This window comes from Dromiciops gliroides, chromosome 4, assembly GCF_019393635.1.
Source record: "Dromiciops gliroides isolate mDroGli1 chromosome 4, mDroGli1.pri, whole genome shotgun sequence".
NCBI lineage: Eukaryota > Metazoa > Chordata > Mammalia > Microbiotheria > Microbiotheriidae > Dromiciops > Dromiciops gliroides.
Genome location: NC_057864.1, coordinates 18,709,883 through 18,835,705, shown reverse-complemented (window position 1 = coordinate 18,835,705; position 125,823 = coordinate 18,709,883). Strand labels below are relative to the sequence as shown.

General features: G+C 40.0%; 2 protein-coding genes and 1 pseudogene across 6 annotated transcripts; all 3 read right to left on the bottom strand.

Annotated features, from left to right (window-relative positions):
- Positions 1–6,676: 6,676 nt before the first annotated feature.
- On the bottom strand, positions 6,677–47,333 carry LOC122752760 (cytochrome P450 2J2-like). Of its 5 annotated transcripts, none has more exons than XR_006356206.1 (10): positions 47,058–47,333; positions 43,947–44,109; positions 36,032–36,181; positions 33,703–33,863; positions 30,866–31,042; positions 23,485–23,620; positions 17,913–18,100; positions 14,976–15,114; positions 13,521–13,774; positions 6,677–6,737 (listed from the first exon to the last, which is right to left on the bottom strand). XR_006356206.1 is itself a non-coding variant. In XM_043999654.1 (9 exons), exons 1-9 carry the CDS (start codon positions 47,265–47,267, stop codon positions 13,593–13,595), a joined length of 1,506 nt encoding a protein of 501 aa, XP_043855589.1. In that variant the 5' UTR covers positions 47,268–47,333; the 3' UTR covers positions 12,855–13,592. The 5 variants fall into 5 exon arrangements, 3 of the variants coding, with proteins under 3 accessions (XP_043855589.1, XP_043855590.1, XP_043855591.1); XR_006356207.1 differs by lacking the exon at positions 6,677–6,737 and adding an exon at positions 11,445–11,470; XM_043999654.1 differs by lacking the exon at positions 6,677–6,737 and having other exon boundaries at positions 12,855–13,774.
- A 9,555-nt stretch (positions 47,334–56,888) lies between these two features.
- On the bottom strand, positions 56,889–84,143 carry LOC122752550 (cytochrome P450 2J2-like). Its single transcript, XM_043999375.1, has 9 exons — positions 83,862–84,143; positions 80,599–80,761; positions 75,269–75,418; positions 72,996–73,156; positions 69,841–70,017; positions 67,965–68,100; positions 62,609–62,796; positions 59,536–59,674; positions 56,889–57,623 (listed from the first exon to the last, which is right to left on the bottom strand). Exons 1-9 carry the CDS (start codon positions 84,138–84,140, stop codon positions 57,442–57,444), a joined length of 1,575 nt encoding a protein of 524 aa, XP_043855310.1. The 5' UTR covers positions 84,141–84,143; the 3' UTR covers positions 56,889–57,441.
- A 17,753-nt stretch (positions 84,144–101,896) lies between these two features.
- Positions 101,897–102,591, bottom strand: LOC122754527 (annotated as a pseudogene).
- Between the last annotated feature and the right edge of the window lie 23,232 nt (positions 102,592–125,823).

The window sequence follows — 125,823 nt, the reverse complement described above, 5'->3', positions numbered from 1 at the left end:
TCTGGATCCTGAGAGCAGGACTGTCCATTGGTCAGGGGGCCAATTTCCATGTAGTTAGGAGATGATGAGGTGTCCACAGTCTCCGTTGTAGACTTTTAGTTCAAAGTTATAAGACTTCCAAAATCTTAAGCAAGTTCCTATGATTGAAGCTTATACTGATTTGCATAAATCAGCTAATAAAGTGATTGCCTGTTGGAGAGGGCCAGACTCTAGTTTCAGCAGGGCCATCACATAGATATTTCACTGTAGACAGGTCATGACCTCTCTGGGCTCGTGTAGCTCTAAAATTCTGTCAGTCAGACAGCACGAAGAATCAGAAATGGAGAAATAACCTGCCCCTCGTGTATTCACTAAACATTAAGGGCCCAGCATTCCCAGATGTTCAGACCAAAGGCAGATAACCCTTAAAGGGAATTGGAATTGAGCAGGTAGTTTTTAAAGTGTTTGAATGACTAAGGCTGGTAAAGGAAAAAGAAAACGATTTGGTGACTCCAAAGTGGACCAGTAAGGAAGAGCTGGTCCCCTTGGTGAGGCCCTGGGATCAGATGAAAGTGGTGGGTGCTTGTTGGTGGTACAGAACCCAATAACTATCCAGAGCACAGAAAGGTGATCTGAAAGGGGGAGGCATTATTAGTAGCTCGGGGGATCAGGAAAGGCTGCCTGAGCCCTGAAGGGAGCCGGAAAGGGGGGAGGGGATGGGGAAGGAAGAGCCAGTCAGGCAATGGTCCCAGCCCTCCCTTCTATGGAGTGACTTCCCCAGCCCTCCCCCACTCCTGGGGTCTTCTCTGGGATGAGCACCAACTTGCCCTCTCTGGAGCTTGCATGTCCATTAGACTGAGAGTGCCTTTCTCCTGGGGCATAGTGGTTTCACAATAAAGCTTGCTAACTCAGACAGCACTTCAGAGCCTTCTCATCCTCTATCTAGGAGCTCACCTTATATGAGTCATACCCATTCTGCTGTGGGACCCCAAGGAACCTAAAGATTCCAACCCCCTAGGCCAAGGGAAAAACAGCTGTCTCCTGGCTCAGGTAATGAGGTGCAGCTGAGCATGACCCCAGTATGCTGATAAGCAATACCAAGGTCTGTCTGTAAGATAATATGCTGGAGGGGCAGCTAGGTGGCACAATGGATAAAGCACCTGCCCTAGATTCAGAAGGACCTGAGTTCAAATCCGGCCTCAGACACTTAACACTTACTAGCTGTGTGACCCTGGGCAAGTCACTTAACCCCAATTGCCTCACCAAAAAAAAAAAAAAAAAGAAGATATGATATGCAGGATATGGATGAATGCTACATATCCTACTGATATCCCATTATCCAAGATCCCCTCCTAGTTATCTGGCCTCAGTTTTTGCATTTCCTCTTGCTTTATCATTTCTTCCCCTTCCTTTGTTTTGTAAAGATACAAAAGACCAGGTCTTTTCTTACTCCAGTGGGACAATCACCATAGTGATGTCCTGCAGCCATATTTTCCTCTTTCCTAATAAATCTGTTTTTATTTTGAAAGATGCATCTTGAGCCTCCAATTCTTTGGGTGTGCTAGCCCCGCCCCCCACCCAGATCCAGTTTGTAAGTCCCCCCAGCAATTCCAACAGCTTTGGAAGTCTGGTGAAGCCTGTGGATCTCTTGTTCTGTTTTAAATAAAGATGGTTACAAAGGAAGACAATTTTATTAAAAATGAGCTATCAAACTAAACCAAAAAAAAAGTTCACAGATGCTAGGTCTTTAAGAACTCCTACACTAGGGATAGTGGTGACATCAACAAGAACTTGTGTCCAGAATAATGGTTGTGACTTCTGAGGGAAAATATGGGCCCCCCCTCTAAAGCTGATTGAAGTTGTCTGGAGAACAATTAATGTCTGGACCACGCGTGCTTACTAATGGCTCCTTTCCTCCCCCCTCCCCAGTAATCAGGATCACATGATAAGAGAGACCCAGGGCTGGTCATGTCTGGGAGGAGTTTAAGGGCTGCCCCTTTGACTATACTACATTTCCATTGGTTAGTGTTTGGCGCTAGTGTCTTGGTGTACAGATTGTGGCTGGGGAAGAAGGGAGGGGCCAGCCAGGTTGAGATAAAAGAGCTCTAAGTCCCACACTCACTGCCATTTCAATTAAGGAGCTGGCCGTTCACGCTCAAATGTATAAATAAGGACCTTTGATACTTCTCCAACTCTGAGTCCCAGAGATTTTTAAATGGGGTTTCTCACAACTTCCTACTGTCCTCTGCCCAGATAGACCATATCTGGAGTATTGAGTTCACTTCTGGATGCCACATTTTAGGAAGGATGTTGATAAAGGTGTCCCTGAGGATGTGACGACTCAAGGCTTTGTCAGCTAAGGATCCATTGATGGAGCTGAAAGCTTATCAGGTTCTTGATAACCGGATGAATATTTTAAGGACTGCTATGTAGAAAAGAATCAGATGTTTTCTGTGCAGCCCCAGCTGTTCAGATGAGGAACAGACAGGAATTACAGAAATGCATAATGTGAGTGGCCATTTCAGCCAACCCATTTACAAAAGACATGCCTGGCTATATTTGACAAAAGGAATCATCAGCCTATGTTTGAAAGTCTCCAAGAAGGGGAGCTCACTGCATACTGGGAAAGCTCTCATAGCTGGGAATGTTTTCCTGACATTCAGTCTTAATTGGTTCCCTTGCTTTTGCTATTTTATGCTCCTGGTTTTGGTCTTTGGGGTCAAAGAGAATATGTCTGATCCCATCTCTGTGTGACCACTCTCTCATGTGCCCCCTCAGGCTTTTCTCAGCCTAAACATCTCTAGGTCCCTCATCCAGTCCTTATGTGATGTGGGATCAAGGCCCTTCACCATCCTAGCTGCTCTCCAAATTGTAGTTAGAGGGAATACTTCTTGACAATCAGAGCTATCAAAAATTGGAATGGCAGCTAGATGGCGTAGTGGATAGAGCACCGGCCCTGGAGTCAGGAGTACCTGAGTTCAAATCCGGCCTCAGACACTTAACACTTACTAGCTGTGTGACCCTGGGCAAATCGCTTAACCCCAATTGCCTCACTAAAAAAAAAAAAAAAAAATTGGAATGGACTGCTTCAAGAGGTGGTCAGTTTCCCATGACGTGGGGATAAATTAGGATATTAGGATAACGCAGAAGTTTCTCCCCTGTGAGGAGCAAAACCAAAGGTGGTGACCAGATGACAGGACTGACATATCAAGGAATCAAGGGACTATAAAAGTTTATCTTGGCCAATTAGGTAACAGGACAGACACACCTACCAAGTAGGGAAAGATTAAATTCCATAGCAGGAAAGTCAGCTCAGGACTACTACCTGAGCTAGGAGAAAGAGATAACTCCAGAGGTCAGGATTATCATTCCAAAAGAAAAATCCCTCTGACTCTCAGGAATCTTTCCCCACCCTTCCCCCAAAAGGAACTTTTCATTGTCGGGTGGTCACCCCATCTATCCTCTATAAAAGCTTTTGCCTTCCTTCTGTTCTGGGAGGAAGATATTCCTGAGCAATCTCCTCCCCTTGTCTTAGTCCATTTCTCTAGCATCCAATAACAAACCATTTTAATTCTAATTAGACTGTGTTTGAGAGTGCAATTCTTTACAGAGGTATACCTAAGGATCCCCACCACCATTTTCCTGTGATACACATCACTAAAGGCTTTGTGATGTTTAAAATCTAAATGTGGGTTCTAACCTGCCCCCCTAGTTTTTTGGGGGAAGCTGGCTAAAATCACTGATAAATTCAGCAAGAGTTTAGGCTTTTAAGGATTTATTAAAATATATCAGAAGTTAGTGAAGAGAGAGAGAGAGATTGAGAACATTCCTTATAGCATGGAAAATTCTAGCTTAGATCTATTTGGTATAGCCAGAGTGAAAAAACAAAAACCTTCCTTTCCTAGCAGCCCACATGAAGTTCTGCCACCAAGCTGATGGCCAAATGAAAAGAGGCCCTCTCTTTTTCTCCACCTCTCCTGCCAGGAGCTAATTCCTCAACAAAAGAAGAGCCCGCTTCAGCGAGCCTCCACTTCCTAGTTCCTGTCTCCCTCCCCAAAAAGGGGAGGCCCTTCAAGCTAATTGGTTGAGAGTGGTCTCCAGCTGACGTCAGTAGTCCACAGCCTCTGAGAACACGTCACTCGGGGCCAGCCAGGTGTGGTCTCCATCCAATCACCCTTAAGTAGGTAGTCAGTTTCTCAGTCTCACCCAATTCAAACAATTCTAAATCAATCTTCAGGTGGGGTCCCTGGGCGCCTGCCAAATCCCATTATTTTATCACAGCTTAGAAGAGGTTAGAAGGACTAGGCATAGCAATTGACAAAAAAAACCCTTTTTTTCTTGGACCAGCAATTAAATGAAATGCAATAAACCTTTATTAAGCATCTACCATGTGCCCGGTACTGTGTTAAGCACTCCTTCAAAGTATTTTTAAATTCTGGTCTGCTGGATGGCCACTTTTCAGGCATGTTGGGAGTCAGTCAGTCAACCAGTATTTATTAAGGTGCCAATTGTGGCGACTCCTTTTCTGTTTTGGGTTGGACTAGGTGACCTTAATTCAATCCAACAAGCATTTATTAAGTCCCATAGGAGAAACCTCTGCTATGTCCTGGGACCCCTGGGGCTCTGTATGTCTATGATTCTATCTTTGGACAATGCAGTGAGTCTTCTGGCAATAGGAAATGACTGCTTGAATGAATAGGCTGCATATGAAGCCATTAGTGAGACAACTGGAGCCCTGGGGACTGACTAGTAGGCTTGAAGCTTTTCTCCTTGACTACTTTAAATTCTCCTCTTTCCAAAAAAGGGGGGTGGGGTGGAGGAGAGATGATTAAAGGCTTTGCGCTTTTCAGAGCAGAACAAATAGGACATCTGGACCCAAACCAAGCCCAGCCAGAGCCAGAAAGGCCAAAATCTTCCTGCCTGAGGTCATCTTCCCTCCTCTTGGGAGCTGAGTGGGGTGAGAGGAGATGAGCGCTTGATAGCCGATTGTGTGGCTTCTCTCTGACTTCGAGACCCACCTGGTACAACTGGAGGAGAGGGATCATCTTCTTATCCTCCTGACTCTTGGTTGCTGAAGGCTTAATGTCAGGATGCAGCAATAAACTCCCCAGGGCTGCCTGTGGGAGGAACCTTTCTGCCATCTCAGGGAGGTAGGTACACTATCATCCCCCTTTTATAGTGGAGTAAATTGAGGCAAATAGGGATCAAGTGACCTGCCCAGGGTCACGCAGTTTAGTGTCTCAGGCTCTATTTGTTAAGAAAGTACTTTACAGAGGTGACTAGAGGGCCCCTCCAGCTGCAGGCCACACTCAGAAAACAACATCTCTGGCTGCTTTGTATAGGCCCTTTCTCGGGGTCAGGCTCCCATCCTAACTTTCACCTTCCCACCCCCTTGAAGTTCTTTGGAGAAGCCAGCTGAGATCATTTGCATAATCAAGCCCAGCTGCCCCCAGGAAAAGATCAGGGGTAGAGAAAGGAGCAAGATTATTCCTCCAAGCCCCAAGACTCTGTTGGTGGGTGATGTGAGTCAAAAGCATCTCACCCAAGTGCTGGGAAAATAAATAGCCAGCAACTCACCTTGACCTAACCTAGAGTAAAAAACCAATCGAGAGTGGTGAGATCTATACAGGATAGATTGGGGGGTGATCTCAGAGGGAAGGCACTAAGACCGGGAAAAGCTTCTGGCTGAAAGTGGGACTTTTGTTGTGACCTGCAGGAAGCCTGCAGGTAGAGATGAGAAAAGGAAACAGTTCCAGGTCTAGGGGACAGCCAGTAAAAAGGCCTGGAGTCAGGAGATAGAGGGCCTTGTTCAGGAAACATCAAGGAGCCTACGGTTACTGGATCCCAGAGTATATGGAGGGGAGTAAGGTACAAGAAGGTGGGACTCCCTTGGTGGGAAGGAGGAGCCAGGAGCCTTTCCTAGGCTTCTTTAATCTTAGTGCCTTCACTCTGAGACCATCCTAATTTCCTGTTAGATGGTGGAGAATCTCTAACCAGGTCTCTGAAGGTCTCCTGTTTCTCTATGGATTAAGAGGCAAGGCCTGCCCATCGTTATTTTACAAATAACATTATTCTATGTTTTAAAACCTTTGAGCCTGTGTGCTTGTAAGGGGAGCTGGTGGCTACTCCTGAGGAGCACCAGATAAGGACTTCTAGCTTCAATCTCGATGGAGCAATTAGCCAGGTGAGTAAGAAGTTCCCAGCATGGGTTGAACCTCTGGGCTATACTTATAAGCACACTGATGTTCTGAAATGTGAAGGAAGAAGGAAATTCGTTTTTATGCCCGTTTGTGGTCCTTATTCTAGATTCTCCACCGCAGTGTTAGAAACAACAGGCAATATAACCAAGGCAAAGGACACAGGTAAGACCATTTTTGTGATGTGGAAGATTATACTAAAGAAGCGAGGGGTGAATAGAAGGTAACATTATATTAACTTGTTGGAGAAATGTTGATTTGTTGGCAACACCATCAGGTAGGCAGAATAGGTCCTGAATATATAAAGGCATTTTGTTGAATATTAAAATATAGGTTTTGTATCTGCCTGTCTCCTACCAACAGATCAGAGAATAAACAGATCAGAGAAATTATATCTTATAATATCTCCTACAAAACCAGATCAGAGGGTGGGGCAGCTAGGTGGCGCAGTGGGTAGAGCAGCGGTCCTGGAGTCAGGAGTACCTGAGTTCAAATCCGGCCTCAGACACTTGACACTTACTAGCTGTGTGACCCTGGTCGAGTCACATAGCCCTCATTGCCCTGCCAAAAAAGAAAAAAAAGTAGAATTTAAGCAAAAGCAGATCAGAGAACATGATACCTGTCCTCCTACAAAACAGATCAGAGACAGACAGACAAACATAATATCAATTTAATATATTGTCCCAAGAAGAAAGACATAATGTGTGGATTCACCCCTCCCAAGAGGGAAGCTCAAAGCTCCCCTTCTTTCTAAGGGTTTTTAAAGTTTCTTGCTCACTGGTTACAGGGTGATGTCAGTTTTATTAGCATGATACAAATTAACTTAAAATAAATACTATAACAGGTAGCTTAAAGACACAGGAAGGGTTTACCAAGGACAAGGATGTCTAGATATTTGCTCTTTACTCTTCAGGGGAAAGAAGATAGTCAATGGGGACTCATTAGTTGAAGTAAACTTCAAAAGGGTCATTTTGATTTGTTTATTATCTTGGGGACAGAAGTTAGTAAATAGGGACTTAATTGCTAGCTGTCTGGGTTCAGACTGAAGTTTTAGCCAATGGGCATTTTTCAGGGTCTCATAAAATCCATTTGGATAATAAGTACTTCCATCAAATCCAGGTGATCCATATATTCATATTCCCAAGGCATTCCTTTGGAACATTTAAGGTAAACTTCAATCACAATGAAAAAGAATCATCAGAATGACCACATTATTGGAATTGGAGGGTGAAGATAAGCATGAAAGCTCATATGTATGAAACTGCTACAAATAGGACCCCTCCTCCCGGGACATGGCTTCATCTCAATAGAAGAAAGCCACACCCCAAGGGCAAGGCAGTGCACTGAAAGCATTGAATTCCGAATTGGAAGGTTCTTTTGAGGCACTTAATGCAGTCCTACGAATAAGCACAATGTCCTTTAGAGCATAATAGCACATTAAGGTTTATAAAGCACTTTTCAGATTTTGTCTCTTTTGATCCCTGGGGAGTAGGTGCTATCATTATCTCCATTTTACAAATGAGGAAACTGATGCAAATAGAGGTTAAGTGAGGTCGCACAGATATCAAGAATCCAATTTAGGATTTGTTTTCCCCCTCTTGACTCTAAGACTGGGGCTCTATCCACTAAACCATCTTATTGATTTGGAGTCAGAGGGGGTACAAATCCAGGGTCTGCGACTTATCACCTGCCTTGTCTTGGGCAGATTACTCAGTCATACTGGGTCTGTCTTCTCATTTGTAAAATGAGGTTGGACTAGATGGTTTCTGAGATCTCTTTCAGCCTGAAACATAAAACCCTGTAAATCAATAGTCTCCAAACTATTTTTTAATAAGTACATTATCAGTCAAGGGCAGCAAGGTGGCGCCATAGAGAACCAGGCCTGGAGTCAGGAAGACTCATCGTCATGAGCTCTAATCTGGTCTCAGATACCAGCTGTATGAACCTGGGCAAGTCATTTCACCTGGTTTGCCTCAGTTTCCTCATATGTAAAATGAGCTGGAGAAGGGAATAGCAAACCATTCCAATATTTTTGCTGAAGAAACCCCAAATGGGGTCACAAAGAATCAGACATGACTGAAATGACTGAACAATGATAATCTGTCCAAATATTTTGAACATGTCTCTAATATTTATAAATTATCCACAAGTACTTCTACCCCAATATATTTTAGACATTATAAAAAGACACAAACTAGATATTTTAAAAGTATGAGATAATGGTGATTAAGTATTTCCAAAATATTTTTATTAATAAGTATTTTAGTAAAAGTAATATGGTGTAATTAGGCCTTATTGTGTCTTGAAAGATCTTGGTTTGATACTTTGTGATTCAGTAATTCCTTTGCCTTGCTCTAACTTCATTATATTTTCGTGCTTGGTTTTCATGACTTTGATAACTGAAAATGAGACTCCACCAAGGTCCAAACAGAAAGAACAAAATCCAAAACAAAAAGACTTACTGGCTGTTCTTACTAACTCAAGTTTCTCATTTCTGAGTGCTCTCCACCAGTTATAAGAAGGGATTTGTTCAGCTGGTAAATTTCCATCTGCCCTTATGCCCGCCCATTGTTCCTATAGACTAATCATAAGTTGCTATGAAATCCACTGAAACTCTTTACTGGGAAGATTTTTAAACAAGTTAGAAAATGGTTTCCAAGTTGTTGTTGTGTGCAAATATTAGTGTTTGGGTTTTTTTGTGTGATCCCAACTTCATTTTGGCAAAAAAAGCTTTGTTTTCAAATGACCTGCTATGCATGATGGCTCCATATTATCATTAGTTAGTATCTCGAGACATAATAAAAACGTGTTTTTTTTTGTTGTTGTTCAGTTGTTTCAGTTATGTTTGACCCTTTGTGACCCCATATAGGGTTTTCTTGGCAGAGATACAGGAGTGGTTTGCTATTTCCTTCTCCAGCTCATTTTACAGATGAGGAAAATGAGGTGAAAAGGGTTAAGTGACTTGCCCAGGGTCACACAGCTAGGAAGTATCAGAGGCCAAATTTAAACTCAGGTCATCCTGACTCCAGACCTAGTATTCTACCCACTGGGCCACCCAGCTACACTAAATGTAGGGTAATGTTTCTCATTAGCAAATAGTGGGTGAAGATTCATATTCCTAATATAATAAATGATTTCCAATGATATAATAAATTTACCATAATACAATAATATATTTATGATAATATAATAAATACTAATTCACATTTCCAACAAATTAATCATTTGAATGTTTCGATGTGTTATTGGATTAGATGTGCTGACAAAAAGCTTCTGTTAGAATAATAGCATTGGGCTGTTTTCTGCTGGTGGACTAGTGAATCGCAGGATTAGCGTTGTCTTCAGTCTGGGTGGGGAGGCTTGACAGGAAAGTGTGTGTGTGTGTGTGTGTGTGTGTGTGTGTGTGTGTGTGTGTGTGTGTGGGAGAGGGGGAGAGGAAGAGGGAGGGAGAGGGAGGGAGGGAGGGAGGGGGAGAGGGGGAGAGGGGGAGGGGGAGAGAGGGGGAGAGAGGGGGAGAGAGGGGGAGAGAGGGGGAGAGAGGGGGAGAGAGGGGGAGAGAGAGGGAGAGGGGGAGGGTCAGGTAAGTGAAAACCAGACAAAGTCATCTACAAAGTCCCTTAACCAGGCACACCACACACAAGCTCCCACTCCTACCTTTGGCCTGGCTGTTTTCATGACAGACGTGCCCTTTCTCCCCTCTCTCTTCCCAGGCTCCCACCAAGAGTCAGTTTAAATAATAGCTTTTGTATGGGGGGTTCTTTCCTGCTTTGTCATGGCTCTTCCCCTCACCCCCCTCCCAGACGCCAGTGCCTTTCCCTCTTAGATTACTTCCTGTTTCTCTTGTATGTCTCTCGTGTGTACATAGTTGTTAGTAAATTGTTTCCCCCATTAGAATGTGTAACGATTGGAATAACGCCACCTGCTGGAGACTTACTGTAGAAGAGTTCTGCCCATGAAGCGAAGGTCTTTGAGGGCAAGACCAGGTGTCTTTTCTTTGGCGTCAGGAAGTGATGCGGGCTAGTGGGAGGAGGAAGGAAGAGACTGGCGCTTGGGCTCACGCTCTTTCCTCTGGACTCTGGTGGAGAAGGGAGCTAGAAATGTGCTCTCCCTTTAATAGATAGGAATCTAGGCCTTTCTCTCTCTCTTTACCAAATTCTTATTCTCCTTAATAAATGCTTAAAAGTCTAACTCTTGCTAAAGCTTGTAATTTATTGGCGACCACTCATTAGATATTTTAGACAGTTTAGCTAGAATTTTAGCCCTTAACAGATGGCTGACCACGAAGAGGAAAGCTAAACCTCAGTCTTCTGATCTTCTGGTTGTGTAAGACATTTCCCCTACCCTCTCCCTTTAACTGCTAAGTACTGGCTGTGTTTTCCCTTTAAATTTTTTCGAATGGACCTTTTAAACTCTCTAATTACCCTATTTTTGATTTTAGTCTGTTTAACCAGACAAATGGGAGATAAGATCATGTTAATGCTTTGTTTTTGTGAATTTTCTATTTTTCTTTTTCTTTTTGTTAAAAGAGCCAGCAACATAACACAAGGAAATATCTCCCCCTCTCCCAACCATGCTTTTTCAGAGAAACCTGAAGAGATTCCCACAGCTTTTTCCAGTTCTAACACTAATTGTTGCTTTAATTTTGCATGCCTGGAGGCAATAACCCACCCTGTTTACAGTCTTTACTTTCCTGAGGAAAAACAAGAGTGGTGGTGGCTTTATATTGCAGATAGGAAGGAACAAACATTGATATCTATGCCATACCATGTGTGCACGTTAAAAGATATGGAAGAGGTAGAACCTTGAGGGCAGAAACTTAGTTTGCCAGTGCATCACATAGCACCTGACACATAGCAGGTGCTTAACAAATCAATGCTTGTTGACTCTGCACTTAAACCTCGCACTGTTCACCCAAAACAATATCACAAGTCCACTAGCCATTGCATTGCCGCTAGATTTATGACAAGAGAACCAACCCTGCTGGTGGAGCCCAAAGAGCTCACCATCCATGCAGAAGTTTGCATATTTATGACAGGACAACAAAGGGAGGAGGAAGCCACACAAACCTCCACTTGAAGGGGCCTGACATGGGAGGGGCAAAGGTGGTAAAAGGTGTGAAAAAGGCAAAACCCCTCCCAGAGGGGAGGAGCAAGGCCGTGGCAAATGCTCTATTCTTTTCTCTTGAAGATGGGATGGTCTGCTTATTGACAAGGTCCCAGGCGTACAAGCAGTTTCTCAGCCTAGCGCAGACTGACTGGTGCCTGTCAATGCCCAAGGATACACAGGGAGTCCAGCTGGGAATACAAACAACAAATTATGTCAGCTGGGGGAGCGGGGCTTCATCCTTGACACATTCAGGGCCTCTCTGGGTCCAGTGTTTTTGGAAAATATGGTAATTCAAAAGGACAAGTTCAGGGGAACCCTTAACATTCCTTAACAGCACTCAGAAGAGCAGTAGTTGCTAAGGCACGAGCAGTAGTTGCTAAGGCACATAGTAGGTGCTTAATAAGTGCCTGACTTGTTGAAGAAATGAATCATATAAAAGGCAAATGAACCTGTGATAGCTTGCCTATCAACTTCTGTATTGTATTATCCCAACTCTTCACTAAATATGGCCTCTGTACCAAGGAAGGAGGTTACCACTCAGTATCAAGTCATATATTAAATATTGGAAAACTTAATTCCTTTTAAAAATTTAAGTAAAAATAATGTGTCCCAAAATGTCCCAAGTGAACATCCAGGGAAGCCCTTGGGAGGCCAGCACCTTACTTTGTAGACTACTCTCTAGGGAGTGACACAGACAACCAACACCATGGACTCTTTTTCATTTCTGATTTTGATGCTCTATCCCCAGCAACTGTCACAGTATTGGACACATAGTAGGTGCTTAATAAATGCTTGTAGAATTGAATTCAATTCACTGAATTCAATTGTACTGAGGTGAATTGACAAGGATTTCAGAGAAAGGTGAAGTCACTTTAGATTGGTATTGTTGGTTCTACCTTTAAAGACAGGCAGATATTGTTATCACTGTCTCTTTTCCCAGGAAATTTTTTTTTCAAATTTTCAGGCTTTGATTTAGTAAATTCCTTTTCATTTGCCCAGTTGTAAAGTGGGCCCACCCATACTCACCTTACAGGACTGCTTTTGTCATGATTAAAATCTGTAAATTAGGCAAACTGAGGCAAAAGATTTCCAGGAATGATTGGTTTATTACCAATGGATAGAAATTTGCCAATAAAATTTGTCTAAGACCACCTCATTTAGTACAAGACCCTGGTTGTGAACTCTCAGAGCATTTTTATAAGTATAATTAGAGGGACATTAGGAAGGGGAACATAAGCAATGAATGAGGAATGTTGATCACATTGATGCACATGGATGTTTACATTTTCTGATTGGCTGGGGTATTACAAGCGTTTCATTATCAGCACGGAAATCTAACTTGTGTAAGCATCTCTGAAAGGGAAACTTTACAGGACTATAGAATTTTAACAGATGAACAATGCTGAAGGTGTAGGCATTCCTATATCCATGTGACTATAATAGTGGAGTGATTATGATTTATACTCTGCCACAAGGTTTTTTAATAGGAATGAGGAACCCAGCCCATCAGCTGATGGATTAATAGTTCACATTGTGAAAATCAAAGGCAATAATGAATATGAAAGTGTGTGGTTCAGAGATGAAACAATCAGCAAGTTTTTATTAGGTTCCTATTACATGCCATGCACTGGGCTGTTGACTTGATGTCCAAAGACATAAAGAAAACAGTCCCTGCCCACAAGGGGTTTATAATCTTTAAGATCTCTACTGGTCACCCTCATCAACCTATGGAAGCTTCCTGTAACTCATGGAAACTCTCTGAACCCTCCCCTAAAATCATACCCATTGTAGGAGTTATAAAAGCAGGAGAGAAAAAATAATCAAGCAAAGGAAAACAGAACAAAAAACCCTCTGGCTCCAGTGCTTGAGGCAGGGGAGGAAAGGTGTTGGTCCTTTGTCCATAGCATCACAGGATATTAGATTGAGAGCTGGAGGGACCTTAGAGATGCCCTTTCTCCTCACTTTAGATAAGAAAACTGAGGCAGAGGTTTAGGTGACTTGCCCAAGGTCTCCCAGCTAGTAAATGTCAGGGATGGAATTTGAAGCCAGGTCCTTGGACTCTAAGTCCAGTAAAGACTCTTTGTGCTTTCCTTTTGATGGCATTAATGTCTCTCCTTTTTCTGAGTGGGAAGCTTCCACTTGGGCTACAGCGACCCTCTGTTTGTCTCTCTTTCCTCTTCTCCCCTGCTAGATTTCTCTCCTTTTCCCCACCAATCTCCAAAGGGCAGGGTGACTGACCATAGAAGATGAGGATGGTTCCAGGTCCTTCCCTGTTCCACCTTGAGGACCGCCCCAGAGGCCTAGATTGGTCTACATCACTCGAGGAAGGGCACAGATTTGGTAGGGGATAGGAGAGATGGTTATCCCCATTCGGAAGTCCAGGCTTAGCTGGGTGTCTGGGGGAGCCTGGAAAGTGAAATTCTGGAGCAGACAAGTGAAGAAAAGGAAAAGCTCAGCTCGAGCCAGCTGTTCTCCCAGGCAGACCCTCTTTCCTGAAAGGCAAGATCAGAAAACAGTGAATCCTATAATACCTGGCACAGGCAGTAGGTCTGGCTAGGGGGTCTAGAGGGCCTGGGTTTGAATCCTACCATTGGGATGGGCCTTAACTCTATTCAGTGACTTGTCCACATTTATAATCTTCATAATAATCAGAGTTAGAATTTGAACCCAAGTCTACTCCATTCTATATCAGGTACCATATCTGCCATGCCATGCTACTGCCAACCTCAGAGACTTAGTACAGTGGGAATACTTCCTCTGTAAGCAGAGAACCTGGGTTCAGATCACACCTTGGATGCTTCTCACCCAGGTGGCATTGGACAAGTCATCTGACCTGAGTGGGCCCAAGTTTACTCATCTGTGGAAGGATGGAGTTGGACTATGTGAGAAGGATGAGTGAGGCTGCCCAGCTTGTTAGGACATTGGCGTTCCCATCTCCATCCCTACGTACAGGCTGATTCCCCGGATTAGTTGGCACCTGCTCCTCCCTGCTGCCCATTCAAAACCCCAACTTCCTTCAAGGCTCAGCTCAGAGGCTGTCTTAACTTATAAGGGTATTCTCCTTGCTGAAATTCCTTTGTATTTACTTAGGCTCTGTATATCACAGATTGGAGGGTGTAAGGGACCTTTCAGGCCACCTACTCCAACCCCCTCAATTATGAGAGGTGAAAAACAGGCCCAGAGAGTGTCTGAGTTACCCCAAGTCACGCAACTAAGAAGAGGCACAATTAAAACTCGGATCCTCCGCCTTGGAATTTCTGGGATGCTTGGGTCACAGCTTCAGAGTTCGAAGAAACATTATTGGCCAAACTATTCCAATTCCCTACATTGAAAGATGAGAAAATGGAGGCCTGGGAAGTTTATCCCAGAGACATCCAGAGATATCCTCTAGACCACCTAGATACCAGAGCTTGGGGTGGTAGATAAGCTTCGCAAATTCTAGAATCCTTGCAAAGGGTCTGTAAAACCAGTGGCAAAACCCTGAGCTGAGGATGAAACTCTCCTCCCTTCAACAACCTTATAGTCTAAACATCGGCTAGTTTAAATGTTTGTCGTGATGTACTTTCCCAGTCAGTGAATATTACTACCATATGCTCCACCACACGAGTATGGGTTTCAGGGAGTGGAGTCTACAAAGTTTCTCAATGTGAAAAATGTTGGTGTCCCATTTAGTTTCCATTGAGTGTGGCTCACCTATTGAGAACGGCAGAAAGGATTCTCTCTTCTTAAATTGACCATTCTCCAGAAAATGTTCCGGGTTGAAGGTTTCTGGGGTATCCCACTCCTCGGGGTCCTTGTGCAAGGCAGTCAAGTTGGTCATCAGTATGGTCCCCTGGAAACAAGAGGAAAGAACGGAGTCCAAGAAACCTTGAGGTAGAAGGGTCTGGTCCACCCTCCTATTTTACAGAAGAGGGACTTGTGGGCCAGAAAGGTAGAGAACTGCCCAAGGCCACACAGCTTTTTAGTAGCCAAAACTGTTGTAGAACTCAAGACATCTTTTGAACAGGGGCTCACAACCTGTGACCCCTTTAGGAAGCTGGCCGAGTCCATGGACCCCATCTCAGAATCACATTTTTAAATGCATCTACTGAAATACACAGGACTACAAAGGAAACTGGTTACATCTGAAGACAGCCTCACAATCTAACCAAAACCAAATAAAATTTTTTAAAAATGAGTTCATGTTCCCCAAGTTAATAACTCCTGCCTTAGAGGTTCATAAGCTTAGAAGTGGAAGGGATTGTAGAGGTCATTGGGTCCAACTCTCATTTTACAAATGAATAAACTGAGACATGGGGAGGTGGACTCACTGAAAGTCACCCAGGTTGTGTCAGAAGGGGGAAAAGAATGCAAACTGCCTTACCCTGTACTGCCACTTCTGGGCAAGTGTGATGCCAAACAGCACCGGGCAATTTGTCTACCAGTAGGCCTCTGCCCCATCTGGGACCTAATGCCTACCTATGACTTAGCTCAAAAGCTAATGAGTAAGTTTCTGGGATAGCCATGTGCCTTAAATTAGAAAATTCTTTCAGAAGTCCTATTAGAAATGATGGTTAAAAATGTCAGATAATGGGAAAGACCAATGAGATTGGAGATGAGGGAGCTGATTCAAAATTTTTTGATACAATCGGGTTAACATATAGGAGTATTGATGTAGGGCTGGGAGCCTTCTCATTTTGATAGATGAGAAAACTGAGAGTGACAGGTGAAGTGACCTGTCCAGGATCACACATCTCAGGATTTGAGCCCTGGTCTTCCAGACTTTAATGTCAATACTCTCCTCACTCTTCCAACTTGTCTCTCTGCCTCCATACTGAAACTAAGTCTTCCTTATTACTTCAGTCCCACATTCCACTTCCCCCAAATGTTCCCTTTCTTCTTCTTTCTAAGGACTCTGTAAATCCCATCCATCCATCCATCCATCCATCCATCCTTCAATGCTCAACTCACTCGTGTCATCTTTGTGAAGCTATCCTTGACCTTGTAACGATTGGAATAACGCCACCTGCTGGATACTAACTGTAGAAGAGTTCTGCCCATGAAGCGAAGGTCTTTGAGGGCAAGACCAGGAGTCTTTTCTTTGGTATCAGGAAGTGACGCGGACTAGTGGGAGGAGGAAGGAGGAGACGGAGGCGCGCTTTCCTGAGGACTCTGGTGGAGAGCGGAGCTAGAAATGTGCTCTCCCTTTAATAGATAGGAATCTAGGCCTTTCTCTCTCTTTACCAAAATTCTTATTCTCCTTAATAAATGCTTAAAAGTCTAACTCTTGCTAAAGCTTATAATTTATTGGCGACCACTCATTAGATATTTTAGACAGTTTAGCTAGAATTTTAGCCCTTAACAACCTCCTCATCCTATCATGAGCCCTCCCTCTTCTAGACTTATCCATCACCTCTACACCAGACACTATCAGTATGAGCCTGGGCAAGTCACTTCTCTTCTCCCTGCCTCATTTTTCTCATCTATAAAATGGGGGTGATAGTAATACCTTCTTCCCAGGGTTGTTGTGAGGACCAAGTGAGATATTCATAAAGTTCTTGTAAACCTTAAAGTGCAACATAAATGGCAGCTATCCCTATGCTTATTATTATTACTGTACTCTGTAGTCTTCACAGGATCTTATACATAGTTATCAACTCAGTAGATTAAAAAAGAAATGAAAGTTGAGTCAGAAGACCTGAATTTAAAGCTTAGCAGCACTTAGCATAGTGCCTGGCACATAGTAGGAGCTTTAGAAATGTTTCCTGCATGGAATTGTGAGATTGCTATAAGGGAAATTCTTTTGGAAGTACTGACATGCTATAAAACTGGGAGTTGTCATAATGATTCCTCAACATAATTTTCATTTGGTCTCAAGGACTTAAAAGGAGGCTTTTCTCAAAGTTTCAGCCTGGATTAGGGCCTGGGCCCCAGGAGAGGGTGTTGGCTGAGCTGCCCTGGCCAGGTCCCTGGGTTGCAACCCAGGGGATGAGAGATGCAAAGATCTCCTTCAGAATCCTGTGGTTACTGTTTGTCTGAGTCTATTGGCGTGACTGAGAGATCACTATCAGTGAGTAAACATAGTTTGTATTGGCCAGAAGAAGTTGGGGAAGGCCCAGGCTGGACCCATTATGCTTCTATAACTAGAGTACAGAACAATTGGAAGGACACTGAGTGATCATGTAGTCAAACCTCAGTATGTTTCAAATGGGGAAACTGAGGTCCAGAAAGGTGTCACACATAAGGATGTCACACATAGGGAACCTAAGTGGACATTAGTATTTTAAACACAGGATTAAGCCTAAACCTTAAACCCAGGCCCTCTGCCTGCAAATTCACTGTTCTTTCTCATCCAATTGTGAGAATCAGTGATTTCAAGATTCTAGTCCAAAATTTCTTCACATTTCATATCATGGAGCCCTTTGATGTTCACTATGGTGAAGTATATGCTCCCCTTCACAGAATAAATATTTTTAAAGTATAAAATAAAATACATAGGGTTACCAAAAACCCCAATTATATGGAAATAAATTATTAAAAAATTAAAGACTAAATTCATATCCCCTTCTGTTTCACCCCTTTTTACTCCATGCAACAGGGTAGCTGGAAACCATGGACCCCTTCAGGTTCTTGGGAGAAAATGCCATTTACCTTTGGCACATGGTAACCTGCCACTTTGGTATCAATTGCAGCCATCCTGGGCACGTTGAAAGGAATAATATTGCCCATTCTCTGAACTTCATGAATAGCTGCATTAGTGTAGGGCATCTTCTCCTTATCAGCCATCATGGGCTGCCGGGATTGGCCAATCACCCTGTCAATCTCAGCTTGTATTTTTCCTGGAAAGAAGAGGGAAAGTTTTTTGAGACCCAAGTAATAGCCAACATTTATAGAGTACTTTTAAGTTTCCAATTCATTTTACAAATATTATCTCATTTGTTCCTCATAACTATGCCAGAAGGACAGTGCAGTTATTATTATCTCCATTCTATAGATGAGGAAACTGAGGCAGATAGAAGTTAAGTGACTTGCTTAGAGCCACACATCTAGGTAGATTTGAACACAGGGCTTTCTTTTCCCTCCTGTACAGTTTTCTCTGATCATGTGAGAGAACTACAGCCACACCTGTGGTTGTATGAGAGTTTGGCCTGACACTTTACCAAAGATGCTATGAGAAAATAATGGGGTTTTGGGGACTCAAAGACTCCCCACCACACACACAGACACTCTGGATGGTTTTGCAGGGCCAGCCCAGAGTCAGAAGAATTTCAAAGGAAATGTAGATCGACCTTCCTAACTAACTAAAGGAAGTTAACTAACTTAAGACCACCTTCAAGTCATGTCAATCAATGGAATTGAATGCTACCAACCAATTAGCTTGGATCAAGGTGGAGTGACCCACTTCTACCTGAGGCAGGTTAAAGAATCCGGGAGAGGGGTCTCACTCTCTCTTGGCACACTCTTCCCTCTCCCACTCTGCTCTCTCTTTCCCCTCTATCCTAGTTATGTAGGGCTTCTTAATTTTTTGAGCCATGTGCTCTATCTCTTTACTAATATTTAATATACTTTAATAAATGCCTAATGCCCCCAAACTGGTGCAGTGGCCTCTAATTTCTAAGTAACCAATATATTATAAATCCTAGCTAAATTCTCTAACACTTGGGACAATTATAGGGACAGGACACCCCATAAGTTTTTACTCGCCACAATGCCAACCCCTATACCCTGGAAAGGTCCACACTCCACTGATTAATGTCATATAAAGATGTTTGTGTTATTGGGTAGGTATCCAGGAACATGGTACCCTGGAAATCCTACTGGACTTAGGGACAGAAGACCTGCATTCAAATTTCAGCTTTACCCCTCACTATTGGAGTGTCCTTGAGCAAGTCACTGCACCTCTTGGGGCCTTGTTTTCCTCATCTCTAAAATGATCAGATTGGACTAGACTGTTTCTAAGGTCTTTAAGTTTATTTAGGTGTATTATATTTACTTATATAGCTTTACATTTATTGTCCAGTGATTTCTGACTTCCAAGTCAACCAGATGTAGAAGGCAGGTCTGAAGAACAAAATGGTAATTTTTTTTTACTTAAATTTTTTTCTAAACTTTAGACAAATATAAAATAAGAAAAAAATATTGCCATGTACACAGCAGAATATAGGAGAGGATTCAGTATAAAACAATAAATTTCCATTTGAAGAACATCTATATAATAAATACTATACTTTATTTTCAAAGCTGCCCAGGTTTTATTTGCTTCCTTGTAGTGCTCTGCTGTGCATATTTTACTTTATTTTCTCCATCACTGAAGAAGGCTACAATCCAGTGTTATTGTGTGTATGTATGTATGTATGCATGTATGCATGCATGCATGCATGTATAAACACACACATATACTCATCCAAATACAAATAAGACCATAGTATGCTTATTTCCACTTGTTACCTGTTTCTCTGAACGTAGATAACATCTTCCTTCATAAGTCCGAGTCTTTCCATGTTTTTTTCTAAATCAACCGGCTCATAATGTCCTCCACCATAGCAAAATTACAACCCAATCATATCTGATCCAAGAGAGTGTCTATGAAATTTTTCCCTCCAATTTTTTGGATTTCTTCTATTCTTGGCTACAAAGATTTTGTTTATACAAAATTCTTATTTGTGGAATCTGTTTCCTTTACACCTTTTTCCCCTCTGTTTCATTTAAGTTCCTGACTTTGTTATTATTTTTTCTAACTCAGTAAGATAATTTTTTTCTTTTTTATTTATTTAGGATTTTGTTTTCCCCAATTACATGTAAAAACAATTTAAACATCCATTTTTAAAACTTTGCGCTCCAAATTATCTTCCTCCCTCTCTCCCCACCTGCCCTTAAGTATGCAAGCAATTCTATATGAGTTATACATGTATAATTATGAAAAGCATTCTGATATTAGATCAAAGAGAATGCTTGGTTTTATAGCCCTTTGGTTATAGTTCCAAATTGCTCTACTAAATGTTTGGATCAGTTTACAACTCCACCAACATTTCATTAATGTCTCCTTTTCTTCATATCTCCTACAACTTTTGTCATTTTCTTCTGCTGTCTGTCCTATTATCCAATCCAATAGGTTTTGACCTGCCTCTTTCTAATCAATAGTGAGTTAGAGCATATTTTTCATATGACTATAGATAGCTTTGATTTTTTTCATCTGAAGACTATTCATATCTTTTTATCATTTATTAAATGGGGAATGGTTCTTATTTTAATAAATTTGACTCAATTCTCTATGTGTTTGAAATATGATGCCTTTATCAGACAAACTTGCTTCAAATTTTTTTCAGTTACTTTAGCTAACTGTATTTTCCTCCATCCTATTTCCTCCACATTTCCTTTACTCTATTCTCTATCTCCTTTCACCCTCTCCCTTCTCAAATGTGTTTTACTTCTGACTGCCTCCTCACCCAATCTGCCCTCCCTTCTATCACCCCCCACCAATCCCCTTCCCTTCATACATTCTTTCAGGGCAAAATAGATTACTATATCCATTTGAGTGTGTATGTTATTCCCTCTTTGAGCCAATTCTGATGAGAGTAAGATTCACTCATTCTGAGCACCTTCCCATCTTCTTCTCCGCTATATAAGCTTTTTCTTGCTTCTTTTATGTGTGATAATTTACCCCATTTCACCTCTCCCTTTCCATTTCTACTACTGCATTTTTCTCTCACCCCTTAATTTTTTTATTTTAAGATATCATGCCTCGACTCAATTCACACCTGTGTCCTCTGTCTATATATACTCCATCCAGCTTCCCTGATAATGAGAGAGTTCTTATGAGTTACTAATATCATCTTCCCATGTAGTAATGTAAACAGTTATTTTTAAATATCCCTTATGTGTTTTTTTTTCTTTTTACCTTTTTATGCTTCTCTAGAGTCTTGTATCTGACAGTCAAATTTTCTGTTCAGCTCAGGTCTTTTCATCAAGAATGCCTGAAAGTCCTCTCTTTCATTGAAGGCCTCATTTCTAAAATATATCAGGAACTAAATCAAATTTATAAGAATCCAAGTCATTCCTCAATTGAGAAATGGTCAAAGGATATGAAAAGGCAGTTTTCTGATGAAGAAATCAAAGCTATCTATTGCCATATGAAAAAATGCTCTAAATCACTATTGATTAGAGAGATGCAAATTAAAACAACTTTGAGGTACCACCTGACACCTATCAGATTGGCTAATATGACAAAAAAGGAAAATAATAAATGTTGGAGAAGATGTGGAAAAATTGGAACACTAATGCATTGTTGGTGGAGCTGTGTACTGATCCAACCATTCTGGAGAGCAGTTTGGAACTATGCCCAAAGGGCTATAAAGCTTTGCATACCCTTTTACCCAGCAATACCACTATTAGGACTTTTTCCCAAAGAGATCATAAAAAAGGGAAAAGGACCCACCTGTAAAAAATATTTATAGCTACTCTTTTTGTGGTGGCAAGGAAGTGGACATTGAGGGGTTGTCCATCAATTGGGGAATGGCTGAATAAGTTGTGGTATATGAATGTAATGGAATACTATTGTGCTGTAAGAAACGATGAGCAGGCATATTTCAGAAAGACCTGGAAGGACTTGCATGAATTGATAATGAGTGAGATGAGCAGAACCAGGAGAACATTCTACACAGTATCAACAACATTGTGTGTTGATCAACTGTGATAGACTTGATTCTTCTCAGCAATACAATGGTGCAAGATTGTTCCAAAGGACTCATGATGGAAAATACTCTCCAAATCCAGGAAAAAAAAAAAACGAACCGTTGAATCTGGATCCAGATTGAACCATACCATTTCTATTGTTGTTGTTGTTTTTCTTTTTTGAGGTTTTTCCTTTTTGCCTTGACTCTTCTCTCATTACACGACTAATGCAGAAATATGTTTAATGTGATCGTACATATATAACCTATATCAGATTACTTACTGTCTTGGGGAGGGAGGAGAGAGGGGAAGAATGGAGAAAAATTTGAAACTAGAGATCTTATAAAAACAAATGTTGAAAATCATCTCTAAATGTTACTGGAAAATAAAATATTTATATGGGAAAAAAGAAAAAAAGGAATGGGTGCTTTATTTTCTCAAAAGCTTTCTCTGCACCTATTGAGATAATCATATGATTTGGGTTAGTTTTCTTATTGATGTGGTTGATTATTTGATAATTTTCCTAACATTGAATCAGCCGTGCATTCCTGGTATAAATCCCACCTGATCATAGTGTACTATCCTGGTGATCATTTGATGAAATCTCCTTGCTAACATCTTATTTAAGATTTTTGCATCAATATTCATTAAGGAAATTGGTCTATAATTTTCTTTCTCTATTTTAGTTCTGCCTGGTTTGGTTATCAACACCATATTTATGTTCATAAAAGGAATTTGGTAGAACTCCTTCTTCATCTATTTTCCCAAATAATTTGTATAATATTGGAATTCATTGTTCTTTAAATTTTTGGTAGAATTCACTTGTAAACCCATCTGGCCCTGGAGATTTTTTCTTAGGGAGTTCATTAATGGCTTGTTCAATTTCTTTTTCTAATATGGGATTATTTAAACATTTTATTTTGAGGGTCATATTCTATCACTCTTTGTGTCAGGAGATGCTATCGGCTCAGAATTCAGTATCCATTGTCCATCGTCCTGGGATGAGCTGCTCAGCTAGGTTTGGCTGCAGGATATATGCCCCCACTTTTGGGACTATGCTATAATCTTTTTAATGATTATGATAATAATAATAATAATAATAAATATTGGGTGTTTATATATAACTTTAAGGCTTACAAAGCACTTTGTGAACTTGTTTGATCCCCAGAATAACCCTATGATATAAGGGCTATTGTTATCCCCATTTTAAAGATGAGGACACAGAGGCTGAGAGAAGTTATATGATTTGCTCAGAGTCTCATGGTTAGTAAGTGCCTAAGGCAGGATTTGAACTCAGATCTTCCTGACTCCACATTCTATACTCTCTACTGCCCTAGCCAGCAACTACCATCATATGGGGAACTGAGAGAAATTTTGATGTTAAAATGGGGTCCATATGATTTTGAAAAATACTCTCTGCTGCTCTATTCCAATGAAAATTGAAAGAAGATGATGTATGTAAAGTCCTTGGAAAACTTTCAAGCTCTCTATAAATGGGAACACTTCTGGGATGATTTCTATAGGGGTTCATAGCCTGGTGCCATCAATGTACCTTGAATGTCAGGATAAAGGGCCATATACAGCAGTGCCCACCGTAGAGTGGTTGAAGTTGTTTCTGTTCCAGCCAAGAAGAGGTCCAGGGTGCAGCTGACTAAACTTTTTTCATTAAAGCTTGAAGGGACGGTATCCTTAAATTTAAAAATGCAAAAATCAGTTGTTTAATAGCTAAAATAAATTTGGTTCTCTTCAAGCATGAAGAGCTGTACCCTCCATGGGACCTTGGGAAGTTCAAGGTGGCAGATTATGGGCTTCCCTTTAACCCCCAAGTATACAGTAACCATTCCTAAGAATGAAAGCTCCTATTTGTTTTTTTTTTCTTTGAATTATTATTTTTTCCAATTACATGTAAAGAAAATTTTACCATTTTTGGGGGGGAGGATTGGGGGTTAAGTGACTTGCCCAGGGTCACACAGCTAGTAAGTGTCAAGTGTCCAAGGCCAGATTTGAACTCAGGTACTCCTGAATCCAGGGCTGGTGCTTTATCCACTGCACTACCTAGCTGCCCCACCATTTTTAAAATACATAATTTTAAGTTCCAAAATTTTTCCTTCTTTCCCCCACCCCTGCTAATACTGTCAGCAATTTGATATAGGTTATATATGTTCATTTATATAAAAATATTTCCATAATAGTCATGTTGTAAAAGAAGAAACAGAACAAAAGGAAGAAGAAAAGAAAATAAAAATCCAATACAGTGAAAATAGTATGCTTCGATCTGCATTCAAATTTCATTAGGTTTTTTTTTTTTTGTCTGTGAATAGCATTTTCCATCATAAGTCTTCTGGACTTTTCTTGGATCATTATATTGCTGACAAGAGCTAAATCAACCAGAGCTGATCATTCCACAGTATTGCAGATACTGTATACAATGTTTTCCTGGTTCTGCTCAGTGTGTTTGCATCAGTGTATTTAAGTCTTTCCAGGATATTCTGAAATCCACCTGCTCATCATTTCTTATAGCAAAATAATATTCCATTACATTAATATACTACAACTTGTTTAGCCATTTCCCAATTGAGGAGCATCCCCTCAATTTATAATTCTTTGCTCCCACAAAAAGACCTGCTATAAATATTTTGTACATGTACATCCTTTTCTATTTTTGTGATCTCTTCAGGATATAGACCTAGTAATGGTATTACTGGATCAAAGGGTATGCACTTTGGGTAGAGTTCCAAATTGCTCTCCAGAAAGGCTGGAAGAGTTCACTACTTCACCAGTAGTTCATTAGTGTCCCAATTTCCCCCCATCCTCTCAAGTGTTCATCATTTGCCTTTTCTGTCATATTAGCCAATTTGATAGGTGTGATGTGGTACCTCAGAGTTGTTTTAATTTGAATTTCTCTAATAAATAGTAATTTAGAGCATTTTATATGACTATAGATAGTTTTGATTACTTCATCTGAAAACTTCTTTGTTCATAGCCTTTCACAATTTCTCAATGAGAAAATGATGTATTCATATCAGTGTTTCTCAGTTCTATGTATTTGAGCAATGGGGCCTTTATCAAAGATACTGACTGTAAAAATTGTTTCCCAGCTTTCTGCTTTACTTCTAATATTGGTTGCATTGCTTTGGCTTGTGCAAAACTTTTTTTGGGCCAGGTTATGAAGGACTTTATTTTTCTAATCATATGAATATTTTATTATTTTCTAGTTATATGTAAAGACAATTGTCATCATTCATTTTTATAAGATTTTGAGTTCTGAACAAAAGGGGAAAACCCTAAAAATCAAATAAAATCCCCTCCTCCCAACAGTAGAAACAGTATGATTCAATCTGCATTCATATTCGACAATTCTTTTTTTTTTTTTTCTGGATGGGGAGAGCATTTTCCATCGTGAATCCTTTGGAATTGTCTTGCTGAGAAGAGGTAAATCTATTACAGTTAATTATCATACAATGTTGCTGTTACTGTGTACAACATTCTTCTGGTTCTGCTCACTTCAGTGATCAGTTCACTTAAGTCTTCCCAACTTTTTCTGAAATCTGAGTGCTCATCTTTTATTACAGCACAATATTATTCCATTACATTCATATACCACAACTTGTTCAGCCATTCCCCAATTGATGGGCATTCCCTCGATTTCCAATTATTTGCCACCACAAAGAGAGTTGCTATAAATATTTTTGTACATGTAGGTCCTTTTCTCTTTTTTTGTGATCTCATTGGGACACAGACCTAGTAGTGATATATGGATCAAAGGGTATGCACAGCCCCATTGTCCTTTGGGAAGAGTTCCAAATTGCTCTCCAGTATGATTGGATCAGTTTACAATTCCACCAACAATGAATTAATGAGCATTCCCAATAAGATCAGGGGTAAAACAGGGATGTCCACTCTCACCTCTATTATTTAATAATGTACTAGAAATGTTAGCTTTATCAAAAAGAGGAGAAAAAAGAATGAAAGTAATTAGAATACACAAGGAGGAAACAAATCTCACTCTTTGCAGATGATATGATGGTATACTTAGAGAATACTAGAGAATCAACTAAAAAACTACTTGAAACAATTAACAACTTCAGCAAAGTTATAGTATATAAAATAAATACACTTAAATCACAAGCATTTCTGTATATGACCAACAAAGCTCAGCAGCAAGAGATAGAGAAATTCCATTTAAAGTAACTGTAGATAATATAAAATATTTGTGAGATCCTGCCAAGACAAACCCAGGAACTCTATGAGCACAATTACAAAATAATTTTCACACAAATAAAATTAGTTCTAAATAATTGGAAAATACAAAATTCTTATGGATAGGCCAAGCTAATATAATAAAAATGACAATTTTACCTAAATTAATTTACTTATTCAGTGCCATGCTTATCAGACTACCTAAAATTATTTTATAGAGCTAGAAAAGTCATAACCAAATTCACCTGGAAGAACAAAAGGGAAATAATTAAAACAAACACACAGGAAAGTGGGCTAGCCATACCACATCTGAAGCTATATTATCAAGCAGCAGTCATCAAAACTATTTGGTACTGGATAAGAAATAGAGTGGTTGGGGCAGCTAGATGGTGTAGTGGATGGAGCACTGGCCCTGGAGTCAGGAGGACCTGAGTTCAAATCCGGCGTCAGACACTTGACACTTACTAGCTGTGTGACCCTGGGCAAGTCACTTAACCCCAATTAATTCACACACACACACAAAAATAGATTGGTGGATCAATGGAATAGGTTAGGCACAGGAGACACAGTAGAAATGACTTTAGTAATACACTGATAAACCCAAAGACTCCAGCTTCTGGGATAGGAACTCAGTATTTGGAAAAAAACTGCTTTGAAAACTGGAAGATAGTATGGCAAAAACTAGGCATAGACCAACATCTTACACCACATACTATAATAAGGTCAAAATGGGTACATGATTTAGGCATAAAGGGTGATACCATAGGTGAATTAGAAGAGGAAGGAATAGTTTACTCCTAAGATATATGGAGAGGAAAGCTATTTATGATAAAACAAGAAATAGAAAATATTATGAAATGCAAAATGAATGATTGTGATCACATTAAATTTAAATTTTTTTTGTACAAAGAGAAGCAATGCAGCCAAAATTGGAAGAGAAGCAGAAAGCTCGGAAATAATTTTTACAGCCTTTGTTTATGATAAAGGCCTCATTTCTAAAACATATAGGGAACTAAATCAAATTTATAAGAATGCAAGGCATTCCCCAATTGAGAAATGGACAAAGGATATGAACAGGCAGTTTTCAGATGAAGGAATCAAAGCTATCTATTGTCATATGAAAAAATACTCTAAATCACTATTGATTAGAGAAATGCAAAATAAAACAACTCTGAGGTATCACCTTACACCTATCAGAGTGGCAAACAAAAATGGAAAATATTGGATGTTGGAGGGGATGTAGGAAAGCTGGGATGTTAATCCACTGTTGGTAGAGCTGTGAACTAATCCAAACATTCTGGAGAGCAATTTGGAATTATGCCCAAAGGGCTATAGAATTGTGCATAACCTTTGTCCAGCAATACCACTACTAGGTTTATATCCTAAAGACATCCGAATAAAGAGAAAAAGACTGATTTGTACAAAAATAATCATAGCATCTCTCTTTGTGGTGGCTAAGAATTGGAAATCAAAGGAATGACCATCAATTTTGGAATGGCTAAACAAATTGTGGTATGTGATGGTGATGGAATATTATTTTGAAATAATAAATGACAAGCAGGATGACTTTAGAAAAGCTTGGAAAGACGTATGAAATGATACGTTGGGAAGTGAGCAGAACTAAAAGAACACTGTACACAGAGACAGCAATATTTTTTGATGAAGAACTGTGAAAGTCTTAACTATTCTCAGCCATTCAATGATCCAAGACAATCCCAAAGGACTATTGAAGAATCATACTATCCATATCCAAAGAAAGAACTGATATTGATGGAACAGACTGAAGCATGCTCTTTTCAAATTCTACATTTTAAAACATTTTTATGATTTAAGTTGCTTGTAAAAAGTGACAAATACAGTGATGTTTTGCATGATCATACATGTATAACACATACCAGATTGCCACCTTCGGGAGGAGGAAGGGAAGGAGGGATAGAGATTGAAACCGAAAACTATAAATAAAATAAATTAAAAAACATTTAAACGAATTATTTTCTTCAGTAAGCTTTTGCACCTCCTTTTCATTTGGTTAGTTTTACTTTTTTTTTTTATTATTTTAGTGAGGCAATTGGGGTTAAGTGACTTGCCCAGGGTCACACAGCTAGTAAGTGTTAAGTGTCTGAGGCCAGATGTGAACTCAGCTCCTCCTGACTCCAGCGCCAGTGCTCTATCCACTGCACCACATAGCTGCCCCTTAGTTTTACTTTTGAAGGAGTTGATTTCTTCAGTATATTTTTACCCAATTGGGCAATTATATTTTTTAATGAATGTTTTCTTCAGTCAATTTTTGTGCTTCTTTTTCCAAGCTACTGATTCTCTTTTCATATTTTCTTGTATAACTCTCATTTCTTTTCCCAGTTTTCTTTTCCCTAACTTATTTGACTTTTACTATCCTTTTTGAGCTCTTCCAAGAAGGTATTTTTGTCTCAAGACCAATCCATCTTCCCCTTTGAGCCTTCACATGTAGGCACTTTGATACTGTTGTTCTCATCTGAGTTTGTGTTTTGGTATTCCCTGTTGCCATAGAAACTCTCTATGGTAAGAGTCCTTTTCTGTTTCTTACTCAGATTTTAGGCTATTTTGTGACTTTTAAAGTTGAGGTCTGCTCCTGAGGCATAGAGCCCACTGTCGCAAGCTCTTTGTGCTGGGGTATAGGGGCCTGATCACTGGCTTTCTGCTCTGAGGCCTCTGGGACTTGCAGATTCCTCACTGCTCTGGGCTTCCTTCCTGTTCTGGAATGGCTTAGCCTAGTTATGCTTGTCCTGTGGGTGCTTCTCTAGCTGGCAGTTTGTCCTCTCAGCCAGGGCTACTGGGGGACTCACAACTGGCCTGCTGTGCCACCAGTCTGCTGATCTAGGACCAAGGACTGATCTGTGCTGTGGCCAAGAGCCACCTGCTGACTTGCCCAAGACCCACACTGTGCTGAATTGAGCTGTGCTGTGCTCCTCTTTCACCCAAGTGAGACAGACCTTTCCTAAAGTCTTCTAAATTATCTCAAGTTGGAAGAATGTGTCTCTCTGTCTTTTTGTAAGATTCTTTATATCCAGAATCCCTTTAGAGAATTCTGTTTAGAGACTTGATTTAATGTTGTTTCTTTGGGAAACTCTGGAGAGCTCAGGTAACTTCACTCTTCCATCTTGCCTCTGCCCCTCTAAGGAGTTGTTTTCTATAGTCGATTTTTGTGCTTCCTTTTCTAAGCTGTTGAATCTTTTTTCATGATTCTCTTGCTTAGCTCTTGTTTCTTTTCCCAATTTTTCTTCTACTTTTTATTTGATTTTTGAAATCCTTTTTAGCTCTTCCAGGAGGACTTTTGGGCTTGACACTAATTTGTATTTCCCTTTGAGTCTTTGCATGTCACTGTTTTTGACATTGTTTTCTTTTGAGTTTGTGTTTTGATCTTCCCTCTTGCCATTTTGGCTTTCTATAGTCTTATATTTGTTTGTTTTGTTTTATTTTTCCTCATTTTCTAGCCTAGTTTGTGACTATTTAAAGTTGAGGTCTGCTCCTGGAGCACAGGGGCCCTATCGCAAGCTTCTTGTGTTGAGGGCCAGGGGCCTCATCAATGCCTTGTTGCAGAGTTTTGCTTGTTATACGGGGCTCAGAGAGGCTGTCAGCTTCCTTGTAATGCTGGAATCACCCAGCAAAAATTTCCAAAGGTGGTTATATTTTGATTGCATAAATAAGATTGATAATTGAACTTATTTTTATAGTGTTGTGAGGTTTACAAAAACTATCCACACAATAATTCTGCATATAATATGGGTTACGTAGAATATGTTAATTTTATAAATGAGAAAAGTGAGGTGAAGAGAGATAAATACATAAGGATGAAATATCAGGGTATGATAAAATAATGGGATTTAGCAGATACTCAAAGGCCTACCTTGAGATTAATCTAAACTGATTGAATTATGTGAGAGTGATTGACTGTTGATTAGCCTACTACTAGATTGTAAGCACATCTGGCTAGCCCTTAAAAAGGTATCATTCTCAGAAGCTAAGGACTTTGAACTTAACTCGAGACCACCTTCAAGTCCAGTGAACCAATGGATTTGGATGACACCTACCAATCAGCTTGAAGCAGTGTGTAAGGACGGTCTATGTTCTGGACCTATATAAAGCTTCCACTCTCAGTTTGCTGGGCCGTTCATGATTGAAGCAGGCTCATGGCAGAGGTCTTGAGGAAGAACCCAACCAGGCTGGAACTCTAGGCTAGATAGGCCTTTTCTTAACTTTCTGAACTCCACGTGAATACCTGGTATGCTTTAATAAATATTTAATGCCCAAAGACTGGTGCTAAAGCTTCTAATTTAAGGTGACCACACATTTAGATTTTAAACATCACAATCAGAATAGGTTCTAATAAAAAGGACACTGGCCTAGGAGACAGAAAGAGCTGAGTTCAAATCCCACTTCAGATTCCTACGAGTTGTGTGACTGGAGCAAGTCAATTAAGCTCTCTATGCCTTAGTTCTCCCCACCCTCTTATGAAATTAGGGGGTTGAACTCAATGAGGCATGTGGTTCCTTACAATTCTAAATAAAAATTGTGAGCTCTCCACTAACAAGCTCCATTATTTATACTCTTTACCTTCCAAGATGGTCAATGAGGAAAGATATTTACATTATAAGACAGATGTAAAGTTTTGAACATTTTAACATATTCCCCACCTGTGTATATTTTTTTGTTTGTTTTATATACTTAACACCCACTTTGTGTGTTGTCTCCATTACCTTGGACAGCTCCTGCAGGTAAGCATCAATGAAGTCCCGGGTCTCCTCTGGATTAAAATCTTCCTTGTGTTGTTTGATCACACATTCCACAAAAGACTCTAGCTTCTTCCATTCTTCAAAGAGCTTCTGGTGAGATCCTGGCAGGAATTTCATTATACGAGGAAATATATTGAACAGCTAGATAATATAAAAAGGGGATGGGGGGGGAGGGATGAGTACCAATTCCTGTTAGGCTGCCCCATTTCTTCCTCTTCTCAATCTTAAATATGACCGGATCCTTGACCATTTTTTTTTTTGAGTCATGGAATTTACCCTAATTGTGTGTCTAACTACTCCAGAAATCTACCCACCTTCTAACCACAGTCTCTCCTTATATGCAGACCAGTGTCCAACCATCTCTTGCCCCATACACTAGGCCCTTGGCCATATCCTGATGTACTTAAATAACCCTTCCAAAATGTCAACAATTTATTCAGCCTCACAATCGGCAAACGATGGGAGAGATTATTTCTAGGGAAATTGTTATCACAGGGGCTGCTATTTCCCTGTTGGCCCCACAGAATTCCCTTCTCCTGAATTTCCATTTCAATCCTCTTAGGGAAATGAGAGCTAAAGTTATTCAATCTTCTCCATCATTTTCTTCCATAGCCAGACTCCTGAGGAGTTCAACGAAATCTTGAGCCTGTGTGGGGCTCACTCACTGACCAACTAGGAGGAAGAGTAGATGCAGTCCTGGAGTAAGACTCAGGAACACCTGAGTTAGAATTCTGACTCAGACACATACTAGGAAAAGTCATTAACTTCTCTCAGCCTCAGTTTCCTTATCTGTAAAATGGGAATAATAATAACAACTATCTCAAAGGGGCATTATGAGGATCTAAAGACATTAGTCAATCAACGAGCATTTATTAAGTACTTTCTATGTGCCAGGTGCTAAGTGGTGGGCATACAAAGGAAGGAAAAAATGCCTTTCCCTGTCCTCAAGTAGCTCACATTGCCCTGGGAGAGGCACCATGGAAATAACCATGTATATGCAAGATATATGAAGAATGGTTGTGTGATGAAATAATGGGATTTAGCAGATACTCAAAGACCCACCTGGAGATTAATCAAGACTGATTGAATCAAGTGAGAGTGATTGACTGCTGATTAAGCCTACTTCAAGTTAATTGGATTGTATCAAGTTAATTGGATTGTGATCACACCTGGCTATCCCTTAAGAAGGTATAATTCTCAGAAACTAGACTATGAACTCAACTTGAGAACACCTTCAAAGACAATGGATTTGGATGACACCAACCAATCACCTTGAAGCAGGGTGTAAGGACCGCCTCTGTTCCAGATGTATAAAAAAGCTTCCACAAACAGCTTGGGGAGGATTGCTGATTAAAACAGGCTGGAAAAGGGTGTTCCTGATTAAAGCAGGCTCGTGGAGGAGGACTTCAGGAAGAACCCAACCAGGCTGGAACTCTAGGCTAGGTAGGACTTCTTTTTCATAACCTTCTGAACTCTTTGTAAATATCTGTATGCTCTAATAAATGTTTAATGCCCAAAGACTGGTACTGAAGCCTTTTAAATTTTGGTGACCACAATTAAGATTTTAAACATCACAGTTGAAAGATAATTTCAGAGGGGGTGGCACTGGCAACTGGACGAATTGGGAAAGACATCCTGCAGTAGGAGGTGAAATTTGAACTGATTTTTGAAGGAATCCAAGAAGTGGAGTTGAGGAGGGAGAACGTTCCAGGCATGAGGGACAGCCAGTGCAAAGGCACTGCGGTGGGAGCTAATATATGTAAAGCTATTTATAAACCTTAAATGTGAGCACCTAGATTATCTATCTCTATTTATGTCTGTTCTCTCCTCTCTCATTCTGTTTCTCTAGCTGCCTATCTGTGTCTGTTGTCTCTGTCTCTGTACCTGTTTCCCTCCCTTCCTTTCTCTTTCTCTGTCTCTGTCTCTTTCTCTGCTATTCTATCTCTGTATTTGTCTCTTTCTCGCTTCTTTATGTCTGTCTCTGTCTCTTTGTCTCTATCTTTCTCCTTCTCTCACCCGCACCTGGCCCTGCAGAAGTAGGAGAAAAATCGTGGTAAAGAGACAGCTTCTCTATGAAGCTTTTCCTGGTCTTCCTGGGTTCTAATGCTCTCCCTACCAAAAGTATCCCTTTGTATTTATTTGCATATTTGTGTGTGTGTGTGTGTGTGTGTGTGTGTGTGTGTGTGTGTGTGTACACACATATATATACTTGAGGGCATGTTGTCTCCTCCAACAGAATGTAAACCACCTGAGTTCAGGGGCTGTTTAATTTTTATCATTGTTTCCCCATCTCCTCTCATACTACTTGGTACACAGTAGTTGTAAATTGATATTCTTTTTAAAAAATTTTTTGCAGGGCAATGAGGGTTAAGTGACTTGCTCAGGGTCACACAGCTAATAAGTGTCAAGTGTCTGAGGCCGGATTTGAACTCGGGTCCTCCTAAATCCAGGGCCGGTGCTTTATCCACTGCGCCACCTAGCTGTCCCCGTAAATTGATATTCTTGATAATGATCTTATACACACTGAAAACTGTAGAAATTTGTTTCCCATTATTTGGAGATCACAGTGTTTTGGAAAAGCATGGGTCCCCCAGGCATATTTTTCCGTGGCACTATTTATAAAAATCTCATTGTTTCCTTCTTCCCTTCTCTGTCCCTTTTTCTACTTAGAGAAGTTCATGCACAAGCTCACTCAGTCCTTGACGACCTCTCACAGCCATGCCCATTTCTTTTCTGGTAGAGGAAGAGCATGACCCAATTGAGGCTGAGTTGGTCCTCCCCAGGAAGGCATAGCCTGTTACCTGACACTCCCAGGTGCCTTGAAGCACTGTGGTGTCATCCAAACTCTTCAGCAGGTCCTGAAACTGGGAATCATGGTACTCAAAGCGGTGCCCAAAAGTGATGGAGCAGATGATATTAGAAACAGCATTGTTGATCTGAAAGTGGGGATCAAAGGGTTTTCCTGTTGATGGGAAGAGAAAGGGGACAGGCTACTCTTCATTTCACTCATATCTGTTAAAGGAATCTAGCAGAGCTTTCTACCTTTTCCTCATAAACAGTTTTCCTTACTTTCCCTCCCACACACAACACACATATTCTTTATTAGTATTGTCCATGTCCAGGTACTGCTCAAATAGATGTAAAATAAAAGAAGAAAATACTCTTTAAAAAAGTTGGGGCAGCTAGGTGGCACAGTGGATAAAGTACTGGCCCTGGATTCAGGAGGACCTCAGTTTAAATCCAGCCTCAGACATTTGACACTAGCTGGGTGACCCTGGGCAAGTCACCTAGCCCCCATTGCCTCACCAAAAAAAATTTCAGTCAAGACTTGGGATTTAATTGGCATATTTTGTTTCAATATATTTTATCCATCTTTGCCTCCATTTACTCATCAGGAAAACCAGAGGTTTGGATTGGATGACCTTTGAGGACCTTTCTAGCTTCTATCTATGATTCTTTGATATATCATCTGCATAGGTTCACAAAGGTGTACCCATCTGTGAAATAGGCATGGGCACACATGTGTATGTGTCCATAGATGTATGCATGTATATACCAATACCCTTGACTATATATACCTGTGGGCTACTTGCATACATGTGAATAGTAGAGCTGAAATTACAACTGGAAACACTGAAAAGAAAAGATATGAGAAGGTGACTAAGGAAGGAAAGCCATATAATGTAGTATGTAGGGTATGGAACCTGGAAAGAGGAAGAACTGGGTGTAAATCCTCCGTCAAACATTTAGTGCCTGAGTGTCCTTAGTTCTAGTGCCTTCCAACTGTTGTTTATTTTCAGTTTTTCCCATTTCTAATGTTTGTACATAGCTGTTTGCATGTGGTCTCCCACACACACACTTAGAACAGGAATTCTTTGAGGACAGGGAGTATCTTTTTCCTTTCTTTATATATCTAGAACTTATCAGAGTGCCTGGCATATACTAGGTACTTGATAAATATTTATTGACTTGCTGTCAATAAATTACAACATTTATTGACTTACAACACTTATTGACTTACTTTGGCAAGTCACTTAACTGCTCCACTCCTCAGTTTACTCACCTGCAGGATGGGAAGAAGGGCTGGATTGATGGTCTCCAAGTTAATTTTTACCCATAATTTATGGTGATTAAAGGAAGCAGAAGAGGAGGGAGAGAAAATGGAAGTGAAAGAGGAAAAGAAGAAAAAATAAAAAGCAAAGAAAGAGGAGGAAAAGTAGAAGAATGAATGTCTACAATAGCAATGTTGTGAAAAGAAAGATAATTTGGATAGACCTAAGAACTTGGATCAATGCAATGCCAATTACAATTCAAGAGGATCAATGATGATGCCTGATACCCACCTTCTGATGGATAAGCAATGAACTTAGGTCACACAATGAGATATATATTTCTGGTGATGGCCAATGTAAGGATTTATTTTACTTGACTATATGTATTTGTGACTAGGGAGTTGTTTTTTCCAGTGGGAAGAAGTAGAAGGAAAGAAAAGAAATGATTAATTGAAAAAAAATGATCAAAATTAAAAAAAAATAGATGAACAGCAATGTATATACATATATATGTACGTATATGAATATATAAACATGATACCTACACATGTATGTCCATGCATACATGCATACATGCATACATTCTAAGGAGTAGAAAGAGTAGACCAAGGCAGAAGAGAAAAGAATGATAGGAAAGATACTGAGAACAGGGAATAGTTGATTCGGGATGTGGGGCATGGGATGATTAGGAAGAATAAAGAGGTAGAGAAGGGCAGAAGGAAAGAATAGAGGGAGGGGTGTGCATACATGTGTATGTGTAGGGAGTTCCTTGAGTGGCCAGCCAAGGCCATGTATCACTCCATGTGTGGAAATTTAAGAAGTGAGATGTAGGGTCCATGTTTTGATGGCATTGAGGGGTTCCTTTCTTTGCTAACTGCCTCCTTTCTTCCAAGCAACAGTGTTAGGTTGTTTAAACATTCCCTTGGGGGTGGCATGGGTTGCATTTTGTCTGTCTCTAGTGTAAAGATGGCCTCTCTTCCCCTTCTCCCACCCACAGTTACAGATTCTCTTTAATGATCATGTGGCCAATTGAACAATCAGAAGCAATTTAAAATATTTCTGCCTGACCAGTGCTCACCTTTTTCTTCCCTGATAGCCTCAATGAGATACCTGGCCTCCTCCCGGATCCGATCTTCCAGGGTCTTCTTTCCCAAACCAAAGTTCCTTAGGGTCATTAAGGCAAATCTTCTTTGCTGTCTCCACTGATCTCCATTAGACATGACTAAACCTAAACAACAATAATGATAATAATAATTTATATCAATATTTCAAAGGATCTATAATTTTACTGATATGGTATCCCCTCTATGAGCAATAGAATGCAATTTAAGAAGTATTTTTAAAACCCTACCATGTGCCAAGCGCTGTTCTGGGTATACAAGTAGAAAGGACTAGACAGGTTCTGCTCCCAAGTAATTCACATATTAATTGGTAAAATACCACTTAAAGTTCAACCATAGGGAACATGGAAAGACCTGGAAGTCCTAAAGATGAAGCAGAGGGAAATGTCAAGGCCCAGAGGTCCTGATGATCTCTTAGTAGACTATGAACTTTGGAGTACATAAGTATGAGCTTTTGATTTCCTCAGTCAGAGATGACTGGCTGCTGGACAACTTTCTGCTCTGGGGAAGACAGCTATGAACAGGGGGAGGAGCCCCAGTCCTAATCTGGAGTACTCTAAGCAGCCACTTGTGGCACTTGATGACTACATCAGTGTCAGGGTCCAGGCAAGGCAGTGACTTTGACTTATAAAAATAAAAGAAATCCAAGAAAATTTTGAAAAGAATGTTAATCAATTGAAAAAAGATAGAAAAAATCTTAAGAAAATGACTCCTTGAAAACTAGAATTGGGAAAATGGAATTGAATTACATTATAAGACACCTAGAAATAATAGAACTAGAAAAAGTAGAAGAGAATTTGAAACATTTTATTAGAAAAACAACTGATCTAGGAAACCGATCAAGGAGAAAGAATATAAGAATCGTCAGTTTACCTGGAAGTTAGGATCAGAAAAATATCTGGATAAAATATTACAAGAAATTATTTTTTAAAAATTACTCTGAAGGTCTAGAACTAGAAGTTAAAGGAGAAATAGAAAGAATTAACTGATCACCACTATGAAAAAGATCCCAAGAAGAAAATTTATAGGAATGTCCTATCCAAGTTTCAAAATTCCTAGACTAAAGAGGAAATATTACAAGCAACAAGAAAATAAAGACAATTTAAATACTGCAGAAAAAACAGTAAGAATTTCAAAAGACTTATCATTAAAAGACTATATTTCTTGGGACATAATATTTTGAAGAGTAAAGGAGCTCAGATTGCATCCAAGAATAACATATCCAGCAAAGCTGAATATAATCCTAGGTGAAAAATCAAATGTATATTTGATAAACTGAAAGACTTCCAGGTATTTATAACAAAAGGTAACAAAAAGACTAGAACTCAAACAAAACTGGGTAGGAAAAGGATAAAAGGAGAAAGTATTTCATAAAAATGGTGCATGAAAGGAGGAACTAATACAGAGGAAGTAGGAGGGGGTGGAGGTCTGGTAATATTGGAACCTTATTCTCATCTAGGGTAAAGAGGTTTAGAAGTCTTATGGACATCCGGAGAGGTGAGAAAACCAGGGAATAGGTTGAGAGAGAGACTTTTAGAAGGGTATATAGATTAAAATTAAGAGGATGGGGAGAATAGATAAAGGAGGAACTTTTAGAGTATAGCTAAAATAAGGAATTAGGGTGAGGGGGAAGACAAAGTAGCAGTGATATGATAAAAAAAAGAAAGCTTGAGAAATAAGCTAGTAAAAATAATATGGAGGCAAATTCACAGATAGTAATTATAACTTTGAATGTGAATGGGAGGAACTCATTAAATGGAAATGGATAACAGGGTGGATTAAAAATCATAATCCTACAATATGTTGTTTCCAAGAAACACATTTTGAAATGAGAGCTATAGACAGAGTTAAAATGTAGGGTTGGAGTAGAATTTAGTATGCTTCAGCTGATGAAAAAAGTCAAAGGTAACAATTATGATCTCAAACTAAGTTATGGCTAAAATAGATTTAATTAAGAGATGAACAAGGGTAGCTACATTTTGAGAAAAGATATCATAGACAATGAAGCAATATCTATATTTAATCTAGATGCACCAAATTCTATAGCGGCTAAATTTTTAAAAGAAAAATTAAATGAATTACAGGTGGAGATAGGTAGTAGTGGTATAATATGGTTTTTAATCTTCTCCTCTCAGAACTAGATAAATCTAACCAAAAAATAAATATGGAAGAAGTAAAGGAAGTAAATAGAACTTTAAATTAGATATGATAATTTACATATGATATCTGGAGATAATTGAATGGAAATAGAAAGGAATATATCTTTTTCTCAGCATAGTATCTTTATAAACATTGTACATATGTTAGTAAACAAAAATTTTATTGTCGAAAGCAGAAATGCAGAAATATTGTCAAATATAGTCAAAACATAGTGAAAGGCAGAAAAGTATCTTTTTCAGATCATAATGCAACAAACATCATATTTAATAAGGGTCTGAGGAAACATAGATGAAAAATTAATTGGAGATTAAACAACCTAATCTTAATGGTTGGGTAAAAGAACAAATTATAGAAGCAATTAATTTCATTAAAGTGAATGACAGTAATGAAACAACATATCAAAACCTATAATATACAGCAAAAGTAGTGATCAGAGGAAAATTTATATCTCTAAATATCTATATCAATAAATAGAGAAAACTAATGATTTGGGTATGCAATAAAAAAACTAGAAAAAAACAAATTAAAAATCTCCAATTAAACACTAAATTGAAATCCTAAAAATTAAAGATGAATTTAATAGAATTGACAATAAAAACCTATTGAATTAATCATAAAACTAGGTATTAGTTTTATGAAAAAATAGATTTAAAAATTGGTTGCTGTGATTAAAAGAGAAACAGAGAATAAAACCAAATCATTAGTATTAAAAATGAAAAGGGTGAATATACCACCAAGGAAGATGTAAATAAATCAATTATAAGGAGTTATTTTGTTCAGTTATGTACCAATAATTTTAACAATTTAAGCTAAATGGTAAAACATTTACAAAAATATAAATTGCTTAAATTAGCAGAAGAGAAAATAGAATACTAAATAGGCCTATTTTAGAAAAAGAACTTGAACAGGTTATGCATAAATAATGAGCTTTCTAAAAGAAAAGTACCAAGACCAGTTGAATTTACAAGTGAATTCTATCAAATATTTAAACATCAACTCATTCCAATATATATATATATATATATATTTTTTGGCAAGGCAATGGGGGTCTAGTGACTTGCCCAGGGTCACACAGCTAGTAAGTGTCAAGTGTCTGAGGCCGGATTTGAACTCAAGTCCTCCTGAGTCCAGGGTCAGTGCTCTATCCCCTATGTCACCTAGCTGCCCCCAACTCATTCCAATATTAAATATATTATTTGGAATGATAGGTAAAGAAGATATTCTACCAAAGTCCTTGTATAAAAAAATGATACTCATAACTAAACCAGGAAGATTAAAAACAGAAAAAGAAAATCATAGACCAATGTCATCAATGAATATGAATGCAAAAATCCTAAATAATATTCTAACTAAAAGATTACAATAATATGTTACAAAGATTACACATTATGATCAAGAGGGATTTATACCAGTAATGTAGGGGTGATTTAATATAAAGAAAACTATTAATGTAATTGATTATATCAATAATAAAAGTTTTTTGGGGGCAGCTAGGTGGCGCAGTGGATAAAGCACCGGCCCTGGATTCAGGATTACCTGAGTTCAAATCTGGCCTCAGACACTTGACACTTACTAGCTGTGTGACCCTGGGCAAGTCACTTAACCCCCATTGCCCCGGAAAAAAAAAACACTAAAAAAAAAAATAAAAGTTTTTTTTTAATCATGATTGTATCAATAGATGCAGAAAATGCATTTGATAAAGTATACAACTCATTTCTTTTTTTGGTAAGGCAATTGGGGTTAAGTGACCTGCCCAGGGTCACACAGCTAGTAAGTGTTGTGTCTGAGGTCAGATTTGAACTCAGGTACTCCTGAATCCAGGGCTGGTGCTCTATCCACTTTACCATCTAGCTGCCCCCACAACTCATTTCTATTAAAAACACTTGAATATTTTGGCATTTGAAGTTTTCTTTAAATTAATACAAAATATTTATCTAAAGCTATCAGCAAGTGTTATTTGTAACATGGATAAACTATAGGCTTTCCCGGTAAGATTAGGTGTGAAACAAAGATGCCCATTGCTAGCATATCACTCAATATTGTATTGGAAAACCTAGAAATAGCAATAAGAGAAGCAAAAGAAATTGAAGGAATCAGAATAAGGAATTAAGTAATATAACTGTCTCTTTTTTGCAGATGATATGATGATATACTTGGAAAATCCCAAAGACTCAACTAAAAAGTTAGGTGAAATAATTAATAATTTTAGCAAAGTACCAAGTTATCAAGTAAATCCACATGAATCATCAACATTCCTATATATCACAAGCAAAACTCTGCAAGAAGAGATAGTTAAAAAATAAATACACCATTTAAAATAACTAGACAGTATAAAATACCTGGGAGTCCATCTGCCAAAAAAACCCAGGAACTATATAAACAAAATTATAACCAAAATTTTATAAATAAAATCAGATTTAAATAATTGGAGAGATATTAATCTTTCATTTGTAGGCTGGTCCAATATAATAAAAATGAAAATGTTATCCAAACTAATTTATATATTCAATGGCATCCTGATTAAATTACCCAAAATATTTTGCTGAATTAGAAAAAATTATAACAAAATTCATTTGGAAAAACAAAAAGTGAAGAATGTCAAAGAAAATAATGGGGGGGGAAAGTGTAAAGGAAGAATGTTTAGCAGTACCAGATCTTAAACTGTATAATAAGGCAGTAATTATTAAAAACAATCTGGTACCAGCTAAGCAAAAATAGATCAAATAGAATAGGGTAGATATCTTATTTACAGCACCAGATAAAAATAATAACCTCTATTTCTTAAGTATAAAGACGTAAAGTTGTGAGATAAGAAATTAGCATTTGGTAAAAATTTTTGGGAAAACTGGAAAGCAGTAAAACAGAAACTGGGCATGGACTGATATCTCATACCATTTACCAAGATAAGTCAAAATGGATATATGACCCAGATATAAAGAGAGCTTTTACGAGAAAATAAGAAGATGATGGAAGATATTACTTATCAGACTTTTGGATAGGTAAGCAATTTATAAATACATAAAAGATAGAGAGCAAGTTTGGTGAAAAAGAATAATTTAAATTATATTAAATCTAAAAGTTTAGTATAAGTAAACAAATGTAGCCAAGATCTGAAGGAAAGCAGATAATTGAGGAAAAATTTATAGAAAACTTATCAGATAAAAATTTCATATCTAAAATATAGAAATAACTTTGTCAAATATAAAAATTATGAGCCATTCCCCAACTGATAAATGGCAAAAAGATGTGAAGAGGTAGTTTTCCAAATGAAGAAATCAAAACAATTCATAGTCATATAAAAAAATGCTTTAGCAAATTTTTGATTAGAGAAATTCAAATTAAAACAACTTTTATATATATTTGTGTGGGGCAATGAGGGTTAAGTGACTTGCCGAAGGTCACATAGCTAGTAAGTATCAGGTGTCTGAGATTGGATTTAAACTCAGGTCCTTTTGAATCCAGGGCCAGTGCTTTATCCACTGCACCACCTAGCTGCCCAAGATATAATTTCACATCTACTAGATTGGCTAAAATGATTGAAGGGGAGGGAGACAAGTGTTGGGGGGGATGTAGAAAAAATGGGACACTAATTCATTGTTGGTGGAATTGTGAACTGATTCAACCATTTTGGAAACAATCTAGAATTATACCCAAAGAGTTTCTAAACTACCTATGCCCTTTGACCAAGAAATATCACTACTAGGTCTATTTCCAAAGGTTATTAAGGAGAAGAGAAAAAACTTATATATCCTAAAATGTTTATATCAGCTCTCTTTGTGGTGGCAGAGAATTAGATTGCAGGGATGTCCATCAATTGGCTGAACAAGTTGTAGTATATGATTGTGAGGGAGTACTACTGTGCTATAAAAATGATTAACTTAATGATCTTAGAAAAATGTGGAATGACTTGCACAAAATATTGAAGTGAAATGAGCAGAAACACTTCAACGTTGTACAGAGTAAGAGCAACATTTTTCTAATAATGACTTTGAATGCATAAGTTATTTTGGCTATTATAAATAACCAAATTAATTATAAAGGACATATGAAGATACTATCCTCTTCAAGAGAAAGAAATGATAAATAGAAGTATGTATAGAATAATTTTACATATATACATAACTATATATGTGTGTGTATATATGTGTGTATGTATGTATATATTTATACAAATAAGTATATTTATATGCTTATTTGTGTCCAATGGGAGTGGAGGGAAGGGAAGAAAAAAAAGAAAATATGAAATTTATTACAATAGTTTTGTTGTATATTTGAAAGCAATAGTAAGTTGTGCATAGTACATTTTTGGTTTCATCTACAATCATCCTTTTATTGTACTGTGTTATAGAAATACTTGTTTTGTTCCATAAATTAAAATAAAATAAATAGAAAAAATTAAAACCAAATAAAACAACAACAACAAAAAAAGACTTTGACCTGGGACTTTGATTTTATTGAATTCCTCCAGATGCTCTGATGGCATCTGTACCATCACATGGGTCAAAGGGCAGAATCATAAACCCAAAGAGGCTCACAGTTGGAAGGGATCTCAGAGATCATCCAGCCTAACCTGTATCTGGCAAATAACACTGGCAAATTACACTGAACAGCTTTTCCTTGAAGACCTCCAATGAGGGAGAATTTACCACTTCTGAAGGAAAATCATTGCATTTTGGGACAGCTCTGATAATTAGGAAATTTTTTTTCCTACTATCAAGCCAAATTGTACCTCTCTGCAACTTTCACCCTTTGCTGCTGGTTCTAGGGCCAAGAACAAGTTCATACCTTTTCTATTAACAAGCCTTCAAAACTTGAAGATCATCATCATAGCTCCCTTTACCTACCGAGTCTTCTTGTCCTTAAGTTAAACCCTCCAAAAATTGTCCTGATATTCTAGAAGCAGAAGGTAAAATAGAAATTGAAAGGATCCACCAATAACCTCATGAAAGAGATCCCAAAATGAAAGCACCCAGGAATATTACAGCCAAATTCCAGAGCTCCTAGGTCAAGGAGAAAATATTGCAAGCAGCCAGAAAGAAACAATTCAAGTACGGTGTGGCCACAGCCAGTATGACACAAGATCTAGTAGATTCTACATAAAAGGGTCTGAGGGGATGGGATATGATATTCCAGAGGGCAAAAGAATTGGGATTACAAACAAAAATCACCTACCCAGAAAAACTGAGTATACTCTTTCAGGGGGAAAAATATGACTTCAATGAAAATGAGAACTTTTAGGCATATGTGATGAAAAGTCCTGAACTGAATAGAAAATTTGACTTTCAAATACAAGACCCTAGAGAAGCATAAGAATGTAAATAGAAAAAAGAAATTATGAGGAATGTTAAAAGGTTAAACTCTTTGCATTCCTACATGGGAACATGATACTGCTAACTCATAAGAACTTTCTCAGTATTAGGCCAGCTGAAAGGAATAAATTTGGACAGAGAGCAAAAAAAAAAAAAGTTAAACCTCCAAGCTCCTTCAACTGATCGTCCCATGGGATTAATTTGAATTCACCATCCTAATTGCCCTCCCCTCTCAGACATGAAGGAAACTTCAAAGGCCTATTTTTTTCTATCATAGTTCTTCTAGCCACAAGGCTTCTATAATGTGTTGTAATTCTTCAGTAATGATGATGGACAGGAGTCAAAGATATCTTCTAAAGAATCCTAGAGGTGAAAAATATTTACCATACTTTAAAGAACTCACCAGGTGATTGAAAGACATAGGATTGGGTAGGAATGCTGGGGCGATCGATAAACACCTGGTCTTGATTGACGAGGACCTCCTTGATCATTGGTAATCCACTTACAAACATAAAGGTAAAGCCACCCACATGTGTACAGAAAATATTTCCATATTTCCTGGCAAACTGAAAAAGAATTAGGTTGAGTTGCAAAATTCTGTTGACATTCAGGCTATTTTTAATCTGTTCTATTATCAGATATCATTCTAATAATGTAAAACATCAAGTCCAGTGGAGTCCACTCAATTCAGTTTGATCCAATTCCACTGAATTCAGTTTATCTCACCCCAACAAACACTGACTTATCCAACTGTGCTGTTCTAGGAGCTGAGCAGACAATCACAAATACCGAATTGTTCCTTCCCTTGAGGAATTGACATTGGAAGGAAATGATCTGTGCATATATAGCTAAATACAGAATACATACAAAGGAAATTCTAAGTCATTTCAGGGGAGACTAGCATCTGGAAGGGATCAGGAAGACTTTCTGGAGAAGATAAACCCCTCAAAAGCTGAGCTTTGAAGGAAATGGGAATTCCAAAAGACTCGGGGGAAGAGATCATAAATTCCAGGCTCTGAAGTGGTTACTACATTCATGTCAGCATGTTGGGGTAGGGCTATATGACAAAGAACAACTTAGAGCCTAATTTTGGGGAAAGATTTACAGGTCAATATTTGGACCATTGGTAACTTCATTGGAGTGGAGAGAATGTAATTTCCCAGGAGGTAGGGGCTGTTATAATAATTTTCAATACCTAGCATAGTACCTGGTAAATAGAGGGTGTTTATGAAATGCTAGGTAATTGATTGATTGGGCCTTTTCTCCCACTGACATAGATCAAAGCCCTTTCAAAACTCTGTTGATTGTCTCTGAGAGAGAAGATGGGGGAAAATCATTCAGCACTGTTGTCACCTCGGTCATGAGCTTCTCTGAATTTAGCAAGGCTTGTCCTCAGGTAGGAGACAACCTGAAAGTCTGTCTCCACAGGCTTATCTGAAGCCATTACAACTTGTTAGGGCCCGAGGATGTCTATTACTTTAAGGGCCTTGGACAGTGAAGGACCTCAAGTTGTGAGAATATGGCAACTAAATTAAGACTTCAAAAAGAAAAAATAGTGATGTGAAAGGTGGGATGTGATAAGGGTTTATGACTTGAAATCTAGTAAGAACTGAGTTCATTTCATACCTCTGAACCCTACCAGAAGCCAAGATTTTGTTTGTAGTAACTATCTCAAAAGGGTGTGTTGAGGATAAAAAGAGATAATTGGTGCAAAGTTCTCTACAAATGTGCAAGGGCTATATCAATCACACCTGGAGGCAGCATGGGTTACTACATAGAAACCCAGCATCAGAATCAGTATCACAAAGACCTGGGCTGAAGTCCCACCCATTACCCATGCCAATTGTATGGTTCTTGGCCAGGAACTTAAACTTTGAATGTCCCAGGTAGGAGGTCTTCAGTGGGTTACTCCTGGATCTGTGCTTGGCCCTGCACTAACATTTTATCAATGACTTGGATAAAAGCAAAGATGGAGCACTTATTTGATTTGCAGACAACACTAAGTTAGATGGGGTAGCTGGGTGATGGAATCAACCAAAAAAAAATTCTAGATGGTTTGTGGTTGGGCTGAATGTAATAAAGTGAAATTTAAAAGGAATAAATGTAAAGTCTCACACGAAGGTATAAAAACAATTTCACAAGTACACTTGCTCTGAAAAAGATCTAGATCTTGGCAACTGGGTATTCTTCCCTTTAAATTTCCTTTATAATCCATATATATATACACACACACACATATATATATACATATACACATACTTATATACATGCATATATACATACATATCTATATCTATGTGTATGTGTATGTATATATATATAAAATTTTTTTGGCCAGGCAATGAGGGTTAAGTGATTTGCCCAGGGTCACACAGCTAGTAAGTGTCAAGTGTCTGAGGCCTGATTTGAACTCAGGTCCTCCTGAATCCAGGGCCGGTGCTTTATCCACTGTGCTACCTAGCTGCCCCCTATAGTCCTATTTTATGCCTTTCAAAAAATGATATGTATCACCACATTGACTGCCAGAGGGGTCCAGGATAAAAAGAGATATAATACTCCTTCTACAGGGGTTGAGTGGACTGTGCTTAATATGAGTCAGAAGCATGATATGACAAGTTAAAAAAGAAGTCATTATCAGTATTTGGTGAAAAGAAAATTACTGAAACGGTGACAGCATTAATATTCACATCCAGAATTGACCAATAATGTAAGTGAATGTCAGGGACCTGACATGACTTGTCTAAAGTCTTAAGATCAGAGTCATGGGCCATGGGTCCTCAACTCTTCCTGTGTGGTATGTTGCCACTGTTTTAGTCTTGGGAAGGCTATGGACCCCTTCTCAGAAGAGTTTTTCAATGCATGAAATAAAATATATAGGATTATAAATGAAACTAAGTATGTTAAAATACAGTGCTCAAAAATATTTTAAATTAAAATTCAATGGCCCCAGGTTAAGCACCTCTTTTTCTAGAATTTGAAGGTACCTAAGAGGCTGCCTATGTAATTTCTGCAAAATTAATGAACACTTATTAAGTGCTCACTGTGAGCTGGGTAGTGTGCTAAGCACTGGGGATAAAAAAAAGCAAAAGACAGTCTCTCACCTATCACTTTATAGATGATGATAATAATAATAAGAGCGGACATAGGATGCTTAATGTCAATCACTGTGTGAAGCACTTTACACTTATCTCACTGTATCAGATTCGAAGAAGCTGAGTCAGAAGGGACTGACCATGAACAAAAGGAGCCTCCATGGTGACATCCCCCAGAAGTGATGAGCATGAGTTGCTCCAGGTCCCAGAAGACCTGAATGTCAGAAGGGGGATGTGGATGCAGGCCCTTTGATCACCAAACCAGACCTCATTTCCATTGCAAGAGGCTGCTTCCCAGGTAGGCCCCAAGATGGATGGCCACCCAGGTTTGAGGCTGCCCAATCCAGCACATTTTCCAGGGCCCCAGTTCCTTTGCCTCCCTCACAACAGGTGGATTCTCACCCTCCCATCTCACTCCTTACCTTCTGTACGGTGATGTGAGGAGTCTTAAAGTCCATCTGGAAGAGGTTGCCCACTATGGGCAGCCCAGGAGGGCTCGGGGGATAGTTTAGATGCTGCCCCCTCCTCTGCAGATAGTATGCCAGGATCAGGAGGATGGCAAAGAGGAGGAGGGTGTGTAGGGGGGCTCCTTCCCAGAGAGAAGGGAGCAAGGTTCCCAGAGGGAGCCGCATGCTTCCTCAGCTCTGGTGCTGAGGCCAGACAAGCCAAGCTCCTCCTCCCTCTCCTCCGTTCTGAAGCAAAAGCAGCTATGGGGCCACCAGCAGCAGGGTTTATGTGAGACACAAAGCTTCAGCTGTTTTTCTCCTTGCATCTGCTGCCTGGGCTGGCTTTATGGGCTGGCCAGTGAGAGCTCCAGGAAGTTCCAGCCTCCCTTCTGTGCCCCAACCCCCAACCCTTTGCCCTCTGCCAGGGCTTGCCTCCTGGGAACAAACACACCCTAACCCGGAAAAGAAGCCTGGGCTTCTCTGCTGAGAACCAAAGATACAACTTTGCCGGGGACGCCCTGGAATAACAAAGTGAATGGACCACAGTCTGAAGTGGCAGGAACCAGTAGTGAAAGCTATTGTTTGGGGTTTTTTTGGTTTGTTTTTTGAAAAATAGATAAGCTGGTGGGGAAACAGTGGTAGTTTGATGATTGAGTGTGTATCTCTTCTGTCATGTTCTTACCTTGACAGAAGCTTTCTAGGGTCCATCTGGCTATTAAAACAGCCAGCAAGGACTCATGGATCTTCTCTCGCAGAATCATTCTTTGCCTTCCATAAAACCGGTAGAAGGAATGTCAACATAGGACATAGGTTCTCTCGGGAGATGTATTTTTTCCTTTGGGAACGTGTTGCTTTCTTACTTTTCTATAAAACTTTCTTTTCCTCCGCTGGTCAATTACCACATTCTTGCAAAAGCAAATTTTTAAATAAAAAGGAAGTTATTTACAAAGATGCTTTGGGGATCATATATTTAGAGCTAGAAGAGATCTTAGAGGCCATGAAGTTCAACTGCATCTTTCCACAAATGAGGAATCTGAGGCACAGAAAAGTTGCATCGAAAATTTTGAAGCAATATTTAAATCCATTTGTTTTTCAAATTTTGTCTTTAACATTTAATACTTGTGTAATCTAGATGGCACAGTGAAAAGAGAGCCTGGCCTGGAGTCAAGAAGAATCATCCTTGTGAGTTCAAATTTCACCCCAGCCACTTATTAGCTGTGTGACCCTGGATAAGTCACTTAACACTGTCTCACTTTTCTCATATGTAAAATGAAGAAGTTGAAGTGGATGGCCTTTGAGGTCCCTTTAGCTCTGAATTTATAATTTAACAATTTGTTATTGTTGACAAGGAAGTTTCAGTAAACCTCACTTATTGTTTGGGGCATGTGACTTGCCCATTGACATGCCTCCATAATTTCATCTATAAAGTGAGGGAATAGGAAGAAAATTCTCTAAGGTATCTTCCAGCTCAATAATCAAGGATTCTATACAACTAAGTCTTGTAATCACTAGGGGTAGAGAATTAACATGCAAACTACATAAAGCAATATATTATGTAGCACAAAAACCTGGCTACCTCCCACCTGGCCTTTCAGTACACTCTAGCTCCCAGAACCTGAAAGTCATTTGCCAAAAGTTGTTGGCAGTGAAATTGCACAAGAACCCAGGAATAACAAACAGTTGGCACCTTACCAACCAAAGCTCATACCCAGGAAGCTGCACTTTATTATAACATATATGGGGGGGGGCAGCTAGGTGGTGCAGTGGAAAGAGCACCGGCCCTGGAGTCAGGAGGACCTGAGTTCAACTCCGGCCTCAGACGCATAACACTTACTAGCTGTGTGACCCTGGGCAAGTCACTTAACCCCCATAACCCCATCAAAAAAAATAAATAAAATAACATATATGGTGTTACAGATACGTATCTACTCATCCTGATCTCCTTCATTTCCAGGTCTTTTGAGTCCCCCAACCCCTAGATTTAACCATTTAAGTGCAGACTCAGAATTATACTATTCAGACTGGTCACATCTATCAGGACTCTTTCGTCATTGACCCCAAACTTTTGGAGTCACTTGTGAAGAAGGCACTAAGACCCAGAAAACACATAATCAATCTCACTGGAACTCCATGTTTGCTCCACCCTAATTCTCCATGGTCTCTGTATATCCCAAATCAAAGTTCACTTTAGGTGTCGTGGTGAATGCAAAGTTTGAGAGACGTGATTTCTGGGTAACTAATCATTTCATTAATTATGGCTAGTGAATTATTAATGAAAGGATGGTCATTTGGCCATCTCTTGTGAACCAAAGACAGATTATGGCAGCCTCTAGATACGTATATACCCTTGGTAGAGTGAGTGTTTCTGACGGCAGACAATCAACTCTGATTGGTTAATAATTATGAGAAGAATGAATATTATAAAGAGAGGTGGACCTATTCCAATGAGGGGCTGAGGATATGACTTTGATTATGTCACTCTTACCCCCAGACCGCCACAGCCTCTGGCAATATAGACAAAGTTTCTAACCTCCCCCCAACACAATGGACTGGAATTCATCTAGATTAAATTCTCTTTACTCTTTAATCAGAACTAATCTTCCTCAGTTGGGTAGAATCTAAACAAGATTGAGCTGAATATTAAAATCCCATCTCATTATCAGCCCTATTCTTCAGGGGCTCATTTGACCTAATAGAAAATGAATGAGAGAATAGGAAGGGAAAAAATCCTCATTCTCCCTAATAGTAATTGGTTTTCAATAGAAGAAAAAACAATCCTTTCTCTCATCCCCCCATTTAACTCTATCGAGAGACACAGTCTGCTCAGTAAATCACTATCACAGGGGTTTCTAACTATGGGACTTATGAGGGGATATAATGTGAGGGGAAAAGAGAGATTGATTTGGCACTTTGACAAGATCAAAGGGGGGGCAGTCCCTTCTGACAAGCAAACCTTACAGATAAAAAGTGCACAGGGAAAAATAAACAATAAAAAAAATTGTCCATTTAAGAAGCAGCTAGGTGGCACAGTGGATAGAGCACTGGCCCTGCAGTCAGGAGGACCTGAGTTTAAATCCAGCTTCAGACACTTAAAACTTACTAGCCCTGGGCAAGTCACTTAACCCCAATTGCCTCACCAAAAAAATTGTCCATTTAAGGCTCAAAAATCTCATCTTTTACAGCTGCCGCTTCTTGAGACACCATCTGATCCAGCCCTCTGCTCTGTCTATCCTCTCAGAAAACTTAATAGCTTACTAGCTTCTCTCATTCAGATCACTCATAGAAATCCCCTTCTCTGTCAAAAAATCTCTTAAAAATTATCCTTTTTCCCCCCTTTTTTCGCAGGGCAATGAGGGTTAAGTGACTTGCTCAGGTCTTCTTGAATCCAGGGCTGGAGCTTTATCTACTGCACCACCTATCTGCCCCACAAAATTAGTCTTCACACAATTTTAGATTTACTTTGCAAATGACCAGGTCAATTAGTGACAGTTAGTTTAAACCTTATGTCTCTACTTTAGAAAAATCAAATTTTGAAACTTATAGAGCACAGAATTTATATTTTTAGGCTAGTCAAATGCCATGCTGATATATCTAAGAAATTAAAATACAAACCAAAAGTTAGAACTTAGTTTTTATAATTGGCAGTGTTCATTCCCAACTAGGAGGAAAAGTTCCTGTTAAGGAGCCAATAACTAGACACTTTTTATAAGATGGGCTCCAATGAATTCTTGTGTAAGTTGTCATATTAACTACAATTGTAACAAGAGATGTTGGAATAGAATGCATGCATACATAAATTAAGAACAGTACTTATTAAATAAATTGTTTATTATAAAGCTTTTTCCATTTTTAGCCATGTTCAAATGAATAACCCCTAGTGAAAAGGGTGGTGTTTTTTTTAAGTGGATATCTCTTTAAGGCATTTATAAGATAGACCAAAAGTCAATCTTCATTTGAGATAACTAATTGTGACAATATTCTTTTTATTAACACGTAAAAGAAACAGGGTATTAAACTATATAAGAAACTTATATCCTGGTTTCACAAATCTTTACATAATTGTCTAATCAAAGGACCTTATGTCATAAGGAATAGAGATAGAGATAAATGATATAGAGATAGAGATATATTCTATACAGGAATATATATATATATACATGTCTGTGTATATGTATATGTATGTATATATATATATAAATTCTAAAATTCTAGGCCAAATAGTTCAAATCTTATTTCTGCATCTCACTATAGTATCTCAGATGTGTTCTACTATTAACAAAAGACCTACTTCATTATGTTTATACTGACCACTTAACATGATTATATAAATTTGCCATAAAGGAAGAAGAGGAACATAGCTATAGGGTAAGGGAAAAATATTCCCCTATCCTGATGTCAATTCAGGACTGGGAATAGGATAGCCAATTGCCTTGAGCCAGGTTTAAAGTTAGTCAGGTGTGATATTTTCTATACAAGAAGAAAAGTCGTACTGGGGAAATCAAGTCAGGAGAATCCTCCATCAGTCTATGAGTCCATGCCAAGAGTCATTCTTCTAACTTTCTCCATTAGAACTCCACTCTACCTGCAGTTCATGGTTGTCAACACCATAGAGTTTTTGGCATCATGGATCATTGACTTAACAGCATTCCTTGATGATCATACCTGGAGCCATACTCAGAATAATATCAGTGACAGTACCATAAGGTCATAAATAGCAAGTTCCAGTAATCCTAGCTTTGGGTCGATTCAGTTTTTGAGGATCACATGTCCTAGATAACAAGTATTGCTCACATTGGTAATAGTAAAAAATTCATCATATACAAATCACAACTTATCTTGCTTTAGTTGGAGGGATTTGCTATGAGAGGAAGAATTAGGGACATGAATTTAGCACATCATTACGATTCCTAAAGGCTATAAACAGCCTACTGTGTGGAAGCAGGTGAGCAGATTTCTTGCACGGGCAAATGAATTGAGTCCAACCTTAGCCTTCCCAAGGTAATCTCCCTACCTCATTCTCAGGGACAAATATTCCCTAGCCTTAGATCTCAGGTGTCATTCCCATTGAGCTCCTGGTGTTTCTTTTGAATCCTCATTTAAGGTTGTCCCAAGGACACAACAAACCCAAGAATGAAATTCAAAAATAAATTTTCACAGTCCCCAAAAATGTTTTCCCTCAGATAGATAATAAGGTTGCACTAACACAGCTGGGGTGGATGCAATTGGTATCAATATTATTGGGTTGTTGCCACAAATTAGCTAACGAAATTTATCAGGTTTTTAAAGAATCACACCAAAGATTAAACTCTCTTTTCTAAAAGTATTTCTATCTCTCAAAAACACCTTAAGATTTATCCTGGGGCAGCTAGGTGGCTCAGTGGATAGAGCACTGGCCCTGGAGTCAAGAGTACCTGAGTTCAAATCTGGCCTCAGACACTTAGCACTGACTAGCTGTGTGACCTTGGGCAAGTCACTTAACCCTGATTGCCTCACTAAAAAAAGAAAAAAAAAAGATTTATCCTGATGTAAAAAGAAAATCACTAGACTTACATGAAGTAAATTATTTGGAAGTTTCTAAACTGACTAAATCTATCTCTTATTCAACCTTAAGTGCAAGATCAAGTTGGTATAAAATGTCTTAAATATCATAAATAAATATCAAAAGTACCAGAAATAAATTCCTAACTACTATCCCCCTCTCATCCCAAAGTGTTTGCAATGGGGAGGAGATGCCATTTTTTAAGCGAATCAATGCCAAAAACATGCCCAAGTAAATTAATCTTCTAAAATAAACCTTAGGAATTTAACCAACAATCTTACAATTTCCATAAGTTGATAGCTAAATAATTTTAGGTGAAACTTCCTCTTAAATATGGACAAACCTGAACATTTATAAGTTCTTGAATTACAATACTTCAGAATATTACAATGCATGGCGAGAAGGGCTGAAAAAATGACATGAGTTTTCAAATATTTATTTTCTTTTATCTTCCTTTACCAACAACATCCAGATTATAAGGGAAGTTGCTTTTCTACCAGCATCTGACACAATAGTTTACCATATTTCACAATAAGAAATTTTAGAAACATAGCAACAGCATAAAAAAGAATATGTATTTGAACTATTTCCAATCAGGTAACCTCAGTCCAGTACACTGTCTTTCCAAATTACCTTACACAGAAAGTCACTCATCTCATCACCATTAGGATTTTATATTGATCTCATCTAAATGCCTTTATAGGGTTATCAAATATGAAGCAATTACATCTAATTATGAAATAATAATAGCAGTTAATATTTACATAGCATTTGCCCTATGCCAGGCACTGTGTTAAGCACTTTACAATCATGTGTTCCTCACAACAACACTGGAAAATAGGTACTATTATTATCAGTTTATAGAGTAGCAAACTGAGGTAAATAGCCATAAGGTAACTCGCTTGAGGTCACAGCTAATAAATTTCTTTTTTTTCTGTTTTATTTCCAAGGCATTATCAGCTCACACTGCTTTATTGCTAAAAACCAAAAACAAACTCTAAAAGTATAATACATCCTTGGGGACTTTCCAATGTAGGTTTTTAAAGAACAATTCCTCTTTAGACCATCAGAATCTCTTCTTCAAACCCCAGAAGATGCATAGATATAACAGCAAGCTGCCTTTGGCAAAGTTTCCAATATATACAATGAGTAATTCTAAAAATACTAACATGTAAAATATAATAACTGTGCAATAGGGTAGAGATTACAGTACTACGTGTGCATACAGCAGATAAACAATCTCCATCAACTAAAGCAAGTCAACATAACATGTAGAATACATGAAGTGGGTCTTTCTAATCTAATACCAAATTGTTTGCCATGAGGTGCTTAATTAGGACTTGACTTCTTGAAGCAATGAATAATATAGAAAGCAAATGAACCTGTGACATCTTGACTATCAACTCCCTCTGTTTTGTGTAACCCCAACTCTTCCCTAAGCATGGCTTGTGTACCAAGGGGGGAGGTTACCATTCAATATCAACTCATATATTAAATATTGGAAAAAATCCTTTTAAAAATTGAAGTAAAAATAGTGTGTCCCAAAATGTCCCAAGTGAACATCTAAGGAAACCTTTTGAGACCGCCATTCTATTTTCCATTTCTGATTTTGATGCTTTAGAAACTCTCATTGAGCTGGGCATATAGTATGTGCTTAATAAATGCTTGTAGAATTGAATTAAATTCACTGGTCACCTCAACTGAGTTGAATTGTAAAGGATTTCAGAGATAGATGAAGTCACTTTGGATTGGTATTGTTGGTTCTACCTCTAAAGACTGGTAGATTTTGTTATCATCATCTCTTTTCCCAGGAATTTTGTTTAATCTTCAACCTTTGATTTAGGGAATTCCTTTTAATTTTCTTATCTATAAACTGAGCCTACCCCTCCTCACCTTTCAGAGTTGCTATTGTCATGATTAAAACCTGTAAATAAGACAAACTGAGGCAAAAGGGTTACAGGCATGATTAGTTTATTAGCAATGGCTAGCAATTTGCCAATAAAATGGGTCTGAGACCACCTCATTTAGTACAGTAACCTCATTGTGAACTCCCAGAGCACTTTTATAGGTATAATTAGAGGAACATTAGAAAGAGGAACATCAACAATGAATGAACAGTGTTCACACTGATACACATGGATGTTTACATTTTCTGATTGGCTGGAGTATTACAAGAATTTCCATTATCAGCATGGAAATCTACCTTGTGTAAGCATCTCTGAAAGGGAACCTTTACAGGAATGAAAATGACATTTTAACAGATTAGCAATGCTGAAGGTGTGGGCATGCCTAGCTCCATGTGACTAGTAGCAAGGCTTTTAATAGGAACGAGGAATGCAGCTCATCAGCTGATGGATTATTACTTCACAATGTGAAAGTCAAAGGAAATAATGAACATGAAAGTGAGTGGTTTATAGAAGAAACAATCCTCAAGTATTTATTGGATTGCTTCTCCATGCCAAGAACTGGGCTGTTGGCTTTATGTCCAAAGACATAAAGAAAACAGTCCCTGCCCACAAGGGGTTTACAATTGCTAAGGATCTCTAAGGATCATCCTCATCGACCTGTGGAAGATTCCTCTAACTCATGTAAACTCTCTGAATCCTCCTCTGAAATTGTACCCATTGTTTAGGTTATAAGAGCAGGAGAGGGAATAGGCTAGGCACAGGAGACACAGTAGTAAATGACACTAGTAATGTAGTGTTGGATAAACCCAAAGACTCCAGCTTCTGGGATAGGAACTTAGTATTTGACAAAAACTGCTGGAAAAACTGGAAGACAGTATGGCAGAAATTAGGCATAGACCAACATCTTACACCTTATACTAAAATAAGGTCAAAATGAGTACATGATTTAGACATAAGAGGTGATACCATAGGTAAATTAGGAGAGGAAGGAATAGTCTACCTTTCAGATTTTTGGAAAGGAGAAGAGTTTATGACCAAAGAAGAGATAGAGAATATTATAAAATGCAAAATGGATGATTTTGATTACATTAAATTTAAAAGTTTTTGTACAAACAGAAGCAATGCATCCAAAATTAGAAGGGATGCAGAAAGCTGGGAAACAATTTTTATGGCCAGTACTTCTGATAAAGGCCTCATTTCTAAAATATATAGGGAAATAAATCAAATTTATAAAAATACAAGTCATTGCCCAATTGAGAAATGGTCAAAGGATATGACAGGCAGTTTTCTGATGAAATCAAAGCTATATATTCCCATATGAAAAAATGCTCTAAATCACTATTGATTAGAGAGATGCAAATTAAAACAACTCTGAGGTACCACCTGACACCTATCAGATTGGTTAAAATGACAAAAATAGAAAATAATAAATGTTGGAGAAGCTGTCGAAAAATTGGAACACTAATGCATTGTTGGTGGAGCTATGAAATTCTTCAGCCATTCTGGAGAGCAATTGGGAATTATGCCCAAAGGGCTATAAAGCTATGTATACCCTTTGACCCAGCAATACCACTTTTGGGTATTTTTCCCAAGGAGATCATAGAAAAGGGAAAAGAATCCACATGTTCAAAAATATTTATAGCTGCTCTTTTTGTGGTGGCAAGGAATTAAAAAATTGAGGGGGTGCCCATCAGTTGGGGAATGGCTGAACAAATTGTGGTATATGAATGGAATGGAATTCTGTTGTGATGTAAGAAACGATGAGCAGGAGTTAAGAGAAACTGGAAGCACTTACATGAAATGATGATGAGTGAGATGAGCAGAACCAGAAAAACATTATACACAGTATCATCTACATTATGTGTTGATCAACTGTGATAGACTAGATTCTTCTCACCAATAAAATGGTACAAGAAAGGTCCAGGGGACTCGTGATGGAAAAGGCTCTTCGAATCCAGAAAAAAAAAGAACTGTGGAATATGGATGCTGATTGAACCATACTATTTCTTTTGTTTTTGGTGCTGTTGTTTTTCTATTTTGAGGTTTTTCCTTATTGCTCTGATTCTTCTATTACAGCATGACCGATGCAGAAATATGTTTAATATTGTTATGTATATGTATGTGTGTATATATACATATACATATATATGTATGTGTGTATACATATACATATATACATACACACACATATATATACAAACACATACATATAAATACACACACACACACACATATATATATATATATCTATCTCCTATATCAGATTGCTTGCTGTCTAGGGGAGTGGGAGAGGGAGGAGAGGGAGGGAGAAAAAAATTGAAATTGGAAATCTTATATCAACAAATGCTGAAAACTATCTCTACATGTAACCGGAAAATAATAAAATACTTTTATTTTAAAAAATAAGAGCAGGAGAGGAAAAAATAACCAAAACAAACAAAACAAAACAAAACCCTCTGGCCCCAGTTCTTGAGGTCAGGGAAGAAAAGTATTTGTTCTCTGTCCATAGCATTAAGGATTTTATATTGAGATCTGGAGGGACCTTAGAGATCCTCTTTCTCCTCACTTTAGATAAGAAAACTGAGGAAGACGTTTAAGTGACTTGCCCAAGGTCTCCCAGCTAGTAAATGTCAGGGATGGAATTTGAAGCCAGGTCCTTGGACTCTAAGTCCAGTAAAGACTCTTTGTGCTTTCCTTTTGATGGCATTAATGTCTCTCCTTTTTCTGAGTGGGGAGCTTCCAGTTGGGCTACAGCGACCCTCTGTTTGTCTCTCTTTCCTCTTCTCCCCTGCTAGATTTCTCTCCTTTTCCCCACCAATCTCCAAAGGGCAGGGTGACTGACCATAGAAGATGAGGATGGTTCCAGGTCCTTCCCTGTTCCACCTTGAGGACCGCCCCAGAGGCCTAGCTTGGTCTATATCACTCGAGGAAGGGCACAGATTTGGTAGGGGATAGGAGAGATGGTTATCCCCATTCGGAAGTCCAGGCTTAGCTGGGTGTCTGGGGGAGCCTGGAAAGTGAAATTCTGGAGCAGACAAGTGAAGAAAAGGAAAAGCTCAGCTCGAGCCAGCTGTTCTCCCAGGCAGACCCTCTTTCCTGAAAGGCAAGATCAGAAAACAGTGAATCCTATAATACCTGGCACAGGCAGTAGGTCTGGCTAGGGGGTCTAGAGGGCCTGGGTTTGAATCCTACCATTGGGATGGGCCTTAACTCTATTCAGTGACTTGTCCACATTTATAATCTTCATAATAATCAGAGGTAGAATTTGAACCCAAGTCTACTCCATTCTATATCAGGTACCATATCTGCCATGCCATGCTACTGCCAACCTCAGAGACTTAGTACAGTGGGAATACTTCCTCTGTAAGCAGAGAACCTGGGTTCAGATCACACCTTGGATGCTTCTCACCCAGGTGGCATTGGACAAGTCATCTGACCTGAGTGGGCCCAAGTTTACTCATCTGTGGAAGGATGGAGTTGGACTATGTGAGAAGGATGAGTGAGGCTGCCCAGCTTGTTAGGACATTGGCGTTCCCATCTCCATCCCTACGTACAGGCTGATTCCCCAGATTAGTTGGCACCTGCTCCTCCCTGCTGCCCATTCAAAACCCCCAACTTCCTTCAAGGCTCAGCTCAGAGGCTGCCTTAACTTGGTTTTTTTTGTTGTTGTTGCTGGGGTTTTTTTTTGGTTTTTGGTTTTTTGGTTTTTTTGTAGGGCAATGGGGGTTAAGTGACTTGCCCAGGGTCACACAGCTAGTAAGTGTCAAGTGTCCAAGGCTGGATTTGAACTCAGGTACTCCTGAATCCAGGGCCGGTGCTTTATCCACTGTGCCACCTCGCTGCCCCCTGGCTGCCTTAACTTGTAAGGGTATTCTCCTTGCTGAAATTCCTTTGTATTTTCTTAGGATCAGAATATTACAGATTTGAGGGTGTAAGGGACTTTTCAGGCCACCTATTCCAACCCCCTCACTTATGAGAGATGAGAAACAGGCCCAGAGAGTGTCTGAGTTACCCCAAGTCACACAACTAAGAAGAGGCACAATTAAAACTTGGATCCTCCGCCTTGGAATTTCTGGGATACTTGGCTTGTAGTTTCAGAGCTGGAAGGAACCTTATTGGCCAACTAGTCCAATTCCCCCCATTTAAAGGTTAGGAAACTTGGAAGTTTAAGGAAGATGGCCCAGGGATATCCAAAGGGTGAGTACCAGAGTTTGGCGGCAGTGGCTAGGCCTGTGGAGATCCAGGGGTCCTTGCAATGAGATGAGAATATGAACCTTTCCTCACTTTAACCACATTGCTATACTATAAAGAATGCCAAACAACCCTCTCTGTCTCCATAGATGAGTCAGGGTCAATCACCTGCCATGTCCTTCCCAGACTAGCTGATAGGTTTACTTTTTTTGGTGAGGCAATTGGGGTTAAGTGACTTGCCCAGGGTCACACAGCTAGTATGTGTCAAGTGTCTGAGGCCGGATTTGAACTCAGGTCCTCCTGAATCCAGGGCTGGTGCTCTATCCACTGTGCCACCTAGCTGCCCCTGATAGGTTTCCTTTTACAGTGGTTGCAGGGGCTATTTTGGTGAATACAATCAATATTCATTTCCCAGATTTGCGGAGACCATCTCACCTCAACATCTAGGAGTCATACTGGACAGAACACAGGGAGCTGGGGTTGAATTTCATCTTGGACACCTCAAAACTGCGTCCCTAAGCAAATCTCACCCCCTCTGAGATTTCGTTTCATCATCTGTAAAACAGGTATCTGTAGTACCTGCCTCATGGGGTGACTGTGAAACTCCAAAGGGATGTTATCTGTCTGGTGGGCTTTAAAAAGCTATTTGTAAAGGTGTGCTAGTTTAAATTTTGTGCTAGATTTTCACAGTCAATGAATATTACTAGTCTATGCACCATATGATTGTGGGTTTCAGGGAGTGAAGTTTACAACATTTCTATGTTAAAAATATTGGTTCTCCTGTTCTAGGGCCTCCTTCCTACTGAGTGTAGCTCACCTATTGAGAAAGGCAGAAAGGACTCTCTCTTCTTAAATTGACCATTCTCCAGAAAATGTTCCGGGTTGAAGGTTTCTGGTGTAGTCCACTCCTTGGGGTCCTTGTGCAAGGCAGTCAAGTTGGTTATCAGTATGGTCCCCTGGAAACAAGAGGAAATAATGGAATCCAAGGAACCTTGAGGTAGAAGGGTCTGGCCCACCCTCTCAGTTTTCAGAAGAGAGCCTTGAGGGCCAGTGAGGGTTAGAGAACTGCCCAAGGATTCACAGCTTTTTAGTAGCCAAAACTGTTGTAGAACTCAAGATATTTTGAAACAGGGTCTCACAACCTGTGACCCCTTTAGAAAGCTGGCCAATCCCATGGACCCCTTCTCAGAATCATGTTTTAAATGCATCTAATGAAATACACAGGATTACAAAGCAAACTGATTCCATTTGAAGACAACTTTCACAATCTAAACAAAACCAAACAAAATTTAAGAAAATGAGTTCATGTTCTCCAAGTTAAGAAGTCTTGCCTTAGAGATTTATAAGTTTAAAAGTGGAAGGGATTGTAGAGGTCATTGGGTCCATCCCTCTCATTTTACAGATGAATAAACTGAGACCCAGGGAGCTGGACTCCCTGAAGGTCACCAAGGTTGTGTCAGAAGGGGGAAAAGAATGCAAACTGCCTAACTGCCTTACCCTGTACTGCCACTCCTGGGCAATTGTGATGCCAAACAGCACTGGGCAATTTGTCTTCCAGTTGGCCTCTCTCCCATCTGGAACCTAATGCCTACCTATGACTTAGCTTTTGAATGAGTAAGTTTCTGGGACAGCCATGTGCCTTAAATTAGAAAATTCTTTCAGAACTCCTGTAAGAAATGATGGTTAGAAATGTCAGAGAATGTGAAAGACCAATGGGACTAGAGATGAGGGAGCCCATTTAAAGTTTTTGATACAGTTTGGTTAGCATACAGGAGGAGAATTGATGTAGAGCTGGGAGGCTTCTTATTTTGATAGATGAGGAAGCTGAGAGTGACAGGTGACATGACTCATCCAGGGTCTTACATCTCAGGATTTGAGCCCTGGTCTTCCAGACTCCAAAGTTAATATTCTCCCCACTCTTTCTACTTGTCTTTCTGCCTCCATAGTCAAACTAAATCTTTCTTACCACTTCAACCCAACACATTCCTCTCCCCAAAATATTCCCTTTCTTATTCTCTCAAGACTCTCTAAATCCTGTCCATCCATCCATCCATCCATCCATCCATCCATCCATCCATCCATCCACCCATCCATCCATCCATCCACCCATCCATCTTTCAAAGCCCATATCACTCGTGTCATCTTCTGTGAAGCTATCCTTGACCTCATCCTATCCTGAGCCCTCACTCCTCTAGACTTTCCTATCAACTCTATACCACACGCTCACTAACTAGCTGTGTGACCCTGGACAAGTCACTTCCTTTCTGCCTGCCTCATTTTTCTCATCTGTAAATAGAGGGTGATAATAGCATCTTCCTTCCAGGGTTTTTGTGAAGACCAAGGGATATATATATATATAAAGTGATTTGTAAACCTTAAAGTGCTTTATAAATGGCAGCTCTTCCTATGCTTATTATTGTTGCTGTGCTCTGTATTCTTCATTGAGTCTTACATGCATTTATCAACTCAGTAGATGAAAAAGAAATGAAAGTTGGTTTAGAAGACCCAGATCTAAGTTCAGCAACACTTAACTCAGTGCCTGGCATATAGTAGGTGCTTAATAAATGTTTACTACCTGGTATTGTGAGGTTGCTATAAGGGAAATGCTTTTGGAAGTACTGACATGCTATAAAACTGGGAGTTGTCATACTGATTCATCAACGTGATTTCCATTTGGTTTCCATGTCCTAAAATTGCTCCTCTCAAAATTGCAGACTGGATTAGGGCCTGCGCCCCAAGAAAGGGTGTTGGCTGAGCTGCCCTTACCAGGTCCCTTGGGTACAATCCAGGGAATGGGAGATGCAAAGATCTCCTTCATAATGCTGTGCTCAGTGTCTGTCTGAATCTATTTACTCACTGTGACTGGACATCATTATTGTTGAGTAAACATGTTTGTTTTGCCAGAAGAAGTTGTGAAAGGCCCAGGCTGGACCCATTATGCTCCTATCACTATAGAATACAGAACAAGGAAAGCTATTGGCCCACTGTTCCCTCTGTGGGTGGCAATGATGTCTGGAAAAGCAGGGCAGACTAAGCAGGCAAAGACTGGAAGTCAGATACTAGCTATGACAGATACTCCCCGGTAGCCTTGGGTGACAAAGATCACCCTCCTCAGCTGTGTGATCTTTGTCAAGATGATCCTGAACATTTCTTCTAGCCCAAACATTCCCTTTTCTAAGGGTCCCCCTTTCTCTAACACTTCATTTCCTAATGTTCTTTGTTTTGGGGTACTTTCTACACCTAAATTGCTATTGTGATTAATAATAAAAATTAGCTCACATTTATATGGTATCTTAAGTTTTGCAAAGTGCTTTTTATAGGTCATCTCATTTGAGCCTTACCTAATAAGATCGATACTATTGTTACCCCTGTTTTACAGATAAGGAAACTGAGGGCAAAAGATGACTTGCACAAAGTCATAGAGCTAGCAAAGGCTTGATTCAGGATTTGAATTTAATTCTTTCTGAGTCTAATTCCTGTGACCTATCCATTGGACTACTTCTCTTTAATTTCCTATGTTTGAAGCCTCCCAAGCTCTAAAATTTTTCTAAACAATCACTAAGATGCAGTCCTAGAGGACTGTCACTGAATTTGCGAATGACTGAAATTAAAGAGGTATAATTAACACATCCACATCCACATATATATGTATGTATATGTATGTGTGTATGTATATGTATATGTATGTGTGTATGTGTATGTATATGTATATGGATATGGATATGTATGAGAGAGAGAGAGAGAGAGAGAGAGAAAGAAAGACAGTTCATGCTCCCTAGACCAAACTCCTTTGTTATACACTCTATTTTTGGTTTCACTCCTTTCTACCCCATGTATCAGAATAGATGGAAACCATGGACCCCTTCAGGTTGAGAGAAAATGCCACTTACCTTTGACACATGGTAACCTGCCACTGTGGTATCAATTGCAGCCATCCTGGGCACGTTGAATGGAATAATATTGCCCATTCTCTGAACTTCATGAATAGCTGCATTAGTGTAGGGCATCTTCTCCTTATCAGCCATCGTGGGCTGCCGGGATTGGCCAATCACCCTGTCAATCTCAGCTTGTATTTTTCCTGGAAAGAAGAGGGAAAGTTTTTTGAGACCTGGATAATAGCTAACATTTATAGGAGTATTTTAAACTTTCCAAAACATTTTATAAATATTATCTCATTTGGTCCTCATAACTATGGCAGGAGAACAGTGCCATTAGTATCTCCTATCTATGGATGAGGAAACTTAGGCAAACAGAAGTTAAATGACTTGCTCAGAGTCATAGACATAGATAGATTTGAGCTCAGGGCTCTTTCCCCTGCCATCCAATTTTCTCTGATCATGTGGGAGAATTACAGACACCTGTGGTTGGGTGAAAATTTGGCTTGACACTTCACCAAAGGTGTCAACCCCTATACCCTGGAAAGGTAGAGACTTGATTGATTGATGTTTGTGTTTGGGGAAGGTATCCAAGAATGTGGTACCATGGAAAGCCTGCTGGAGTTAGAGATAGAAGATCTGCATTCTTATTTCAGCTTTACCCCTCACTATTGTAGTGTCCTTGGGCAAGTCACTGCACTGCTTGGGGCCTCGTTTTGCCTCTACCTAAAATGATCAGATTGGACTAGACTGTCTCTAAGGTCTTTATGTTTATTTATGTATATTATATTTACTTATATAGCTTTACATTTATTGTCCGATGATCTCTGACTTCCAAGTCAACCAGATATATAAGGTAGTTCTGAAGAACAAGATGGTGATTCTAGAACAAAGATAATTTGTCTCCTATGTGACCTTATGTCTGTTAAAGCATTTGTGATGAATCATGTAGATAGAAACAAAGTATTTCAAGTCAAGTCAAAAAGAATTTATTAAGTACCTACTGTGTGTCAGGCACTGTACTAAACTATAGAAAAACAGAGAAAGGCAAAAGACAGTCCCTGCCCCCAAAGAACTCCCAGTCTAATGAGGGGGGCAGCATGCAAACAAGATACATGCAGGATAAATTGGAGACAATCACAGAGGAGAGGTACTAAGATTAAGGGGCACTGAGAAAGGCATTTTGCTGAAGATGAGCCTTCATCTTGGACTTGACAAATGCCAGGAAAGTCAAGAGGCAAATACGAGGGGAAGCATTCCAGGAATAAGAGGACAGCCAGAGAAAATTCCTGGAGTCAGGAGATAGAGGTTCTTGTTCAATGAGATAGCCATGAGGCCAGTGTCACTGTATGGAAAAGTGTGTCAAGGAGTAAGATATAAGGAGACTGGAAAGGTAGAAATGGGCCAGGTTAAAAAGAGCTTTGAATGCCAAACTAAGCATTTTGAATTTGATCCTGGAGTTGGTAGACACTAATGTTTATTGAATGTGTGTGTGTGTGTGTGTGTGTGTGTGTGTGCCACTGGAATTTATTGTTTGGGGAAAATTACTCAATGGTGATTGAATGGAAGACGGATTGGAGTAGGGAAAGCTTGAGGCAGGCATACCCAACACAGGCTATTGCAGTAGTCTAGATGTGAAAGGAGTGGGGCCTGGGCCAGGGCAGGGTAGTGTCAGAGGAGAGGTCATATTCAAGAGATGTTCTGAAGAGAAAATTAGTAGGTATTGGCAACAGATTAAATATGGTGTGTGTGAGATCATTAAAAGTTGAGGCTAACTCCTAGGTTGTAAGCCTAAGAGACTAGAACGATGGTGTCACCCTCTACAGGAACAGGAAAAGTAGGAGTGGAGGAGCACTTAGGGCAAAAGAGAATTAGTTCTGTTTTGGACATATCAAGTTTAACATGTCTCTAGAAATCCAGTTTGAGATGTCCAATAAGGAGTTGGAGATAGGAGACTGGAGGTTGACAGAGATCAGGCTGAAAACATAGATGAGAATTATTATCATAGAGATGATAATTGAATCCATGGGAGCTGATGAAATCACCAAGTGAAATAGTATGGACAGAGAAGAGAAGAGGGTCTAGGACAGAGACCTGTGCAATAAGAATACATGTGATCTACATGCACGTGTGACCTGGATTCACATCCAGAGGCTGAGAAGAAAGGGGTCAGATATATAGGAAGAGGAATCAGAGAGAGAGTGTCATGAAAAGCTAGGACAAAGAGAGTATCAAGGACAAGAGGGTGATTAACAGTGTCAAAGAGAGGTCAAAAAGGATGAAGATTGACAAAAGGTCATTTTATTTAACAGTTCAGAGATCATGAGTTACTATGGAAAGAGTGGCTTCAGTGTAGCTTGAACAGGTTCTCCAAGGGACCAAGATTGGAGAAAGGAGGAGAGTGTGCCTGGTGCAGAGGAGATGGTCTGGGAGGCATCAAGGGATCAGGACTCAACTTAGATCTGTAATGGTCTAAAATTCTAGCTATGATGTCTAAAATCTAATGAGTGGTCACCTTAAATTAGAAAACGTATAGCACCAATCTTTGGGCATTAAGTATTTATTAAAGTATATTAGAGGTTAGTAAAGAGAAACACATGGATAAAGTATCCCTATTCTGCCTGTCCCTGCCACCTCTGCCACCAAGCCGAGGTCCCGCAAATGAAAAAGGCTGCTCCTCCGTGGCTTCTCCCAGAAACCCTTGAGGTACAGGAAACAGGGCTGTATAACCCCCCCACACACACACACACACAAAGAGCTCCAAGCTCATTGGCTGGTAACTTTGATTGACAGGTCCCACAGGTAGCAGGCATCACTTCTGGACACCAACGTCACATGGTTTCTTTTCAGGCCAGAGCTCACTATGTCCCTCCCAGCAGGGGGTGTCATTCCAATTCTCACAGGTACAATATCAAGAAACTGAGCTCATGAAGCAATTTCAGAATTTGTGAATTCATAAAGTGGAGAATTTGTGGGTAATTGCCACATCCATTAAGAGTAGCTTATAATCAAGTTAATGTTTGTTGATGGGGTGATTCTTAGCACCTTCTATCCATTTCACATCATTCTGCCCTGGTCATTATAGAAGCAGGAGCTGACTGCACAGGGCTGAGGGTCATTTTCTATTACTCTTTGTGTCCGGAGATGCTCTGGTCTCAGAAATCAACACCCAGTGTCTAGCATCCTGGATTGAGCTGCTCAGCTACACTGGGCTGTAGGATATATGTCACAACTCTTGGGATTATGTTCTATGCCTTTCAATTCAATTCAGTAAACACTTATTAAGAGCCAGTTACTATTGTGCTAAGCCCTGGGGTTATAAAAAGAGACAAAAGAGGGTGAAGTCAAGGAGCTTGCCTTTCCATCATGGTAGAACCTGCTAGAGCCATCCACTGATAAAAGCTTTGAGATCGCAGGGTCACCCCAGTGAAACATTAGAGGAGAACTTTGTAGTGGTCTTTCTTACCTCAAGCTCAACTTATGCTTCCTGCAACTTCCACCCATTGCAACTACCCACAAAGGCCAAATGGAATAAACGTAATCCCTCTTTTACATACATCCTTCAAATACTTGAAGAGCCCCATCATATCTCCTTGAAAACTATGACATTTTTGTCCCTATTTTAAAGATGGGAAAGCGGAACCGCAGAGAAGTATCTTCCTTCTGTTGATTCTCTCCTCTTCATTCTGTCTTTATCTTATTTGTCCATAGATGTTTTTGTGTTGCCTCTCCCATTAGACTGTGAAGTCCTTGGGAACAGGATGTGGTTGTTTTTTGTTTTGTTTTTTTGTTGTTTTCCTTGCCTTTTTATTTGTATTCCTAATACTTAACCCTATGTATGGCACAGAATCGGTGCTTAATAAATGCTCATTAACTTACTGAAATACTTTGCCCAACATCTCATGACTACTTTGATGGAAAGCCTGGACTAAAAAGGAAACTTCTAATTCAGTTTTCTTTTGACCCCAGATCCTTGCAAGGAGGGAAGGATTGTGTCATTCTTTGTACTTATGTCCTCAGTGCCTGGCACAGTAGATATATAATAAGCACTTGATTTGATATCGGTGATGCTAAATGGTTGCTTAGAATGCTACTTTGGAGTATTGCCTCAAATAGGTAGAAGGAATCTGCCATTCTGGGGAATCCTTTAAGAAGAACCAAAATGTATCTGGTTCACTGGTGTCCAACCAGGAAGCACTGGATTTCTCCACACCTGACGATATGCAAATCCATATTCACTCTATGGATCCTTGGTCTAATCTTTAGCTGAAGGAAGACATGATATATGTCATAGTATACTAGACAAGGAAATTGAACCTTTGATCGTGCTTTGGCTTTCAGAACTCTTGGAGCTCTTGAGGGAAAGGCAGGCAGGTGTTCTGGGACATAGAGCCCCAGGCTTGAAATCAGGAAGAGTTGCATTTAATCCCACCTCAGATACTCCCTACCTTCAAGGCCCTGAGCAAGTTGCTTAATTTCTCTCAGCCTCAGTTTCCACATCAGTAAAATGAGGGTTTGGACTTTAGGATCTCTAAAATACCTTCCAGTACTAAATCTAAAAAATTTATGACCTTCTGTATACTGAATCGATAATGTCTCCTTTACTTAAGTATTTCTATTTTAAAATCTATGGAGATTTATCATATTTAATAGGATACAAATATATTTTAAAATGTTACTTTTGTTATCACATACCTTTTGTTTTTCTTTTCTTTTCTTTTTTTTGGTGAGGCAATTGGTATTAAGTGACTTTCCCAGGGTCACACAGCTAGTAAGTGTCAAGTGTCTGAGGCCAGATTTGAACTCAGGTCCTCCTGACTCAAGGGCCAATGCTTTATCCACTGTGCCACCTAGCTGCCCCCACATACCTTTGCATAAAAAATAGTCATGGTGCACGAAAATAATAATGAGGATGATGTTGATGATGAAAAATATCTACTATTTATGTAACCTCTTAAGACATACAAAGCACTTTATGTCAACTTGTTTGGTCCTCAGAAGATCCCTGTGAGGTAAGGGCTATCCCCATTTTACAGATGAGGACACTGAGGCTGAGAGAAGTTATATGGTTTGCTCAGGGTCACACAGTAAGTGTCTGAGGCAGGATTTGAACCTAGATCTTCCTGACTCCAAATTCTGCACTTTCTCTACTACCCTATGCAGCAGCGACAATCATATAGGGAGCTGAAAAGAAAAATAATGTTAGAAAGGGGCAACATGATTATGAAGGATGGCAATCCTAGCTCGATTCCAATGAGAATTGATAGAACATGATGTATGTACAGTCCTTGGCAAACTTTCCAACTCTGTAAATGGAAACTCTTCTGGGTAGAATTCTACAGGAGTGCATAGACTGGCGCCATCACTGTACCTTGGATCTCTGGATAAAGAGCCATATACAGCAGAGCCCAACGCAGAGTAGTTGAAGTTGTCTCTGTTCCAGCAAAGAAGAGATCCAGGGTGCAGCAGACTAAATTTTTTTCATTAAAACTAGAATGCATGGTATCCTTAAATTAAAAAGGCAATGGTCAGGTGGTTAATAAAAAAAAAAATCTGGCTGTCTCCAAGCATGAGGAGCTCCACCTCAGTGGAGCCTTGGGAAAGTCAAGGCAGCAGATCCTGTGCTTCCCTTTAACCCCCAAGAATACAGTATGTCCTTTTAAGAATGAGAATTACCATTTCTGTTGGGCTGAGAGCTTACCATATGTACTTTCTCACCAAACCTGTGCACATAGGTAGCATCTTCATGTTACAGGTGAAAAAACTGAAGCTCAGAAACCAATAAGCAAATTGTCCTGAGTCACATGGCCAATAAATGACAGAAAAGGACCATGAATTCTGGCTCCTGACCCCAAATCAACTACACTTTGTAACATCATGCCATGGCTCAGCCCTCTGTGCATGACCTCCCCTACCCAGTGCCATATACAGGAGGGTAAGGACACAGGGGTCAACTTTTTAGAACATGATTATGAGGCCAAGGGATTTTTCTATCATCTGGCCAGGATGCATGCTGGGTAGAAGTGCCTAGTGTGCTAGAACCATAGAATTTGAATCTGTACTTGTATTTATCCTTTCCCTCATCCATGTCCCCCTCCTATTCTTCTTCTTTCTCCTCATTTTTACTCTATTCCTTCTCTTTCTCCTTTTTCATTCTTTCTCCTCCTATTCTTTTTCTCCTCCTCCTCTTTCTTACTTTTACTCTATTCCTTCTCTTTCTCTGACATCCTCCTCCTCCTCTTTTTTATTTTTACTTCATTCCTTCTCTTTCTCCTTTCTCATTCTCCTCCTTTCTCCTCCTCCTTCTTATTTTTACCCCAAAGTTATCAAATTCGAATAGAAATGGGACCACTAAAACAGACAGAAGAATACCTGGAAGCTACATATTGACTTCTATTATCTCTGTTCTGATATTTTTTATTTATTTTGTTAAATATTTCTAAAATATATTTTAATCAAATTCTACAGTATTCAGGAGTGGTGTGGGCTGCAATGCTGCCCACATGATTGATGATCAGAGAAATTCCCAAAGGTGGCTATATTTTGATTGCATATATAAGAATGATAATTTAACTTATTTTTAGAGTGTTTTGAAGTTTCCAAAGAATAAACACACAATAGTTCTGGATAGAATAAGGGGTACACAGAATATCTTAGTTTTATTGATGAGAAAAGTGAGGTGAAAAGGAATGAATTCTTTTTTTTTTGTTTTATTTTTGTTTTGTTTTTTTGGTGAGGCGAGTGACTTGCCCAGGGTCACACAGCTAGTAAGTGTCAAGTGTCTGAGGCCAGATTTGAACTCAGGTACTCCTGATTCCAGGGCCGGTGCTCTATCCACTGTGCCACCTAGCTGCCCCCAGAATGAATTCTTAAAGATGAAATATTAGGGTCAAGACTTGGAGACAGAAAGAGCTGAGTTCAAATCCCACCTCAGATTCCTACTACCTGTTGACCGGAGCAAGTCAATTAAGCTGCCTGTGCCTCAGTTTTCCCACTTATAAAATTGGGAGGTTGAACCCAAAGAGCACTATGATCCCTTCCAGTCCTAAATAAAAATTGTTCTCCACTAGCACACTCTGTTTCTTATACTCTTTACCTCTCAGGGTTGTCATTTATTGTGAGGCAGATATAGAGTTTTGAAAACTTTAACCCACTTATCCTCTCACCCTACCCTGTTTTTTTGTTCTGTTTTGTTTTTTGGGGGGTGTTAAATACTTAACACCCACTTTCTGTGTTGTCTCCATTACCTTGGACAGCTCCTGCAGGTAAGCATCAATGAAGTCCCGGGTCTCCTCTGGGTTCAAGTCTTCCTTGTGTTGTTTGATCACATGTTCTACAAAAGACTCTAGCTTCTTCCATTCTCTAAAGAGCTTCTGGTGAGATCCTGGCAGGAATTTCATTATCCGAGGAAACATATCAAAGACCTAAATAAAAAAAGATGTGGGGCGGGAAAGAGAGATGAGTGCTGGTTCCCATTAGGCTGCCCTGTCAGGATACTTGACCTTTTTGTGTGTCATGAATTTACACTCATTCTGTGTCCAACCACTTTCAAAATCCACCCTCTCTGTAACCACAGTCTCTCCCCGCCATACCATCGCTCTCATAATACAAAGGTTGGCATCCAGCCATCTCTTGTCTTATGTACCAGGTCCTTGGCCATGTCATTATACATCTATAGAGACCTTTTGAAATGTCACCAATCACCACCTTCTTCCAGGCGGTCCCACAACCTTCCATGAAGGGAGGGACAGATTCTTTCCAGGGAAATTGTTAGCACTTAGGCCTGTGTTTCCCTCTTAGCCCCACAGAATTCCCTTCTACTGAATTTCCATTTTGCTTCTCTTAGGGAAATGAAAGCTGATGTTCTTTACCCTTCTAAAAATGTTTCTTCCATAGACAGACTCCTGAGGAGTTAACTGAAATCTTGAGTCAATGATTCCTTTGCTGAGGCTCACTCACTGACCAACTAGGAAGTAGAGTAGATGGAGTGCTGAAGTAAAACTCAGGAAGACCTGAATTAGACTCTTGTTTTCCATTTATCCCTATGTTTTTCTCATATTTATTCTTTTTTATCATAAAAGTATTTTATTATTTTCTAGTTACATGTAGAGATAGTTATCAACATTTGTTTCTATAAGATTTCTAGTTTCAAATCTTTCTCCCTCCCTCCCCTCCCCACCCAGTACAGAAAGCAATCTCATATAGGTTATATATGTACAGTCACATTACACATATTTCTACATTAGTCATGCTGCAAAAGAAGAATCAGAACGAAAGGGGAAAAACTCAAAAAACAAAAACAAAAAAAGGAGAAATAGTGTGGTTCAATCTGCATCTAGATTCCACAGTTCTTTTTTCTGGATTTGGAGAACATTTTCCATCCTGAGACTTTTGGAACTATCTTGGATCATTGTATTGCTGAGAAGAGTCAAGTCTATCACAATTGATCAACACACAATGTTGTTGTTACTGTTGTAAATATTGGAATGATGCCACCTGCTGGAGACTTACTGTAGAAGAGTTCTGCCCATGAAGTGAAGGTCTTTGAGGGCAAGACCAGGAGTCTTTTCTTTGGCATCAGGAAGTGACGTTGGGTAGTAGGAGGAAGAAGGAAGAGACTAGTGCTCTGTCTCTGGCTTTTTCCTCTGGACTCTGGTGGAGAGCAGAGCTAGAAATGTGCTCTCCCTTTAATAGATAGGAATCTAGGCTTTTCTCTCTCTCTTTACCAAATTCTTATTCTCCTTAATAAATGCTTAAAAACGTAACTCTTGCTAAAGCTTATAATTTATTGGCGACCACTTATTAGATATTTTAGACAGATTAGCTAGAATTTTAGCCCTTAACACTGTGTACAATGTTCTCCTGGTTCTGCTCATCTCACTCAGCATCAGTTCATGTAAGTCCTTCCAGGTTTCTCTGAAATTGACCTGCTCATCATTTCTTACATCACACTAGTATTCCATTACATCCATATACCACAACTTATTCAGCCATTTCCCAATTGATAGACATCCCCTCAATTTCTACTGAATTAGACTTCTATCTCAGACACTTATTAGCTATAGGCTAAGTCATTAAATCTTCTCAGCCTCAGTTTCCTTATCTGTAAAATAGAGATAATAATAGGAACTACCTCAATGGGTTGTTGTGAAGATCTAAAGAAATCACTCAGTCAACAAGCATTAAGCCCTTACTATGTGTCAGGCACTGTGCTAAGTGTTATAAATGTAAAAGAAGGGGGAAAATGGTTCCTCTCCTTAAGGAGCCCACATTCTAATGGGAGAGAAAACATGGAAAAAACTAGGTTCAGGCAAGATTTATGCAGAGTAGTCAAAAGGCATCATCAGAGGAGAAGGCACTAGCAGCTAGAGGGACCAAGAGAGACATACTGCAGTAGAAGGTAAAATTTGAGCCGATTCCTGAAGGAATCCAAGCAGTGGAGGTGAGAAGGGAATGCATTCCAGGCATGAGGTTCATCCAATGCGAAGGCACAGAGGTGGGAGCTAATATATATAAAGTTGTTCACAAATCATAAATATTAGCTCTTAGATTATCATTTCTTTCTCTGTGTCTCTTTTCTCTATTGTTTTCTCTCTTATTCTATTTCTCTAGCTGCCTGTGTCTCTTGTCTCTGTCCCTCCCTCTTTTCCTGCTTCTCTCTCTGTCTTTGTCTCTGTATGTCTCTGTCTCTCTGTCTGCCTCTGTCTCTCTGTCTATTTCTGTCTGTCTCTGTCTCTCTGTGTCTGCCTCTGTCTCTCTGTCTCTGTCTCTGTCTCTGTCTGTCTGTCTCTCCTGACCTCCTTCAATGGTAAGGATAAAAGGATAAAATCAGATATAATCCCTGGTTTCCTCCAAACTCTGCTCAACTGAGTGCTTCTCCATGAAGCCTTTTCTGGTCTTCCTGCCTTCTAATGATGCTCCAATCAAACTTTTCCATTATATTTATTTATTTGTATATGCAGTCATGTGAGGGCATGTTGTCTCCTCCAACAGAATGTAAACCACCTGAGATCGGGGCTGTTTAATTTTTATTATTGTATCCCCATCTCCTAGCATAGTTCTTGGCATACAGTAGGTGCTTAATAAATGTTTGTAAATTTGTAATCTTAGTAAGAAACGGAAAGCTGTATGGATGGTTGCTTCCCATTATTTGGCAATCATAGTGTTCTGGAAAAAAATAGGTCCCCCAGGCATGTTCTTTCATGTCACTGTTTATAAAAATCTCCTTGTTTCTTGACTCTTTCTTTCTCTGTCTCTTTTTCTGCTTAGAGGAGCTCATGCAAAAGCTTGCTCAGTCCCTTCCAACCTCTCACAGCCAGGTCCATTTTTTTTTCTGGTGAAGGAATTACATGGCTCTATTGAGGCTCAGTTGCCCACCACCCCAGAAGGGGTGGTCTGTTACCTGACACTCCCACGTGCCTTGAAGCACAGTAGCCTCATCCAGACTCTTCAGCAGGTCCTGAAACTGGGAATTATGGTACTCAAAGCGGTGCCCGAAAGTGATGGAGCAGATGATATTGGAAACAGCATTGTTGATCTGTAAGTGGGGGTCAAAAGGTTGTCCTGTTGATGGGAAGAGAAAGGGGACAGGCTACTCTTCATTTCACTCATATCTTTTAAAGGAATCTAGCAGAACTTTCTACCTTTTCCTCTTAAACAGTTTTCCTCACTTTCCCTCCCCACATACTAACACACATCTGCTTTATTATTGTTGTCTATGGCCAACTACTGTTAAAAAGATGTGATAAAAAAAGGGAAAAACAATACCCTTTCAAAAATATTTCAGTCAATATTTTTTATGTAATTGGCATATTTTGTTTCAATATAAGTTACCTATGTGGTTTTGGACAAGTTACTTTATCTGTCTTTTCCTCTATTTACTCATCATGAAATGAGGGGGTTGGATTGGAGGGTCCTTCTAGCCTCTATGATTCTTTATCTGAAATATGATGTGCATATGTTCACAAAAGTGTGCCCATCTGTGCAATGGGCATGGACACACATGTGCATGTATTTCCATAGATGTATGTGTGTATATTCCAATACCTTTGACTATATATACTTGTGGGCTACTTGCATACATGTGAGTAGTAGAGCTGAAATTACAACTGGAAATGCTGGAATGAAAAGAAAAGATATGAGAAGGCAACTAAGGAAGGAAAACCATACAATGTATTTTGTAGGGTACTGGACCTGGAATCAGGAAGATCTGGGCATAAATCCTCCTTCAGACATTTATTAGCTGTATGTCCTTAGTTCTAGTGCCTTCTAACTTGATTATTTCCAGTTTCTCCTGTTTATAGTGTGTTTTTATATAGTTGTTTGCATGTTGTCTCCCCCCTTAGACTAGGAATTCCTTGAGGACAGAGATTATCTTTTTCCTTTCCTTATGTTCCCAGAATTTAGCAGAGTTTCTGCCATATAGAAGCACTTGATAAATATTTATTGACTGGCTGACCTTGGGCAAGTCACTTAACTGCTCCACTCAGTTTATTTCTCTGCAGAATAGGAAGAATTGGATTGATGGTCTCTAAGTTTTATTTTTACCCTAAATCTATAATAAGAGGAATCAGCAGAGGAGGAAGAGAAAGAGGAAGTAAATGAGTATAGGAGAGAGGAAGAAAATTTAAAATAAGAAGCATAAAAAGAGGAGGAAGGATAAAAGAATGAGTCTGTAAATGAAACAACATTGTGAAAAGAAAGATAACATGGATAGACTTAAGAACTTGGAGCAATGCAATAGCAACCACAATTCCAGAGGACCAATGATAACATCTACTACCTACCTCCTGGCATACAGATGATGGACTTATGTTACACAATGAGATTTTACTTTACTATGTGTATTTGTTACTAGGGGTTTGTTTTTTTCCAGTGGGATGAGGAAGTAGAAGGAAAGAAAAGAAAGGATTAATTGAAAAAATGATAAAAATTTAAAAAAATAAAATGAAGACAGCAACGTGTATACACACATGTATATATGTATATATGCAGATATGTATGTGTGTGTATACACATGTATGTATATATATACATGCACATACACACAAATATGCAGAAGCAATTGAAAATATCTCTGCCTGTGATCCAAGGCAATCCAAAAAGACTTTTTTTTGGGGGGGGGGTGAGGCAATTGGGTTTAAGTGACTTGCCCAGGGTCACACAGCTAGTAAGTGTCAAGTGTCTGAGGCTGGATTTGAACTCAGGTCCTCCTGAATCCTGGGCTGGTGCTCTGTCCACTGGGCCACCTAGCTGCCCCTTCCAAAAGACTTTTGATGGAAAATGCTCTCCACATCCAGAAAAAGAAGTATGGAGTTAGAATGCAGATAAAAGTATACTATTTTTACTTGATTTGTTGTTATTTTTAATTTCTCGTGGTTTTTCCTTTTGTTCTGGTTCTTCTTTTACAAAATGACTAAGATGGAAATATGTATAATATGATTGCATATATGCATATACACATATACATACATGTGTAACATACATACATACACATACATATAACCTATAACTGATTGATTGCTGTCTTGGGAAGGAGGGAGGGAGAAAATTTTGGAGCTAAAAATCTTGCAAAAACGAATGTTGAAAACAATCTTTACATGTAATTGGAAAATTTTAAAATGCTACCAAAAAAGAAAACAAAAGAAAAAATATATCTGCCTGCTCAGTGCTCACCTTTTTCTTCCCTGATAGCCTCAATGAGATACCTGGCCTCCTCTCGGATCCGATCTTCCAGGGTCTTCTTTCCCAAACCAAAGTTCTTTAAGGTCATTAAGGCAAATCTTCTTTGCTGTCTCCACTGATGGCCATTAGACATGATTAAGCCTAAATAGTAATAATAATTTATATCAATATTTCAAAATATCTGTAATTTTACTGGTATGGTTATCCCCTCTATGAGCAATTGAATGCAATTGAAGAAGTAATTTAAAAAAATACCTACTGTGTGCCAAGCACTGTTCTGGGTACACCAATAGAAAGGACTACATAGTTTCTGTTCCCAAGGAACTCACACACTAATTGGGGAAATACCACTTAAAATTTGACTGTCGGGCACATGGAAATACCTGGAAGTCCTAAAAATGAAGCAGAGGGAGATGTCAAGGCCCAGAGGTCCTAAGGGTCTCTTAGTAGACTATGAACCTTGGGGTACATAAGTATGAGCTTCTGATTTCCTCAGTCAGAGATGACTGGCTGCTGGACAACTTTCTGCTTTGGGGAAGACAGCTATGACCAGGGGGAGGAGCCCCAGTCCCAATCTGGAATGTCCAGATCCACTCTGAGCATCCAGAGCCATCTCATGTGGCACTTGCTGACTACATCAGTGTCAGGGTCCAGGCAAGGCAGTGACACCTTGGGCTATGGGTGCCACAAACACACTCATTGCTCCTCCACCCCTGCTTGAATCTGGAAGTGACAAGGCCCCTCCACCTTGCTGACAGTACAGCGTTAAACTGTCAACCCCATTTCTCTCTACCCAAGACTGGGAAGTAGTGTAAGACAGACTGTGAGATATTCCTTTCCCAGGAAGTATCTTTGCATGAAGAACTTGGAGACCAAGACATAGAGTTTTCAAGAGGTGCCCAAAGGGGGAAGGAAGGAAGGAAGGAAGGAAGGAAGGAAGGAAGGAAGGAAGGAAGGAAGGAAGGAAGGAAGGAAGGAAGGAAGGAAGGAAGGAAGGAAGGAAGGAAGGAAGGAAGGAAGGAAGGAAGGAAAGGAAGGAAGGAAGGAAAGGAAGGAAAGGAAGGAAGGAAGAAAGGAAGAAAGGAAGGAAGAAAGGAAAAAAGGAAGGAAGAAAGGAAGAAAGGAAGGAAGAAAGAAAGCAGAGAGATGTATCTGGGCCAAGAGGACTCATGTGAATTCACAATAGTTGGAAATTTCACATTGTACAACCTGATCAGTTCACTCCAGTTTAACCCTAATCGGAGAAATAACAGTCAAAGTTTGACTGTAGGGCATATGGAAAGACCTAAAGATGGAGCAGAGGGACATGGAAAAGCTTGGAAGTCCTGAAGGTCTATTAGCAGACTATATCCCTTGGGGTTTATAAGTAACCTACAGTAAGTAATAAGTTATTGTTAGATTAAAAAGAGAGCAAAGGAGTTAGCAGAAAGTTACCAGAATTGTATTGATGTTATCATGTGAAAGAGAGATTAGCTTTTTTTCTCCTTGGCCTCAGAGGACAAAATCAGAAGCCATCAGTGAGAGATGTAAGTGGGAGAACTGAAATTGGAGGGAAGAACAAACTTCTGACCAGTTAGAATTGCCCCACAGTCTCATGGGCTTCTTTGAGAGGTCTTGGGCTCTCCGTCCTTGGAGGTCTTCAAACAGTTTGGATGACCATTTGTTGGGAATGTTGAGAAGGAATTCTAATTCAGGTCCTGAAGTACTGGACAGCTGCTGAAATTCCTTATGCCTCTGAGATCCCTTAATTCTCTCAAATGTCAAAATATCCACACTGAGCCCTTTCAATCATTCACATATCAAGCATTTATTAGGGATTCAAGATGAGCAAAGCTCTGCCTTAAGTGATAATATAGATAAAGGCAGTGTTGGAGTAGCTGAGGTCTCATGGAATTAAAATTTCCATCTATTTGGGAAAGTAAGGCAAAAACCCTTCCATAAATGCATAAATTTCACTCAACAAACTTTTATCATTATGTTCCCCTTTAAGTCTTTTTTTAATATCATCACATCAAAATCAACTTATACCCATACCCTCTGTCTATGTGTATTCCTCCTATCTGCCTTACTAGAGATATAGTTCTCAAGAGTTACATGTATCTTTTCCCCATGTTGGGATGTAAACATTTAACCTTATTAAATTACATGTTTTTACCTCTGTTTTACCTTTTTATGTTTCTCTGTATTCTTGTATTTGAAGATTGAATTTTCTGTTCACTTCTGAGCTTTTCATTATGAAAATTTTCCCTGAAAAATTACACTTAAATTTCTGGGTAGTACATTCTTGGTCATAATCCAAGTTCCTTTGCCCTCCAGGATATTATATTCCAAGCCCTCTGATCCTTTAATGTTAAAACTGCCAGGTCCTGTGTAATCCTGATTGTTGTTCTTTGATATTTAAATAGTTTCTTTCTGGCTGCTTGTTGTATTTTCTACTTTACCTGATAATTATGGGATTTGGCTATGGTATTACTTGGAGTTTCCCTTTTGGGATCTCTTTCAGGAGATGATCAGTGGAGTCTTTCAATGGTTATGTTTTCCTCTGATTCTAAGACATTGGGGCTGTTATTGATAATGCCATGAAATATGCTGTCTGGGCTCTTTTTTTATCATGTCCCTCCAGTGGTCCAATAATTCTTAAATTGTCCTTCCTGGATGTATTTTCCAGGTCTGTTGTTTTTCTGAAGAGGTATTTTATGTTTTCTTCAACTGTATATATTTTTGATTCTGCTTTACTTCTTCCTGTTGTCTCATCAAGTTATTAGCTTCCATCTATCCAATTCTGATCTTAAGGAATTATTTTCCCTAGTCTGTTTTTGTACCTACTTTTCCATTTGGTCAATTATATTGTTTAATAAGTTGTTTTCCTCAGTCAATTTTTGTCCTTCTTTTTCCAAGCTATTAACTCTCTCTTGAATAACTCATTTCTTTTCCCAATTTTTCTTCTACCTCTTTTATTTGATTTCTAAAATCATTTTTAGGTCTTCGAAAAGGCTTTTTTGATTTTGAGACCAATTCCTCTTCCACTTTGAGGCTTCTGATATAGTCATTTTTACACTGTTCTCCTCTTCTGAGTTTTATTTTGGTCTTCCCTGTCACCTGAGTAGTTTTCTATTGTGAGGGTATTTTTCTGTTTCTTATGCACATTTTATCCTATTCTGTGCCTTTAAAGTTGAGCTCTGCTCCTGGGGGTAGAGGGTCCACTCTCCCAAGCTTCTTTTGCTCAGAGTCGGGAGCCTAATCACTGGCTTTCTGCTCAGAGGCCTCAGAAGCATAAAGCTTGCTCACTGCATGGGGATGGTCGATCCTAGTTGCACCTGTTGTGTAGTGGATACCCTCAGGTCAAAGATTGCCTTCTGCATTGAAGTTGTGGGCAGCACAATTGGCCTGCTGTAACACTAGCTTGCTGAGTTAGGACCAACAGTCCTCAGCTGCCGATCTATGCTGTGGCTAAGAGACTTTTACTGACTTGCCCAGACATCCTCTGCACTGAGCTGAACTCCACTTTTACCCAGGTGAGACAGATCTATCCTGAAGTCCTTCTAAGTTATCTTAAGACAGAAGATTGTTTCACTCTGTCTTTTTGTAGGTTCTGTAACTCCAGAATCTGTTTAGAGGCTTAATTTAAGATTGTTTCCAAGGGAAATTTGGGTGAGCTCAGGCAACTTTCTGGCTTCTCTCCACCATTTTGGCTCCACCTCCCCCTTTTATTATTATGCCTTGGGCACTGTGCCAAGCACTGGTCTGGGTCATTATTATAAATTAGTAGACAAGTTCAAGACAAGTACACAATTCTTTTATATCAGACATAGGGAAATTTGTTAGAGGCATGGTAAAGCTTTATGGAGAAGTTAAATGTATGAATTGGATCTTGAAACATTTGAAGAAACTAAGAGAGGAAAAGAGTATATTCCAAATGAAAGGCATAGTATTTATCATGTAAAGCTTTTGTCTGGAATTAAGAACATCTGGGTTTAAATCCTGACTGTTATTTATGAGCTTTCAGCTCACTGGCCCCATCTCTAAAATGGAGGTGAGGGGTTGGACTGGGTGACCTCTAAGTTTTCTTCCAGCTATAAATCTGTGATCCTATGACCAGACTTGGGGTGGGGAAGGGGCATTTGGGAAACAATGCCAATGCTATTTTGGCTAAAGTCTGGGAAACCCAAACTCTCACAGATTTGCCACAGATAAAGATGTAAATATTGGCTGAAAGGTCATAAATGATATAGTAAAGGATCACAGACCCCGAGAATATCCAAACTTGAAGGATCCCTTGGGCTCATCCAGTCTGACTGTACCTAACTCCAACTGGGTCCTTACTATGTTTGGCAATCCTTCTACTCTGCCCTTAATGACTCCCTATCAAAGTCTTTACATTGACTTTTCCAAACCTTTGTCTTCTCTCTTCCATTACTGAGCTGCACACCAAGCTGTACTTAGGGCAGATGTCTAAGCCACCTTCTAACTGAAGAAGATTCTCTCTCATGGCTTTCAGTTCCATTCCTCATTCCTTAAGTCTTAGCAACATCCATTTTCCTCCTCTCCTCTGAATAATGGAATAGATATCTCTAATCCATGGTAACTAGTTCATATTTGTTCCCATCCACTACCACCACCTGCCCCATCCAAGATTTTGACCAGAGGCAGATGATTTTGCTGGAACCATCATGTGGGTTAGAGGACCTACAAGCAGAATCATAAATCCATAGAGGTTCATAGTTGGAAGAGATGTCAGAGGTCATCCAGTCTAACTTGTACCAAGAAAATAACACTAACACAATAATTTGAGCACCTTTTGCTTGAAGATCTCCACTATGGGGGAATCTACCACTTTCATTTGTGGACATCTGCGATGGTTGGGAAGTTTTTCCTAGCATCAAGCCAAAGTATACCTCTGTGCAACTCTCACCCATTGTTGCTAGTTCTGGGGACAAGGAGCACAAGTCAACACATTTTCTATTAATCAGCCTTCAAATACTTGAAGGTATTAACAAATTAAACACACTGAGCTCCTTCAACTAATCCTCCTATTATTAATTTGAACCCTTCAGCATGGTTATTGTCCTTCCCCTCAACAGTATACCTCTCCTCCCACTCTCCGACATGAAGGAAGGAAATTTCAGTCTTAATATTTTTATCATATTTCTTCCAACAACAAAACTTCTCTATATATAATGGTTTGGAATTGTCTAGGAATGATGAAGGAGAGGAGTCAAAGACAACTTTCAGAGAATGTTAGAGATGGAAAATATAAATGTAATATATTAATAAGCTATATTATAAATATATTTATAATAAAAATAATTCAAAGAACTCACCAAATGATTGAAAGACATGGGATTGGGTAGGAACATTGGGACGATCAATAAACACATGGTCTTGGTTGACTAGGACCTCCTTTATCAGTGGCAATCCACTTACGAGCATAAAGGTAAAACTGCCCAAATGCAAGCAGAAGACATCACCATATTTCCTGACAAACTGGAAAAGAATTAGTTTGAGTTGCAAACTTCTCTTGCTATTAAGGCTATTTTTAATCTGTTCTCTTATCAGATGCCATCCTAGCAATATGAAACATCAAGTCCAGTGGAGTCTATTCAATTCGGTTTGATTCAACTCCACTGAATTCAGTTCAGCTCACCCCCCAAAATATCGACTCATCCAACTGTGCTATGCTAGGAGTTGGCAATCACAAATAACAAATCATTCCTTCCCTTGAGGAACTGAGAGTGGAAGGAAATGTTCTGTGCATATATAAGTAAATAAAGAATACATACAAAGGATATTCTAAGTGATTTCAGGGGAGACTAGCATCTGAGAGGGACCAGGAAGATGTTCTGCAGAAAATACCTCCCCAAAACTTTGATGGAAACTGGGAATTCCAAAAGTTTCAGGGGAAGAGGTAGTACAATCCAGGCTCTGAAGTAGGTGCTACATTCAAGGCAGTATAATGGGGTAGAAATATATGACAAAGAACAACTTAGAGTTTAATATGAGAGAATGATTTAGAGGCTCATACTTGGACCATTGGTAAGTTCATTGGAGTGGGTAAAATGTAGAGGATAGAGGCTGTTTTATTTTTGTTTTGTTAATTTCCAGTACCTCAAATAGTACCTGGCACATAGGAGGTACTTATGAAATGCTTATTAATTGATCTAGCGATTACTTGGGTCTTTCCCCCACTGACACAAATCAAAGCCTTTTCAAAACTCAGTAGATGGTCTTTGAAAGAGATGGTGAGAATACCCATTTAACACTGCTGCCAACATAGCCATGAGCTTCCCTGAACTTAGCAAGGCTGGTCCTCAGGTAGCAGACACCCTGACAGTATGTCACCACAACCTTATCTGAAGCTATTACAGCTTGGTAGGGCCCATGAATGCTGGATTTTTACTTTAAGGACCTCAGACAATGAAGGACCTCGTGTTGTTAGCATATGACAACTGTTTTTAGGGAGCCAGGGATACTTAGTCTTCAAAAATAAAAAAAAAGTGAGGTGAGAGGTGGGATGTGATAAAGGTTTATGACTTGAAATCTAGTAAGATCTGGGTTCAGATCATACTTTTGACCCCTACTAGAAACCAGTTACTGAACGTTTTCCAAGATTTTGTTTCTGTATTTGTAGGATCTATGTAAAAAGGATGTTTTGAGGGGCAGCTAGGTGATGCAGTGGATAGAGCACTGGCCCTGGAGTCAGGAGTACCTGAGTTCAAATCTGGCCTCAGACACTTAACACTTACTAGCTGTGTGACCCTGGGCAAGTCACTTAACCCCAATTGCCTCACTAAAAAAAAGGATGTGTTGAAGATCAACAGAAATAATGGGTGGAAAGTTCTTTACAAATGTGCAAGGGCTATATCAATCAATCTCATCTGGGAGGCAGCATGGGTTACTGCATAGAGACCCAACATCAGTATCAGTATCACAAAGACTTGGGCTGCAATCCCACCCCTTACCCATGCTAGCTGTATGGTTCTTAGCCAAGAACTTAACTTTTGAATGTCCCAGGTAGGAGTCTCTAGTGAGTTACTCCTGGATCCATGCTTGGCTCTACACTGTCTAACATTTTATCAATGACTTGGATAAAGGCAGAGATAGAGCACTCATTTGATTTGTAGACAACTCTGTCAGGTGGGGTAGCTGAAGTCAACCAAAAAATCTAGATGGGTTGTGGTTGGGCTGAATGCAAGAAGTTGAAATTTGAAAGGAATAAATGTAAAGTCTCACACTAAGGTATAAAAAACAATTTCACAGGTATATTTGTTCTGAAAAAGATCCAGATCTTGGCAAACTGTGTTTTCTTCAAATTTTGATAACTGCAATTCAGTATAATCAGTTTCCTATATAATCCCATTTTATGCATTTAAAACCATGATATGGATCACCAGACTGCCAGAGGGGGCCAGGATAAAAAGGGGTGAAACACTCCTTACAAAGGGGTTGAATAGACTGTGCCTAATATGAGTCAGCAGCATGATACGACAAGTTAAAAAAACAGGCATTGTTAGTATTTGGTGAACTAAATTGAAAAGAAAATTACTGGGATGGTGGTAGCACCAATGTTATCACCCAAAATTGACCAATAAGGCAAGTGAATGTCAGAGACCTGACATGGCTTGCTAAATTCTTAAGATCAAAGTTGTGGACCATAGGTTTTAACATTACTGTTGTGTTCTTGTTTTTGTTATTGTCATCCCTTTTTTAGTCTCCAGAAAGCCTATGGATCCCTTCTCAGAAGTAAGTTTTTAAATGCATGAAATAAAACATACAGGATTACAAAGGAAAACAATGATATTAAAATGCAGTTACCAGAGATATTTTTAGTTAAAAATCAATGGACCTAGGTTAAAAACTTCTGATTCAGGGGTAGCAGGGTGGCACAGTAGATAAAGCACTGGCCCTGGATTCAGGAGGACCTGAGTTCAAATCCGGCCTCAGACACATGACACTTACTAGCTGTGTGACCCTGGACAAGTCTCTTAACCCTCATTGCCCCACCAAAAAAAACAACCCCCAAAACAAACAAAAAAAACCCTTCTGATTCTAAACTTTGAAGGGACATCAGAGACAGTGAAGTCCAATTTCTGCTAGTCAGATAATCACTGAACATTAATCAAATGCTCACTATGTGCCAGGTAGTGTGCTAAGCACTGGGGATTTAAAAAAAATCAAAAGACTCTTTCAAGGAACTCACCTATCACTTTATAAATGATAATAATAACTGACATATGATGCTAATACATGTCAGTCACTGTATGAAGCACTTTACACTTATTATCCCACTAGATCAGAAACACAGAAGCTGAGTCAGAAGGGACTGACCATGTACAAAAGGAGCCTCCACGGCGACAGGCCCCAGAAGTGATGAGCATGAATTTCTCCAGGTCCCACAGGAAGTGAATGCCAGAAGGGGGACATGGACCCTCTAATTCCCAAAGCAAGAGGCTGTTTCTCAGGTAGGAGCCGAGCAGGGATGGCCACCCAGGCTTGAGGCTGCCCAATCTAGCACATTTCCCAGTGTCCCAGTTGCCTTGCCTCCTTCACAACTGGTGTGTTCTCACCCTCACATCTCACTCCTTACCTTCTGCAAGGTGATTTGGGGAGTCTTAAAGTCCATCTGGAAGAAGTTGCCCACTATGGGCAGCCTAGGAGGGCTCGGGGGAGAGTTTGGATGCTGCCCCCTCCTCTGCAGATAGTATGCCAGGATCAGGAGGATGGCAAAGAGGAGGAGGGTGTGTAGGGGGGCTCCTTCCCAGAGGGAAGGGAGCAAGGTTCCCAGAGGGAGCCGCATGCTTCCCCAGTTCTGGTGCTGAGGCCAGACAAGCCAAGCTCCTCCCTCTCCCTTCTGTAGCAGCAGCATCACCAGCTATGGGGCCACCAGGAGCAGGGTTCACATGAGATACAAAGCTCCAGCTGTGTTTGTCTCCTTGGATCTGCTGCCTGGGCTGGCTTTATGGGCTGGCCAATGAGAGCTCCAGGAGTCCCAGCCTCCCTTCTGTGCCCCAGCCCTCTGCCCTCTGTCAGGGCCTGCCTCCTGGGAACAAATACACCGCTCCCCCATCCAGGAAAAGAAGCCTGTCTCTCTGGTTTCTGATAGACAAGCCTAGGCTTCTTTTCCTGGGAAGGCTCCACACACAGACAGACACAGCCAGTGGGGCGCAAAGCACAGAGTCAGAGCTGTGGGGCAAGAAGGGCCCCAGAGCATTACTACCTCCTGAAACAGAGCAGCAAGCTGAGCTCCAGGGAGGCCAGGAAACTGACAAGGTCCCACAGGTCTTTGCAAGTTTCAGAGCCTTCGTTGGAAGCTGGCTGGGCTGGCTACAAACGCCCCCTCTGCTCTCTACAACAAACTGCCTCCACATGGGTTTGTGAACTTAGAGGGGCTCTGAACCTGGCATCCTGGGACCCCTGAGGTATATGTAGATAGATTTCAGTGGGTCTGTCAACTTGAATGGAAGAAAATAATTTCAACTTTTTTAGAACAATGAGAATAAAATTCCCATAGAATTGGAATAAACTAGAATAGACTTCCAATAGAATTGAAATAGATTTTCAATGGAATTGGAATAAATGAAATAAACTGCCAATGTAAGGGCAACAAAATTCTAATATAATTGGAATAAGTTGCAATAATTTACATAAAATCCCAATATAATGGGGATAATTGAAATAAATTTCAAATAGTTGAAACAAAATTCCAATATAATCGGAGAATTATAAAATAAAATTGGAATAATCCAATATAAATTGGAATGAAATTCCAATATCATTAGAAAAAATTGAGATAAGTAGAATAAAATCCCAGTGTAATTGGAATAAATAAGAATAATTGGAATAAATTGGCATGATTGTTATAAAATTCCAATAGAATCCCATAGAATTAGAATTTCCTAGTAAATCCTAAATCTGTTATTTTATGCATTTCAAATGTTATTCTGAGAAAGGGTCCATGGGCTTCAGTAGTCTGCCCAAAGGTTCCAGGACACAAAGAAGGTGGAAAACACTTTCTCTGATAGGCAGCCACCTCTAAGTTCTTGGAACTGCTTTTCATACCTTCCTCAGTCTGGGAGGTTGAGACCAGGAGTCTGGGGTGAAGGGCAATCCCTTGTGTTTTCCCTTCCAGTGGCCCTCATGGGGCAATGGGTGGAAAGCTGGATTCGGAATGGGAGGGCCCAGGCTTGAATCTTACTCAGCTCCTCCACTTTTGTTTTCCTGGACCTCTATTTCCTTGTCTGTTAAAAACAAACAAACAAAAACAACAAAAAAGAACTAGAAGGGTGTTAGTGGTCATCCAGGCCAAACCCCTCATTTTGCAGATAAAGAACTAAGGTCCAGAGAAGGAAGTGACTGGTACAAGGTCACATGGGTAGTATCAGAGCAGATATTTGAACCCAGAGCCTCTGACTCCAAACTCAGTCTTGTTACTGTATGACCTTACCTCCAGATAAAAATAACCCTTGAAATCATGCTATAGGAGAAAATGTTGAAGGAATTAGGGATGCCTAGCTTGTAGGAGAGTGTGTATATTTAGAGGGAGAGGACTGGGCATGGAGCTTTGAGTTTTTTGAAGGATTGCCAAGTAGGAGAGGGCTTAGCTTTGTCCTGCTTTGTGCCAAAGAGCAGAATTAGGTCTTTTCTGAATCCTCATTCCCATTGACCTCTCTGCAGTCTTTGACACTGTGGGTCACTCTATCCTCCTTGATACTCTCTTCTCTCTAGGTTTTCAGAACACCCATCTCCCGGACCTCCTGCTGCCTATCTGACCACTCCTTCTCTGTCTCCTTGGCCGGATCCTCCTCCTGATCATGCCCTCTGTCCGGGCCCTCTTCTTTTCTCCCTCTATACTACTTCACATTGGTGATCTCCTTAGCTCCCATTGATCTAGTTACCATCTCTCTGCTGACAATTCTGAAATCTACCTAGCCTGACCTGCATCTTCCACCTCCAGGTACCTTTCAGACATCTGAAATTGAGCTAATTATCTTGCCACATAAACCCTGCCCCACCTCCCACCTTCACTATTACTACTGAGGGTAACACTGTCCTCTGAGTCCCTCAGATTCACCGCCTCATAGCCGTCTTGGATTCCTCACCATCTCTCATCCTCTACATCTGATATGGTGCCAAAGATTGTTGACTTCACTTTTGCAACCTCTTTTAAATGTGCCCTCTTCTCTCTTCTGACAGTGCTACCACCCTGGTGGAGTCACTTATTATATCACACCTCAATTATCACAATAGCCTGCTGGTGGGTCTGCCTGCTTCCAATCTCTTCCCCCTCCAATCCATCTTCCCATTCAGGACTTTGGAATAATTTACACTAATGTACCACAGTCTGAAGCAGCAGGAACCAATAGCCTTCTTTATTTTTCTTTTTTCTGAAAAATGGATAAGCCTGCTTGGGAAACAGGTGAGAGTTTGCTATTGGTGTGCCTGTCTCTTCTCTAATGATCTTACCTTAACAGAAGCTTTCTAGGGCTCATCAGGCTATTAAAACTGCCTATTAAAACAGTTCTCTCTCAGAATTGTTCTTCGTCTTCCATAAGGGATGTAGAAAAAGTGCCAACACAGGACACAGAGTCTCTTGAAATATATATATATATATATATTTCCCCCCCCCATTGGAATGTGTCTCATTCTTACTTTTCTGCAAAACTCTCTTTTCTTCTGCTTGTCAATTACTGCATTCTTGCAAAGGCAAATTTTTAACTAGAAATAAAGTTATTTACAAAAATGCTTCAGGGTTCATAGATTTAGAACTAGAAGAGATCTTAGAGGACATTAAGTCCAACTGCCTCCTTCCACAAATAAGGAAACTGAGTCACAGAAAAAATTTGCATAGCAAATTTTGAAGCAATATTTAAGCCCAAATTTTCCTTCAAATTTTGCCCCTAACATTTCCTAGGTAGTGCAGTGGACTGAGCACTGTAAAGTCAGGAAGACTCGTCTTTGTGAGTTCAAATCTGGCCTCTGACACTTACTAGCTGTGTGACCTTGGGCAAGTCACTTAACCCTGTTTGGCTAGGTTTCCTCATATATAAAATTAAGGCATTTGAGTATATGACCTCTGACGTCCCTTTAGCTCTAAATTGATATTTCTAAAATGTATTATTTTTGACAAGGATGCTTGCCTATTGACATGATGAGTAGGTTACCTACTTGTTCCCTCCATATCTTCTTCTATAAAGTGATGGAGTTGGGAGAAACATCTCCAATGTTTCTTCAAGCTCAGTGATCAATGATTCTATAAATCTAGGACCTGTGATCACTAGGGGTGGAAAATTAATATGCACAATATATAAAGCTACATATATAACGTACAACAAAAGCTTGGCTACCTACCATCTGGCCTTTCAGAACCCTCTGGCTTCCAGAACCTGAAAGTAACTCCCCAAAGTCTTTGGCAGTGAAATAGGCCAAGAACTCAGGAATGAAGAACATAGTTGAGAACCAGCAAGCAAAGCTTATAACCAGCAAGCTGGAGTTGGTTAAAGTAACATATGGAATTGTAGGCACCTGCCCGCTCTTTCTGATCTCCATTATTTCAGGTTCCTTTGAGATCCCCTGCCCCCACCATTTTTCCCATTTAAATGCAGACCCAGAATTATACCATTCAGGTAGGCCATATCCCTCAGTGTCCTTTCATCATTGTCTCCAATTTTTGCAGTCACTGCTGACGAGGGCACTAAAGACGCAATAAGCACACAATCAATCTCATAGGAAATTCTGTTTGTGCCACCCTAAATCTCCACCCTCTCCATATATTGTAAATCAAAGTTCACTCTAAGGACAAAGAAGCCAATCCCCCAGGGATCAAGGTCCAGACTCCACCCCCCCCCCAAAAAACACAAAAAACCTTCAATCCACTTTTTCAAGATCCAGTCACATTCACTATTCCTCTCTTGTTCTCATACCCACATTCCATTTTGGTTTTCTGCAGCCACTCAGTAATGTACGCATACAAGGCCAGGAAATGTCCTGACTGCTTCTTAATGTATTTGGGAGTGTGGTGGGCTAGGGACTGTTGACTTTTTTTTCATGACCCTCCTGCATCACTCTCATTTTTCTTTCTATTTTTCCTCTACCTCCCTTACTTTATCTTTGAAGTCCTTTTTGAGCACCTTTATGATCTGAGACCAATTCATATTTTTCTTGGAAGCTTTGGATGTAGGAACCCTGATGTTATTATCCTCTTCTGAGGCTACACCTCAATCTTTCTTGTCATGAAAGAATCTTTCTATGGTCTGCATCTTTCTCTGTCTTCTCATCTTGCCCATCTTTTACTTGACTTTTAACTCCTTCTTAAAGTGGGGTACTCTCCCAGGCTTCAGGGACATGGTGGTATGATTTAAGGAGGGGCAGTTTCTTCACTAGCCTGGACTGTTCTCTGGTTCATAGATAACCCCAGGACAACTTACTAATTAACCAGGTAGCAAAACTTTTTGTCCTGCGGTTGTTAGCTCTGATGAGCCTGTGCCCCTTTCCCACCTGAGACACCGCCACTCAAGCCTACTTCCTGGTTCCCGGCAGGGGTGAAACACCCAAGTTCTGCCTTAGCACCAGCAGAGACCCCTGTAATCTTCTCCCAGACAACTGCTCAGCCCTCTCTCCAGCCCATGAGCTTAATTCCAGATGACACTGGTGCTACAGCTGATTCAGAGGCTCTAGGGGGTCTCTTTCTTTGGCTTGGCCTGCCTGGGACTGAATCTGTGTCAGCGTGACTGTGGGGTTGGTATCCACTCCTGCCCTGGCACAGTACCAACTAAAATCCCACCTTCTGTAGGAAGCCTTGCCCAACCTTTCTTATTTCTAGTACCTTCCCTCCCGTTAATTATTAAACATGGTATACATACTATTTCACTTGATCCTCATAATAACCTTATGAGGTAGGCACCATTATTTTTACAGCTAGGGAAACTGAAGCAGGTAGTGGTCTTGCCCATAGTCACACATCTAGTAGGTATTTGAAGGCAGATTTTAAAGCAATCAGGGGCTTCCTGACTTCAGGCTCTGTACACTCTGCTGCCACCTAGTGGAAGACATGTGATGTATAATAAGCCACCATCTTTATAATACTACTTGATATGGGTTGTTAACCAAGGCTGTGTCCTGGTCCCTCTAGTCTTCTCTCTCCACACTTTCTGTAGGCAAATTCATTAGCTCCCATGGAATTAGTTATCCTGTCTGTACAGATGACTCACCCATCTATCTCTAGAGAACCAGTATCTCCCATGAACTTTAGTCTTGAATCACTAATTATCTAGTAAACATGTCAAACTGAATATTCTTTGCCCAACTCAACTCAATATTTGAGAAATAAAACTCATTATCTTCTTCTCCTCCCATCCAATCTCAACCCCACTCCCAACTTTTCTTCTTTAGCCCAAGGTATCACCATCGTCCCAGTCACTGGTCACTCAGGCTCACAATCTCATTATCATTCTTAACTCCTTGCTCACACTTACCTCACATGTGTAATCCAAGTCAGGCATCTAGGTGGCATAGTGTCTAGAGTGCTGTACTTGGGGTCAGTATAGACCTGAGTTTAAATCCTGCCTCAGATAATTACTAGTTATGTGACTTTGGTCAAGTCACTTAACTTTCCTGTCTCAGGCTTCCTCACCTATGAAAATAGGGATAATTTATGTGTGGTCATGGGAAAGTCACTTAACTTTTTTTTTTTACCTCAGTTTCTTCAATTAAAAATGGGGATAATGATTGCTTCTACCTTACAGGGTTGCTTGAGGATCAAATGAGATAATGTTTATAAAGTGCTCACCACAGTGCCTGGGAATATTTAAATATCATATTATGTTGTAAGGATAAAAGAAGAAAACACAGGTAAAGCACTTTGCTTACCTTAAGTAGCCATGTAAATGCTAATTATTATTAATGCCAAATCTTCCCTTCACCTCACCTCTTATATATGTATGTATGTATACATGCATGTGTGTATGTATACACACACATATGTGTGTATATGTGTGTTCCCATCACTATACTCACATGGTTACCACCTAGGTCATCCCCTTATCAGCTGTCACCTAGATTACTGCAATAGACTTTTCCTTGGTCTCCCTGCCTCCCACTCCAAACTCTCCTCCACTCAGCTGCCAAAGTGATTTTCCTAAAGTTCAAGCCCCAACATGTTATCCCCCATACCTAATAAATTTCATTAGCTCCCTATTACCTCTAGAAGGAAGCAAACTTGAGCTCTTCTGTGTGATGTTTAAGCCTCTTCATAAACTTGTCTTTTCCTATCTTCCAGCTCTTCCTTTATATTTCTGCTCTTCACCCACTCTACTATCCAGCCATATTCGACTGGCCTCTCTGCTTTTTCATGTAAAAGACATTCTATCTTCTGTCTCCATGTCTTTCAACTGGTTGTCTTCCATGTACAGAGTGCTTTGTCTCTACATCTTTGCATCTTAGTCAATTCAAGTCAACAAGTATTTACTAAGTGCTTACCATGTGTGAGACATTGTGCTAAATGCTAAAGATACAAAGAAAGGGAAAACAACAAAAACTCAGTCCCAGTCCTCTAGGACCTCCCAGTCTAATTGGGGAGATTACATGCAAACAACCACACACAAACAAGATAATTGAATGGTCATGTTTGATTCTCTGTGACCCCATTTAGGGTTTTCTTGGCAAATACAATGGAGTGGTTTATCATTTCCATCTTACAGCTGATTTTGCATATGAGAAAAGTGAGGCAAACAGCGTTAAGTGACTTGCCAGGGTCATACAACTATTAAGTGTTTGAGGCCAGATTTGAACCTAAGAAGAGGAACCTTCCTGACTCCAGGAAAGGAGTTCTAACCACTGCACCATCTAGCTGCCCTCACAAACAAGATATATACAGGCTACATTGGAGGTAGTAAAGAGAAGCAATTCCGTACCATTAAGGGTGCCCAGAAAAGGCTTCTTGCATAAGGCAGGGTTATAGATGAGATCTGAAGGGATCTAAAATAAGGAGATGAGGAGGGAGAAAACTATGAAAAGGACAGCCAATGAGAATGCACGGGTTATGAAGTGCTTTAAAACCCAAACAGAGGATTTAATATTTAATCCTTGTGGTAATAGGAAACCCCTAAAGTTGTGAGAAAATTCTTAATAATTGGGTGTTTTGGGGACTCAGAGATGCCCCCCCACACACACACACAGGAACTCTAGATGGTTTTGCAGGGCCAGCCCAGAGTCAGGAGAATTTCAAAGGAAATGTAAATCAACCTTTCTAACTAAATAAGGGAAGTTAAGACCATCTTCAAATCATGTCAATCAATGGACTTGAATATTACCGGCCAATTAGCTTGGATCAAGGTGGAGTGACCCACCTCTACCTGAGACAGGTTAAAAACCCTGGAGAGGGGTCTCTTGCTCATTTTGCTTTCTCTTGCCTCTCCCATGCTACCCTCTGGGTCTTGCTCTCTATCCTAGGTATGTAGGGCTTCTAATCATATGCTCTCACTTTGTCTAACACTTATCATGCTTTAATAAATGCTTTAACGACCAAAACTGGTGCAGTAGCCTCTAATATCTAAGTAACAAATAAATTATACTTTTTTTTTTTGGTGAGGCAATTGGGGTTAAGTGACTTTCCCAGGGAACAAATACATTATAAACCCCAGCTAATTTCCCCTAAAACTTGGGACATAGATAGGGCACCCCATAAATTTTTATTCACCAAAAAGTTTACTGAGTGTGTGTGTGTGTGTGCGTGCGCGTGTGTGTGTGTGTGCGCGTGAGAGAGAGACAGACAGACAGTGAGACAGAGAGACACAGAGAGAGAGAAAGACAGAGAGACACAGAGAGAGAGCTGGTCAGACATCTGCTGACAGCAGGGCTTCCTAAACTTTTTCCACTCTCAAACTCTTTTTGACTAAGAAATTTTTATGTGACTACAGGTATGTAGGTATATATAATAGGTATACATAACCTTTTACTGTTGCCAACATTTTCGAATGTCCACATTCCCCATCACCCACAGTTCAAGAAACTAGGGCTTACATCATCCCCTGAATCTTGCCTGAGATGAGAGCTAAGAACTGCTCTCTCTGATGTGATGTGGAGAGGCCTCCCCCGTGTGGCATTAGTGTGCTATTACAGGCATTGTGTTCACTCCTGGGTGAAAGATTCTATCTACAATCATCTCAATTCAACAACCACCTTTTATTAAGCCCCTTCTGTGCAAGACTTCACATTGGGCCTGAGTATACAAAGAAAATCAAGAGAAGTACCCAATCTTTAAGAGGCGTGGGTTCTCAGGATGTTTCCTTTCAGTAAAGCAACTCTCCCTCTTCTTGCTGACTGGCTAACTTCATGGATGAGACAGGGCTGAATTCTGATTTTCTAGATTCCTGGAAGGTTAGAGCTGAAAGGGATCTTAGAATTCCTTCCCCCTAAGAGACTCTATTCATTCCCAAATCCCCCCTCTAACCATCTAGTGCTTTGTGTTGTGCTCTGAGGATGGTTGATATTCAATCGAATGCTGAATGGCAAAAGAATGTTAGAATGCTCTCAACTAGGTATCAGCTAGAGATCTGAGTCCCAGAGCAGGAAGGTGATTTGCTTATATTCATAAAACAAGTTAGTGCCAGGATCAGGGCTAGAATGCAAGTCTTCTGATTCTCAAGAACAAGGCATGATAATGAGGCATATATACATACACACAAATGCACAGGTATGCTGAAGCCACTTCAAACTGGCTTTTGAGAGCTAATTATTAAATTTTCAGTGTTAGCCTTTGCACCTTAGAAATTGACAAATGCTCCAAATCAGGGCTTGATTTGTTGTTTGGGGATTCTTTGGAACTTAAGAGAGTGATAGAAAAATGGTAATAATGTTAATTTTAACAATGCAGAATAAACTTATAAGTGTGTTTTGACACTTATTTTCCCCTGGAGAGATGGTTGTTAAATATTCACCAGCACCCCTCCCCAAGAGCCTCATGTATATTACTGCTGGCACCATATTAAACTGAGCAGCTGGGTCTCTTCTCTTTGTTGTTGAGTCTATAAGAAACTTTAATGATTCTGATTCAAAAGTTGTAAGAAATAAATTACAATAGGGTCATAGACTCCAGCAGATGTAATGGACCTCAGGAGCCATGTAGTTTGAGCTATATTTGACTGAAACTCTCCTTCATACCAAGCTGACAAGGACTCAGCTAGCCTTGGTTTGAGGACCTAACACATAGGAAGTGCTTTGCAAACTTTAACAAGCTATAGACATCCTAGATATCCTTATTTTCATCATTCTTCTTTATTATTATTATCCTGCAGTGAAGAGAACCAAGGCAGCCTGGAACAGCTTTAGACAACCATGATCAATCATGAGGAAGGTTTTCCTTTGCTATTTGGTCATGTCTAGCTCTTCATTACCACCACCACCACTGCCACTTCCACTCCCCCCCCCAAAAAAAACCCAAAAACCAAAAACCCAAGGTGGAGGGTGGTCATGGAGAGTCTGACATGACTGGGAAAAACTGAGAAACAAGAGATTTCCAGAACTTTGAGATATCTGCCAGGGATGTTGTGAGGTGCAAATGAAATAGTGCATATGAAGCACTTTGCAACCCCTGGAGTGCTATCTAAATGCCACTTGTTATTGTTATTAGCCTCTAGTCAGCATGCCTCTAGTTTGCTGATGACTTCATTCTCTAAGCCTTTTATTTCACTCCTACTGAGTTCAAGTAATATAAGTAGGCCAATACAGGGGTGTGCTGGTAGGTATTTAACAATTGGGCCTTCTAGGGAAAATATGAAAACAAACTTCAAAATAAATTTTAAATAAAATGTTTATTTTCAGCTTCAAATTCTCTCCCTCTTTTTTGTGATGAATTTTCAATATTTTTATTTCCTTTAATATTTCATGTAAAAAATTTTAACATTATGTTTTTTTTAATGAGTTCTAAATTCCTCTTCTCCCTCCCACTCCTCCCCCTTTCTTGAGAAAGTAAGCAATTTAATATTAATTATGCATAGATATACAGACTTTTAAGTTTAACATGCACTATTAAGGCAATAAATTAAGTCTAGAAAATCAACAAAACAATAATTTCTGAGGTGCAAATGCTCACACTGAAAATTTAACAAAAGGCTTTCACTAGCACACCCCTGGCTATCTCAGAGTAGAATAGGCTGCATGAGAGTATGTAGACTTCCAGAGAACCTTTGAACAGAATCTGGAAGAAGAGACAGATGTTGGCACTCAAATTGTGCTTTATGATGACCTTGTGAAAAGCAAGATGGGTTGATCAAATGGTCCTATGAAATGATGCTTCTTGTTGCCTTGGGATGCAGGAAGGGGATGACTAACCCACTGATACCTTTGTTTGCTCCTCTAAAAATAATGCATGAGCCATGGATCCCCCTTTCAACTTCCTCTTCTCTATTTATAGATTATATGTAATCCCAGTAGATTGTAAATGCAGGGACAGGACTGATAGAAGGGAGGGTAGATTGAGAGATGGTAATCAGAAGTAAAACAATTATGAGAAAGGACAGGGTTGGGGTAAGAGAGAGAAAGAAAAAGGGATTAATGAGGGGGAAATAGTATGGAGGGAAATAGTTATCATAATCACAAATGTAAATGGGATGAACTCACCTATAAAATGGAAGTGAATAGCAGAATGGATTCAAAACCATAATCCTACAATATATTGTGTATGAGAAACACATTTGAAGCATAAAGACACCCACAGAGTAAAGATAAGGGGCTGGAACAGAATATGTTATGCTTCAGATGAAGCAAAAAAAAAAATCAGGGGTAGTAATCAGTATCTCAAAGAAAAGCAAAAATAAATCTAATTAAAAGAGATAAGGAATGAAACTATATCTTGCCAAAAAATACCACAATCAATGAAGTAATATCAACAATAAATATATGTGCACCAAATTGCATAGCATCCACATTTTTGAAGAAAATGAATGAGTTACAGGAGGCAATAGATAATAAAACTATTCTAGTTAGGGACCTCAACTTTCCCTTCTCAGAACTAGATAAATCTAATTTAAAAAAATAAACAAACAAGAAAGAAGTAAAGGAGGTAAATACAGTTCTGGAAAAGTTAGATATTATTGCTCTCTGTAGAAAATTAGAAAAAAATAGAAAGGAATATAGTACAAAACACAGAAATAGTAAATGCACCCTTTTCAGATCATAATGCGATTAAAATCACATTTAGTAATTGGCAATGAAAAGATAGATGAAAATAACTGGAAACTAAAGACTCTAATCCTAAAAAATAAGTGGATCAAAGAAAAAGTCATAGAAGCAATCGATATTTTCATTAAAGAAAATGACAATGAGACATACCAAAATTTATAGGATATAGCTAAAGCAATACTTAGGGGAAATTTTATATCTTGAATTGCTTACATCAAAAGAGAGAGAGAGAGAGAGAGAGCAGATAAAAGAATTGGGAATGCAACTAAAAAAATAGAAAAAGAACAAATTAAAAATCCCCAATTAAACACCAACTAGTTAATCCTGAAAATCAAAGGAGACATTAATAAAAATGAAAATGAGAAAACCATTGAATTAACAAATGAAACCATGTGAACTGATCCAACCATTCTGGAGAGCAATTTGGAACTGTGCCCAAGGGGAGATAAAGCTGTGCATACCCTTTGACCCAGCAATACCACTTTTAGGTCTTTTTCCCAAAGAAATCATGGAAAGGGGAAAATATTTATAGCTGCTCTTTATGTGGTAGCAAGGAATTGGAAGTCGAGGGGGTGCCCATCAATTGGGGAATGGCTGGACAAGTTGTGGTATATGAATATAATGGAATACTATTGTGCTGTAAGAAATGATGAGCAGGAGGAGTTCAGAGAAACCTGGAGGGTCTTACGTGAGCTGATGATGAGTGAGATGAGCAGAACCAGAAGAACACTGTACACAGTATCATCAACATTGAGTGCTGATTTACTGTGATGGACTATATTCTTCTCACCAATGCAATGGTACAGAAGAGTTCCAGGGAACTCATGATAGAAGAGGATCTCCAAATCTAAGAAAAAAAAAAAGAAAGAAAGAACTGTGGAGTATAGATGCTGAATGAACCATACTATTTCTTTTGTTTTTGGTGCTGTTGTTTGTTTTTTTTTTCTATTTTGAGGTTTTTCATCATTGCTCTGAGTTTTTCTCTTGTAACAGGACTAATGCAGAAATAGGATTAATGTTATTATGTGTATATATATATGTGTGTGTGTATAGATGTATATCTATATGTATATGTATAAGTATATAGATATATAGATATAACCTATATCAGATTACCTGCTGTCTAGGGGAGGGGGGAGGGAGGGGAGGGAGGGAGAAAAATCTGGGGTTGTAAAGCTTGTATAAACAAAAGTTGAGAACTATCTTTACATGTAATGGAAAAAATAAAATACCTTATATGTAAAATAAAAATTAAAAAAAAATTAAAAATGAAACCAGAAGCTGATTTTGTGAAAAAAATAAATTAGATGAACCTTTGGTTAATTTGATATTTTTTCTAAAAGAAAACCAAATTACCAATATCAAAAATGAAAGAGAGTGAATTCACCACCAATTAACAGGAAATTAAAATAATTGTTAGGAGTTATTTTGACCAATCATATTCCAATAAATTTGAAAATCTAAATGAAATAGATGAATATATACAAAAATATAAATGACCCAGAACAACAGAATAAGAAATATGATACTCAAATATCCCTATCTTAGAAAAAGAAATTAAACAAGTGATTAATGAACTTCCTAAGAAAACAAAATCCCTGGGGCTAGATGGATTCACAAGTGAATTCTGCCAAACATTTCAGGACCAATAATCCTAATACTACATAAACTATTTGGGATGATAGGCAAAAAAGGAGTCCTACCAAATCCCTTTTATGACACAAATGGGATGCTGATACCTAAACCAGGAAGAGCCAAAACAGAGAAAGATAATTACAGACCAATTTTCCTAATGAATATTAATGTAAAAAAGATGTACACAAGACAGTATTCAATGATTATAGTAATCTACTGTTTGATAAATCCAAAGACTCTAACTTCTGGGATAAGAACTCACTATTTGACAAAAACTGTTGGGAAAGGGGTGATACCATAAGAAAATTAAGAGAGCAAGAGATAGTTTACATGTCAGATCTATGGAAAAGGGAAGAATTTATGACCAAACAAGAGATAGAGAACTTTATGAAATGCAAAATGTATAATTTTGATTACATTAAAATAAAAAAAAGGGTTTGCACAAACAAAACCAATATAACCAAGATTAGAGGGAAAGCAGAAAGATGGAAAACAATTTTCACAGCCAGTGTTTCTGATAAATGCTTCATTTCTCAAATACATAGAGAACTGAGTCAAATGTATAAGAATACAAATCATTTCCTAATTGATAAGTGATTAAAGTATATGAACAGACAGTTTTCAGATGAAGAAATTAAAGTTATCTATAGTCATATAAAAATGCTCTAAATCACTATTGATTAGAGAAATGCACATTAAAACAACTCTGACATACTACTTCACACTTCTGAGATTGACTAATATGACAGAAAAGTAAAATAGTAAATGTTGGAGGGGATGTGCGAAAATTGGAAAACTAATACATTGTAGGTGGAATTGTGAACTGATCCAACCATTCTTTCTTTTGTTTGTTTCATCGTCTTGTTTTTGGCAAGACAATCAGGGCCAATTGACTTGCTCAGGGTCACACAACTAGTATCAATCAAATGTCTAAGGCTGGGTTTGAATTTAGGTCCTCCTGACTCCAGTGGCATTGCTCTATCCCCTGCAGCACCTACCTGCTCCTGATCCAGCCATTCTTGAGAGCAATTTAAAACTAGTCCCAAAGGGCTATAAAACTGCATACTCTTTCATCCAACAATGCCCCTGCTAGGTCTGTGTCCCAAAGACATTCTTTTTAAGTGAGGCAATTGGGGTTAAGTGACTTGCCCAGAGTCACACAGCTAGTAAGTGTTAAGAGTCTGAGGCCGGATTTGAACTCAGGTACTCCTGACTCCACGGCCAGTGCTCTATCCACTGTGCCACCTAGCTGCCCCAACCAAAGACATTTTTTAAAGGCTAAAGGACCTATTTTTACAAAAATAGTTACAGTAATTCTTTTCATGGTAGCTACGAATTGGAAATCTAGAAGAAGCCCATCAATGAGGAATAGCTAAACAAGCTGTGGTATATTATTCTGATGGAATATTATTGTGTTATAAGAAATGACAATCAGGATGATTTCATAAAAACCTGGAAAAACTTATGTGAACTGGTGTAAAGTGAAGAGAGCAGAATCAGGTGAACATTGTACACAGTAATGGCAATATTGTATGATGAAGGATTGTAAATGACTAACCTAATCTCAATAAAATTATCCAAGACAATCCCAAAGGACTTGAAGAATACTATCTGCCTCCTGAGAAAGAAGTGGTACTGTCTGAATACAGACTGAAACATGCCATTTTTCCCTTTCTTTTTTTTTTGTCTTCTTGTACAAATGATTAATATGGAAATGTTTTATATGGTTGAACCTGTATAAACTATATCAGATTGCTTCCCTTTTCAGGAAAAGAAGATTGGAGGAAGGAAAGGAGGGACAGAATTTGGAATTCAAAACATTTTTTTAATGTTAAAAATTTTTTAACATATAATTGGTGAAAAATATTATAAAATCGGGGAAAAAAGATTGTAAGCTTATTGAAGGCCAAGTCTTTTTTTTTTCCTCCATTTTTCACTTCTGGTGCCTAGCACAGCGTCTTGTATATAACGGATGCTTAATAAATGATTAGTCAGCTAAGGAGTATAATGAATAGGGTTTGGGACTTGAAGTCAGCAAGTCCTAAGTTTGAACCTTGCCTTAGATACTAAGCTATGTGACAGGGACAACTTCTCTAAGTGTCAATTTCCTCATTTGTAGAATGGAAATAATAATAGCACCTACAGAGGATGAGATGAGATGACATGGGTAAAATGCTAACTGCTATTATTGAAATGAAGTCTGGTTTCAGTATTATAGGTGTCAATGTTGATGAAAGGTAGATAAAACTTATTAAGTGCTTGCTACATGCCATGTACTGTGGTAAGTGCTAGGGATACAGTGAGCCAACATCACGGTTCCTTCCCTCAAGGACCGTTCATTCAAATAGGAGAAGACAACCTAGCTAGAAGGTTGAAAGTTCTTTCTGAGGTCTGCATCCAGGCAAGATAAGGCTGAAACTGGCTTAGCTGAGTGCAGGGGGATGCCAGAGCTACTACTAGGAATTCCAAGGTACTAGTGGGAAGGTAGAAGAGTCAATAAGGTGATGAGTATCATTTTGTCAGTTAGTGGACAAGGATTTCCCATTTACAGTCAAATTAATGTTTAGAAATTGTATATTGTTATTCTTAGACCTCCCTGACACATACACACACACACACACACACACACACACACACACACACACACACACACACACACATATATATATATCTTGCCATTCTATTAATTTTATGGTAGAGTTAGATGGTGACTCCCCAGGTCAGTAGCAAATGGTGCAATGGATTAGTCATGGCACCTGGAGTCAGGAGGACCCTAGGTTCAAATTCTTCCTTTGACTCTTTTTTTTTCAGGGTAATGAGGGTTAAGTAACTTGCCTAGGGTCATAAAGCTAGTGAGTGTCAAATATCTGAGGCCGGATTTGAGCTCAGGTCCTCTTGAATCCAGGGCCAGTGCTTTATTCACTGTGCCACCTAGCTGCCCTCCTTCCTTGGACTCTTACTAATTATATGACCTTTGATAAGTTCTTAACTTCCCTGTGCCTTGGTTTACTCATCTGTAAAAAGAGGGGGTTAGACTTAAAGGCCTCTAAGATCTCTTCAGCTCCCAATCTGTATCTGCAGGACAATTAATTTTTTTCTTTGTTTCATGGGTTGCCAGGATCAAAGAACTCACCATCTAGCGGCCAGTCTAACAGTGGTAAGCATTTTTGTTCTGAACAGGCTTAGTTCTTTGGCCACATCCTCAGTCTGCCACTTGGATCTCACTGGAAAGGTTTTTTAGCAAGGTAGAACCTCCCAGAGCTTACACAATGCTGATAGAGCCTTGTAGAACTCAGGATTCCTATACAAAGCATGAGAGCAGAAATTTGTGGAAGCAAAGAGACAAGTAGTAAGATGATTCATATTTATATAATTTCAGGTTTAGAGAATACTTGGCTGGCCCACAAATTCAAGTATCATACTCTCAGGGTCTTTCAACAATCCCAGGTTGCCAACATACATAAACCCAACAAGATACCTGTGAAGACTCTCACACAAAGGATATAAGCTGGAAGGAATCTTGGGTACCATTCAATATACCCTTTTCATTTTCATAGATGAGAAATCTGAGTTCCAGAGAAGGGGGGTGACTTCTCCAAAGTCATATAGGTAAGCATCAGAGATGGAACTGAACGCAGGTCTTTTTGTTTTCAGTCAATCAATAAACGTTTATTAAGTAACTACTATGTCCCCCACACACTACAAGGTTCTAGGGAATACAAAGACACAGGATGAAAACAATCCTTGCTTTCAGTCAAGAGCCAGTTTCACATAAAGTCGTAATTTTCCTAGACTTTTCACAGATTTATCAGAGTGCTAAACCCAATTTCCACATAGCAGGGTTGGGTTTTTTTGTTTGTTTTTTTTTGTAGGCAATGTGGGTTAAGTGACTTGCCCAGGGTCACACAGCTAGTAAGTGTCAAGTGTCTGAGGCTGGATTTGAACTTAGGTCCTCCTGAATCCAGGGCCAGTGCTTTAACCACTGCACCATCTAGCTGCCCCCTCATATCAGGGTTTTTTAACCTTGGGGTTGTGTGGACTTTTAAAATAATATTTTAAAATATTTTGAGGAGTTTATTTCCATATAATTGGGTTCCTTTGTAATCTTTTGTATTATGTATTGTGCATTTTAAAATATAATTTTTAAGAGAAGAAGTCCATGGTTTCCAACAGACTTCCTAAGGGGTTCATGAGAAAAAAAAAAGTTAAGAATCTCAGCCATAAGAATTGTGGCAAATCAATACAGCCTTCCTCTACAGAACAAGAAATTCAATTCTATTCCATTCAGCAAGGATTGACAGAGCCCCCATCCTCCAGCCTTGGTACTTGCTTAGTAGCAGGCCAGATGACTTCCATTTACAAAGCAGTAGGTCATTCATTGCTTCTTTTGCTGAAAGAAATGAAATCTGTATAGTGATAGCTTTTCTTCCCCTTCTAGACAGCAAGTAGTTACACACAATACAACAAGAAAAGGTGGTTGTAGTCATGAATTTTTAATAAAACCACCTGTGGGTAGGTCAGCCAAAAAGAGGAACTTGACTACAGGTATTATCAATGGTGTTTGTTACCTTATTGTACCACATGAGACTGAGAAGGCAGAGTCCAAAGAACTTCTGCTCTTGTGCAATTCATTAGATTCTTTAAAAGGTGCTCCAGAGAAAATAGATTTCTAAACTAAGACTAAATGACCATGCTAGACTAATAACAATAAATAGTAGGAACAAAGCACACCACAATACTGTTTAATAAGATTCTGTCTTCAAATCACCTTATAATTATCTGACAGGAGCTTTTAGGGAAATGCTGGTGGTTTTATGTATTAAAATCACATAAGGCTTTACAGGCCTTCCCAAATTTCTGATAGAAATCTTTTGCACGTGACAGAGCCTCTTCACTGATTTACACAGCAGGCCTTTGGACCATGAGGAAGTACTGCACCTTCCTCAGATTCCAGCCCATCACATGCGTGAGCCAGCCACACATGGTAGCAGTGGATCTTCCAACACCAGCATTGTAATGTATATAGACAATGTGACCTTTCTCAAGTAGGCTGTGGAGGAGACAGATCACCTGGGGCAACATCTGCTCTCTCTCTTCAATACTCATATGTCTGGTGCAGGCAACCATATATAGGCAATTCCTTCTTCTTCATAGAGCCTGATCATGGTGTCTGGGCTCATGGGCTCTGGGTAACGATTGCAGCCTGATGAATTCTGCATAACATCCCATTTAGTCTGAAAATTCCTTACTGCTGTCACCCTTAATTCATGCTTCATTTTGATAGTTACATGCTCCAACTGGCGAGGGCAGCTTCCTAACCAGAGGTTTGGGAGGGTTCTTGAAGAATGCATGGCTTGATGGCCTGCAATGTTAAAATAGAAATCAGTCTTATGCTTCATCTCATTGCTATGCCCAGTGGCCTCAATCCAGTGTCCAATTGGGACACAGTACACACCATCTATCACCTTGCTTTCAGTGTAAGTACCGCAGCAATCATGGTGAGGACCATTACCACTGCCACCACTGCTGCTGCTGGCCCTGCTGCCACAGATGACATAGATGCGATAGATGCTGATGATGCCACTGACGTTGGGGCTGCTGCTGATGGCCCCACTACTGCTGCTGGTGCCACTACTGCTGCTGCCATCACTGGTGCCAATGCCACAGATGCCACCAATGGCACCCATGCCATGGCTGGTGCCAATGCCACCAATGCCGCCACCACTCCCTCAGTAGCCACGGTCTCCCACTGTCACATGGTTCCCGCTGCTCGATGCAGCCCCACCGCCACTCGCTGTCATTTGTTTCAAGCTGAACAGATCACCACCCTGCTGCTGGCCACTGACCCTCTCTGCCAGCCTCTGTCAGAGGGCTCAAGCCTCGGCTGCTCACTGCTGGGGCAGCTCTGGCTGCTGGCTGCTGCAGCTGCTGCCACCACCGCCCACTGTCACGTGGTTTCTGGGGCTGGGCTTGGGGGGGCCCTCTCCCCCTCTCTCTGCACCCTGCCACTCACTGCCATGTGGTTCAAACCACCCCGCTTGGCCATTTGCTGTCACAGCAACTGAGCTCAAGCCTCCTGCTGCTCACTGCTGCTCAACCCAAGTCTTTTGATTCCAGAGCTGGGGCTCTTTCCACTGTAAAACCTACATGCTGCCTCTCTTCTCTCCATACTTTTAGTTCCATGAGAGAGAGAGTTAGAATGCACAGAAGTTGCAGAGAGGAGCACCTCCTGACCATTATCACAGTCCAACAATACAAGCAACCACCCTAGGAGACTTCAGGCTCCACCTCAGTGGAAGCCTTCAAGCTGAGGCAGGGTGACTACTTTGAGTTGGGCTATGGTATAGATTCTTTTTGCAGGGGCAGGTTAGACTCAATGGCCTCTGAGATCCGTTCCAATTCTAAGAGTCTGTGATTGTATCCTTTACAACTCTTGAAGCATGAGCCATTTCTGCAACATCTCTATTAAGTGCTTAGTCATCCAGTCTCCACTTGAAGACTTTTGGTCACAGTGAACTCACTCCTTCTTGAGACATCCTATTCCACTACTAGACATCTCTCATTATTAGGCCACTTCTTTAAGACTGAACTAAAATCTACCTCCTATGGATTCCAATCATTGGTCCTAGTTCTGCTTCTGAAGCCAAGCAAAATTGGTTTAATCCCTTTTCCACTTGAGAACACAAATCTTAATCCCACTATGGCTACTTATTACTTACGTGACTGAACAAATTACTTAATCTCTTTGGGCCTGAGATTCCATCTCTGTTATATGAACGTGTTGGGTTAGATGATTAGCTCTAAGGTTTACTCAAGCTCTGAATCTAGGAACCTCTGACTGACAATCTCTCACTCACTGAACCAAGCTGTCTCCCTCATTCCCTACTATTTTGCCAAACCCTTCCTTGAAGCCAAGCAGTCTTTGGCCTATATTCTTGACTGAGAATCTAAGAACACATCCATTACCTAGGCCACTGTTCCCCCCACTCCACTCCCCCAAAAGTCATAAATCACACTTTGAGAATGTGTTCTTTTTTGCATCTTTTTCTAATCAGAGGCTAATGGCCATATATCCACACCCCAGGAGTCTGGGGCTCTTTGTGGTCTGGTGCCTGGAAAAAATGCTTAAGAACAGATGTTCACATAGCCTAAGGAACTCTATCAGCTGGGATCTGTTCCAGGGTTCTCATAACTCTGTGTATAACTTGGTCCTGGCCAGTGGTGATAATGAGACCCAGGTTAAGGGTTTGATCTGAAGAGAAAGACCCTGTTCCACGGCCTTAGGCTGTGTCCTTGTCATTGGCTAGCCCACATGCAGACCACCATCTTGGGAATGGATGTCATTAGTCCTAGAGCATGGGGAGTGTGAAGAGGGAGTCAGAGAGGGAATGTAGATTTCATAAGAAGGAATTAGAGCACTCTTCTAGCTGAGGGTAGATTAGTACAATGACTTGTTTTCATGATATGCTACCAATTTCCCCCTCTTGTTGGCCCATAACTTACCCATTCTTGGAAGTACGATCCAGGTTCCCCTACCCCAACTATACCTTCCTGCCCAGAACAGTGGGAACAGTAAAACATATGCATGGCAGTTCCAACTTTGATGCAATATATGCTTAGATATCTTCCTGTCAAGTGACCCCTAGCTTCAGTTTGTCATCTCTGTAATAAAGATAGCAACAATGGAGCTGATTCTTCCTTTCCCAAGCTTTTAGTGAGAAGCAAAGTAAGCCATTGGTATTTATAGAGTTTACCGAAAACATATCTTGAGTCAGAAAATCTAGATTCAAATTCCTTTCTTCACCATGCTATTTGCTTTTACCTTTTAGTTTTCAAATGTAGTTTTCTTCCAAATTTGGTAAACACCAAATGAAGTGGGCATTTCTATGTCCAAAGAAGAACACAAAAAGACATTGAATTGTAGATTTTCATTTGTAAGAGGCCAAACTTGAACGCAGGTTCTCTGACTTCAGAGCACTATGTAGTACTTCCTCTCAAAAGGAGGGCATCCACTAAGGTGAAGGGGATAAGGAATGAATTCAGTAGTTATTCCACTGTTAAGGTTTATGAGCCTTAAGCTCAAGACCTAGGTGAGTTAATAGAAGAAACTGAGAAGGGAAGGCAGCTTCATTTTTGTCTTTATATTCCCAGAACCCCTCATAATGCATGCCACATACTTAGCATATGATAAATGCTTATTAATTGATATATTAATTAGGACACAATAGCTGTCAACAAGTATTTGAAGAGCTGATGTGTGGGGAGGGATTAACTTTGTTCTGCTTGGTATTAGAAGGTGGAATTGGGAGCAATGGCTAGATATGGAGAGGCAGATATAAATTTGATATTAGGAAAAACAGTTTCAGCAATTAAAGTTTTCCAAAAGGCAACTGGGAGAGTGGAGAATAGGAGGAAGTGAAATTCCTCTTGCAAAGAATTGGTGACCACTTATTGGATATGGGTAGATTTTGTATATATTGGGCATGTTTAGATTCTCATGAAGTTAGGGACTGGGCTAGCCCAGAGCTTCTTCATTTTTTGTATTTGCATCATGAACCCCTTTGGCAATCTGGTGAAACCTACAGACCCCTTTCAGAATAACATCTGTTGCCTGCATTTCTAACTTAAGGAAATTCTAAATTTCAATTAGAAGTTGGTGAAAATAAGGGTGGATGGAATTTCTACCACCACCACCCCATCCGTGTTCATGGACCTGTTTAAATCTATCTACGCATCTTTTCAGGGTCTTTGGATCCCAGGCCAAGAGCTCCTGGAAAAGACAAGACAGCCCTGATTTCTCTTCAAGCTCTAAGATTCAAAGAGTCTATGAAACAAAGAATCTGCATAGCCCAGCTGGTAGTACATTTGTTAAGGGATTTGAGAGCTTTTAAGCCTTGGTTACCAAATGTTTACCAGCTCTTGGGCTTCTGGCTCCAAGTTACTCAACTTCTCAGTGGTTCCTGTATTTATTTCATTTTTCTTAATCACGTGCAGATGACTTCAACCACCAGGCACTGGGCTCTTAGTCTCCCAGGTTCAAAGGGGGTGTGGAACTTGTCTAGGACATGGAGTCCAGATGCCAACATGGAAAGGGCCAAGTGTAACCTTGAAGTAGAAATGAATTGACATGCTCTGTCCCCAAGGACTCTGACAGTGGTTATACATAGGAGCTTTCCTAGAGGGGGAAGACCAAAGTGAAGAACACACCAGGTGTTGATGGAGAAACAGAGACAGCAAGTGTATTCCACCCTCCTGGGGAAGGAGCTATAAAAAATGGCAGTTAATTTTGTTTGAGGTTATGAAGGAGTAAATTGTGCAAAAGGTCCTTGGGTGGAGGGAGGAAAGAAGGAATTACAAAAGACAAACAACAACAACAAAACCCTCTTTCCCTTTGTAAAAATGTAAATGAGAGCCCCAGATAGAAACTAATAGGAAGGAGACCAGTTTAAAATGAAGAATTCTTAGATTATTTTATGTTGCGTTACTCTGAGTATCGCCATCATTCATTAGTTAATTCTTTGTCTCACTAATGGAGTCACGAAGACTTGACTTCAAATCTTACCTGAGATACTTCCTAGTTATGTGATCTTGGGCAAGTCACTTAACTTCTCTGTGCTTCAGTTTTCTCAGTGGGGCAAATAATCACACATATATCACAGGACTGTCGTGAGGATCAAATGATTTAACATATGTGAAGCACTTTGTAAACTTTGAAGCACCGGATAGGTGATGATAGTGGTGGTGGTGGTGATGATGTCAAACGGAATTGCCCCTTCGTCCAGGAAGCTTTGCCTAATTTGTTTTACATTTCTTTCATGAACTTTCATTTGACTCATTGTATGACAGTTACCTGAGTATGTGTGATAACGTCCTACTGAGTGGTAAGATCTACAAAGTTTGAAGTCTAATCTAAACTTTTTGTCTTCCTAAGCAAGTACCACAGAGCTGATCATAGCAGATATTTAAGAAGTGTTTGTTGAAGCATGCGACGATTTATGTGTGAGGCTCTATAAGGGATCCAAATGAGAACTTTGGATCCTCCTTGGGAGAGATCATAGCTGGTTGGAGGAATCAGGGAAGGCTTTATGAAGGATGTAGTATCTGAACATTTGACATTGAGGTTGAATTTGGACATATGGAGATGGGAGAAAGGCATCTATAGGCATATCTTTTGCCTTCCACACCACTTACAGCTTCCGTTACCCTCATTTTAATAATCAATTAACACCTGCTATGTGCTCAGTACTTTTCTCATTGTTCTAGAGCAAGTCTCCATAGTGGGGGCCATAGCCCTCTGGGATGATGCAGGCCAACCCCAAAAGCTATGTGTATGATCAACAAGTCAGAAAGATCAGAGATGGGTTACATCTCAACCTTCCTGCAATAGTCAATTGTGAAGATTGTCCTTGACACAATCAACCTCCCCTCATCCCCTACCACTTACTCAGTTCATTCTCCTCTTTGGCTGTGCAAGCTCCCATCCTCCCTTCTTCCCTGTGATAGGCATTGCCCTTTTGGAGTCACACCGAGGTATCCACAGAAGCAGCTGATTAGGTGCCCCTCAATCCTATCATACCCATCCATATCTGTGTGTATGTATATATGTGTATGCATATGTGCATGGTGCATGTCTATATGTTATATAGACATATAACATACATATATACATATATGTGAGAGAGAGACCAAGGAGGGGTATTGTTGTTGTTTTCAGACAAAATCTCTTAAAGAAAACACAAGCCTACAGGTCTCCAAGCACAACTTCAGTTGCTTAGAAGTCCGAAGCTCTGGTCTTCATCTTAGCTCAGCAGCTGAATTTGACACTATTGTCTTTTTCTACCATTTTCCTCCTTGCAATTCCCCAACTCTCACCCCCCAGTTCCCAGCACTTGTTGCTGTCATCGTGTTTTCACCAAGACAAAGAGGCAGAAAATATGTTTGGCAACATCCCATTTATAGCAACTGGCAACAGAAGGGATTTATAGCAGGACAGAGGAAACAGCTTGGTCCATGTGGCTGCTAAATTGTCTAATTATTAAGAGACTGAGCCCATAGAATCCTAATATTCTCTTTTCATTGATTCTTCTACTTTCTCCCGTGAGCAACATCAAGTAGGCACAAATTCTCAAGTTCCAGATGTCCATCCATCCATCCATCCATCCATCCCTCCATTTACAACAGATTCAATATCTTATATGTACATAGTTATTTTCATATCGTTTCCCCATCAAAATATGAGCTCCTTGAGGGCTGGGACTGTGTTCGTTACTTCTCTTGTATCTTCAGCATTTTGCAGTGTCTGGTACACAGTAAGGGATTAATAAATACATTGATTGTTGATTCCATACTAAAATATTTTCAAAATATGTCTATAATCTCATTGACATTGGTATTCTGTACAGGGATGGAGTTCATGATTGATGCATGCCTGCCTATTCTGTATAGGTCTTGTGTGCAGTACCACATAAATTCTCTAACGGGAGACCACCCGATATGTTGGGGGGTTTACTTACTTTCTCTTGACAATACAAACATTCCATGGGGGCATGTCTGATAATACCAAGGGTACAACTCATCTCTTTTTTACTTCTAGAATTTTTTGATGATCTCCTTCATTCAGCTTGTCCTTCATAATTCCTTATTTACATGTTACAGCTTATTCATACTCATCATTTGTCTCTCTCTATTGCATAAAATTCAAATTCCTTTTCCTGGCTTTCAAAGCTTTATATAACCTGGAACTACTCTCCCTTTCTGGCTTTATCTCACATGACTCCTATCCACTTATTCTCTGTTCCAAACAAAAGGTACCATTTATCATCCCCCATATTCATCTTATACATTCACAACTCTGTCTTTAAAGGCATCTAGGTGGTGGTGGGGAAGTGGACAGAGCCTTGAACATGGAGTCAGGAAGGCTCAAAGTCAACCCTGCCTCAGACACTTACTAGCATTGTGACCTTGGGGACCTCACTTAAATCCTCATCAGCTTCAGTTTCTTCACCTGTAAAATGGGGATAATAATAGCATAGGAGGGGGCAGCTAGGTGGCACAGTGGATAGAGCACTGGCCCTGGAGTCAGGAGTACCTGAGTTCAAATCCAGCCTCAGACACTTAACACTTACTAGCTGTGTGACCCTGGGCAAGTCACTTAACCTCAATTGCCTCACTTAAAAAAAAATAGCATAGGAGGATCAAATGAGATAACATGTGTCTGGCACTTTTCAAAAGCTATAGGGCTAAACAAATGTTCTCTATTTGTTCAAGAGTTTAATAAAATGATTGAATGAAAAAAATTATTGAGCACTAGGAAAAAAATAAAATCAAGGATGTCAAAGATTCAGGCATGCCTTTGGTATATAGGTATAAATAAACTTTTACTGCTCCTGATTTTTTTTTTTTTTTTTGCAATCCCTGCATTCAGTAACTCAACCCCATATGACCCACAGTTTAAGAAGCTAGTGTGATGTTTAAAATCTATATTGTGGTTGCCTTAAATTAGAAGCTTTAGCACCAGTCCTTGGGCATTAAACATTTATTAAAGCATACAGATATTCACATGGAGTTCAGAAAGTTAAGAAAAAAGCCTATTTAGCCTAGAGTTCCAGCCTGGTCTGGTTCTTCTTCAAATCCTCTGCCATGAGCCTGCTTCAATCAGGAACTCTCCAGCAAGCTGATTGTGGAAGCTTTTTATAGGTCTGGAACAGAGGCGGTCCTTACACACTGCTTCAAGCTGATTGGTTGCTGTCCTCCAAATCCATTGGTTTTGAAGGTGTTCTCAAGTTGAGTTCACAGTCTAGCTTCTAAGAACAATACCTTCTTAAGGGATAGCCAGGTGTGATTACAATCCAATTAACTTGAAGTAGGCTTAATCAGTAGTCAATCACTCTCACTTGATTCAATCAGTCTAGATTCATCTCCAGGTGGGTCTTTGAGTATCTGCTAAATCCCATTATTTCATCACACTAGGCACTATACTACTTATATATGGCAGTGGATGGCCCTAACGTGATCCAAAGTCCTTTGGATTGGCCACACTCTAGCAGAGAGAGGGGTAAAGGAGAGAATAAATAGCCAGTCACTCCTCTGCACTCCAAAAAAGCTGCTCTATTCCCAGAGAGGGTAAGGTACCACATTGTTCTTTCCTGTCCCATCCTCCAGAAGAGAAGGGCATGTCACTGAGAGAATCTGATCCCATGTCCCTCCAGAGGAGAAAAGGAAGTTCATGTGATAGGGCCAAGCCTCTGCTGTGCCAATTACCCAGACAGAACCAAGGCAATAGAAGACAGCAGAGAACTGGCTCTGAAACCCACCTAATCTTTCCTTTCTGGTTGGACACATGCTTCTGCTCATATTTCTTCTGAGTCCCAGAGCTGCTTGTGCCTGTCCTTTTGAGGAATAGAGGCAATTTCATGTATTTTCTATCTTTCAAGGTCTTTTAGGTATGAAGCTCACAGAAGGTTGCCCTCATCCCCCCCTCCCCCAAAAGCTAGTTTTGAATCAAGGTGTTCATGATCAAAGTCTTCTCCTCCAGGCAGTTACTCAGACTCCTTGGAACCTAGCTGTTGTTCTGGCTGGAACCCAGATGGGAAAGGATGACATGCCCATCATGTCCACCCATTCCAAGTAGCCAGAAGGTAACTGGGTGGTAGCAGGTATAATTATTATGCTGCCAGAGATGGCTGAGCAGGCAAGGGACCAGATAGTCTCCTCTCCTTGCTGGGGTCTTCAGATTCCCCACTTGTCAGACATGCCCTCGGGGGTGTTCTTTATTCCACAGAGTCAGGTTGGTGCCATTGACCTTGGAGACCCTTTCCAGCTCGGAGATTCTTAGTCTAGACAAGGGCACCTGTTGTCCTCACCCCATGCCTTTGTCTTCCTTGGTTTCTCCTTTTCTTTCAGGGCCACAGGGAAGGAACCTCTGACTCAAGTTCAATGTCACTTAGATCCTGATCAAAAATACTTTCTCTTCCCCCAGCTGTCTGTCTACTGCCAGGATGCTGTTCCTGAGTTAGCTGTCACAAGCCCATGCCGGGGCACATATGCCCTCCTGGCAAAGACATGACACATCCCCCTGCCATTATTAGACTACTAATGAATAGTAGAGCAAGAGAGGGTAAGAAAAGGGGGTCATCAAATGGCAGCAGCATTTTTTAAAATACCCCGTGACATGGACAGCAGAAGGAAAGACGTGGGGAGATGCAGCTGTGCTAGCCCCAAGGGGGGAGGGGGCGAGAAAGCAATCACTCTGCCCAGATTTTCCTCCCTCCCTCCCCTCTTTCTCTCTCTCTCTCTCTCTCTCTCTCTCTCTCTCTCTCTCTGACACCACAATTATTACCAGTGCTGGTAGCAATGACGTCTGGGAGTGTGATGGTTACCATGACATGTTTAATAGTGAGAGCAGATGTTTGGCAGATTAACACCATGAATTCTAAATATGCAAGATGCGAGTGGTTGGGGGACATAATTGATTTGCACATTGCAATGGGAAGCTGTCCCATGCACACCCTGCATGGGGATGCACAGAGGTTTGCCAAAGCCCCCTCACATCGAATGTGGGGAGTTTGACTGTTTGTCCATAGTGTCTGGGCAGTGTGGGGAATGGATTGCTGAGTAGGAGGCCAGGGAGATAGGATTTTAAATCCTCTCAGTGTGACCATGGGCCAGTCACTTAACTGAGCCTCAGCTTTGGCCTCAGAGCCAAGGCCAGAAAGGGAATTTGAGGCAATGGAAATAACATGTCCTCCAAGGAGCCTTTACCTTGAACCTCACTTCCACTCTTTGCTAACTGGATGATGCTGGTCCTCACCTGCAAAATGGGAATGAAAGGAAGCTACCTACATCAAGGGAGGGATGTAAATCACTATATAGATGTCAAGTTGTGTTCCTTTTCAAAGATTCTCATAATAAATCTGAGGGAAGGAGGTGGGAGAAGAGAGAATGAGAGGAGGGGATGCTAAACAAGGAGGGGAGAAGAAAGAGGAGGAGGAAGAAGAATGATGAAGTAGGCACCTGGATTCAAATTCCGCATTTGCCCCACTCTATGGGACTCTGTGACTAGGTTTATCAATTCCCCTTTGAACCTCAGTTTTTCATATGTAAAACACAGAGGATAATAGCACCAGCAAAACTCCCACAGTCTTATTTTTGTAAACTGAGTTAACTGGAATTCCTTTTTCCTCTCTCCACTGTCTGCCCCTCTCACCTTGGGCCAGTTTGCAATAATATTTTACAATTCTAGACCATTTTAAAGTTCACAGAGTACTTTGCTCCAAAAAAAGGGAGGTGGGGAGGTGGATAAGGGGAACAAGCACTTATTAAATATCTATTATGTGCTAAGCACTTTTATGAATCTTATCTTAGGCAGGGAGTGTGACTGTGATTGTCCCCATTTTACAGATAAGATAATGAAGGCTCTAAAAGGTTGAATAGAAAGTCTGAAAGCTAAACCAGCAGCAGGGCCAGGCTCTGAAGTCATGCCTCCCTTTCCTTCCTTCCTCAGGCAAAACATTAGACTTTTTGGAAGGCCTGCCTTGGGAAGCCCTGGAGGAGAGAAGCCTATCTTTGGGCTTCTCAAAAGCTTCCAGGGAATGCCACAGCAGCCCATGAGTAGCCAGCACTGGAGGATACCCAATCCATCTTTTTATACCCCCATCAGTCTGCAGTCTAGAACTTTTCTGCCCAGAGCATCTGTACCTTTCCTCTAGAAATAAGGGCTTGCTGTGTCTCAGGAAAAGGCTGGAGGGGTTGGGCCCCACTAGGGCTGCTGGTGTCTGCACTGTGCATTTGTGGGAGGAATTAGGCAAGGAAAGTAACAACTCTCGCTCTCCCCCTCCCTCTGTGTGTGTGTATGTATAACCCAAATATGTGTGCACATATATATAACCCCCCCAACATATATATACACACATATAACTACATATATATGCATATATACACATACACACATATATGTATATAGAGTGTATGTGTATATGTGTGTGTATATATATATTTTCATCTGCTCTACAAGACAAATGAGTTTACCTTCAGAAGAGACACATTACAAAGCGATTGGCTGATGGGGACAATTTGTTATAATGCTACAATTTGGTCGCTTTGCTAGGGAAAGAAACAGGCTCCTCAGTTCCCATTGAGAACTGATGGCTGCTCCTAATGGGTCTTGAAGAAGATTTAGCCATTCAAATGCTAACGATCTAGGAGGATGGTTCATTTTGGCAAAAAAAAAAATTTTTTTAAATTTAAAAAAAAATTAAATCATGAGTCAGCCACAGAGGAAATGCATCACTAATGGTCTCAGCTCATTGCAGCAATTTCATCAGGCTGGAGAAGCTAAATTTTAGGGAGTGAAGGATGGTTTACAAAAAACCATAATGAATTCAAAGAGCCTGCAGGAGAGTGGGCCTGGTGTTGCTGTTTTCAGCACTGAGCAGCAGAGGGCGATGTTGCCCTATCATAAGCATGGCAATACAGAGCTAGAAAGGCCAGATCGTGGCGTGGAGAATGATTCTGTGGGCTGAAGCCACTATGGAAAGCCTCCTACTCAAAAAAGCCACATCAAGTGGATTTCTTTTGGCTCCTGCATGTGCTAAGGGGTCAGTGGAGAGTTAGCAATAAAGTATTAGGGGGACAAGAAAGGAAAGGCTGGTTTCCAGCCCAACTCAACCTCTTACTTGCTGTGTAACCTCAGGCAATATTATTACCTTCTCTGAACCTCCATTTCCTGACCTGTAAAATATACCTTTTATATGTTACGGTGGAAAAGAATACTGGGTTTGGACTCAGGGAGTTCTTGTTGAGTTGTTTCAGTCATATCCTATCCTCTGTGACCTATTTCAGGTGGTCACCGAGCTATAAGTGTCTGAATGTGGATTTGAACTCGGGACCTCCCAACTCCAAAACCAGCCACCTAGCCACCAGAACCAGAGAGACTTTAACTCAGGTAATGGCTCTTCTGCTAAACACTTGTGTGATCTTAGATAAGCCAATGGGGGGGGGGGGGGAGACTAGGAAGAGCTCTGTTCCTGGAGCCAAAGGACCTAAATTCAAATCTTGCCTCTGATCTTTATTACCTAAATGCCTCAATCTCCATAGACCTCAGTTTCATTCCCTGAACAATGAGGGGCTAAAGTTCGATGTCCACTAAAGTCTATTCCAATGTTGAATCTAGAAAAGTATGAAAACCCATGTTCTGGGACCCCTTCCGGCCATGATGGTCTGTGTTTGAGCCGTCTTTCCAAGTGGATCTGGAGTTAAAGGACCTGAGTTCATGTGTCCCCCATGACCCTCACTCGCTATGAGACTTCACATTCTCTTAGCTAAATGTCCTCTGGGGTCCCTTCCCAGTCTATATGAACTATGATCCTAGGAACTTGCCTGAATTCTTTGATCATCTATAAAATGGGGAGTGGGGTGGGTGGGGGGTAGATTAGGTTTTCTCTGAGGTCCCTTCCAGCACTAAAATGCGAAATATCAAGACTTGTAGCAATCCTGATTTGTTGGTACAGACTAATGATTTCAGTTCAGCATGACCACAGTAGACTTGACCCCCACCAATAGACTCAGGCCTTTGTTAAGCAGGCCCCAGAACAATGTTTACTAGATTATTTGTCGATTAATTGGTTAGCTTAAGTCAGGTACACCTGACTCCAGGATAAGCCCTCTCTGCACCTCAATACCAAGCTCTCTGTGATTTATTCCAATTTTCATTACAGCTGCTGCAATCTCACTAAAGACATTTATTACTCTCTGACTACATTTAAGGCCGACTAGGGATGTTGGGGGCCAGGTACTAAGATGTCTGAGACCTGCTGCCAGCCCCTTAGGAATTAAGCAAGAATTCCCCATTGTATATTTCTGACCTTCTGGATTTCAAAATCAGGCCTCTACTATTGTTTCATCCTGGAACTTCCGTGAGGGCCTAGGCAATACATTCCTTGTTCACCAAGAAATTTCCCTCTGTAAGGCGCCTCCCCCTTCCCACTGGTGAGTACTTCTTAGAGCTTCCATTTTGTGTAGGGCCCCAGACCAGCCTGACATCATTTCCTCCTCAGCAGTAGCCCTTACTATAGAGTTTATAATCATGCCCCTACCTCAGCGTTCTCCCCTTTTGTCTTCCTCTTTGTGCCCCATTTTGGGTCCTTTCTGTATATATTCTTCGTCCATTAGAATGACAGTTTCTTGAAGATGGGCATTGCCTTTTTTTTTTTGGCCTGGTATATAGTAGGTGCTTAATAAATTCTTATTCCCTCTCTTTACTTCTTCCATTCCTAATGGAAAGATCACTGGGTTTAGATTCAGAAGGCTAACTTCGCCTTCTCTCCACAGCTTTGTTTGGTTTGAACCCTATGGAACATGATGCTCCAGTCAAGATAAACTGAGATCTCATCATGGATAGAGCACTTGGCCTAACATTAGGAAGACTTGAGTTCCAATCTGGCCCCTGACTGTGAGGAAATCACTAAATTTGTCTGCCTCACCTTACTCAACTATAAAATGGGGATAATAGCAGCTCCTACATCATAGGGTTCTTGTAAGAGATGAATAAAATACTTGCAAAAGGCTGACCATAGCAACTAACACACGATAGGTACTATACAAATGCCCTTCTCTCTACCCTTTTCCCTTCCCCCTTCTAAACACTGGATTTCCTCAGTACTTCAAGTTGCCATCTAACCCTCTGATTCTTCAGTCGAAAGAGGAATGTCACAAACCATTCTGATACTCAGTTTCCTTATTTATAAAACAGATTTTTCAAGGCTGCTCATCCACTTTTGGTGTCCACCCATTACCCAGTTCTCAGCTGTGGTTCCGAGAAACCACTGCATGTACAACAGCAACCCCCGGTAAACTGTCCCAGCAGAATAGGCCAAAACAAGTGAAGAGTAACTGACAGGGCTCAGAATTATTGGTAAGTTAGAGGGATGTCTACCCCAAGCATGTAAAGACTTCCCTGGGCAGAATGGGTGGATGAGAATAATTTGTCCCAACAGCCATGAAGACAGCTGAAGCTGCAGCCGTAAAGCAATTAGAGCTTGATTAAACATCAAAGACACCAAGGTTGTCCACTGAATCCTGGGCCATCCCCAGTCTGCTTGACTTTCATCTTGCCACTGGACTTTTCTGTCTCATGAAGGAGGCTGATGACTTTGCACAACTTTGCCTCACTTAAATCCAAATCCCTCTTGAGTCCATTGTCACTGGTGATGTCATTGATCCTCTTTGAAAATGAAGGATGAACAACAGCCGTATGAATGGGAAATAAAAAGATGGTGATGATCTATGGAATCTTGTGTCCAACCATACCCACTTCTCAATCAGTGCAGCTTTTTCATTCAGTTGATGTAGGACCCTTGTGAAAGCAGGGGAAGGAAAATGCTTTCTAGGTCAGGTGTCTGTCTCACAATGGAAATGAGCCTTAACCAAGATGGAGATTGAAGCTAGTTTCTGACAAATCCTTCATTCAGTCAATGAGTATCTAGTGATTGTTTATTATATGCCAGGCATTGTGATGATGAAAATGATGAAAATGATGATGTTGATCATAATAAGAAATAATAACAGCAAAAACAACTAACACTTATGTTTTTCTTTAACGTTTGCAAAACACTTCTATTTATTATCTCATTTGATTCTCCCAACAAACCTGTAAGGCAGGTGCTATTATTTTCCTCATTTTACAGATGAGGAAACTAGGCAAATGAGATTAAATAACATAGTTAATAATTATCTGAGGATGAATTTGAATCCAGGTCTTCCTGACTCCAAGTCCTAAGCTCTATTCATTAAGACACTTAGATGCTATAATGCTACTGAATGCAAAAAATATGAATAAAGGCAAATAAATGTGTTCCTGACCTCAAGGAGCTCACAGTCTAATGGGAGGAGACAACATATAAAGAACTATTTATTTACAAGTTGTATACAAAGCAAATGGAATATAATCTCAGAGGGAAAGGACTAGAGAGGTCTCTTGGGGGAATAATTTTGGCTTCCTGTAGAAAATGGGAACTTTCTTTTCTTTTCTTTTTCTGGAGAGGGAGAGATTAGCTTTGGGGTCAGGAGAGAGGCCAAGTGCACGGGTTGTAGAGGCCAAAAAAAATGACCAGAAAGAAAAAGAATTCTGCCATGTGAACAGCTGCTGGACCGGGAGTGGGTGCCGTGTGACGATGCCATGGGCCACAACAGCTGTAGAGGAGCTGGGCTGTTGAAGGGACATGTAAATAATTTATATGTTTGAGCCATTTGCAAAAGCCCCCTTCCCTTCCTCCCGACTCCCTGGGTCCCAGTGACGTGGATATTTGCAGTGCATTAGTTAATTTTATGGCCTTGTTGTGAATCTTGCAATATTTCATCTTCCTAATTCCAAATATTCACTCCGACTGCTTCCAACTTTACAAATAATTTCTGTTGGAAGATGGAGTTTTTCCATCTGCTTGGCCCATTCTCCATCTGTTCCCCAGAGCTCAGGGCGGAGCTGAAGCTGCATCACCAGCTTCCATTGATTAGGTCTGATTTGATGAAAAAAGTTCTTTCTCCCTGTTGGATTACAGAGTTCATTTGTTCATTCATTCAACAAACACTAATTCAGGGCTTCCTGTGAGCTAGGCGCTGTGTGAGGTTCCAGGGGAAGATACAAAGTGTATATAAGAAATGCAGGGGGTAGTTCCTACCTTAAAGGGGTTTACAATCTAGCAGGGAGATAAGATGTAATTACAGAAAAGTATCATATATACTATTACAGAGTAAGTGCAGTAAAAGAAGAGAAATCCAATATCAACAACAAAGTACAGATATATTTTGACCAGGGCAAAACATAGAGGCACTAGCAAACAAGCAAGCAGACAACTGATACATCACCAGACATTTGTTAAGCACTGTGCCAGGCACTGAGCTAAATATGGAAGATACAATCAAACAAACAAACAAAAAACGAAACTAGACAATACAGTCGCTGCCCTCCAGCAGTGTACATTCTAGCAGAGGAGGTGGTGGAAACACCATGTAAGTAATTAAGTAGATGCAAGATGTAGACAAAGTAGATAGAAAAGCTCCATGAAGAGATTTCAGGGAGAATTTGGATGGAAAAAAATGCTACATCTTAATTTTCACCAATCTTTGATTTCCTTTTGTTTTTGTTGTTGTTGTTTTTGGTGGGGCAATGAGGGTCCCACAGCTAGTAAGTTTTAAGTGTCTAAGGCTCGATTTGAACTCAGGTCCTCCTGAACCAGGGCTGGTGCTTTATCCACTGAGCCACCTAGCTGCCCTCCTTTGATTTCCTTTGTAATCCTGTGTTCTATTTCATGAATTTAAAACATTATTCTGACATGGGAGGGTCTATAGATTCACCAGATTGCCAAAAGGTTCCATGACAAAAAACAGGTTAAGGCCCTATCCACCCCCTCTCCAGGGAGCATCTATGGGAAGGGAGGACCAAGAAAGGTCTCCTTGGAAAATTGGATTTGAAGGAAGTCTTGGGAAACTAGGAAGTGGAGGTGAAAGGTCAGAACATTCTAGGCATGGGACAGCAAATGCAAAACCACAGAGACATCCTTTGGAAGTACCAATGATTAGGTCAGTGGAGCTAGATTGTACAGTGAGGGGAAGGGAGGAAAATACAAGATGATTGGAAGAGTAGGAAGAAGACAAGTGGTGGATGCCAAAGAGATGCCAGAGGTAATAGTGAGGCACTGGAGCTTACTGAGTGAGGGAGTGGCATGGTCAGACCTGAGGTTGGTTTAGGGAGATCACTTTGGCAGGTGAGTAGAACATTAACTGGAATCAAGGGCGAGGCAAAGAGACCAACCCATGGCTATTGCAATTGTCCAGGCCAGAGGTAATGATTGGGGATGTCAAGATAATGGAATGTGTGGGGGCAGCTAGGTGGCACAGTGGATAAAGCACCAGCCCTGGATTCAGGAGTACCAGAGTTCAAATCCGGCCTCAGACACTTGACACTTACTAGCTGTGTGACCCTGGGCAAGTCACTTAACCCCCACTGCCCCGCCGGAAAAAAAAAAAAAAGATAATGGAATGTGATAGATGAGATTTGGCAGATACTCAGGAGCCCACCTGAGTGGATGACTGGCTGATTTGACTGGATTACTGGCTAATTTATAGTTGACTAGATTCTAAGCACATCTGGCTGGTACTTGAGAGTATTTAAGAAAGCTTGGTTCTCAGAAGCTAACAAACTTTGGACTTCCAGCCCAGTCAACCAACCAGCTTGAAGAACCTCCCATTTCTGGGAGAGAACAGGAAGGAGGAAGGAAAGCCTGCACAGGGAGCTCTGTCTTTTTGGGTTCCTGACTTCACCGTGGTGGAGGAGAGAGAGACTCCAGAGGACTTCACAGAGAAATTGAGGAAAGATAGGATGGCCAGGCTGTAGGAATTCTGTTCTCAATCTTTCTCTTTCTATCTTTCAATAAACCCTTAAAAACCTAAACTCGTTTCATCAGTGATTTTAGTCAGTTTTCCCCCAAACTGGGGGAACAGATTAGAACCCACATTTAGAATTTTAAATTACACAAAGAGAAGGTCAATACTTTTTTTTTTGCATTCCCAGAAACTATCCCTCTTTTTTAATGGAGACTAACCTTACATTTATTTTCTTGGTCATATCTCATCTTTGTTATGAGCTTGTCATACAAATTTCCTGTCTCAGATAATTCCTAGGTGTGACAAGGGCAAGTGACTCTCAGTCTCAGTTTTCCCTTCTGGAAAATGAAAACAATAATACTTTCACTTCCTATCTTAGCTCATGGGATCAAAGAATTGGAAGGGACCTTACAGATCATCAGGCTAATTCTCTTCTTTTACAGATAAGCAAATTGAGGCCTTGAGAACAGAAGCTACTCTCCTAAGGTCCAATAGGAAAAAAGAACAGAAGGGAGATTTAAATCCAGCATTGTTCCTGTAGTCAGCCAGTTGGCACAGTGGATAGATAGATAACTGGGTCTGGAATCAAGAGGATTTGAGGTCAGATATGGCCTCAGACACTAGCTGTGTGACTCTAGGCAAGTCACCGGTCATCCTGAAGTGTCAGTTTCCTCATCTATATAATAGGTATGATAATAGTGTTTACCACATAGGATTGTTGTGAGAATCAATTGAGATAATACATGTAAAATTATGCAAACCTTAAAGTGATACATTTCCAGTCATTTTTCAGTCATATTCGATTCTTCATGACCCTGTTTGGGGATTTCTTGGCAAAGGTACTGGAGTGTTTTGCTATTTCCTTCTCCAGCTCATTTTACAGATGAGGAAACTGAGTCAAACAGGGGTAAGTGACTTGCCCAGGGTCACACAAGTAGTGAGTATCTGAGGCCCAATTTGAACTTAAGTCTCACTGACTCCAGGCTCAGTGCTCAATCCACTGTGCCACCTACTTGCCCTGGAAGAGATACATAACTGCTGGCTATTATTGTTGTTGTTTTTATTTCAATGTTCTTTTTTGTTAGCTCAAGAAATTATGATTATGGATATGGCTTTGAACTACAAAACAGGAGATATATATTCTTGTTATCAAAAGCCAGCTTGAGATGCCTCGGGCTTTGAGCAAATGAGTCAGTCCTGAGGTAGGCCTAAAAAAATGAATAAGATATTGAAATTTAGAGAAAAAGAGGAAGACTTTAATCTAGTGGAGGGCTGTCTTGTGCCTCTGACAAATGGAGGAGGCCAGTGCTTCTGACTCAGACTCCAAAACCTCAAGAATCCCTGTCTTCAAATCTATCTATATTGAGCAACCTCTCACATGCCCAATGGTTGGTCCTTCTAGAGGTTATAATCATCCTAGCCATTTCATTGTTTGTCACTTATTATGTTTAAAAATGTTTTGCTTTTGAAGGATCATAGATTTGCAGTTTGAAGAGACTTTAGATGTAATCGAGTTCAGCATCTCATTTTGCTGACAAGGAAACTAGAAACAAGACGTGTTCTGTTTGGCTCAAGAGGGTAGAACCAGGATCAATGGAAAGAAGTTTCAAAGAGACAGATTTAGGTTTGATGTTGGGAAAACCTTTGTTCACAGTAAGAGCTGTCCAAGGTGGAAGAGTTGCCTTAGCAGGGAGTGGGTTCCTTCCTCTTACTTGGAGGTTTTCAGATGGAGGCTGGAGAAGCCCGCATTGATTATGTTATAGAGGGAATTCCTTGTATATGAGTTGGCTACTGGGGTCCCTTCAAGCCTTCAATTTCATTGATTCTATGAAACTGAAAACTGTAGTGGTTGTCATTTGTCCAAGGTCACATAGGTAGTAAATGATAGATCTGGGATTTGAATCCAGGACTTCTGACTCTAAACCAGAACTCCTTCCAGGAGACCAAACTGACTTAATGATAAGACATCATCCTTAATAATGAAAAAAATATCCCAAAACACTTTGCTCATAAGAATCTTGTGAGATTAATAGTATATAATATTATTGATTCCATTTTGTATTTAAGAGAACTGAGGTTTAGATAGTTCCACTTGCCCAAGTTTCCTTGCAATGGCAACTCAATGAATCAATAAGAATTTACTGAGAGGAAGGAGAACTGTGGAAGGAAAGGGAATAATCAGTTATATACAGTAACACCTACTAGGAGCTGGAGAAGGAAATAGCAAAGCACTCCAGTATCTTGGCCAAGAAAACCCCAAATGGGGTCACAAAGAGTTGGTCATGACTGAAACAACTGAACGACAAAAATGCCTACTATGTGACAGGTATTGGGCTAAGCACCTTAGAAATATTATCTCATTTGTTTATTAAGCACCTACTATGTGCCAAGCACTGTTCTAAGTGCTGCGGATACAAGTATAAACAAGGAAACTATCCCATTCTCTGGGACCTTACATTCTAAGTGTAACAACAAGCACATAGTATATATAGTATTAATATAAAGTGAATAAATACAAACCTGTATAAAAACAGTGAGCTATAAGGTAGTTTGAGAGGAAGGCCACCAGAAGTTGAGGGGATCAGGAAAGGTTTCAGGCAAAAGAAGTTTCTAAAGGAAGAGCAAGAGTTTAGGGAACAGGTGAGGAGGGAGTGATTTCAACAGACAGAGTAGTAGATGGTCAGTACAAATTCATGAATATTGGAGAGGGATTGTTTTTGTGTAAGATGTCCATAAAGAAGACCAATTTGTCTGGATTGCAGGGAGAAGGAAGAAAGGAAGGAAAGAAGGAAAAGAGGAATGAGAAAAGGAGGGAAGAAAGAAAGAGAGGGAGAGAGAGAAATAAAGAGAAATAAAGGCAATGTTTATTTATTTAGCACCTACTATGTACCAGGAACTGTGCTAAGTGCATTATTTATATTTTATATATGTACATATCCACACATATGTGATCTTACTTTATCCTTGCAATAACCCAGGGAAGTAGATGCTATTATTATTATTCCAGTTTTACAGATGAGGAAACTGAGCCAAGCAGCACTTAAATTACTTGCCCAGGGTCACACAGCTATGAAGTGTATAAAGTTGTATTTGAATCCACTCTTCCTGATTACAGGATCAGCATTCTCTCCTATGCCAATGAAGGGAACAAATAAATTGGAGCAAAGTTGAGTAGGGCTAATCAAGCTCAATAAACAGAGAAGTTTATCTTTGACCCTAGAAGCAGTAGGGAACCACTGGAGTTAATTGAATAAGTTGACATGGTTGGATCTGTGCTTAAAAGAAAATCACTTCTGGGACTCTTTTGCAAGACTATCACCATATCATGCCCCCCTAACTGTGGGCATCCCCCAAGGCTCTGCCTTGGGCCCTCTTCTAAGCTCTCTTTATTCCTTCTCTTTTAGTTATCTTATCACTTCCCATGGGTTGAGTCATGTTTTCTATGAAGACAAATCCCAGATTTATAGATCTAGCCTTACTCCCTCCTGAGTTCCACTCTAACATCATCAACTGTCTATTAGAAGCTTCCAACAGAATAGATTGGAGACATGGACTCAAGATGTCCCAAAGAGAACTAATTAATCCCACCAAAACCCCACCTTATCTATCTATCTTATCTCATAACCACCTTTCCGTATACTCAGGCTCTCAAACCCAGAGATATCCACCTACTCCTCCCTCTCCCTAACCCTTTTATCTAATCAGTTGCTGAGTTTTATTGATGGTCTCTCTACATTTTCCAAATTTGTTCTTTTCACTCCACTCACACAGCCTCCCTGCCTCAGGCCCTCATGACCTCCCTTCTAGGCCATTGCAATGGCCCCTGTTTGATTTCCTTTTCTTAAATCCCTCCCAACTCCAGGACATCCTTTGGCATTTGTGTACAATCAATTTTCCTTAGGTGCAGATCCAACCAATGAACTCTAGGGGCTCCCTATTGCTTCCAAGATAAAAGCAAACTCAATCGTTAGGCATCAAATGCCCTCCACAGGCTGCCTTTTTACTTTATTACATTCGACTTTCCTTCACAACACCATTGTCCAACAAAATGGGTTTTCTTAATGTTCCTCATGAGTGACACTCCATTTACCCCCAAGTCCTCACCTGAGATGTTTATCTTCTTCATCTCCACCTTTCAGAATCCATAAGACCCAGGTCTGGACTACCCTTGTATATGAAGCCTTTCCTGATCTCCCCATCTATTCGTGTCTTCTCCCCCAAATTATCCTTATGTATTTTGAAATTGCAGGTAGCTAGGTGGTCCAGGGGATAGACTGCCAGGCTTGAAGTCCAGAAGACTCATTTTTCTGAGTTTAAATCTAACCTCAGACACTTACTTTATAGCTCTTTCACCATAGGCAAGTCATTTAACCTTGTTTGCTTCAGTTTTCTCATAAAATGAGCTGGAGAAGGAAATGGCAAACCATTCCAGCATCTTTGCCAAGAAAACCACAAATGGGATCAACAACAAAAACAACAGCAACAAATTTTGAATGTACACAGATAAGCACAGGTTGTTTCCCCCAGCTGGATTATAAACTCCTTGAAGGCAGGGACTGCTCCTTTTTTTTTCTTTGTAAACTCAGAAATGGGTATAATGTCTGGTATAATGTCATGGCAGGGGCTTAATAAATCCTTGATGAATGAATGAATGAATGAATGAATGATTGAATGAATAAATAATGAATGAAGTGGGATCATTCAAGGCCCTGGGTAGAGGGACTTTAAGGAATGCCGAACTGTTAATTCATAAGTTTTACCATTAAACTTGCTGCTAGTTCTTCTCTGATCTTGTATCCTAATTCACTCTATTTCTAGATTTATTAACCACTTAATGTATACTTCCAACAATTAGGCTCTTCTCAGGGCATAGAGTAATGGGTATTGGGCTTAGACTCAAGAGATGCTTTTTTCTTTCAAGTAATTCAAAAGCTGAATTAAAAATGGAACTAAATTAATTTAAAAAATGTTACTAATTAAAAAGTAGAAGGATTAGATTTGTTCAGTTTAGCCCCAGAGGCCAGAACTAATCACATAGGAGAGACATGGCAGAGGAAGAATGTAGCTTGATGTAAGAGAGGAAAACCCAGAAAACTTCATAATCACAGTTACCCACAAATGTAATGGACTGAACTGGGATGGAGGGGTTTCCCTTCCTTTTTAGCTTTTGGGCAAAGGAATAATGACAGTAGATTGGACTAGATGGCCTGGGTTCTTCATAAGCTAAGTTCAATTTCGATTTCTGATATTTACTGGCTTGGTTACCTCGAGGCAGCTGGTGGGTACAGTGGATAGAGCACTGGACCTGGAGTCAGGAAGAGCTGAGTTCCAACCTATCCTCAAACCCTTTCTAGCTGTGTGACTGTGGGCAGGTCACTTAACCTCCCTAAACCTCAGTTTCCTCATCTATAAAATGGAGATGATAAAAGCACTTGTCTGTCAGCGTTGTTGTGAGGTTCAAGTGAAATAATAATTGTAAAGTAGCACAACACCTGGGACATGGTAAGTCCGATATACATGTGTTATCATCACCACCACCATCATCATCGTTATCGTTGTTGTTGTTGTTGCTACCTTTGACAAGTTATTTGACCTCTTAGAGGTCCATTTTACAGAAGAGGAAACTGAGGCTCAGAAAAGTGAAGTGACTTGCTCAGGGTTACGCAGCTAGGAATTGCACAGCTCTCCATCCATAAGGTGACCGAGCTAATCCGGTGAAAAAAGTGCATGGTTTTGAGCCAGAGGACCTAGCTTGGAATTTGAATGACCTTGGGCAAGCCATGTTCCTTAGTTTCCTCACCTATAAAATGACATATTGGATTAAATGATCTCCCAAGCCCTGCCAGCCCTGATGTTAGCACCCTTGTAGCTAAGGGTGCAAGGAAATGCCTGAGAGCATTCATTTGCCTGCCATGGTGAACTCAGTGGCCCAGCAAATTCATGGAATAGGGGAGGAGAGCTGCCCCAGGCTAGAGACTGGTACAAAGCTCACTGCTGTCCCCCAGAGAAGTCTCAAGAGCCCTTTGTCAGAGCTCAGTCTGTCCGTGAATGCATTCAGGATCCATTCCCAGCCTCACCATCTGCTAGTGACTCTATTACCATCTGACCATTCACCTTGCCCCTCAGTCCTTTTGCCCTGATGTAACAGCTGAGGAGTCTACCCATTGTCTAGCTAGATATATGGAGGCAGGGAAGACCCTTGTCCTAGGGTGATGGGTAAGAGGCTGGGAAGAGGACGTGGGAGGCACAAACTCCTTCCACCAAAGGGGAGGGATTTGCCTTATACTGTGAGTAAAACAAAACCCAGAAGAGGAACCAGGAGAGTGAGCAGTTGGTCCAACTGAAGCCATATTGTGCCCCAG

Bases quoted from the DNA above. Each gene is read 5' to 3' on its own strand.
- LOC122752760 (XM_043999654.1), bottom strand. From the start codon at position 47,267: ATGCGGCTCCCTCTGGGAACCTTGCTCCCTTCTCTCTGGGAAGGAGCC. The intron at 44,110-47,057 runs GTAAGGAGTGAG...ATTCTTTTTCAG, and splicing joins CTCACATCACCGTACAGAAG to TTTGCCAGGAAATATGGAAA. The intron at 13,775-14,975 runs GTGAGCCACACT...CTTGCCTTTCAG, and splicing joins CTTTCTGCCGTTCTCAATAG to GAAAGAGGGTCTGCCTGGGA.
- LOC122752550 (XM_043999375.1), bottom strand. From the start codon at position 84,140: ATGCTGCTGCTACAGAAGGGAGAGGGAGGAGCTTGGCTTGTCTGGCCT. The intron at 59,675-62,608 runs GTAAGTGGCATT...TCTTGTTTCCAG, and splicing joins CAGGTTACCATGTGTCAAAG to GGGACCATACTGATAACCAA. The intron at 57,624-59,535 runs GTGAGCTACACT...CTTGCCTTTCAG, and splicing joins CTTTCTGCCTTTCTCAATAG to GAAAGAGGGTCTGCCTGGGA.